The following is a 122,529-nucleotide window of genomic DNA, read 5'->3' as shown; positions in this document are numbered from 1 at the left end:
GGAGCTGCTGGCTCAGGAAGCTGCCTGCTGAACTAGGAAACCATTGCCACAGCTGGCAACTTCAGAACCATATGACCCACAGCCACACTAGCAAATACAAATATCCATGTTCCTGCACCTTTCTACACTGGATTTGGCTCCCACATCCAAGTCTCAAGAAAGTACATCAAGCCCGGCCCGCATGGTGTGGGTCACCGGTTGAGCACTGACCTATAAACCAGGAATCACGGTTCGATTCCCACTCAGGCCACATGCCCAGGTTTCAGACTTGATCCCCAGTGTGGGGCGTGCAGGAGGCAGCCAATCCGTGATTCTCATCATTGATGTTTCTATCTCTCTCTCCCTCTCTCTGAAATCAATAAAAATGTATACTAAAAAAAAAAGAAAGTGCATCAAATTAGCAGAATCTCAGTTACATCAAAACCCTAACTGCATAGGAGTCTGGGAAATGAGGTTGTACATTTTCCAACCCCTGCACACTAGGAGCTGGATGCTGATCCACCATATCCATAGTGATGATTGCTAGTTCTAAGGGAAGTCTTCCAACCTGTAGGTTAAAGAAACTATGATCTCTAAGGACAGGAGGCTCTAAAAGACAACCTCTGACAGCTACAGGGAACAGGGATGCAAACTGGCCCATCGCAACAAGGCAAACCATCTCTCTGTTCATGAGCACGTGTACCAGTCAGATTTACCCCTTCCATTTACACCATCTGCCTCCTGGGGCAACTGTGTTCACTGGATATTATAAAAGTGGTGTTCAGTTCACAAATGAGCAGGTGAAATTGTAACACCAAGATCTTATGGGTTCAGATGTCCCCAAATCCATAGCAAGCTTTCATACTCCAAGCCTCTTTACCTGACAACAAAAGAACCATCCCAGAGAGAGGGCCCTGGAGGGAGGGGAGGGGAAGTATCAATTCATTTTCACAATCGGTATGCAGATTTGAAAAAATCCTAAAGCTATGTGTTATACCCAGAAGATGACCCCAGTCACTGGCATTTAGAAAGATGTCCGATGCCAGGGAATCATCAAGGTCACACATCATTGTGGGGGGCGGGGAGAGGGGGCGGGGAGGGGAAAAGGCACTGGGAGAGAAAGGAGAATAACACGCTTTCTTCACTTTAGCCTCTTCTCAAAACATTCAGTAGGGAGCTAGTACAAGAAAAATAAAAATGGTATTTATGACTTGAAATCCTACATGGCTCTCCATGCCCACGCAATGCAGAGATCCCACAGTCTGACCTGCTGAAATAGCCGTCTAGCTTTCAGGGGTTGCAGACTAATAGCTCCCAGAGGGCAAAGCTGTAATTATGCCAACAGCCATCAAGAGGAACCATCTGGAAAATTCCACTCATTCTGCTACATGGCTGAGTTGTGGCAGCAGATCCCGCCCCCTCTCCACACCCAGTTACGAAGGAAAAATGAATAGTAGTGCAGAAAGTCAGTTTCCAGCATGCTGCAGAGCTGACCCTGAAAAATACATTTCTTTCTTGGATCCATTCCCTTGTCCAAATCCCTTGATCATGAGCCAACTGCCTGTGATTTGATACTTTTCTACCCAACTCATCTCATTGGGAGAACAAAGGTAAGTATATACACCTCTCTCTCTCATGATTTGACCAATTTGAAGATGGTTGTTCCAGTAACTTCTCCAGTTTTTAACCCCAGAGGGGTAGTTGTGAATAGAAATTCATTTATGAGGGCTACTATGTGAATGACACCAAGCACAGTTTTGTGGGGGGTATAAAAAAACAGATGCCATCCAGCCGACGTGGCTCAGTGGTTGAGCGTTAACCTATGAACCAGAAGGTCACAGTTGGTCAGGGCATATGCCTGGGTGTGGACTTGATCCCAATGTGGGGCGGGCAGGAGGCAGCCAATCAATGACTCTCTCTCATCTTTGATGTTTCTGTCTCTCTCTCTCCCTCTCCCTTCCTCTCTGAAATCAATTTTTAAAAAAGTAACAGGACTCAATGACTAATTTAAAATGGATGGCAAATATAAGTATTAGACGCACTTCAAAATCTATGCAAGCCTGACTCCTAGGGCTGGGTTGGCAGACTTCCAAAAGACGCTTGACTGCAATGAGTCATTATATACAAGGATTTGCCTAAGCCAAATCCTGCCTCTCATCTATTAGCCCACAGACCTTGCATATTCCCTCTGGGATCTTTTGGCAACACTACGGGTCAGGCATGTGACCTTGGCCATGCCTGTGGCCTCCACTTGTACTTCCTGGACCAGGTTTTTGCTTCATTCCCTGCTCCACTAGCCTCCAGCTCCCAGTCTGGTCGAGGTTTGCTTTCTCAGCATTAACAATTCATCACAGTGAGACAGGAAGAGGGAGAAATCAAAGGAGCTGGTTGAGTGGACAGAGATTTCAAGGTCCACTAACAAGAACACAAAAATTGAAGGAGAGGTTTGTGGAACACCATGATGAGGACACTTGGGGGATAGTTGGTACAGCAGATAATGTCCAGGTCTGGAGTCAAGCAGACCTGTGCTCAACTGTTATTGCCAACTTTATGAAGTATTGACAGGAATAGATAACATCTATTGCCCATTTTTCTATTGGCCAGGCATTCTGCTGAGCTCTTAAAGTGTCTTATCTCATTTAATTCTCACAACCACTCTTTGAGTTGAGTACTGTATTCTTATTGTCCCCATATTACAAATGAAGAAACGGAGCTGTCAAGAGGTTAAGTAATTTGTCCAAAGTCACATTGCTTTTGAAGCGATAGAGCTGTGAGTCATATCCAGGTCTGACTCAAAAGTCTATGCCTTTAGTCAAATAACTAAATTGAATAGACAGGAAAGAAGTCACAAAATCAGATTATCCTAATCAGAGGCCAACAGTCCAAACCCGTTGTTTAAGAGCACAGACTCAGAAACCAAATTTTCTGGGTTCAAGTTCTGGCTTTGCTATTTACATGCTGTGTGACCTTGAGCAAGTTACTCAGACGCTCAGTGACTATTTACTCCTATGTAAAATGGAGACAATAATAGAACCACCTCATAAGTTTGCTCTAGGATTGTTAATATAACTAGAATAATGCTTATACAGAGTTAGCACCAAGTAAATATTGACTATTAATAGTCCTACAACTTTTTATCAATTCAAGTTTAGGAAGTTGAAAGGAAAAGACAAAATCCCGGTAGGTTATATGCCAGGGGATATTACAAAGCCTCACAATTCATCCGCCAACCAGCAGGTCCCTCCATGCCTCCAAACTACATGAAGCAATGCTTTGTTGAAAGAGCAAGAGCTTTGGAGTCAGAAAGACTTGAGTTTAATTCTTACTTCACTCCTATTCTGTGGCCTTAGACAAGGTACTTAACCTCTTTGGGCCTCAGTTTTCTCATTTGTAACACAGACCCAATTATCCATGTGGCAGGATTGCTGGGAGGAATAAGGAGATAATTATACAAAATATGCATGTTGGTGCTTCTCACCCACACACAGAGACAGAAGCGAGTTTGTTTATTCTAGCAAAATCTTGCTCGGGAAGAGAAGTCGGACCTTTGGTACTGAGTTAGTCAAACATTAATGAAGGGCAGCCTCTTTTACTACATCTCTAGCAAATGGTACCACATGTTTCTTCCAATAAATCTTTTCCCAATCTGGCTTATGAAGTCATAAACAGGGACACAACTAAATTTCAGTCACTTTTAGGCCACTTTCTATGGGGAACTTAAGCTTTTAAAATATTGCAGGGAAATGAGCATTAGAGCTGGGGTTCAGAGCAACTTTGAAACTGGGTATGTCCTGGGTTCTTCTTTGTGAATTTGAGCAAGTTTTATTCAACATTTCTGGTTTTTCACCATTTATATCACTTGAAATTTAGGAAAAACAATTTCCAGCCCAGAGATGTTTATAAAGATTGAATAACATAATAAATAACCTACACTGATTCTTTCCTGCTTTTTTTAAAAGTTTCATTTTATTTATTTTTTTGTTAATCCTCACCCGATGGGGTATTTCTCCATTGACTTTTTACACAGAGTGGAAGGGAGAAGAAGACAGAGAGAGAGAGAGAGAAACATCAATGTGAAAGAGACACATCGGTTGGTTGCCTTCCGCACGCACCCTGACCAGGGCCAGGGATTTAGCCTGCAACCTATGTACATGCCCTTGACCAGAATGGAACCCAGAACCCTTCAGTCCACAGGCCAATGCTCTATTCACTGAGCCAACCCGGCTAGGGCTACTGCTTTTCTTTTATTAAAATGGACTGTACAGCCCTTGCTGGTTGGGCGTCGTCCTGTGCACCATAAGGTTGTCGGTTCGGTTTGTTTCTTGGCCAGGACACATGCCTGGGTTGCCAGCTCAATGTCTGGGGGGTGTGTAGGAGGCAGTTGATAGATGTTTCCCTCACACTTGGATGTTTCTCTCTCTCTCTCTCTCTCTCTCTCTCTCTCTCTCTCTCTCTCTCTCTCTCCTCTCCCTCTCCCTCTCCCTCTCCCTCTCCCTTTCTCTCTCTAAAAATCAATAAACTATTCTTTTTAAAAAATGGACAATACATTAAAGAGATCATACACCATGGTTAAGTGGGATTTATTTCTGTGATGCAAGGTTAGTTCAATACCTGCAAATCAATTAATGTGATACACCACATAAACAAAATGAAGGATAAAAAGTATATGATCATATCAATAGATGCAGAAAAAGCATTTGACAAAATGTAGCACCCTACAGCTAATATCACACTTAATGGTGAAAAACTAGCAGCTCTTCCACTGAGAACAGGAATAAGGCAAGGATGTACCCTCTTACCCCTGCTTTTCAACACCATACTGGAAGTCCTAACTAATGCAATAAGACAAGGAAATAAAAGGTATGCAGATTAGGAAAGAAGAAATAAAACTGTCTTGGTTCACAGATGACATGATAGTCTATGCAGAAAATCCAAAGGAATTAACAAACAAAAACAAAAAACTCTGAAATTAACAAGTAATTACAGCAAGGTTGCAGGATACAAGATTAATATACAAAGGATTTGAAAACATGTATGTCCACATAAAAACATGCATGTGGGTGTAGATTTATTTATCCATTTATTTATAGAAGCTTTATTCATAATTTCCAAAACTTGGAAGCAACCAAGATGTCCTTCAGTAGGTGAATAGATAAACTGTGGTACATCCAATAAGGGAATATTATTCAGATCTAAATAAATGAGCTATTGAGCTATGAAAAGACTTAGAGGAAATTTAAATGTATATTACTAAGTGAAAGATGACAGTTTGAAAAGACTACATACTGTATGATTCCAACTATATGACCTGGAAAAGGCAAAACTATACAGACAGTAAAAAGATCAGTGGTTGCCAGGGGTAGGGGGTAAGAGAAGATAAATAGGTTGAGCACAGATGTGTTTCAGGGCAGTGAAACTAATCCGAATGATACCATAATAGTAGATACATGTCAGTATAAATTTCCTAAACCTAAACAATGTATAACACCCAAAGCCCTAATGTAAACTATGGACTCTAGGTGATAATGATACATCAGTGAGGTTCATCAATCATAACAAATGTACCCCTCTGGTGGGGAGGATGTTAATAATGGGGAGAAGTTTGTGTATGTGTGGGAGCAGGGAGTATATGGGAAATCTCTGTACTTTCTCTCAATTTTGCTCTGAATCTAAAACTATTTAAAAAACAAAACTATACTCATCATCTTCCCCACCCTAGTCCACCCAACAACAAAAAAAGCTGATCTTTTGGATGTTCTTGGTTTCAATCAACAAAATTCACTCAGGTTTATTCAAGTAGAAAGGAAATTTTATTAAAATAACTAATCTACTTCAGTCTTGCCCCACTACAATCAATCCTCTCTATTCAGCCAAAGTGAACTTTTTAGAATGCATTCCTGAAAACCCTGTAATAAATTGCATTTGTTCTTAGGACAAAGTTTAGACACTTGGGGGATGCTGTGAGTGCCCTGCCCACATCCCCTGAGGGCATTCTCTGAGGAGCTAGAGTTGGCCCCCAACCTCAACCAATGAGGAACAAGGGCGCTGGATAGATGTGCCTTGTGCCTCAAGTCAATATGATAACTAAGAGGCAAGTCCTACACAGTCTCTCAGGGGTCTCCAGTGGCACGGAGCTTCAGCTGCCCAGAGCAGTGCCCTGCTAGTTAATACAGCCTTCTTCCCTTCTCTGTCTTATTTCCCCCTTCCTTCACCACACTTCCTGGAATCATGTTCCAAATAAACTACTTCCACCCCAACCCTTGCCTCAGTTTCTGCTTTTGGGTACCCCAATCAAAGACAGTACCCTTATATGGTCTACAATTCCCTCCATCATCGGGCCCCTACTTCCTCTTCCAACATTAGCCTTTGCCACTTCCCATTTTACAATTTATTCTCAAGGTGCACAGAGCCTCTTACAATGCCTTCATGCTCTCCCTCCTCTAGGCCTTTGTACATACTATCTTTCTCCTCTTAGAACACTCTGTCTCTTATTCTTCACCTGACTAACTCCTCCTCTACCCTGACATATCTGCCTAAATGTCACTTCTTCTAGGAAGCCCTCCTAAATTCCCAAGTTCATGTTTTATGCTCCTTCTATCTGCTTTCAAGGCATCCTAAAGGTAGCACTTATGTCACTTTGTAAAAGCTTCCTTAATTCTCTGCCCCCACCAGTACTCTAAGTGGCAGGAGGGCACAGACCATCTTTCTTCCTAATTACTGCACCAGACCGTCACAAAGCACAGTTCCAGGCACAAAGTAAGACTTATGACTAGCCCTGGCACATGATAGGTACCAAAAATATTTGTGGAAATGAAAAGGAAAGAAGAACCAAAACAGTGCTCAAAACAAGTTATAGCATAACTTAGCTCAACTGGCAGAACTGCTCAGAGAAGCTGCATGAGATGATGTGTTTCAACTTCCTTCTGGCTGCCACCGGAGTCACTCTGTAGAGTACAGAATAGACCAACCTCCAACTCCAGAAACCACGGGGCTAGCTTTCAATAAATAGAACACAAACTACATAGGTCTATGGATAATATCATAATCATAATATCAAAATCAGTCATAATTTATGAACTTATTTAGAGCCTTACTCATTTAGCAACAAGGCCTCAGAGTCCAATACCAAATTCCTGTAATTCGGCAACAGAACAGACGGGCTGCATCAGAGTGAAACAGCACAATAAGTCCAATCGGGTCTGGCAGCTCTCCTTGAAGTGGTGACTTGGACTTCCGGTCACCAGGGAGGGGGAGGAGGTACGGAGGGAGGACAGAGTGCGAAGGAGCGCACATCTGATATTACACCACTTTAGCCCTGGAGTAAACAGTACCTGTCATTTATATTCCTGGCTGAGAACTAGGCACAGGGCCCCCCAGGCAGCGAGGTCGGGGGCTTGCTAATGTAGCTCCTGGCTGGGCAGCTGCTTCCTGACCACTCTACACCGTGAAAGGGAACATGAATGCTTCTCTGATGATCTACAGCTGCCTCTGCCACCCTGCCAGAGGTATTATTTTATTTTAAGAAACTGAAGTGATCTGATCAGAATTGGGATTCCTTATTAGTGCAGCTACAATACCTTCGTCATATTGAATAGACATGGAGTCAAAGATGGGTGTTGCCAGCTTCTCTCATGGGGACCTTTGCAATATTCTCTGGCCTGTTGGACACTCTTACTCCAATTTCATCCTGTTTCACCCTCACTGCCACTTCCAATTGATCAGACAATTTGCTTTTAGAATAACTGCTCTAAATTCAAATCGGCCCCATTTAAATCACATCCATGGCTCTTCAGTGCCTTTAGGATGAAGTGGTCATTCCTCCACAGGGTATCAAAGGCCCAGCAAGCTCTGGGTTTGGCCTACCCCTCCAACCTCATCCCCTGCCATCCCTCTTCCACTCTACGCTCCAAACCACCTACAGTTCTCCAAAGCATCGAGCTACGTCATGCCTTCATGCCTGCACATGTGCGTGACTCTATCTGAAATGCCCACATGTTCACCTTCAAGATTCAGCTCAAGTCTCTCTTCCTCTGTGAAGCTGGTTTGAATCCACCCACCCTCCCCTCAACCACAGTTAACCATTTTCTTCTTTGAGCCACGGCTTTTCTTTGTACATACATTCATTACCACACTGCATTACAATTGCTTGCGTATACATCTGTCTTACCTATTAGACTGTGACAGCCTTAAGTTCAAGAACCAAGTCTTTCCATCACTTTGTTTCCAGAGCCTCACACCCTATTCAGTACATACTAGGAACTCAGAAAATGTTTAATGAATGAATTAATGCATGTATATACATGTGAAGGGATCACAAGTCACGCAGAAGGAACGACGAGTGGTGACATTCTTTTGTTGCTTATGGAAGCCAACAGATAAAGATAATTTTCCCAAGCAAATAACTATGCCTCTGGGGCTTCCAGTTTCAATGCAGCTTGTGACTAGAAACGTCATGACCATTTCATTCTGATCTCAGATCCAGCTGGGGAGACAAAACGGTATTTTCTCATTTCTGCTGATTCTTTTATACATATCATAAGTTTAAACTAAACAGGCAGAACTAACTCAGACACCCACATGAAACAGCAAGCAGGAGCGATTTCCTGTCAATGAGAAATTGACACAATAGAGAATCTATGCCCAGTCTAAGCAACTTTCTATGGATGAAGATAGATTCAAATTCGGAATCAAATTTCTATCAGAACCAGGTAGAAATAGGTGAGCTTGTTTTATTAAAGAATTTTTTTAAAAAGTTGAATAGTCGCCGAAACCGGTTTGGCTCAGTGGATGGAGCGTTGGCTTGCGGACTGAGGGGTCCCAGGTTTGATTCCGGTCAGGGACATGTACCCGGGTTGTGGGCACGTCCCCAGTGGGGGATGTGCAGGAGGCAGCTGATCGATGTTTCTCTCTCATCGATGTTTCTGACTCTCTATCTCTCTCCCTTCCTCTCTGTGGAAAATCAATAAAATATATATATATATAAAAAAGTTGAATAGTCATGCTTTTTCTCACTGTTGAAGCTGAAATACTACATACTTGCTTTCCCAGACTCCTTTGCTGCTAGGGAACAGCAGATGACCTAAGTTCTCCAAGCAGACACACTGCATTGGAAGGTATTGATGCTAAAAAAGCAGACTACAGAGAACCGACTGCATCGGTTGCAGGGCAGAAGGGCAGCAATCCTGATTTTTCATGAGCAGAGAGGGCATGGGTGCCAGCTAGCATCCAGTACCCAATGTCAGCAATCAATATCCAGCTACAGGGCATTGGTATCTCCGCCAGATCAGCTTGGTAACTTACTTCCCTCGTGGTCCTGGCAGCTGCCTGGCTGCCCTTGTTCCTATGCATTTATCTTTCTCAAGATTCCATGAGCTATCCAATAAGTACCCTTTTAGTAAAATCCTTTATTCCTCAAGTGTGTGATTAAATGTGTACTTGGTTTCTGTTGTTATAAACCAAGAGCCTTGACTGATATAGGTGGATATTACTCATTCCCCCATATGGAAATCAAAACTTTAGAGAGGTTAAGTACCCACAAAATAAGATATAACCAAGGAGTGTTTTTTCCAGTCCAGCCCACAGCAATAGCCAGAATTGAAAAGATCCCCCCATGAAGGAAAACTGCTCAAATCAAAGATGCTGTTAGATTAATGAAGAGAAAAGTCATGAACAATAATTTAACAGATGATGAGGAAATATCTTTTTTTTTCCCTAACAACGTTTCCCAAATCTGCTTATCAGAATCAGCCACCAGAGTGGAAAGCACTGGAATGCAATACTTTCAACACTCTTCATAACAAAACCTGTTTCCTTTCTCTGTCAGAGCATGCCAGAAAGAAATGCCGTGCCTAAGAAAGCAAAGAAAAAGTCAAAGGACGGTGTCTTTTTTCCTCCTGCTAGAACGTGGAAACAATCTTTTGAATAATTAATTGACTACGGGCCATCACTCTAGGGAGACTCCGGTTCCTGTCTATCATTGAACAATCGCGGGAGGTGCACCAACTCCAAATCAACAAGACCAGCCCTTTCAAAAGAACACGGAGTTGGCTCTGACACTGTTGTTGATTAGGGCAACACCCTGCCACTTCCTCTCAGAGATCTTTGGACTGGTCGTCTTGCATGCAGTGGGCGCCCAATAAATGCTTACTGGGTGAATACATTTTTTAAATCCTCACCCGAGGATATGTTTATTGATTATAGAGAGAGAAACATTGATGTGAGGGAGAAACATCTTACAACCTTTTGTTGTACAGGACGACGCTCCAATCATCAGGCACCAGGGCTGATGAATACATTTTTGTCATTCCTATATTAAGAGTTCAAAGCCATCTAACTGGAGTTCAGATCCTAAGTTTATGGGGGATCTGAAAAATAGAAACTATTTTCATCTTTTTTGAGGAGTCTGGGAAAGCTTTAGTGTCTTCACTCATTCACTTCTGTTAATGCCCCGAATTCCATTCCCTAATGTTGTTACTGCGGAAGATGAGCTGAAAGCAAAATAAGCATAACCGACTTTCTAAAGCAGTGGTTCTCAACCTGTGGGTCGCGACCCTTTGGGGGTCGAACGGCCCTTTCACAGAGGTCACCTAAGACCATCAGAAAACACATATATAATTACTATTGTTTTTGTGATTAATCACTATGCTTTAATTATGTTCAATTTGTAACAATGAAATTGGGGGTCACCACAACATGAGGAACTGTATTAAAGGGTCGTGGCATTAGGAAGGTTGAGAACCGCTGTAAAGGATTCCTAGCAAGGCAGAGAGTTCCATGGGATGGGATGAAAACCTCTGGCCCAGAAGTGAGGGTGTTTTCAGCGACTGGTGCGTGATCTCACAGAAGATACACATGGAATTACACAAGCTATATTTTCTTATCCCTGAGCTAAAAAGAAAGGCCAGACCTAGCATTCTCATTGTCTAGGATTCCCTTCTACCTACTCTGGGAAACCACTTATATCAGATAAACACCTGCATCAACCTCCAGGATCAAGATAAAGTGATTCTGAAGATAACCTAAGACCTACCTTGTACCACAAGCTCACACTTCTGTTTTTTATCTTATTTTAAAAAATCTTTACCTAAAGGCACAGGGTAGGCAGAAAAATGCTGTTCCTTCCCCCCTTTCCCCCAGGACCTCATCCTAATCTTTGGAATTTGTGCATGGTATTTTACATGGCAAAAGAGAATTTGCCAATGTGACTAAGGTTAAGGACCTTAAAATAGGAAGAATATCCTGTATCATCAGGGTTGCCCAGTTTTATCACATTGGTCCTTAAGAGCAGAGCAACTCTCCTGGCTGGGTTAGAGAGAAGAGAAGAAGGAGAGATTAGTAGTGTCCTCAAGGGGACTCAACCTACCATTGCTGGCTTTGAAGATGGAAGAAGGGGACCATTAGTCAAGGAATGCGGGTGGTCTCTAGAACAGCTCTCAGATAACAGCCACCAAGGCATCCGGATCACAGTCCTACAACAGCAAGGAACTAAATTCTGCCAACAACCCAAATGAGCAAGGAAACAGGCCTTCCCCCAAAGCCTCCAGAAAAGAACCGCTCCTGGACAACTGGGTATTAGCCCTGTGAGACCATCCATGTCAGACTTCTGACCCATGGAACGTTAAGATAACACACATGGGTTGTTTAAACCTCTAAATCCGTGGTAACTTGTTACAACAGAAAACTAATACAAGATACAAGCCTGCACCTGAGAGTTCAAATTCACTATAGAAACAAGAAGACAGGCAAGTCACAGGAAGTGAGCCTACTCTCATCGCTATTGGTCGTTTGTTCTCTTCTTTACTTTCCTGACCAGCTATAAAAGTCCCTACTTATCTCTCTGGAGTGACTGCTAGCATCTCCTTTCCTGAGTGAAATTCCTCCAGAATGAGTGGGCGATTGGGTGTGGTTGTGGGCAGGTCAGTATCTGAGCTCATGAAGAACATACTAGTAGCTTCTATGAGTCACGGAATGTCGGAGCTAGTTGGGATCTGGAGCTCATCTAGTCCAGTCTTATTCAGGGAAGAACACAGATGCCCAGAGAGGTAAAGTGACTTCCCTGGAATGCAGAGCGAGCTGCTTCAGAACTGGGACTCTAAACCTGGTCTTTCAGCTTCCAGCTCAGGACCTGGTTCCCATCACACTGGTGGTTACCAGCCCTGAATGTGCCCAGTTACTGGGGGACCTCTTAAAAAAGCACTGATGCCAAGCTCCCGCCCCCAGAGATGCTGATTCAATTGGTCTGCAGTGGGGCCCAATCAGTATTATTTTTTTAAAGCTCTTCTATTCTAATGTGCTTTATATTGATCCTCTGAATTTTGGCTCCTTCTTTGCACAAGCTGAATTCTACTTAAAGGTCCAGGTTAATAATTAACATCCAATATAACAAAGAGACCAATACCAGTTTTATTCCTGATTACTACAGGCTTTATTAGCAAAGTAAAAGCAAAATATTTCATTGGCTTTCCACATATTCTTTCCTAAAAGTAGTTCTCTTTTTCCCTGTGTTTGTTTAACCTTGTCACACAGAACCTTATGCTACTAAGAATTCCTGATATCTGACATCACTCAGCCACTTAGAATTCCTGGCATCTAACATCATTCAGCCTGTGCTGCCAATCTTTCTTCTTCCTCCCCGTGCCTCCGGGAACTAAAGTTTCTCTCTCAAATGCAATCCCAATAACTGACAGCCCTCTACCTGGTGGGCTGCCTGCACCACCTTTGGCCTGCCGTGGACACCTTCCACGCTGTGCTCAGTCTTTGAGCAGCAGCTAAGGTCTTCCTCCCTGAAGGGCTGCTACTGAAACCAGCCCACGCCAGGGTGAGGTTGTTGGTGTCCTCCAATGTGGCGGCTGTGCACAGAAAAAACTATTTGCACATGCTCTGATTTTTAAGATTAACTTTCGGTTTAAAGTTACATTTAAGAGCCCAGTATTTCTAGTATGTATCTTCATATTCTAGTTATCAACCAAGCATAATTCAACACTCACTTGTAAGGCGTGCCTTTGCAAATTAATTAAATGCCCTTGAATATTTTAAAACTGATTTTGTAGATTTAGTATATTTTTTTCCGTTTAGATTCCTTTTCTGATTCATGAGACCTTCCATTGGGCTCCCAAGTAACTGTAATGTCAATGCCAATTTGTCAGAGCCTCCATGCCTGATGGAATTACGTTATAAACTTTTGCACTTTGTCGCATGATTTGAGTTGATTGCATTCTGTATTCTTGTCTTTTCCTTGCTTGGCAGGGCCATTACTCATACATTTTTGAACAGCCCGCTTTGGATTCTACATGGCTCACCTGGTTTTATTTGGCTCCACAATCACTAGGCTCTTGCTACTGACCGTCCAGTAGCTAATAGCACCCCACTCCAATACCTTGTCTTGTCCCTCTCCTGGCCTGTCCTAACTTACCTACACAGACAGAGTTCCAGTGCTGACACCTGACCTCTGCCCTGTTGCTCTTGTCTTTCCCCTTCCTGAAAGCCCTCTTCCTCTCCTTACCCATCCATCGAGTCCCAGCTCAAATCCCATCTTCCTTCACCACAGCCCATGTGGTTTCCCCCTCCACACACGCATTGCCCATTGGTGGTACTATTCATTTAATATTACCTTGTGCATCAATCAGATTTTGCTAGCCATTTTTTCCTTTTTTTTGGGGGTGGGGGGGGGCTTCTCTTACCCAGATTAGAAACTCTTAGAAGGCAAGGGCTGTGATTTTTAGTGTTTCCCTGCTTATGGCCTACCATAGTGCCTTGGGAACAACAGCTTAAAAGACCTAATTGGGTGAGTGAGAGGTTGCATTTTATTAGCATGTCATTCCTAGAGGGTATGTCTACGTTCTGCTCTTGCCCAATATGCCATGGGTCGTCAATGACAAGTGAGCATTACTAATTCAGTTACCACTTGAGACCTATGGCACATCCTATCAGCAGACAGCACATAACCTGCTTCTCAGCTTGCTTGATGCAGATTTCCTGAGCTCAACCAACTAGTAAATTGCAGCGGAGTCACATCTGGTATAGGTTTTCCATCCTGAAATTACAGTGCCTACAGTGGTTCAAACACTTCTAGCTGAAAAATGTCCTCCCGTGTTTTTAACCCGAACTAAAAATAAAATGCTGAGTCATATGTTTAAGCATGCCCCACTTGTGGACAATGAAGAGACAGGGCATGGGAGAAGCAGCAGCTCACAAAAGCCTTTTGCTGGATTTAGTTGTGTCATGACTTCACAGGTAAACAGATCTTACTTCTGTCAGAACTAATTTGCAGTTTCTTGCTATACATGGAGGAGCAAAAGAGTACCTATAGCTCCCTCTAGCCCGAGGAAGGAAATAAGAGAAAATGTCCACAAGACAAACGAACCTGAGATGTCTCTGGTTTACTGCAGGAATCAGGAGTGTCTCCCCACTAAACTATTGGTCTGGTTGGCCGTTTTAATTGAAAGCAGTTGCCCTCTCCCCACCCAGCCAGGAGTATGACTCATCCCATGTCCTCCAAGCCAACTGTTTTACAAAATACTCTTCATCACCATGGCAACAGCCCAGCATCTGCCCTCACTTGGGTGTGGTTAGACTAAATACTACCGCTTTTTTTTTTCCTGGTATCTGTTTGTTTCACTAGTTATAAATTTGAAACATTAATCACAGGAAGAGGCCACTTGGCACAAAGCAGAGCTGCCACATAGCTATACAAGAAGCAAAGATAAAATGGGGAAATACAAAAATAACACAATTAACTTTCTGTTAACAGCTTCTATTCGCTGTGACTTAGTTACAGACAACACTGAACCACCTGAGAATGTTGGGAAACAATAGAATGATAATTACTGAGGTCTGACTATGAGGCACCCTTAACCCACACAGCATCATGTATTATTATTCCCATTTTACAGATGAAGCAACTGAGACACAGAGCTTAAGGTTACACAACTGGTAAGTAACAGGGCCAGGATTCAAATTCAGGCAGTCTGATTGCAAAGACCCACACTCTTAACCTTTATCTGATGACCTCAGGTTATAGGAGAGGAAGGCACTCACAAGTTGTTTGGTTTTTGTTTGTTTGTTTTTGCCAACTCAGGTTAAATTATATCAGGCTTTAAAGACTAAAACAGGATGGATTTCTAATTTAAGAGTTAACTGCTAAGGCCCTGGCTGGTGTGGTTCAGTGGATGGATCATCAGCCCACGCACCAAAGAGTCACAGGTTCAATTCCTGGTCAAAGGCACGTACCTAGATTGCAGGTTCAAGCCCCAGCCCCAGTCGGAGTGCTTGCAGAAGGCAACCAATCAATGTATCTCTCTTACATCAATGTTTCTCTCTCTCTCCACCCCCCTCTCCTACTCTTTCTAAAGGCTAATGGAAAATATATCCTCATGTGAGGATTACCAAAAAAAAAAAAAAAGTTAACTGCTAAGTAAGCAGAAAGTGAAGAAGCAGTATAGTAGAGACTTGGCTACTATAATAGTCATGCCTCACTCACAGATACATGCAGAAAGTTCTGTCTTTGGTGCCCATCAACCTAAATCCTCCTTACAGTTGGCAACTTCAGCCTCTTTCACAGCCACAGACTCTGCCCACTTTGCCAAAGCATCCCCCAAACCCCACCCATCATCACAAGAGGGCTCTGTGGAGGACAGATGAGCACAAGTCCATTGCCATTACTGGAAACACAATTCGCAGGCCCTGTTCTAAGGACAGAGGGCCATCAGGTCATGCAGGACAGCCTAAGTCCTGAAGAAATGTCCTATTTGCCAGGATGCCCCAGGCTGCTTGAATTGTTTGAATTCGGAAGGGCTCTTAAGCTCTGGGTCCAGAACCCATTATCTGAGGCTTAGGATAAAAAAGGAGGCAATGACCACATTCACTTAATGCGCAGCTGAGAGTGGAGGTGTGGTTGAACCTAAATGCAAAAGCAAACGGAAAATGACATTAAACCACTTTTTTAGGCACTGCAATAAGTTAGGTGCTCTGTCATGGTTGGCTAGCAATTTCTTAGGTGTGATTAGGGTCATCGCAGGTTACATGGAGTTCCTCTAAGCTTACAGCATTATCATCTGTCATAATGCAAAAGCACTGTGCCACAGTAAGCAAGTGTGCGAGGTGCATCCCCATGTTAGGCCTGCCTCGGAGAAGTCAGCCAATTGTGATTGCCTGGAATGCCTCTCATTGTTGGAGTGCAGCCCCTGCGGCTGGGCTGCTGGGCTCGTACTTCACCTCTGCCTTTGATTAGCTGTGGGACTGGGTAGGTTACTTCGCTTCTCTGTGCCTCAGTTTCCTTACTCATTGGGGGATCTACGACACTAATTCATGCCCAGGGCTTGTAACATTTCCTGGGACATGCTGCCACGCATTTCAATCTTGGATTTAAAAAACGTGCCAAAAGGACCTCATCCGAATGTTGGAGCCCTAACAGGGTGAATGAAGTCAAGCACAAACACTTTTTTAAAGTAATTCTGGAGGAGAACCAAGATGGCGGCATAGGCTAACGCCGGAGTTTGCTGCTTTGAACAACTACTTCAAAAGTGAAACTAAAACACGGAACGGACATCACCCAGAACCACAGGAACGCTGGCTGAGTGGAAGTCCTACAACTAGGAGGAAAGAGAAACGCATACGGACACTCAGAGGAGGCGCAGTGCTGAAGTCAAATTCTGAGGTGCGGAGTGCGCGGAGCGGGCTGGCGGCGGAGGGCGCGGTTGGCGTTTTCAATCGGGAGGGAGTCGCAGACTCTGAGCTCCAGATACAGGCGAGTCTTTAGGGACCCAGACTCAAAGGGAGAAGCGGGACTGTCTGGCTTCGGTCAGAGCGAGTGCAGCTTTCTCTCCCAGCTTTGCAGCGGGTGCTGGGACTCAGAGAGGCAGAGCCCCTGGGGACAGGACTGAGAGCCGCCATAACTACTCTCTCCGGCCTACCCTGTTGATCCTGTGCGACCCGCCCCGCCCAAGCCCTGCACAGAGGCATTTGCCAGATAGCCTCAGGCAAAGGCTAGATTAGCACCTCCCTAGAGGACAGAAGTTCTCTCACTGCTGACACAGCTGATTCTCATAGCCACTTGGCCTGGAGGTCAAACCCTCCCTGGGATTAGCTACAACAATCAAGATTTATCTATAAGACTGCGAACAAAGACCACTAGGGGGTGCACCAAGGAAGCATAACAAAATGCGGAGACAAAGAAACAGGACAAAATTGTCAATGGAAGAAATAGAGTTCAGAACCACACTTTTAAGGTCTCTCAAGAACTGTTTAGAAGCTGCCGATAAACTTAATGAGATCTACACGAAAACTAATAAGACCCTCGATCTTATATTGGGGAACCAACTAGAAATTAAGCACACACGGACTGAAATAACGAATATTATACAGACGCCCGACAGCAGACCAGAGGAGCGCAAGAATCAAGTCAATGATTTGAAATGCGAGGAAGCAAAAAACATCCAACCGGAAAAGCAAAATGAAAAAAGAATCCAAAAATGCGAGGATAGTGTAAGGAGCCTCTGGGACAGCTTCAAGCGTACCAACATCAGAATTATAGGGGTGCCAGAAGATGAGAGAGAGCAAGATATTGAAAACCTATTTGAAGAAATAATGACAGAAAACTTCCCCCACCTGGTGAAAGAAATGGACTTACAGGTCCAAGAAGCGCGGAGAACCCCAAACAAAAGGAATCCAAAGAGGACCACACCAAGACACATCATCATTAAAATGCCAAGAGCAAAAGATAAAGAGAGAATCTTAAAAACAGCAAGAGAAAGAAACTCAGTTACCTACAAGGGAATACCCATACGACTGTCAGCTGATTTCTCAACAGAAACTTTGCAGGCCAGAAGGGAGTGGCAAGAAATATTCAAAGTGATGAATACCAAGAACCTACAACCAAGATTACTTTATCCAGCAAAGCTATCATTCAGAATTGAAGGTCAGATAAAGAGCTTCACAGATAAGGAAAAGCTAAAGGAGTTCATCACCACCAAACCAGGATTATATGAAATGCTGAAAGGTATCCTTTAAGAAGAGGAAGAGGAAGAAAAAGGTAAAGATACAAATTATGAACAACAAATATGCATCTATCAACAAGTGAATCTAAGAATCAAGTGAATAAATAATCTGATGAACAGAATGAACTGTTGATTATAATAGAATCAGGGACATAGAAAGGGAATGGACTGACTATTCTTGGGGGGGAAAGGGGTGTGGGAGATGTGGGAAGAGACTGGACAAAAATCGTGCACCTATGGATGAGGACAGTGGGTGGGGAGTGAGGGCGGAGGGTGGGGCGGGAACTGGGAGGAGGGGAGTTATGGGGGGGGGGAAAAAAGGAACAAATGTAATAATCTGAACAATAAAGATTTAATTTAAAAAAAAAAATAAAGTAATTCTGGTCACAGTCCCAACCAAGTACTGGATCAAGTTCAAAAAGGGGGGCTGCCCTGGCTGTGTGGCTCAATTGGTTGAGCGTCGTCCCATGCACCAAAAAAGTGGTCAGATGGACCTTAGGAGACAAACCATAAACTGCTTTGTTTGCTAAGAATCCACTAATGTAGGGATGGTCAGCTCTGAGGAAGAGACCCAATCTCTACTGTTTTAATTCACAACTCTCTTTTCCCACTCAATGGCAAGAGTGTTTAGTTCCATCAAGGAGTTACATTAGTTATGTTTTAGGAGTATTTAGAGGATTTCTTATATTCTCACTCATCTCTTCCCCAGTGAGGTCAATGAGGCACCCTGGAGTATTCCAAAACCAGGCTTTGCCTAGATGTAGTAGAAAAGGGAAAAGACACGCCATAGAAATGCTATTTGACTGGAGTAGTCATTTTCCTAATCCAAGAACTTCCTTTTAGAATTTTTAGCTAAATGTCCCAATATACAGGCATGTAAATACATTCTTGTCCACTAGCTTGAGATCTTTCTGAAGAATGGGCTTAAAGCCGCTACGACTGGTAATAGTATTTACTCTCCAGTTCAGCGGCAGGGGTTCTTGATGATGTGACTTTCAGTGACATTGCTTTACTGGGTTCTTGCCTCCCAGCTCCTCCACATGGGACGGGCTGGACACATGTTGGCTAGCACTGTTGTTAAATGCAGGCATTGGGTAAGCTGGGCAAGATGTTCTACACACCAGGTAACAGCTAACTCAGATGCCTTGGAGCTGGCAGATCACAAGTAAATGAAGAGAGCGAGCCCATGGGGACAACCCTACCTCAGTTCCAGTCTGTTGCGGCCATGTAGGAAACAGGGCAGGGGATCTTCAGATGTTCCCATATTTTCAAGAGGAGCCAGAAGTTGAGGTTGTTATAGAAAATCTGATTTTAAGGCTGCTAAATTATTAATTTACTAACTAAATATTTTCAAAGAATTGCATGGATGACCAAATGTGTACATACCATGAATGCACAACCTCTGGCCACTAATGACACCCCCTGCACATGACCTTAAAGCACTCATCATATTAAGTTCATGTCTGTGTTATTATTTGCTTTGGTTGCCCACTGGCCTGCTTGCTGTACACCCATCATCTCATTTCATCTCCAACAACAACACAATAAATTAGGGACTAATGCTACTATCTCCATTTACAGATAAGAAAACTTGAGTCTGGAAGAGTTTGAGTAACTTACCCAAGGTCACAGACAAGTGCTCCGGGATCTGCCCTGGGGCAGCCATGCACTCTAGCTGTGGGGTGGGACTCCACTAGCACCTTTGCCCTAATGTCCTGGGTTCCATTGAGCTCATCTCTCAGACCAGGGGTCCTAATACATTCAAATACAGTGTGGTCAGATGTTAACCACTCAAAACATAAAATATACTGAATTCTTTAGTGAAGGACAGCAGTATTAGACTTTTGCCAATGAGTATCTAAAAATAGGGATTGTAAAAGCCACCATGAAGCAATTCCATGCCATAGATCCAAATGTCTGAACTTGCAAAATTTGGCCAAAAAAACCCACACAACACAAAAAACAAAACAGTGTTATGAGTAATGCCAAACATAAGGGAGAAGGAAGGGAAAAGGTACAGCATGGAGGACTATTGTATTTTTGTTTTCCCATGATAGTGGTGAGAATTAGAGACTGTAAAAAGAGAGGAAAAATCTGTATGGAGCTGGTTTTAATTTTTTTTTAACTCCTTACAACGGCATATACTAGTAGTTACCAAGCAACTGTAACCAAGTTACTATATCAGTGATGAAAATACAGCACACACACAAACCTGATCTTTCCAATGAATAGCCCCTGACTCATTTTCACCAGTCCTGAACACCACTGTTCACAGATTTGCAGCAGCTATGATATCATCATTTCTTCCAGTGAGCCAGAGGGAAAGAAATTGTGTGTGTGTGTGTGTGTGTGTGTGTGTGTGTGTGTGTGTGTGTGTAAATGAAAAATGGGGTTGCCGAAACCGGTTTGGCTCAGTGGATAGAGCGTCGACCTGCGGACTGAGGGGTCCCGGGTTCGATTCCGGTCAGGGGCATGTACCTGGGTTGCGGGCACATCCCCAGTGGGGGATGTGCAGGCGGCTGATCGATGTTTCTGACTCTCTATCTCTCTCCCTTCCTCTCTGTAAAAAATCAATAAAATATATTTTAAAAAAAGAAAGAAAAATGGGGCAGTGGAGCTGGGCAGGAAGTCAGATGATTCTGATTAATTTCCCCAGCAGCAGGCTTAGTCAGATTAGTTAAGGACACTGATAAATTTTAATAGAGCCACCCTGTATTTTGAGGGAACTGATCCAAGATTGATCAGCTCTACCCAGCCAGCATGGTTCAGTGGTTGAGCATCAATCTATGAACCAGGAGGTCACAGTTTGATTCCTGGTCAGGGCACATGCCCAGGTTGTGGGCTCGATCCCCAATGTGGAACACGCAGGAGGCAGCCGATCAAGGAATCTCTCTCATTATTGATGTTTCTATCTCTCTCTACTGCTCCCTTCCTCTCTGAAATCAATATATATATATATATATATATATATATATATATATATTTTAAAAAGATTGACCAGCTTCTATTATAAAGCGGTGAGGTGCAATGGGTTACTCACACGGCTCTAGCATCAGACTGACTTGGTTTGAATTCCAATTTCTTTATTTATTAGATATGTTTATGTTGGTACCTAATGTGATAGGCAGAATAATGCAGCCCCCACCAAGGATGTTCATGTCCTAATCCCCAGAACCCATTGCCCAAAACACGGCGAATGGGAATTAAGGTTTCAGACGGAATGCAGGTTACCAATCAGCTGACCTTAGACTAGGAATTATCCAGGCAGGCCAATGTAGACAGCAGAGTCCTTAGAAGTCAAAGCGAGGCAGAAGAGTGAGAGTTAGAGGAAGATGTGATTGTGAAAGAAAGGTACAGAGAGGTTCAGCACTGATGGCTTTAAAGGGGCCATCCCTAGAAGCTAGAAAGGGCAAAGAAACAGATTCTCCCGTCAAGCCTCCAGGAAGGAAAACAATCCCGCTGACTTGGAGATTCTAACCCAGCGGGACCTGGGTTAGACTTCTAATCTACAGATCTGTAAGATAACAATACATTGCTGTTGTTTAAACTGCTACGTTTGTGGTGACTTATTCAAGCAGCAATAGAGAACCAATATAACTGAAAATACAAAATATTATTAAATGATAAAAATAAAATTCAGAACATACAAGTACACACACACACACACACACACACACACACACACACACACTGCCCGCAGCTGGCTTTAAATTTCGATGGGAAATGAATGAAGAGTGTAGAGCTGATGCGTCAGTGACTCAACAGGGACCAGCCAGACCAGCGAACACAGGTCAGGGACCTGGGCCCAGCCCGGCTCCACAACAGACGTGCTGAGGGAAGTTCTTAAGATTCTTATGAATCAGTCCTTTCTCTGGGCCTCAGCTTTTCTCATTCAGATAAGAAATATTTACAGAACACCTGCCACTGGGCTGGGCTGGGCTTTAATGGAGTCAAAAAATGAGTCATTGTTCTTGGCCTCAAGGAGATTCTTGGTCACTCTGGAAGAGAAAGGCAGTGACCAGAGGCTGTCTGAGGCCTCCTCCTGCTTTAACAGTCTATGAATCCACTAGTTGAAAGATAATTTCATGCTTACTACCTTTTATGAATGTGTGTGAGGTTGCCTGAGTTCACAAATATTTTAGGTTGCAGGAAACAGTCATGTGAAATTGGAGCACTGAAAATATTTCTCTAAAACAGCAAAGGAAATCACAATCTCTGTTTTTCTCAATTAAAAACATCAGTTAAACATTCCTTTATTTCCAGACTAAAGTGTAAGTATTGCTATTATGTTCAATTACATTTAATTCAGTGTCTCCCCCAACCCTAACCCCACCCCCCTCCAAAAAACCAGTGAGTACTTACTATTACTCTCTTCTCTTGATAGTAATTATCCTATATAATAAAACCCTAATATGCAAATCGAACGAACAGTGGAATGACTGGTTGCTATAATGCACACTGACCACCAGGGGGCGGACGCTCAACATAGTTGCTGCCCCCTGGTAGTCAGTGCCCTCCCACAGGGGGAGCTCTGCTCAGCCAGGCTCAGGCTGGCAAGCACAGCGGTCATGGCGGGGAGCAGGCCTAAGCCAGCAGACGGACATCCCTGAGGGGTCCCAGGCTGCCAGAGGGTGCAGGCCGGGCTGAGGGACACATCCTACCCCCACCCGCCCACCCCCCAGCCCTGTGCACGAATGTCGTGCTCCAGGCCTCTAGTTAGTTTATATCAGTGCTGCTATGTTAGCTTTCATTTACATGTATAGAGGCAATTTTAAATGAGTACATTTTAAGACAAATTTGAAGTTCTTAAAAATAAGAGAAATAATCTAAAGGGAGAGAGAGAAAGAGTAGGAAGGAGAGTAGGAAGGAACAAAGAAGCTAAGTTAATGTAGGAAGCAAAATGTAATTGTGGTGGACAGGATTAGGAAGAAAGTTTAAAGACAACACTAAAACAAAACATTTTTTTAAAGAAAGAGAAACATGGTAGGAAACAGCCAGGAGGAAAGTGAGGTGGCTCTTTGCCTCTGTAAGCCTCACTCTGTTTTATTCCTGTCCCACATCCCCCATACAGAGACACCCTGTCCCAGTGCCCTTCGGCTTCTTTCTGAATTGTGCTAAAGGCCCATGAGAACCAGGTTCAATGGTCCTCTGATGCCCCCTGCAGGGTTCTCAAGGCAATTTGCTTTTTTTTTTTCCCTTTCCTTTCTTTCTTTTTTTTTAAATTTGATTTGCCAGACCATACTTAACCTTTGCATAGAAACCAGGGCCCAATAATGACTTAGAGCAGTGATGGCGAACCTTTTGAGCTCGGCGTGTCAGCATTTTGAAAAACCCTAACTTAACTCTGGTGCCGTGTCACATATAGAATTTTTTTAATATTTGCAACCATAGTAAAACAAAGACTTCTATTTTTGATATTTATTTTATACATTTAAATGCCATTTGACAAAGAAAAATCAACCAAAAAAATGAGTTCGCATGTCACCTCTGACACCCGTGTCATAGGTTCGCCATCACTGACTTAGAGCAACGACAGATTTCAACAAGTATGGTTCTGGGAATTACTTTCATATCAGGCTTTGGCATTCCCCATATTAATGAAATGAGAGATTTCATCATGATTTATAAAAGACTGGCTGTGTAGTTTGCTGTGATTTAGTCAAAATGCATGGACCTTGTTAAGAAGACCTGGCTTTGAATTCCTTCCCCATCACTTACTAGCTGTGTGGTCCAGGGTATATAAAGTGCTTCATTCGGCATCTAGTACCTGGTAGCTCCTCAGTAAGTAGTAGCTTTTATTACTTTAGTCCAGTGGTTCTCAACCTTCTGGCCCTTTAAATACAGTTCCTCATGTTGTGACCCAACCATAAAATTATTTTCGTTGCTACTTCATAACTGTAATGTTGCTACTGTTATGAATCGTCATGTAAATATCTGATATGCAAGATGGTCTTAGGCAACCCCTGTGAATTCATTAATCTCTTGTTAATCCTTGCCTGAGGATATCTTGCCATTGATTTTTATTTTATTTATTTATTTTTTTAAAAATATATTTTATTGATTTTTTACAGAGAGGAAGGGAGAGGGATAGAGAGTTAGAAACATCGATGAGAGAGAAACATCGATCAGCTGCCTCCTGCACACTCCCCACTGGGAATATGCCCGCAACCAAGGTACATGCCCTTGACCGGAATCGAACCTGGGACCCTTGAGTCCGCAGGCTGATGCTCTATCCACTGAGCCAAACTGGTGAGGGTGCCATTGATTTTTAGAGAGAGTGGAAGGGATAGGAAGAGACAGAGAAACATCAAAGTGAGAGAGACACATGGATTGGCTGCCTCGTGCACATCACCCTGGAGATATGTGCCCTTGACTGGGTTCAAACCCAGGACCCTTCAGTCTGTGGGTCAACGTTCTATCCACTGAGCCAAAACGACTAGGGATGTTTCCTTGCATTTAAAAGGGAGCTATTGCCCTAACCGGTTTGGCTCAGTGGATAGAGCTTCGGCCTGCGGACTGAAATGTCCCAGGTTCGATTCTGGTCAAGGGCATGTACCTTGGTTGCGGGCACATCCCCAGTAGGAGGTGTGCAGGAGGCAGCTGATTGATGTTTCTCTCTCATCAATGTTTCTTGCTCTCTATCCCTCTCCCTCTCTGTAAAAAACCAATAAAATAAAAAATAAAAAGGGGAGCTATCAAGATAGATCTTATAGGGCTGCTATGAGAGTTAAATGAGATGTTATGGGTATATAAAGTGCTTCATTCGGCATCTAGTACCTTGTAGCCCCTCAGTAAGTAGTAGCTTTTATTGCTTTAGTGCAGTGGTTCTCAACCTTCTGGCCCTTTAAATACAGTTCCTCATGTTGTGACCCAACCATAAAATTATTTTCGTTGCTACTTCTTAACTGTAATGTTGCTACTGTTATGAATCATAGTGTAAATATCTGATATGCAAGATGGTCTTAGGCGACCTCTGTGAAAGGGTCATTCAATCGCCAAAGTGGGCTTGACCCACAGGTTGAGAACCGCAGCTTTAGTCCAAAGAGAAAAGTATACTGTTAAGAGCTCTATGTCCCTTGTGATACCAGAAGCCAACTCATAATAATAATTAGGTGTTACTCCGCTGCTAACAGTCCTTCAGTGCTTCCTCTCTTAAACCCTAAGCTCATTGGTATGGATGGTCATAGTCTTTCAGGATACTGAAGGCCCTGCCTGTTTCCCCAGCCTCATTTCTCCCTACACTCCCTCCTAACAAATGCCCAAACCCCACAGAAACTACTGGTAATTCCATGAACTTGCCAAATGATTCCACACTTTCCTTTGGCATGAAAATCACTCTTGGATGCCCTGCCCCTGCATGTTCACTTCCGCCTCATTTGCTCCTGCTCGCCCTCAAGGCTTAACTCAAACTTCACTTGCTCAGGGATTTAGCAACTCATACGAGAACAATTTCACTAGGAATCGACTGTAGCTTTCTTTTTCAAGTCATTTGGATTAGTGTCTAATCCTAAATGGTTTTCTACAATAGTAAAGGCAGTATGACCGACAGTAATGCCACAACTACAGAAGTGGATTTGTTTCTTGAGTCACATGTTGGTGCCTTAAAATCTGTATTGAACATTTATAAGTATTTATAAATGGTGCTGTTATTACTCATGGCATACCAAAGCAAAAATAAGCTTTTTTAATTAGAATCCTGTAAAGAATGCTGCTTATCCGGTTCAGCTGATCCCACTCATTACCAGAATTTTCATCTAACAGCTTGGTCAGGTCCATCAATCCAGCTGCCTTTGCATTACAAATATGGGGATCCTTAACTCTGAGTTCAACAAAAGCAATATTGAAAACGAACAACCCATCATTCTGTAATAAAACCAATAAAACAGAATTTTCTCAGGAATGCATCATAACATCCATAAAACTCTACATTTGATGGTATAGGCACCACAACATATCACTTTCTCTATGCATTCCATCTATAAATAGAAATGATAATGGCTATTTCACACGATTATCCTAGTGATTAAGTGCAGATAAAAAGTCGGGACTTACCAGCATCTAGATGGTGTTTGAATCCAATGGAATTGATGAAATAACCTAGAGAGAAAAAGTTGAGGGGGGAGGGGGGGAAGGGCCCAACCTCCTTCTAAATGTTTCCCATTCATTTGTTCATTCACGAAGCATTTTCTGAGTGTCTATGGTGTACCAGTTACCATGCTAGACACCAGGGATGCAGAGACATGGAGAAAGCTTATCGTCTCCTAAGGGATTCAGCACAAAAATATGTGCTTAATTACAAATGATGATAAGTGCTTTAAAGGAAAAATTCCAACTACCATGAAAGAAAATGGGACTGAGGACCAAATTCAGATGAAATAAAATATTGTATGTAAAGCAATTTAGCACAGAAGCAGACACATAGTAAACACTTTGGTCAAGGACAGTCCCACTATGAAAGTGACAATTCTGCTGAGACCAAAGGATTAGTAGGAGTTAGTCAGGTTGGGAGTCAGGGGGAGATGGGAAGGGCATTTGCCAGCTGAGGAACAACACACAAGAAGGCCCTGGGGCTGCTAAGAGCCTAGGGTATTCCAGGACCTGAAAAGGGACCTGTGTGGCTAGAGAGCACGACAGTTAAGAAATTACAACAGCCTCTGCCTGGCTCCCCAAGATAGAAATCTCCTTACCATATGTGATTAAAATGACCTGAAGACCCACACACAACACTAGATACTAAATCAAGATGGTAATGATACAAATGAATTGTACCTGCCTGAAAATGAGACTGAAGTCTACGGGTTCTCTTCCCAACCTCCGTTTTCAATCATCCTTCTCCTACTACACAAAGGAAAGGCAAATTCTTCATCCAGAATCTCACTTCAGGTTGCCAATACATTCTTCCTGAGGAAAAGTCCAATGACAACAAACCTGAGAGAGATTCACCAATCTCTTAATATTCACCAAGAAATATTAAATGGGGCAGCAACTTATCATCATCCAGGTTATGTATAAATGCAACTTAAAATGTATAAATTTAACTTAAAATTCAGAAGTAAAGTGGTTATCAGAGAGATACCTGTTAACATCATTATTTGAGTTTTAAAAAGACAGACTTTTTCTAATAGAAGCTCCAATTTGGCTGACTGTTTTTCCAGTGAGGATTAATTTCGACAATTAATTCATATGGTGAGCATTTTCCAAAACTTGAATGAGCTAAATCTGCAGCCCCAACATTTTGATGAAAATAAATTGAAAGTGCATATTCATTATACAAGTCACAAAAGATTATGAACCTTATAACTACTTAAGTTTATGAGGAAAATCTTAGATATCAACTTTAATAAGTATAGGAATATAAAATTTTTCAAAATTATTTTAAGGTTATGCTAGCAAAAAACAAAATGTGGAGACCACTAGCTTACATGAAAAACTTAAGAGTATCTGCTACCTAGATGGGGTGGGTGGGGTGTGGAACAAGGAGACATCAAGAGGAATCCCTAGATTTATAACCAGGAAATTTAAGTTTGAACGCCACTCAAAATTCTTATATGTTCATGGTTCATTAAGGCACATCAAAACCAAATGGGGAAAAAAATGATAAAAATAAAATTGTAAAAGCATCCAGAGGAAGAAGGCAGATCATGTATAAAGATAAGAGTGGCATCAGATTTATTACCAAAAATAATGCAAGTGATAATATAGTAGAGGAATATCTTTAAAATACTGAAAGAAATACTGTCAACACAGAATCCTATACTTGGCAATAATCTTTCAAAAGTGACAGCAAAAAAGTAATGACATATTCAAACACATGAAAGCTGAAAAGAATACATTACCACACTACAGACTACAAGAAGCCACAGAAAACTACACTGTAAGAAGGCTCAGGCAGAAAAAAAATGAGCCCAGATGAACCCTGGCTGGGTGGTTCAGCTGGTTGGAGCGTCATCCCATACATCTTAAGGTTTAAGTTCAGTTCTGAGTCAAGGCACAAGCCAGCTTCTGGGGAGACCTTCTTTGTAAAGGACATAGAAGGCCAGGTAACTTCTAACTTCGTGATTCCTACGGAAAGAGAAGGCCCTGGCAATAGTAAAAGCGGATATACACTCTTTTTCTCACAATAAGCAAAAGAGGAAGCAGAGGCCAGGTGCAGGTCAAGAATCTGTACAAGGTGTTAAGGGGTGGAGGGGAAGTTTGAACTCAGGTTTGTCTCCAAAGCCAGAGATAACACATCCTTCAGATGTTCCTACGATTTCGAGTTCTATTTGGAGAAGCCTGACTTCAGGACTTTTAGCTCCGCGGAAAGGTGTAAGGGGGTGTGTGTGGGAGGGCTGGGGCGTGGAGAGGTGGACAAGGGCATTTTAAGCATATACTCTGCACCCAGAAAGCTCTCGGGAAGCCAATACCAGGGTCTTGCCCATGGCCGCCTGCGAGGAAACACTTGATTCCTGCAATGCACTGTGTGTGCTCCTACCCGTCCCAGGGCCTTCAGTCTTCTGCCGGAGGGCCCCTCGCTGGGGAACAAAACCGCGCTGAGCTGGGCGGCGCGGGAGCCGGAGGAAAGACGGCGACTCCTGCACTCGCAGCGCGCAGGCGCCAGGGGTCGCTGTGCCGCAGCCGGGGGGCGGGCCAATCCCGCCCCTCCCTCCGCTCCCGCCCCAGCGCCCCTCGCGAGCACGTGGTCTTGGCGCCAGGCTCCGCCCCCCTGTCACGGCATTAAGGGGAGCAGCGGACGTGCCGCCGGGAGAGTCGGCGGTCGCCGCGGGCCAGGCTGAGTCCCCGCGCGCCCTCGGAGCCATGCTGGGGCGCTGCGCCGCGCGCGCGCTCGGGACCCTGCGTGGCCTGCGGGAAGGCGCGCTGCGGGCGAGGAGCCCAGGACCCTCGCGGGTGAGTTCCCGGGGCGGAGAAGTGGGCGCTGTGGCGAGATGGTCCGTCAAGAAGGCGCCTTGAGCGGTGCATGTGTTATCTCAGCCAACTGATGGCAGAATCCAAGCCCAGAGGCATCCGCGTTCGCGGCCGCAGGACCTTTCAGCCCCGAGGTTGAAACCAGGAGAGACCGCGTAGGAAGGTGACGCCGTTTTGAAAGCGTGCAGGACATTTGACTCTGGTGTGTAAGTGAAGGACTTCCCCTGCCACTAATGTTAATAAGGGAAGGTTACGTTATTCAAACAAGGTCACAGCGCAAACACGTGGCAGGGTTGCATCGGAGGCTGGCTCTTACCGTTACACCCTGCTGCGCTCTCTCCCCCGGGTTTAACCCTAATTTCCTCTGCTTGGCAGATAACCAGACCCTCTCTAAGCCAGTTTCCTCATAGGAGTTAAAGGAGATAATGCAAGCAAAGTGTTTCACACGGGGCCTGGCGTTAATAATAAATAGATTATTGCCTTCTATCACTGTTCTTATACCACCAAGTTTTATTTCATTGGTGTAGTCAATATTCGCTTAATTTGGAAGAAATGTCAAATTTCAAAATTAAAAAAATACATGTACTGCCCGGCCTGTGTGGCTCAATGGTTGAATGTTGACCTATGAACCAGGAGGTCACAGTTCAATTCCTGGTCAGAGCACATGCCTGGGTTGCTGGCCCCATCCCCAGTGTGGGGCATGCAGGAAGCAGCCGATCAATGATTTTCTCTCATTGATGTTTCTATCTCCTTCCTTCCTCTCTGAAATCAATAAAAAGTATATATATATATATATATATATATATATATATATATATATATATATATTGCCTAAAATGTACTATGTGCTATAATGAAGTACTATATCGAGGAGGGAACAGCTCTGTATTGAGCAAGAACTGGAAGCTACTGTAGCTTTCTTTTAAAGAATGATAAAGTGCAGATTGTTAATCCTGTACCATCTTACACTTTAGAAAAGAAAATGTCCTGGGCTGATTTCACAACAAAGATAAATCCTTTTCCTTAATTTAGTGGTTCTCAACCTTCCTAATGCCACGACCCTTTAATACAGTTCCTCATGTTGTGGTGGCCCCCAATTTCATTGTTACAAATTGAACATAATTAAAGCATAGTGATTAATCACAAAAACAATATGTAATTGTATATGTGTTTTCCGATGGTCTTAGGCGACCCCTGTGAAAGGGTCGTGACCCACAGGTTGAGAACCGCCGCCTTAATTATATATTGGTGCCTTGTAATCTGTGTTGAAAATATTAAACAGTATTTACAGGCTTTTTTTTTTTTTTTTTAATCCTCACCTGAGGATATTTTTCCATTGCTTTTCAGAATGGCAGAGAAAGGGAAAGACAGAGAAAAATATCAGTGTGAGAGAAACACATCGATCGGTTGCCTCCTGCACTCGCCCTGACCAGGGCCCGGGCCGGAGAGAAGCCTGCAACCAAGATACATGCCCTTGGCCTGAATCGAACCTGGGACCCTTCGGGTCTGCAAGCCGATGCTCTATCCACTGAGCCAAACCGGCTAGGGCTACAGGCTTTATAAGTCATGCTTCTTTCTGGCCAGTAACTTAATCTTAAAAGAAGACACATTTTTTAAAGTAATAATTTTACTCAGCAAGTCGCACTTGAAAATATATAACCAAAGGTCAAACGAAACTTTTCCTCTATTCCAGGCAACAAAAGTTAATGATGATCCCTAACATTCATCCCTCATATGTAGTCTGTGCTCTGAATTTACAAGTGCCTTTACTTCAAGTACTGTATGTCTTAGTTCTCTCTTCTTTGAACTGAAACTTTTATTATTTTTACTTCTCACAACATCTGGGATCCTAAACTCAGCATGCCCCAAACTAAAATTAATAGTTTCATTCCCACTCTTTGCCTCCTGACACACACAGGAACACCAACAAAACCTCCTCTTTCTTTTCTCTCTACCTACTGCAATCTTCAAAGTCACAACTCTGGAATCATCCAAGACTCTTTACTTTCTCCAACCCCTCTCTCCCTTGGTCCCAGTATCCTAAATATCTCTTAAACCTTTTTTCATTCCTCTCTACCTAGTTTAGCTTCTAACCATTATCTTACCTGGACCTTTTCAACAGTCTTAACTAGTCCCCCTACCATTACTTCTCACCTTGCAATTCATCTGTTACACCAGAGGGAGTTTTCTAAAACCTAAATTTGTTACAGAACCCAAGTTCATGTGCCTGTTTCAAAAAGCCAAAACTAAAAATGTCGGAGTTTGGAGTAAGGAAAGGTTTATTGATCAAGAAAGCACCAACTGAGAAGATAAGAGACTTAATGGTGCCTCACATCCATCTTGCTCATTGAATTAGCTTAAGGGTTTTGTCAACCAATGGTTGGCATGGCACCAATTCAAAGCCAACAGGAATTCCTGAGCTGGGAAACGATTGTGTGAAACAGCTCAATTGTGATAGAGCACAGCTGTGAGGCAGCCCTGGGGCCAGGCCCCCCTCTGGCTGGATAGCTCTACTCTGCTCCTGTCTGGTCTGCTCCACTCTGTTCCAGGGACACATCTTTGCTGTTTCAGCTCAACCAGGAACAGCAGTCTTGGGTGGAAAGGGAAAGTGGGCTCCCAGAGCCAGAGGGGATCTAACATGTATAGACAGAAATCCCTGCAGGATGGTTCTCGTACAAATGAGGACTCCAAATCCTTGAAGTTTGATTGATCCAAAAGGCACTGTCCTGACTGGTCAGAATGGAGCCACTTTGATGGGTCAGTGAAGATGTTGATGGGAATATAGCTATATGGCTCCTACTGGATGGGGAAAGCCTCAGTCCTATGGGTTGAAATAGGATTCCAGGAACTCCTTTATAAGGGCTGGTTCAGATGGCAGAAGACAGTGCAGGCAGTTCAGTGCAAGCACGCTCTCACCTCCACCTGCACCACCCCACACTTTAGGAGGAAAGAGGGGAAGCTAATGGCCTGCTACTCAGAAAAGCCAAGGACTCAGAAGTCTTCTGGACTTGACTGGGCTCTGACATAAGGGAATGCATGACTGTGCACCTGTCTAGATAGAATCAGTGATCTCAAGACCATCTTGCATATGAATGAACAAGAACCAATCAATTACTTCTTAAGACCACTTTGAAATCTTACTAAAAGCAGTTCATTTTCCTGTGTCATTTCTACCTTCCTCTCCCATACTATGTAGCTAGGAAGCCCAACCTTTGACCTCTGTTATTCAAAATACATACATGTGATTGATTCTACCTGCTTCATTTTTGCAAGTCCAATAAAGCTGACTCAAACGACGTTTTTAAATCATAGCAGACTTTTTTCTCTTTTTCTGGCACCAATCCAATCAGGTAATCTATTCTCCCCTCCCCCCCCCCCCCCAATACTCCTAGGATACTTGGCCTGTGTTACCACACCTTTGGTAAAATTTCTAAAATCAAAGCTGCTAATAGAATATTTCTTTATATCAATGAGACTCTTTGAAGAGATGTGTCATATAATTTTTTTTCTTAGCCTTCAGAGAAGGAAAGCAGTGGGAGTCTTATTCAAACTGCTTATAGGTAAAACAAGTAATTCTTTCCATATAACCTCAAGCATACATCTTTACACCATTGGCCATAGACTGGCCCCAAGTCCCATAGCCAAGCCTTTGCCTCTCAGTCTTGCTTGTCTTCTAGAAAAGAGATCCCTCTCTTCTGTCCCAAATCACCTCCACTGGAAACCATGAGCTTACGTGCTTGTCTTCCTTAGTGAGTGTGGTACCACCTATCTGATGGGAATCTTGCTGTTCAGGGAACTGCTGGGGTGCCCATTCCCATTTCCGATCATGAGTTCCCCTCTGGCTGGGAGTGCTTCAGAGGTGTATTCATTGGGTGGAAACCGGGCAGAAGTTGCTGGGGAGAAGCTTATATGTGGTTACTAGATGTTGAAACCCAAGGGAGCAAAGAAGCTGTACTTAGAAAACTGTGCCACCCAAGTCCACGGTGGACTCCCAGCCTAGAGCAAGGCTACTTGGACAGGACAGGCAATTTTCTACCATTAACCCATTTGTTATATTTCTTAATTTATATAAGCCCTTCATTTCTTTAAGTCAAATAAGCAGAGCTCTTTTTATCCAGTTCTGAAGAATGCATTCCAGGGGGCTGCATTTGGGTATCGAGTTTGAGTTTTTCCCATAGCCGACACACACATTTACATATAAGACAAAAGGCAAATGAAAATATACCCACAAAGAAGAAAATTCAGCTCCTGCAGGACAGCCAGACCAGAGAGTCTCACCAGAGGATGCGTCTGATTGCCCAGCAGACATTCCTCAATCCCAGAGTTAGACAACCCAACCAGAGACTGTCACCTAAAGGTGTCTTGGATTGCTAGCAGGCGTTTCTCAACCCGCCAACCAGTGGACCACTGGTGGTCCATGAGGTTGGTGACCGCTGCTCTAGACTCTAGAGCAGGGGTGGGCAAACTTTTTGACTCAAGGGCCACAATGGGTTCTTAAACTGGACCGGAGGGCCGGAACAAAAGCATGGATGGAGCGTTTGTGTGAACTAATATAAATTCAAAGTAAACATCATTACATAAAAGGGTACGGTCTTTTTTTTTTTAGTTTTATTCATTTCAAACGGGCCGGATCCGGCCCGTGGGCCGTAGTTTGCCCACGGCTGCTCTAGAGGTAAACAGCCAGACCAGGGATCATCACCTGAGGATGGTTTAGATTGTCCCACGGGTGTTTCTCAACCTTCGAGAATTAAACATACGCTGTGCCCTGAATCTAACGTCCTGGAGGCTGTTCCTGCTTAACCAACCACAAGCTCAGTGCACACCAGGACTGAAATGACCTTTCCTACAACCCTATGCCCCAAATAGAAATACTAATTAAAGCAACCACAGGGGCTGACCTACCCACCTCCCTGTGGAAGCACTGAATGAAACAAGTTCAGTAGGCCATTTCACTTCACTGTCAAGGCAGGCCAGGCAGCCATTCCAGTGGTCAGCACCCAGTTGGAGTACCTATAAAATAGATCCTCCATCCAGTTGAGACGCAGGTGAATAAACCTTAGACAAGCTGCCACTGCCAACTGCTTCACCAGTGTCTATACCAGGCCAAGAGGGAGTTCTTTTAAGAGAGTCCCATCTGGTCTGGCTGGTATGGCTCAGTGGTTGCGTGTCGACCTGTGAACCAGGAGGTCATGGTTCAATTCCTGGTCTCCTGACTGGGTTTCTTAGGGCTTGATCCCCAGTAGGGGCGTGCAGCAGGCAGCTGATCGATGATTCTCTCTCATCATTGATGTTTCTATCTCCCTCTCCCTTCTCTGAAATCAATAAAAATATATTTGCAAAAGTATCAGTAATGACTGTAAGTGACAAAAAGAACTGCAAAAGGCATGGTTATAGATCTGATTATATGCAATTGATAAAGAAATTTGCTCTTCTCTGTAACATAATATTTTAAGATACCAAATAGAACCCCCAATCTGAGATGAATACCTCTTCCCTGTGCTCTGGCTTCCTGTGCATACCCCACTGGTAGCACTTCTTAGATGGAAAAAAACTGTCTATCTTTCATTTATTTTTATTTCCAGTACCTGGCTCACCTGTGCTTGATTAAAGTTTGAAAAAAAGGGGGCGGGGCAGGGGGGGGGGACCCACAGACCTGGGCTTGATGCTGCCTCTTCCAGTAGCTAGTTGGGTGACATTGAGCAAATCATTTACTTTATCACAATCCCCATTTTTCCCAGGGAGGTTGGATCAGATTATCCTTGAAATTTGCTTCCATTCTGAAATGAATGCTTCTGTGAAGAGGAAAAGCAGCAAAATAGTCTTAAAAATAGGCAAATGTGTTATGACATAGAATGCACCTCCCATTACTCTTCCTTCTCTTCTCTTCAGAGGTTGCTTTCTTCTGAGAAGGTCTCTGAGAAGGACCATTCTCTCCCCAAACCCTGCTGGAGCAAGGACATGCGGCTCCTCTTTGACCAGTTCATGAAGAAATGTGAAGATGGCTCCTGGCTACACTTGCCTTCATATGAGGATATAGCAACTCAACGGAGTCAAGACTTCTCAACCTTTATTCAGGGTAGGAACAGCAATTCACCCATAAAGAATATTTAAATATTGTCCTGGCTGGTGTTGCTCCGTTGCTTAAGCATCCTCCCATGCACCAAAAGGTCATCGGTTTGATTCCTGGGCTGTGCAGGAGGCAGCTGATGAACGTTTTTCTCTCACATAAATATTTCTCAATATATATCTCCCCCCCCCGCCCCGCCTCTCTTTTCCTCCCTCTCTAAAATCAATAAAAACGTATTTTCAAAAAGAATATTTAAATATCAAATATAAAACTAAGAAGAGATTGAAGCACGAGTTACCACTTGAAAAGGGGAGGAGTGTAATGCAGGGGTTTCTATAGTCTCCAGTTTTATAGACCAGAAACCTCAATGAATTTTGCCGTTTGTGGGGAGGCATAAAGCCTTTTGCCAAGAATAAGACTGCCTCCCACTGGCATCCTCCTCACCATTAGCAGGAGTGAACAAAAGACCCCAGAGAGCCTCCACCCCCCCACAGCCCCAGCACTTCTCTGGGATGGCATCTTTCTCATACGTGTTTCTCATGTGCCCTTCCAGCTTATTTCCCCACAGCCTCCGAGCGGATAAACAAAGAAAAGCTGTCACAGGGCCAGCTCTTCACCAGAAGCTTTGAGGACGGCCTGGGCTTTGAGTATGTGATGTTCTATAATGACGCTGAGAAAAGGATAGTTTGTGTGTTTCAAGGAGGCCCCCACCTGCAGGGAATGCCTGGGTAAGAGTGCCGGCCTGGAAACGGGGGTCTAAAGGGGTGTGATTCACACACATTGCCCCTGTGTGTTCAGGGACTAGACTGAAGGCATTAAAACAGTGATGTAGAGACATTCGTTGACATGGAAAGATGTTTGTAATAAGTCACAAAAGCATAGGAGACATAAGGCAACAGTATGATTTGAGAGAGTATCATTGGCATGTTAACAGTGGCTTTGTCGCTAGAGGGCCTCATAACTTTTTATTTATTTTTCATTTTCTTTTGTTTACCTACATTTCCTAAATTTTTACACGATGATGTGTAGCGTTAGTTAAATGCAAACAGCAATTTTCTAAATTATATTTTAACGTTTTGCTTGCTTGTGATCTGATTACCTGGTGTATTATAAGTACTACACCATTATGGTATGAACACAGGAAAGTTGGGGACATGGATATTTGACATTCAGTACACTGAGCATGGACAAAGTGGACCTTTCTTAAGCAAATTATGTGGAGATGCTTGGATAATCTCCCCCCCTCCAACCCCCCCGGCTAAGGGACTCTCTCTTTTCAGACTTTTTTGAAACACTTCTCTTTTCCTCTTATTATAACTAGATTTTTTCACGGAGGTGCCATTGCAACCATGATTGATGCTACTGTTGGTATGAATGCGATTGTATCTGGGGGAATTGTCATGACTGCCAATCTCAACATCAATTTTAAAAGGTAAATTCATGGGTATTCTCTACTACTTAGGTGTCATAGGTCAGGTTTACCAGCAACAGAGCCTGAGATAAAGATGTATGTGCAAATAATTATGAAGGCGTTGCTCCCAGAAGCAAGCTAGCAAGGCAGTGGGAGACGCAGGATAGGGAAGGGGAAGAAGCCAACCGAGGTTGAGCTCACGGTCCCAAAAAGGGGAGCAGCTGCCTGATCACACATGGAACTTTGGAGTGAAACATGTGCCTCAGAATTGGCCCTACCTCAGGCAAGGGAACTGGAGACTTCACATCTCACACATCAATCACAGGCTAAGTCATAGGGAAATCCTACCCTCGGGACCATAAATTCCCAGGCATGTCTCATTGTGAGCAGTAAATTAATCAATCCATGTAAACTCCTAGGAGAGTATCTGGCCACATAACAAGTACTCAGTAAATGTTAGCGGCCTATTATTATTATTATTATTATTATTATTATCATCATTAACATTGCTGTTATCATTACTTTTACTTCTAGCAACAAGGCACATCTGTGCCAGGGCAAGGAATAGCTACAAAGATCCCTGATTCCTATCCATGGAGAATAGTGCTAAAGATCAGAAAAATATTAGACTGTTCCACCTGTGCCATGTTGAGCGGGATGACCTCACTGCTATAGATCGCTTTGGGTACTGTGGACCTCTTCAAATTATGAAGTCTTTCAACCCATAAACATGGGATATCTTTCCATTTATTTGTATTTTTAATTTCTTTCAGCATTGTTTTGCAATTTTCAGTGTACAAGTTTTTGGCCTCCTTGGTTAAGTTGATTCCTAAGTATGTTAGTTTTGATGCTATTATAAATGAAATCGATTTTTTAAATTCCCTTTTCAGATTGTTCATTGTTAGTGTATAGAAATGCAGCTGATTTTTTTGTTTTGATTTTATATCCTGCAATTGTGCTGAATTCATTTATTAGTTCTAACAGTTTTTTGTGGAATCTTTGGGGTTTTCTACATACTAGATCATGTCATCTGTGAACTGAGATAATGTACTTCTTCCTTTTCAGTTTGGATGCCTTTTTTCCTTGCCTAAGTGCTCTGGCTGGGACTTACAGTACAATGTTGAATAGAAATAGCAAAAGTGGGCATACTTATCTTTTTCCTCATCTTAGAGGAAAAGCATTCAGTGTTTCACCATTGAGTGTGGTGATGTTAGCTGTGGGCTTTTCATATATAGCCTTTAGTATGTTAATTTAATTCCTCATGCTTAGCACATTAAGATAAACTTATTAAGATAAATAGACAAAGCAGCTAATGATTAGTGGTGGCTAGCAGCTGCAAGATCAATATCTCAGCATTTCTGTAACCCATCCATGGCATATTGGTTGGGAAGCTCTGGATTAGGCTTTTTCATGCAACATGGCAGACAAGAAATTTCAAAGGACATTTCCCTTTCCTAACAATTAGATCCTGTGTCAAATTCACAAGGAAACAAACCACCATAAGTGAGAATCAGCACAAAACAATGAGTAACATATTTAGATCCTCAGGGACTTAAGGTATGATAATCAGATACACAATCTAACAGAACTGTGTATGAGGTATTTAAAGAAATGAAAGATGAAATCACAAAAAGAGAACGCAACAAGAAATTATAAAATTATTAAGCAGATTTGCCACAGAAAGTAAAATTTTTAGAAATGAAAATGTAATTGTTTAAAAACAAGCACCCCCTCAGTTGATAGGTTAAAGGGCTATTTAAACACATCTGAAAGTGAACAGAAATATAGAACTGAAGAAATTACCCTGAATCCAGCACAAAGAAAAAAAAGAGATGGAAAATATAAAATAGAGGTTAAGCTATAGAGGACAGATGAAAATGTATAATGTGATCTATTCAGAGTCCTTGAAGAAGAGAGGAGAGAATGGAAGGGATCCAGTATTTGGAGAGAGAATGGATGAACATAGTCTCAAACTAAAGAAAATCATGAGCCCACAGACACAGAAAGCACAACATGTATCAAGCAAAACGAATAAAAATAAATTCATATCTAGATATATTACAGAGAAATTAAAGAAGATGAAGGCAAAGAAATCTTTAAAAATAAGAGATACACGGGTATCCATAATAGAGCAGTCTTGCTTCTTAGAAGCAAGAGGGCACCATTGCACTGGCAGTAAGCTCATCGGTAGCAATAGCGGAAGTCAGAAGACCAGCCTCTTTAAGGAATGTTTATCTAGGATGGTCACACCACTGACATCAGGTGTCATACACTTGATCATCTCTGAATGTCACAAAAATCTGATAAAAACGGATTTTTTCCCCTTTTTTTCTTTTTTCTACAGACCTATCCCCCTTTGTTCTATTGTTTTGATAAATAGCCAACTTGATAAAATTGAAGGAAGGAAACTGCTTGTGTCCTGTAATGTTCAGAGCGTTGATGAGAAGATCCTATACACAGAGGCAACAAGTAAGGAGCTGCCACTCCCTTTTTTTGGTTTAGTTTGGTTTGGTTTGGGTACTTTTCCTTTGGGGGGTTTGTTTGAGTGAGGGTTTTTTTTCTGGGTCTATTTTTGTTTTTTTGTTGATTGTTGGTTTTGTTTTGTTTTTTTGCTTTGGTTTTATAAGCCATACATGCCCAGAAAATTTTAATTTCCTATCATTCAAAGAATAAGTTAAAGGTATTCCATACACATGCGAGGAGGGAGCTATTTGCCAACATTTATCAAAATTACAGCATCATATATATATACCCTTTGACCCATTTCCAGGACTTAATCCCACAAGTGTACTAACTTGTGCAAAATTACAATGTATGCGGTTGCTCTGGGGTTCCAGTAATTGTGTGGTTTATGCAGCGTTATTTGGGATAGCACAAGATTTGGCAAAACACAGATATCCATAGATAGGGACTGAGTAAAAAGATAACAGGTCATCCATAAACTGTATTGTGTGTGCCATAAAAAGGTACTGTGGGCCCTGGCTGGGTGGCTCAGTTGGATGGAGTGTCCTCCCAAGCACCAGAAGGTTTTCTTATTTTACATGAGAAAAGAAATCGCAACATATTACTAGTGTCTTGGAGATGCAGGTCTCTTCCTTCTGGGATCTCTATAGCAGTCTGTTAGAAATGCTCCCCAACCGCATCCTGGGCACAGCGCAACTCCCCGCTCCCACCTTTGCAGGTGGGGGACCCTTGAAGCCTCACTTTTACTCACTTCAGATTTAGACAAATTAATTTAGATATCCGATGCTTTTTATTTGTTTATATTTTTTCTTGTAAGGAATCCCAGATGCAGAGGTTTGGAAATACATATTTCTACTTTAGGATACACAGTCATCATTGGTACATGAATGATCATCTCATTTATTCATTCACTAATGTATCTGTTTTTTAATTGAATAATAAACACCCTGGAACCTACCATCAAACAAGAACCAGAATCTTAATAGTTTATCCCTACCCAATTACTTTTCCTCATCTCATTCTCCTGCATTTCCTCCAGAAGTAACTCTGGTCTAGAATTTTGGGGGTTTTATTCCTTTGTACCTTATTATTTTTTAAAAATCAAGAATATAGGTGTACCTAAGGAAGATATTGTTTAGTGTTTGCTTTTGAACTTGGTAGGAAAATTTTGTGCTGCATGTGCTTGTTTGGGATTTAATTTTTTGTCACTCAGCTTCATGGTCCTGAGGTTCACCCATGATGCTGGCTATGTAGTTTGCCCATTTTTACTGCTGTACAGTACCCCACTGTGTCACAATGGATTTATTGCCTCTTCTGATGGTGGGCCTCTGACTATTATGAATGGGGCTGCTACAAACATTCTTGGTCATGTCTGCTGGTGGTGTGCATGAGCCGGCTCTTGGCATGAACTGAGGAGTAGTATTTCTGGGTTGTAGAGTATGAGAGTGTTCAGTTCTACAGGGGAATGTCAGATTGTTTTCTAAAGTGGTGCCAGTTTACACACCCACCAGCAATATATGAGATTCTGTTGATCCCCATCTTCTCTAGCAGTTGGTAAAATCAGACTTCTGGATTTTTGCCAATCAAATGGTTATAAAATTGTATCTTAGTGTGATTTTGATTTGTATTTCTTTGATCACATACGGAGTTGAGCATCTCTTCATATATTTGTTCACCATATTTGTTTCCCATTCTGTGGCATTCCTATTTGTTCAGCCTCTTTTATTGTGGTTTTTTTTTCTCATTTTTTCTGGTTTATGTTTATTATGTTATACTAAACTAATCTTTTTATTGAATACATAAACTGCATATATTTCCTTTTAGTATGTAAGTTGTCTTATTTTCTTTAAGGAGTATTTCTTCTGAACAAGAGTTTTTCATGTTAATATAGTCACATTTATTAACTTTTTTCCTTGATGGTTAATGCTTTTTGTGTCTTGTTTAAGAAATTCATTTACCCCCTAAGCATCAGCTATTTGCAGGAATGATGGATGAAAGAAGCAGGAGGAAGACCATGAATAATTTGAATCCGTAATCAATTTAAAAACTCCATTCCAGGCTGTGGTTTATACTTCCTATCTTATGAAATCTTTCAGTATCCTAAAGGTACCAGATGGCCTGGTTGTAATAGTACTTCCTTTCACTTCCCTGACTCTCTCTAATGAAAGTGGTAATGAACCATGAAATGACCAAGTGGTAGAGGATCTGGTTACCTAGGGAAGATAATACAGTATTGATATCATCAAAAGTTGATTCATAATTTTGCTGAAAAGTGAGAGATAGACTGAAGGTACAAATATGAATCTAAATGCCTTTCTTTGAATACATATTTCTACTTAGAGAAGTCTCATGAGGTTGAAGTCAGTTGACTTATAATCATCTTCTGGTTTTTTGTTGTTTGTTCATTTAGGCTTATTTATAAAGCTGAATCCTGAAAAAGAGTTTCACATAAAAGAGCTTGTGTTGAATTCTGCTCCACCTGCTTAAGGCTCTCTGTCCTTCACAAGAGGCTGTGTTCCCCAGTCCTGCTCTGCTCGCCCACTGTGAGCCCATATACGGTGAAGCCTGCTGACACTGCCTTTATGAACAGTCTTCTGAGTGCAACTCCAGGAGCTCCGTTTCCACCTTCTACATTTCCTAACACAGAAGCACTTCCTATGAGAGTATCAGCAATGTTAGAATTGCTGTGTCCTTAGAATAAGTGGCTTTCCTGCAATTTGAACGGACTCCTTAAGGTGATATCTGTAAACTTGAAAATTCCAGAAAACCAAATGAAGGAGCAAATATGTGCATGCATATTTGCATGTGTGTCTAATGTGTGCATTCATGATGTGTAAATTCCAAAGCTAATTTTGTTGTATCTAAAATCTTTTTGAGCCTGGCCGGCGTGGTTGAGTGTCAACCTATGAACCAGGAGTCATAGTTCGAATCCCAATCAGGGAACATGTCCGGGTTGCAGGTTTGATCCCCAGTGTGGGGCATTCAGGAGGCAGCCGATCAATGATTCTCTCTTATCATTGATGTTTCTATTTCCCTCTCCCTTCCTCTCTGAAATCAATAAAAATATATTTAAAAAATAAAAATAAAATCTTTTTTTACTATAGTAGGAAACACAACTAGCTCCTATAGGAATAGATTCCTCAGTGCGGTTCTCTTGGATTCTAGGGATAACACCACTGTGCCATCTTTAACATAGGCAGTGCAGTTGTGTCTTTCCAACAGCATAGTTTCTCATCACTGGAAGGGACCTGGTTTTGTTTCCTGTGTGTCTTAATCTGTTCAGCTGCTATAACAAAATACCACAGACTGGGGAACTTATAAAGAACAGAAATTTAATGCTCATGGTTCTGGAGGCTGGAAAGTCCAAGATCAACGCATCAGCATGGCCACCTTCTGTTGGGGGCTTGCTTCCAGGTTCATAGCTGGCACCTTCTCACTGTGTCCTCACATGGAGGAAGGGGTGGGGCTGGGATCTCTCTGGATCCTCTTTTATAAGGGCACTAATCCCATTCATGAAAGCTCCATCCTCATTAGTTAAGAATCTCCCAAAGGCCCCACCTATTAGCACCATCACATTGGACATTAGGGTTTCAACATGAGAATTTGGGGGCAACACAAACATTCAGACCATAGCATTAGGGCTGCCATAACAAAGTACCACTAACTGGATGCTTCAAACAACAGAAACTCATGGTCTCACAATTGTGGAGACCAGAAGTCCAAAACCAAGGCGTCATCGAGGCCATGCTCTGAAGGCACCAGGGAAGGAGCTATTCTGAGCCTCTCTTCCAACTGCTGGTAGCCTCAGGCCTCCCTTGGCTTGTAGACACAGCGTGCCTCATTTTATGGTGTTTCACGCTATTGCGCTTTACAGATACGTTTTTACTCACTGAAGGTTTATGACAATCCTGTCTCGAGCAATTCTCATAGGCACCATTTTTCCAACAGCATTTACTCAGCATTAGTCTCTGTGTCACTTTTTTTTTTTTTAATCCTCACCTGAGAATATTTTTTCCCATTGATTGTTTTAGAGAGAATGGAGGGGAGGAAGGAGAGGAGAGAGAGAGAGAGAAACATTGCTGTGAAAGAGACACATCAATCCGTTGCCTCCTGCACACGCCCCAACTGGGGCCAGGGATTGCACCCGCAACCCTTTGTTCCAAGGGCCGACACTCTAACCACTGAGCAAAACTTGCCAGGGCTCTGTGTCACATTTTGATAATTCCCACACCATTTCAAAATTTTCCTTGTTATATTTTATAGCAATCTTTGTGTTACTATTGTAATTGCTTTAGGGTGCTGTGAACTCTGGCTATAGAACATGGTGAACCTAATAAATGTGTGTTCTGACTGCTCCACTGACTGGCCATTCCCCCATCTGTCTCCCTCTCCTCAGGCCTCCCTATTCCATGAGACAGCAATATCAAAATTATGCCAATTAATAACCCTACAATGGCCTTGAAGTGTTCAAATGAAAGGGAGAGTCATGTCTCTTTAAATCAAAAGGTAGAAATTATTGAGGTTACTGAGGAAAGCATGTTGAAAGCCAAGATACACTGAAAGCCTGTACCAAACAGCCATGTTGTGAAATCAGAGGAAGTTTTTGAAGGAAATTAAAAGTGCTGCTCCAGTGAACACACGAATGATGAGAAAGCAAAACAGCCTTATCGCTGATGTGGAGAAAGATGTAGTGGTCTGGGCAGAAGATCAGACTGAGAGGGTTGTGTGGGCCCACACTAGGTGTCTACTCCTTTGCAGACCCTAGTAACCAGGTGGTGAGGGCTGTTCCCTCCCACTGTGTTCCAGGTGCCCACCCACACCTGCCAAGGTGCCTGCAGGCCAAGCCTTCAGCCGCAACATTCCCTTAGTCAAAACCTAATAAAAAATAAAATAAAATAAAAAAAGTAATCCAGAACAAGGCCCTCTGCAACAAGAGTCCCTAGAGCGTAAGAGCAACCAAGAAAGTGAGTTCCTTTGTTTAGGGCAGCGGTTCTCAACCTGTGAGTCGCCACCCTTTGGGGGTCGAACGACCCTTTCACAGGGGTCGCCTAAGACCATCGGAAAACATATAATTACATATTGTTTTTGTGATTAATCACTATGCTTTAATTATGTTCAATTTGTAACAATGAAATTGGGGGTCACCACAACATGAGGAACTGTATTAAAGGGTTGCAGCATTAGGAAGGTTGAGAACCACTGGTTTAGGGGATTAAATGGTCCAAATTTCACACCCTTGCAGTGGCCGTACCCATTCTGGCCAATGACCTATTCCCAGCTGTGACTGACAGACAAGGACCTTCCTGGGGTCACCCCAACATTACTGGGCATGCGTCTGTTCTCCCTGTCTGTCCCTTCTCCCAGTGATCTGCAGGGAATAGATCGGTGGCTCCCTGGGGAGTGGAAAGCTTTAGCTTCCTGGTGAAGCTGTCCAAATGACATGTCTATGATAATTGACCTTCCCTTTGCTCCTTTCCTGTTATTAATAACTAGGTTAATTACAATAGTATCACATTGTTTCTGAGTATGTATATCCACACCAGGGTATGACTGTGGAGTGTGTCTGTGAGTATGTGATTGTGTGTGAATGCATATATGAGTGTGTGTGGCCATGCATAATATATTTGTGAGTGTATGCATTGCACACACCCGTATGTGCACCTGTGCATGCATTATAAGAGGCAGGTAACTCTGGAGCTGCACCTGCCAGAGGTGGGGAGCAGGGAAGCAAGTCACTGGCGTCCTCAGTGTCCGGGAGCCAGGCCAGCTCAGCCTAACAGAAGGCACCGGGAGGGAGCAAGACTTTCTCTGCACCAAGGAACTCTACGCCCCCCGCCAGTGGGTTCTTCCTCTGTCCTCATGGACAGAGCCTAAGGCAGAGCCCCAGAGCCAGATACCCCTAAACAGCTTGGCTTCCAAGAAGGAATCCATGGCCAAGTAGTTTAATAGGAAACTTAATCTTGCCATGCCGCTCACAGAATGGAAAGCTAAAATTGCCCTCATTCCCCAGAGGCATGAAGACAGAGTCCTACCAGCTCCCAGGGAGGAAGAACTGGTTTTTCATATGCTAACCATTCTGGCCTGTGCTCTGGGAACTCTTGCGAAAGGTAAGAAGGATTTTGAAAGAAAGGGGATCCCTCCACCCCATCTCAGTGGAGGTCTGAGGATTTTCTAGGGAGCCAGGAAGTGAAGTAGGGTGACTCTAGGGCAGGTAGCAGGGAAATTTGCCCCAAAAGGGAGAGGGCACCTTGCTTCGGAAGCACAGAGGGGGGCTGGAGGTAGAAGAGCCCTGAGTGGCTCCTCTGTGTGGAACAAGGTTCAGAAACTCCTCCAGGAGCCACCTGGGAGCTAAGCCATCACCTAGCAAGCATCTCCCTCCACCTGCTCCTAAGACCTGGTGGTGGTGCTCCCGGGGCCTGATGAGGACTTGCCTTCACAGGCCCTCACTGCACCTACTCCTCCTGTGACTCAGCAGCAAGACTGATGCACCATCAGGGCCACAGGACCTAGGCCTGTACCCATCTGATTATCTTATGTGGACATATGCTCCACTCCCAGGATGCCCATGGCCCCGAGGAAAGGGAACAAGGGTCACCTTTCTAGGAAGGCTCGTGAGCTTGCTCCTTGACCTAGTTTACAGTTAGTAACACCTGGTTTCAGAGTTCTCAGGGGATAAAGGGGCTCAGGATATCATGGGGGCAGGTGGTCATCATTTCATATGCTTTTAAAATGATTTGACCTAACTTTCTACTCCAAGCTGGTAAAGCAGGTGTGCCATTGGCACCATGTGGCCGTCTCATTGGTCTGAAGAAACCACCTCTCAAGTGATTGTCTGGGTTGAAGACAAGGGGATTTCAGGTCTGGCTTGGGCCTATGAGCACCACCCTGAGTGTGTAAACACACACACACACACCCTTCAGCATTTGTTACTTTCTGAACTTAGAGGTCTTGCCTCTGCCTCTTAGTGTTTCACAAATAGGAACTCAGTTCCAGGTGAGCTGTGGTAGGGGCTCTCCCATTTCCAGGGGAGCTCAGGGTCCCCTTGGTCCTGGCACATTCTCTGCCCCTATATCAGCCGTGGGCAAACTACGGCCCGCGGGCCGGATTCGGCCCGTTTGAAATGAATAAAACTAAAAAAAAAAAAAAAAAAAGACCGTACCCTTTTATGTAATGATGTTTACTTTGAATTTATATTAGTTCACACAAACACTCCATCCATGCTTTTGTTCCGGCCCTCCGGTCCAGTTTAAGAACCCATTGTGGCCCTCGAGTCAAAAAGTTTGCCCACCTCTGCCCTATACTCTGCTGGGACCCCCTCCATTAGCCCAGTGATCAATCACACGACTTATCAGCCCTGCCCTCTCAGGTGTGTACCCGCCCAGCCACCGGGGCCCTCTGGGCAGAGCCCTTAGCAACCACATTCTTACCTCCATCCTGTGCCCCAGGCTTGGTGAAGATAGCCTCTTCCCTATGTGGGCTACCCTGAAGCTGTGCTTCCGCCCTTCCCCAAGCTTCCCCATTAACACTTTCCACCCATGACCAAGACCCAAAACCTTAAAAACTGGATGAAGCAAAAACCCTGAGGCGGCCCTGGCTTACGTGGCTCAGTTGGTTGGACGTTCATCCAGTACACCAAAAGGTTGCGGATTCGATTCCCGGTCAGGGCACATACCCAGGTTACAAGTTTGATCCCCGGTTGGGGTGCATAATATCGCAGCAAGAGAAGCCCCCAAACTCACCAGTTCCCTCTAGTCAGGCACCAAGAGGGGGAGATCCTCCTGGGATGTGTGATTTGCGAAGAAAGTCTGGTCGTGCAAGGGTGATGACGCAGCTCCCACGTGGCTCTGAGGCAAGGAAACAGAATCCCCTTTCCCAGCTGCAGCTACTGACTCTCGGAAGAACAGCCCTTGTATCACCCCTGGGCAACCTTTCTGGGATCAGCTCCCAGCCTCAGGGGCCCCTGTGGAGCCCCTCCCCTCCCCATTCTCTTTTCCTCGGACCCCTCTTCAGTCCATCTGCCCTTTCTATGATCCCCCTTTCTCTCCTGTCTCTTCCTTGAGTCCCATCTTCCAAATCAAGAGTCACACACAGCTGCCCCGCCGGAAGTGAAGGTGTGGGTTCGAACGCGGCTCTGAGCGGCCCCTGCCCGGATGGCAGCAGAAGTTCTAAGGGGAAACACATGGGCCCTGAGTGTATCTTCCCCAATCAAACCAAGGAACTGGGGCTGCACCGGGGCCCTGCAGAAGGCACTGTGGATTGGAACAGTGAGGAGCCTGAGGAAGAGCAGGAGAAAAATGGGGCAGGCCCAGCTGGAGACTCCTCCCAGTCCCTGAACCGCGATCCTGAACTGGCACCGGTGGGGGATGGAGAAGATGTAGTTGCCAATATCCAGGATCCGATCCAGGCCCTGGGATTCATTTGCCAGAACCACCATTAGAGAGTGAGGATGAAGATGAGGGAGAGCTATAGTGTTGAGCAAGCACAGCCCTATTCCCCTGGAGCCAGAACAGGTAGAACTGGTGAAAAGGACATTGGCTGGAGTAAGCCTGCTTGCCTCAGGGGTTCCTGCCTGGGCTCGGAGATATCAGATGCCCAGTGGGAACACGTGGTAGCGAAGGCTCTCCAAGCCCGCAGGCATCCCCTACCTGGAAGGAACCAGCTTGAGAGCTGCCTTATCTCCCTGCATTCCACACTGGAGCCAGCACAGGACTAAGCTCTTCTCCCTTTCCACATCCAGGTAAATCCGACTTCTTCTCAGAGACCCACTGTATTCAGTTCTGTGCATATGGGGACATAGGCCCAAGCCCAACCCACCACAGCAGTATCACTCTAGAGCAGTGGTTCTCAACCTCGGCTGCACATTAGAATCACCTGGGAATCTTTTTAAAATCCTGATTTCTGGGCCTCATCCTCCGGAAATTCTGTTTCTTTGTTATGGAGTGGGGCCACAACATTAGTAATATAGATAGATAGATAGATAGATAGATAGATAGATAGATAGATAGATAGATAGATAGATATCACACATAGAGGCTGGCAGAGGGGAGGAAGGAATACTCAGTACTGGGGGTGGGGGGCGGGGGGCAGGGGCCTGCAGTGAACCAGAGGGCCCAGGGCGTCAGCTCCAACCAGCTGCTGCCACACAGGAATGAAGATGCACCCTTGCCAGACCTTTCCACTTATCAGGAGATCTTTGACCTTCTGCTCTGTATGAAACTCTCTGTTTTTAAATGTTGATGACTAATGCACATATTTTTGGTTAGGCCCAGAACCCAAATCTATCAAAAAACTGGTTCCTCCCCTAGCCAGTTTGGCTCAGTGGATAGAGCATTGGCCCACAGACGGAAGGTTACTGGGTTTGATTCTGGTCAAGGGCATGTACCTGGGTTGCAGGTTCTGATCCCTGGCCCCGGTCCAGAACGTGAGTGGGCGGTAACCAATTGATGTCTATCTTTCACAATGACGTTTTTCTCTCTTTTCCTCTGTGTCTCTCTTCCTCCCTTCCATTATCTCTAAAAACCAATGGGAAAATATCCTTGGGCGAGGAACAAGAAAAACCTGGTTCCTCCAGTCCTTAACAAAGTTTCATCAGAGGCTCATGCGAGGTGAGGGAAATCTATCCTAGTCTACTAGGGACAAAACTTTTAAATGTCCACATGATATCAGTTTAGCCTTTCAGATACCAAAATACCATCATCATCATTATCATTCCACCTTTGCACAGTTCTAATCTGTAGAATTTGCTTTATTCTAGTGAAGTAGAAACTGGCAGTTTTAACTCAAAAAAGAAGCACCACCAAAAAAGTCCACAGCCTTGCAGGTGCTGGCTGAGCACTCCTCCCCGCTCCTCCACTCCAAGCCGCCTCGTTTCCAAGCGTAGCAATGGCCCTGCTCCCCCCCACCCCCACTCCCAGCACGTCTGCTGCCACCATCCCCTCCCTGGGGTTCCCAAAGCACAGAGGGGCCTTGCTGAGCTGCTTCCTCCCACATGGTTTTTTGTCCTGCCTCCACCCCACCTATCCCTGCCAGGACCAGCAGGTGGAGGGTTTCTTTGTCTGGGATAAAAGGGGGTGGCTAAGGCCTGTGCATTGGTTTTCTGAGTCCCAGACTGATAACAGAGCTTCTGGCACGCAGGCCATGTAAACACATCCTCATACACAGATGTGCCCCCAAAACCTTACACCAGTGATGGCGAACCTATGACACCTCTGACACGAGAACTCATTTTTTTGGTTGATTTTTCTTTGTTAAATGGCATTTAAATATATAAAATAAATATCAAAAATATACATCTTTGTTTTACTATGGTTGCAAATATAAAAAAAATTTCTATATGTGACACGGCACCAGAGTTAAGTTAGGGTTTTTCAGAATGCGGACACACCGAGCTCAAAAGGTTCGCCATCACTGCCTTACACTCAAGAGACACCATCCCAGCCTGGCTGGCCTGGCTCAGTGGTTGAACTTGGATCTATGAACCAGGAGGTCACAATTCAATTCCCAGCCAGAGCACATGCCCGGGTTGCGGCTCGATCCCCACTGTGGGGTGTGCAGGAGGCAGCCAATCAATGATTTTTCTCTTATCATTGATGTTTCTATTGTTCTCTCCCTCTCCCTTCCTCTCTGAAATCAATAAAAAAAAAATTTAAAAATTTGAAAAAGAGACACCCTCCCATATCTTTCTGGGAATTCTCTTGGGTTCTCTCCCCAAACTCCAGGGCAGCTCTCCAAGTCTCCACATACCCTACATTATTTTTTATGCACTTTTTTGCTTCTTTAACAAATGTTTCTTTCTGAACTCAAGCCTGTCCTGCTATGCATTCGTGCCCAGGCAGCATCTGCCCTCCCCAAGCACTGGGTGGGGCTTGGGGCCATCTAAGGCCCCAAACACAGATGGGTGTTGCCTCAAACCAGCTTGGTCTTGTCCAATCACCTGCCCTGGAAGCTTGCTGATGAAAGCTTTGCGACAGAAAGGAGAGAGGCCTGGCTGAGAGCTGGCTGCCCCCACAGCCCAGGGTGCAGTTGAAAAGTGCTCTCACCTTGAGCTTCCAGCAGCCCTGCAGACCAGATCCCCGTGCTCAGCCATGATGAGGCGAGGCTTCCAAGCGGCAGCCACACTCAGCCGCCTCAGAGCCCTTCCCGGTGCGCCCCGCATCCTGCCCATACTCAACCCCGCCGCGGCGTTCGGATCCTCCATTGACTCCCGGGTGAGTTCCCAGCTCAGCTAGATGGACAGCCTTTCTCCTGGGGGCCTTGGCAAATCTTCTCCCTGATTGTGGCTGGGGCAGGTGGGCAGGGTGTTGGGGAGCAATTTGATTTGGCAAAGGGAGGGCGCTCTTAGAATGCCAAGTTTCCTACATCCCAAACTTTTGTCCTGGTCTGAGTTTGGTGTGGCCACCAATGAAATCACTTTTCTCCTATGAGACTCAGACTGCTGCAGCAGAGGTGGGGCGTCCCCAGACGGAGGACCCTGTGAGTGGTCTTGGCAAGCCCCGGGCTACAGCCCTCCCCCCCCCCCCCCCCCGTTGTGATTGGCGCATGAGCATTGAGGCCATGGGAGACTCCTCGTCCCACCTCCCACTGCATCTCTCCGGGCACCCAAAACATGTTTCAAAGGAGCCACCCTGCCAGGGCAGGCCCACAGCTGTGGGCAGAGCTGGAGTGGCCCCTGCCAGTCTCTCAGAATGGGCTCTAGTCTGACCATCAGCTCCCACACTCACTAGCTTGGCAGCCTTAGCCATATTTCCTCCGTTTCTCCATTTCTACAGGGGGCGGGGGGCTAATACTAGCAATTCACAGTCTCAAAGAACAGCTCGCAGGTTTGTACTCTTTTATTTTTTCATTTCAAACTTTCATTTATTAGTGTACTACTCACGCCCCAATTTCCAAACATATCATTCAATTGTCTTGGTCATGGGCCTTTCCAAATATGAGAGTTTATATTTCACTCCCATCGCTGCCGGCGATCAGAAAACCCACGCTTTCCTTTATTAGAGGAGTTCAGTCCTGCTGAGGTTAGAGTGCCCCTTCCAGTCTTCATCCTCATCTTTGCTTCCGGAGGCACTTCCTCTGCTTGGCTCTTTTCATCTTCATTAAAAGCTGCTGTTGCCACCGAAAGGGTTTTTGGAGCAAGAGTTGGAACAGTTTCTCCAGGTTTCCTTGCTCTAAGTCTGAGGGAGATGGCTGAGGTTTTCTTCGCCGTCTGACTACTATGGCAAGTCCAGACTTGGAGATCCTGTAGGCCTTGTTGGGAGGTCTGCAGCTTCTTCACCCATCGCTTCTCAGAGATGTGACTGGGGCTTTCCCCTCCATTACTCTGGCGGCTCCAGCTCCCTGCAGCTTCTCCGGCTTTTTTTTTTTTTTTCCCTCCAGCTCGCGGGTTTTAAAACAGGACCATTGTAACGCACAAAGCACTAGCAGTATGCCCTTCCCTCACTGTCAGCCCCAATTCCTTTCTTTCCCTTGCCCAGTCACCCACAGGGGTCCCCAACCCTCCCCCCCACACACACACCCCTCCCCCACCTCCCCACACCCCCGCAAGGAAGGTTTCCCTCGAGTCAACACTGGTAAGGGGACTAAGGAACCCAAGCATGCACACTGCCCAGAAGTCCTGCAGCCCAAGCAGCAGTCCCCACCCCACTCCCAGGAAGCTAGCTGTCTAGTCTCCCTGATTTTTTGTACCCAGATCTCAAGATTCTGCCCAGAGAAGACAGACTTTAAGGATTATGCCCTTCCCAATGCCAGCTGGTGTCCCGACATGCTGAGCCTGTACCAGGAATTTCTGGAGAAGACCAAGACCGACGGGTGGATCAAACTGCCCTCCTTCGCGTCCAACAGAGAGCACATCCAGGGGCTCAAACTCCCAACCGGATTAGCAGTTACCCCGGGTAAGGCCTGGCCGGAGTGGTCACAGCAGCACCGGTGTCCCAGCCCACGGGAGTCGGTTCAGCCAGCCCCTTTCCCTGCGTTCAAAGATTCTGGGGAAGGAAACCACAAAGCTCCCATCCAAGTCTCAGCCGCAAGTTCTTTCTGCTAATCTCACCCCTCTTACGGGCAGCGACTGTATCTTCTCCTCCCATTTGAAAAGAGAGCGCACCCTAGCGGCCTCACTGGAGAACTGCCTGCTCAGCCTCTGTCCGGCCTCATCCCAAATCCTCCTCCCCCAACTCAAAAGTTTTTGGGGGGCCCCGTCTCCCACCGCAGGCCTGGCCCACCGTCCATGCTCTGCCAGACCCAGGCCGGCTCTCCTGAAACGCCCACCAGTCAGACTGACAGAGCTTCCCACCTCCATCTTCCTTGTACGTGTGTGTCCGTATTTTCTTGTCTCGCTCATTCATAAATATGATTTTCCTGCCCAGTGATGAATGTACACAGTACAGTACAAAGACTACCGTTTGGGTTGATGGCACACACACACACACATACACACAAAAAAACAGGGACACCAAAATAATTTTCTAAAGAATTTGGTATCCATACAAAAAGGATATAGTTGTAGTTGTCTTGAAGGAAGGAAAATATCAGAATTTTGGTGGACTTTTCAGCACTTATTTTTCTGTTTAGCATTGTTGTTATTTTGAATTACTATCTGTGAATGTCATGAGTTGTGTTTTTTTTATTTTTTACTGTTTAAAGTCTGTTAAAGTCTTCACCTGACATTGGCCCTATCCCTACCCTCAACCAGACCAAGGGCTCCCTGGGGACAGGGCTGTGCCTTTGGTCTCAGACGGAAGGCTCTCGGCTGGTGGAGCCTGGCTGTCCTCTGGTTCTCTCCTAGGCCCTGTGCCTGACTCAGGACAACCCGGGTGCTGCATGACCAGCGCTGCACCCTGAGCGGGCCCCATGCCCTTACGCACTCCCGGCTCCAGCTGCCACACTGCTCATCTCTCCCCAGACAACAGCGACTGCCGCATCATCACCAGGAGCCTCCAAGTGGAAGGACAAGGCTACGAACATGCCATCTTTTTTAACCCATCTGAGAAGAAGTCCGTCTGCCTTTTCCAACCAGGCCCCTACTTGGAGGGGGCCCCAGGGTAAGACCACCAGCTGAGGTAGATGTCTTTGGCTGCTTCCTAGCCTTGGCTCAGCAGGTGGATTGGGGATTGTTCCTCTCCCTAAGGAGCTGGGTGGGGGGGTGCCCTGGACTGGAAGGACATCCGGGTCACCAGGTCCAGTCCCATTGTGAGGATAACAGAGAGCCTCCTTGCCGAGTCGGGGAATTTTCCAGTAAGGGATTTTAGAGGCCGCTCTGAGAGGGATGTGGTGAACTTAGAAGTGGACAAGATCTGGAATCAGGAGCCCAGCTTCCAGTCCTGCTCTGCCGCTGCTGGCCACGGGACCCCAAGCAAGCAATTTAACCTCTGGCTTTCTGTCTCCTTACCTAAAACCTGGGGCAAGGATATATCCCTTCCAGAGCGGGTCTGTGTGTATGTGCTCATGAACCATAAGGCACAATCTAGCTGTCACACACCATCTATCCACGCTTCATGTTTTACCCACCAGCAAACTGAGGCAACTTGCCCAAGGTAGCACAGGCAGCCAAGGTCAGATGCAGGACTCTAGTCCAGGCACTGGGGCTCCAAGTCCACTGCTCTTTCCATTGTACTCTGCTGCCTCCAAGCTTGGAAGAGAGCCAGGAAAGAACTCACTCTGGACATAACTATGTCTTGCCGAAGGCCACTGACCCACCAAGTCCACAGTTGACTGCCTTCTCCATCCCTGCTCCTGCAAGGAGAGAGAGAAGGAGGGATAAGGAACAGCTGTAGGGTCCCAAGACCTGAGAAGGACTCATTTGTAGTTAAAAAGAATTCAGGGAGTTTAGTAGATGCCAGCACCTGCAGAGGTGGTGAGTTCAGACTGTAGCCCTCGGTCCCCTAGGCTAGAAGTTGGCAAAATACCAACTTCTGCGCATGGGCCACGAAGTTTCAATCGCACTGTACATGTGTGCCTGCACATGGTATTTTGTGGAAGAGCCACACTCAAGGGGCCAAAGAGCCGCATGTGGCTCACGAGCCGCAGTTTGCCGACCACTGCCCTAGGCCATCCCAAAGGCATCTTCCATGGAGACACTGGTTCCCACCCTAGTGCATGCAGACACTGGAGGACTAAGTCAGGATCCCCTCCCTTCTGAAAACCTCAAAAAGGCAGTGATGGGGTGGTGGTGACTGGCTTTTATTTAAGGGCTCATGGAGGTGGGACAGGAGAGGCCAAGGAGGACCATCCAACACTGTGGGGGAGCGGGGGGTGGTCCAGAGAAGAGATTATTACTGAATTAGAAAAACCTAGTTCAGTCTGCCTCCTGTGCAGGAAAACACCCAGCTCTTCTCTACTGTGTCTTTTTCTTTTCTTTTCTTTCTTTTTGTCTTTTCTTTCTTTCTTTCTTTCTTTCTTTTCTTTCTTTTCTTTTTCTTTCTTTTCTTTCTTTCTTTCCTGTGTGCTACTCACACAGAACACTTCACTTCTGATACTTCTGGTCACCAAAAGTGTGACCACACCAAACGCTTCTCTGGGACACCCGCTGGGCGTCCTACAGTGTTACTCAGTTCTGACCTGGAGGTAGCGTCAGTTCCCACAGGTTAAGGACTCAGTCCCACAAGACTGTCTCCCCCACGTCGGACCCCAAACCCAACTAGTAGGTCCCCAGGTTCTTTGCAACTTCTGTTTGATTTGGCTACAAACCTGAGGTTCTCACAACCCCTTCCTCAGGTTTGGTTGATTTGCTAGACCAGCTCAGAGAACTCAGGGAAACAGGTTTACCAGTTCAGTAAAGGAGAGGACAAAGAATCCAGGTGAGTGTCCAGATGAAGAGGCGTGTGGAGCCCTGAGCGCAGGAGCTTCTGTCTCGGTGGAAGTGGGTGCGCCACCCTCCCTCCGGGTGTGAGTGTGTTTGCCAGCCTGGAAGCCCTCTGAACTCCACACGTTTGTGATTTGATGGAGGCTTCCTCACGTAGGCGAGATTGATCATTAACTCCATTTTCAGTCCTTCTCCCTTCTCAAGAGAATGGGGCAGTGCTGAAAACTGCAAGCGTCCAGTCCTGGCCTGGTCTTTCTAGCGCCCATCCCCCATCCAGGAGCCATCTGTCTGACAAAGGATCTCGCACTGCACCCCCCTTTCCCCCCCCCCGCCCCGGAAATTACAAGGGTTTCAGGAGCTCTGTGCCAGTAATTGGGGGCAGAAACCAAGCCATATATTTTCTATTGTCTCCCAAGCACCCACCCAGCCCCTAGACAATGGGGGGAGATAGGTTACAGCAATTAGGTGATGAATCAGAAAAATGTTTTTCGATGAACTCTATTAGGGAAAAACAATACACGAAACCTTTTTTCCTGGTGAAATAAAATAATTGTACATGGTTGCTAATACCTGCAGAAGCAACAGTTGATTGAGAAGGATTTGATCAGATGGGATCCAGCTCCATTCCCTTCCCTTCCCTTCCCTGGGAAAGGCAGAGGTGGTGGTTCCACCTCAGGGTCCGGGGAAGGTCCAGGGAGCCAGTCTGCCCAGCCCGCAGCCCTGCCTTGCTTCCCACCCCCACCCCAGGTTTGCCCACGGAGGGTCCCTGGCAACCATGATGGATGAGACCTTTTCTAAAACTGCCTACCTGGCTGGAGAGGGGCTGTTCACACTCAGCCTCAGCATCAGGTTCAAAAAGTAAGTACTGTAACGAGCCTCACGGTGTTGGCCAAAGTCATGGCCCTCTTCGTCACTGAGGGGTGGCCATCCTCGGCAGTTGGGGTGCCGGAGCCCTGCTTCAGTCTCCTTCCCCACCCGCTGCCAGAAAACCACCCCTACCATCTGCTCTGGGAGCTGGCAGGCTAGCCCTGAGCCCAGAGCCACCCGCTTGGGGTGGGGGTGGTGGTGAAGAGAAGGATGGGTGGACGGAAGGGTGAAGGGATGAGCGCCGAGGGTCCACAGGAGGGATGGGCTAAGCCAACTCCTCTCCCAGCTTGATCCCCGTGGGCTCACTGGCTGTACTAAACGTCAGCGTGGACAAGATTGAGGACCAGAAGCTTTACATGTCCTGCATCACCCAGACCAGAGACCAGAAGACAGTCTATGCCAAGTCCTCAGGTAAAGGACTCCTTCAGGCCCAGGCCCTGTCCTGCCACCGCCAGCCCTCAGGCCAAATGGAAGAAAGGATGCTCAGGACCCAGTCCCACTTGGGGCTCCAGCTTCTCCGCCTGGGATTGGGCGCCTGCTGTAGACATGGGGGGAGTGAGGGAAAGATCAGCTAGGATTTTTTACATTTTTAAATTAATTAATTAATTTGTAGAGAGAGTGGAAAGGAGGGAGGAGGGAGAGAGAGAAACATCAATGTGAGAGAGACACATCAATTGGTTGCCTCCCGCACCCGGGCCAGGGATCGAGCCCACAACCGAGGTACTGCCCTTGACTGGAATCGAAGGCGGGACCCTTCAGTCTGCGGGCTGGTGCTCTAACCACTAAGCAAAACCGGTTAGGGCATAGGATTTTTTTTTTTTTTTTCTATGTGTGAGTTGCCCAACCTGTACCACAGGACAGGATTCCAGGTAACTAGATGCAAATGCTCAGAGCACCCCACCAAGCTCCTGCCATCTCTGCCCTCACGCCTGCCTCCCACTTGCCCTTCTTTCTCTTCCAGGTGTTTTCCTTCAGCTGCAGCTGGAACAGGAGTAACAGGAGAGCCTACCTCTGACTGTTCTGTCTGCTTGGGACCCCCCCGCCCCCCAGGGCGAGGGGGGGCGCTCTCCATGGAATCCACTGATAAGGTGAAGGAGGGGGCACTTTCCTCTGAGCAAATAAAGTCTCTCGGCCCCATTTCAGCTCAAGACCCTTCTTGTAGTTGGAAATGAAAATCCTTCCAGGGCCTCCCACACACCCAACTTCCGGTCAATACCCACGGAAGAGATCTGCTGAGCCCCTGCCAAGCACCAGGCGCTACGTGAGGCACTGAGCACACAGCAATGAAAAGACAGGACCCCCTGGCCTTGAGATGCACAACCACGGGCCAGGAGCTGAATACACAGAATGGGGTAGGCGTTGAGGGAAAGAGGAGAGGGCAGGGACAAAGGCAGGCCACAGAGGCTTCATAAACCCTGCTGTGAGCTTGAACTCTGTCTGATAGGCAACAGGATGCCTTAACAGGGTTTGGGCCATAGCCAAAACCCGTGTGGCAAAAAGCTCTCTCCCCACCACGTCCCCCCCCTCATATACTCAATAAAAACCCCTTTCTCTTTGTGTGCTTTCACAGTTGCCCTTGATAATCTGTTAAACCCAGAGTCTAAATCATTGCATACCAAATACATGATTAACCTTGATTCGTGGACAAGAAGCACCTAATCTTCATTTTTTAAAAAAAATGTATTTTTATTGATTTCAGAGAGGAAGGAAAGGGAGCGAGAGGTAGAAACATCAATGATGAGAGAGAATCACTGATCAGCTGCCTCCTGCACGCCCCCCACTGGGGATCAAGCCCACAACCCAGGCATGTGCCCATGACCGGAATGGAACCTGGGACCCTTCAGTCCGCAGGCGAATGTTCTATCCACTGAGCCAAGCCGGCTAGGGCCCTAATCTTCATTTTAACACTCCCAAGAAAAGAAGGGAAATATATTCCATCCTTTATTGTGCAGCAAAAAAAACAAAAAAGAACAGAACAGTTATACTTCAGTTTCCATATTAAAGTAGGTTGAATGGGTCCTGGCACTTCTCTGCCCGGGCCATTTTTTTAAGAGAAACAGGCACGAGCTGGAAATCTACAGAGGTTCTCTGGCAAGGCTCACAGCCAGGCGGGGCGCCAGCCGTAACTGGACAAGGCCAGGTGGGCGGGCGGGGATCTTGGTAAGGGAAGTAAGGTCATCAGCCTCTGAAACACTTCTTAGTGTCTAGGGCAGCCGTGGGCAAACTACGGCCCGCGGGCCGGATCCGGCCCGTTTGAAATGAATAAAACTAAAAAAAAAAAAAGACCGTACCCTTTTATGTAATGATGTTTACTTTGAATTTATATTAGTTCACACAAACACTCCATCCATGCTTTTGTTCCAGCCCTCCGGTCCAGTTTAAGAACCCATTGTGGCCCTCGAGTCAAAAAGTTTGCCCACCCCTGCTCTAGGGCTTTGACAGCTGCCTCTGCTCTCCTAAGAGGCCACGTACTGCAGCTTTCTAGGCTGAAACAACGGGAGCTGCTGCCTCCACGCTCCAAACACCCATCCCCATGCCCAGCGCGTTCATCTGGGAGGCAACTGCTGCCGAGGCAGATGGGGTGGGATCCAATAGGCCAGTGGTCAGCAAACTCATTGGTCAACAGAGCCAAATAGCAACAGTACAACGATTGAAATTTCTTTTGAGCGCCAAATTTTTTAAACTTAAACTATATAGGTAGGTACATTGTTATTAACTTAATTAGGGTACTCCTAAGGCTTAGGAAGAGCCACACTCAAGGGGCCAAAGAGCCGCATGTGGTTCGAGAGCCGCAGTTTGCCGACCATTGCAATAGGCCATCCAGGCAAAGGTGGCACCTTATTCTGCTGGAAGCAGCGGCTGTGCTGTGTTCTTCAGGTGCCTGAGTCAAGTACCAGGAGAAAGAGTGTCTGACCTCATCTCCCCCTCACTCGTCCTGTTCCAGCTACACTGGCCTCTTTGCCTCCTTGAACACTCCAGCATGCTTCTGCCTGAGGGCCTTTGCACTTGCAATTTTCCCTTCATAGAATGCTTGTCCCTCGCCTTCCCTCCCTCCTTCCTTCATTTCATTACTGAAACACTACATTCTCCAAGGGGCCAGCCTGACCATTCTATTTAAAATTGTATACTCTCCTGATACCCGTTATGAGCCTTCCCTACTTTAATTTTCTCCCCAACACTGATTTGCATTTAATTAATGATTTTTTTTACTGATTTATTTTTGTCTATTGTCTTTCTTTCCCCACTAAAGTATAAACTCCATCTGGCCAGGAGATTTCTCTTTTTTCTCACTGCTATGTCTCCAGAGTCCAGCACAGTGCCTGCCCCAAAAAGGTAGCAAAGAACTATTGATGAATGAATGAATGAAGCCACAGAACCAAACTCCCCTGAATCCTAACTTACCTCTGGACTTACTACAGAAGCCAAAAATGTCCTTATTGTTAGGTCAGATGGAGTCGGGCTTCTGTTTTCTTACACTTTTGCAGAAGTCAGTTTAACTGATGCCCATGTGATCTCATGTAATCCTCACGCCAGCTCTGCGAGTTCGGTATATTTCTCTCCATTTTCCAGATGGGTAAGATGAGCCCTAGAGAGATGAAGTTACCTATCAGCAGTCACACGGCACAGACAGCATGTCACACAGCCCACATCCCAGCCTGTCTGACTGATGCCAAAGCCATGAGTTCTTGGCCACAGCACTGCATGTAGACCACCCTTCCCAGACACGACACCCAAGCTGAGCTGAGTCAGGAGCCACAGGAATGGAGGGCCTGGGGGGGTCGCCATGAATCTCCGCAAAAGAAATGCTTGCTTCCTCTAAACTCTCAAGTATCAGATGTTAAAATAATCATCTTGTTTATTTCCTGCATTTCCCAGTCTTTTTTGTTACTGTTGTTTGCACATTTATTGAATGTCTCTCCCCTTAGACTCCTCCCCTTTCTACCTATCCCCAGCATCTAGTACAGTGAATGAAGGAATGAACTGATTCAGGTACAAATCTACTTAATATCATGAATTCATTCAACAAATCCTGAATGAATATCTGTCTTGTCCTCGTGATGCTTACAATCTAGTAAGATATTACATAATTGCATACATAAATCACAGGGGGAAAATGTGATGAGTGCCATAAAGGAAGAGTATGGGGCGCTGTGAAACTGTACAGCCGAAGCCCCTAATTTATATGACAGGGTGTCAGAGAGGGCCTCCAGATCTGAAGGATGAGGGGTAATAATGGTCCAAGGTCCTAAGGAGGAAATGAGCTTGATGCCTTTGAGATACTGAAGGATGGAGGGCATGCCAGGGGTGCAAGTTGAGGGCCTCATTTGCCAGCGGTGGGCTGTGCTTCCTAGGACCTGCCTATGGGGATAGGAGGGGACATCCTCCGTGTTTATGTTTAACTGCCTTTTGCCAAGGATGGGGGTGGGGCACACAGCTAAGCCTGCCCTGGACTAGGATGGAACCAGCTCTGTCCTCAGTGTCTATGTCCATCCATCTTGAGCCTGGTCACTTTTCCTTGGGCCAATACAATTCAGAGAATTAGTCACTACAAGTCACTCTGTCTGGGAGAACAAGACAATGGAAGCCAAGGCCAGATTCCAGCAAGGAGGGTTTTGCAGATGTGATGTGTGTGGCCGTGGCTATGGGCTCACCTCCCTGCACCCTGATGGCCACCTCCCTCTCCCCTGAAGCCCTCCCCAACTCCCAAGGAGCCCAGGCCCAGCATCTGCACCCCAGGCATACCCACCATCCTTCAGGTTCTCAAAGGCATCAAGCTCATTTCCTCCTTCGGATCTTTGTATGGGCTCTCTCCTTGGACCATTATTGCCCCTCATCCTTCAGATCTGGAGACCCCGACACCCTGGCATATAAATTAGGGGCTTCTGCTGTACAGTTTCACAGCGCCCCATACTTTTCCTTTGTAGCATTGATCACATTTTTCCCCCTGTGATTTATGTATGCAATTATTAACAGGGCAGGCTTGCTGTTACAAACCTGGCTGGAGGAAGGAGTTAAGAAGGCCAGGCTGATGGTCACAGAGACAGGGCGCTGTTTATCCAGGAAAAGAGGTCGTACGTAGGCAACGGCGGCCCCTGCCAGCTCCTCCCAGAAGGCCTGGGCTGGGGGAGCAAGCTGGAGAGGAAGCTGCTCCCCCGGGCTCTGAGCGCCTCCCGGCCTGAGGCCGAGACCCAGCGGCGGCCCAAAGGTGAGGCCTGCAGTCCGGGCACCGGACCGAGCCCGCGGTGGGCTCCGTCTCCCGGGCAGGCAGTGGGAAAACGCGCTCGCGAGGGTGCGGGGAGGGCGAGGTGGTGGAGCCTCCGGGAGCGGCTGGGGGTGGCGGGGAATCAATACTGCCTTTGTGCTCAGTGGTTTCCTAGGGAGAAAGGAGAGGAGAGTGGGAGGGGCGGCCCAGCGGTCGGCCCGCCCTGCAGACTCTGGATGCCGTGGGGCTGGGAGGCGGGGAGCCCGACCTCAGGGCTTGAGGCGGGTGGGATTCCGTGCCCCCGGGCAGGAGGCGGGGCGCGTCTCCTAGGACAGGCCCTGGGTGCTCGCAGGGCAGCAGCCAGGTGTGCAGCGAGTCTGCTTCTGGCCGGAGCGACTCGGGAAGGCGAGGGAGGAGCCAGAGGAGGCTGGTGGGGCTGCCGGCCAAAGAAATGGCTCGGCCTGGAGGAGCTTTCGGTGGGGCCTGGGATGGCAGCTGTGGGCCCCCGAGGGCCTCCGGATTAGACCGAGCAGCAGGCCCCGGAATGGGCCGGGGAGAGGAGGTGGGTGCGCCCTTTCAGGGGGCGTGTGTATATGAATGGGGTTCAGGACCTGGGCCCCTCTTTAGGACGACAGAGCTTGGGATAAACGGGTGTTACTCTGGTCCCCTAACAGGCGTCCAGGACTCTGGTGGATGTGTTGGGCCTTCTAACTCTGAAGTGGGTGGCATCTTTAGTTCCCATGGGAGAGCCCAAGGCCTGCATCTGAAAATCTAGCCCAGGGCTCCCTCCATGTCTTCCGGGTCCCAGACTTCGCCATCCTTGGCGTTTCCTGCTCAAATAGAGGGGACCGGTGCGCTTTCCACCATCGCCCACCCCGGCTCCTCTTCTCTCCGCGCCCAGCCCAGCTCCCCAGCCTCCGCCGAGACGCTGCTCCCCGGAACCTTTCGGCCCGAGGACCCGCACTTCCACGCCCCACCCGCCGCATGTGGCTCTTGGAGAAAGCTGGTTACAGGGTGGGCGCCGCGGAGCCCGGGGCCCGGTGGGCGCCCCGCAGCCTGCTCCCTAAGCGCCGCGCCCCGGGCCCCGCGGAGCGCGCCTGCCCCAACGTCCTCACGCCCGACCGCATCCCGCCGTTCTGCATCCCGCCGCGGCTCCCCGACCCCGGCGGCGCCGACCCCCCGGCCGGGCGCGCGGCGGGCGGGCGCGGCCTCCCGGCGGCCTGCTCGCTGCCGCACCTGGCGGGCCGCGAGGGCTGGCCCTTCCTGCCCGAGAGCCCGCACACGCGCCGCCGCGAGTCCCTGTTCCACGCGCCGCCGCCCGCCCCGGGGAGGCTGCCCCCGGCGCCCCCGCGGCTGAACGTCTCCGCCCCGGACCTGCGCCTCTGCTGGGCCCCCGACAGCGACACGGCCTCGGCCTCATCGCCCGACTCGTCGCCCTTCGGCTCCCCGCGGCCACCTCCGGGCCGGGCCCGCGCGCCCCGGCCGCACTCGCTGTCCCCGGAGGAGGCGAGCTCGGCCGACACCAGCCCGCACGCGCCGCGCCGCGCGGAGCCGGCCCCGCCGCCGCTCTTCCACCTGGACGTGCTGTGCCGCCCGCTGCGGCCCACGCGCGAGAGCGTGCTGCGCCTCGGGCCGCGCGGCGGGCAGCTGCGCCTCTCCGCCGAGTACCAGGCCGGGCCCGGGCGCCTGCGGCTGCGCCTGGTCAGCGCCGAGGGCCTGCCCCGCTCGAGAGCCGGGCCCGGCGGCGGTGACGGCGGCGGCGGCTGCTTCGTGGTGTTGGGGCTGCGGCCCCGCCTCCGGCCGCGGGGCCAGCGGAGCCGCGTGGTCAGGTGCAGCGCTAACCCCATCTTCAACGAGGACTTCTTCTTCGACGGGCTCGGCCCGCCGGACCTGGCCGCCCGCAGCCTGAGGGCCAAGGTGCTGGACAGGGGCGCGGGGTGGCGCCGGGACGTGCTGCTGGGGGCGTGTGAGACGCCCCTGATCGCCCTGCTGCCCCCCTTGGATGGGGGGCTAGGTCTCGGGGCCTCCCTGGCGCCTGCCCATCTCAGCCTGTAGACGGAGACCTTCCTCGGGAGCTCTCCGCCGGGCCTGCAGCCCCCCATGTCTTCCATCGGCCTGGCATGTGTATTTATTTTTGGTAATAAAAGGTCTGTTTGTCGCTATCGCCGCTGTGGGCACCCTGCAGGGTCTCAGGTCTGCAGCTACCCTCCTCCCTCCGCCCTGGAAGCAGCTCATGCAGAGGGTCGCAGTCGGGGCAGACCTGCAGTAGTGGCTCTCAAACTTGAAAGAGCATCAGAATAACCAGACATCAGAAACCCTGGGGGAGCCTGTTAAACATGCCGAGTCCTGGGCTCCATCCCGGAAGCAGTGGTGCTGGCTTCAGCAGGTCTGAGCTGGGGAGGAGCTAGGGTCCCTGTCCAACACGGCCCTGGCCCTTTCAGAGGCCCCTCTAATCACTGAGTCACTCCAGACAAGGCTCTGTGACTGAAACCAACACCAGTCACCTCCCCGCCAGGGGCTGCACAGGGGCAATCAGCCCACCCTCCCTACTCCAGCCACATCTGACCCGAAGAGAGAGGAAGAGCCTGTCTCGGCAGTGCCTTTAGGAGTCCTCTCTCTTGCCTTTCCCTTCCACACCTGCGCCACGCTGGGCACTGAATGACAAAACGTGATGTCCCAGGAATTGAGACCTTGGGAGAGGAGGGCGTCCTACTGGAGTGTGAGAGCTGGGGGGTGCCCCGAGAAGGGCACCCCAGTGAGTAAGGGAGGGTGTGGAAGATGGATGACTGAATGTAGGTCAGATTGTGTTTACCTCCTACCTGAATGTCTCTGACGTCAGCAGTGACCTTCTTCTCTCTCTCTCTCTCTCTCTCTCTCTCTCTCTCTCTCTCTCTCCCTTTCCTGGAGCTGGTTCCTCTTGGCTCAGGCCAGGCTTGGAGGAGGGGAGGAGGGAAGGAGGGAGGTACTCACCTAACTCAGCTCCTTTGCCCGCCCCGTGGGCCCTTTCTCATTTTCTTTTTTTTTTTTTTTTTTTAAATATATTTTATTGATTTTTCACAGAGAGGAAGGGAGAGAGACAGAGAGCCAGAAACATCGATGAGAGAGAAACATCGATCAGCTGCCTCCTGCACATCTCCCACTGGGGATATGCCCGCAACCCAGGCACATGCCCTTGACCGGAATCGAACCTGGGACCCTTCAGTCCGCAGGCCGACGCTCCATCCACTGAGCCAAACCGGTTTCGGCCCTTTCTCATTTTCCATAGAGTTCTGAACCAGGGCGGAGTCTGCTGGATCCCGATAAGCCTCAGCATGTGTAATGCTGACACAGCACATATCTCCATTCAGATGGCTCCCCAGTTCCTTCTTCCTCCACCCCCCACCCCCACCCCCTACCCCCTACCCCCGCCCCAACACACACACACACTCCTCCCCAGCCCTAGGCCTCCTAGGCCAGGGACATGGCTTGCTCCAGGTGTCCACCAGGTGGTAGCACTAACCAACAAGATCATCACCATGCACAGAACTACTGTTCCAACAACTTGTAAAGTCATCAAAAGTCATCAAAGTCATTTCTTTCTCCTGGCAACTCCCTGGAGGGTTAAGTACTATTGTGTTCAATGTGACCTTGCACTTGACTCATCTAAGAAGTAGAATTAGGATTGAACCCAGAGTCTGGCTCCAGAGTCACTTCACTAAGTCACTTCACTATAATATACCTAAGTGCCAGCTACCCAGTGGAAGTCCCTCACCACTTCCCGCCCTCTGCAACCAGGTCACTCTGAAAGGGGTCTTCTTCCAACCTTCCAACTGGCTCAGCCTGAGAAGGCCACCCCTCAGCCTCACCCTATCCCTAGTACTGTCCTCTACTTCAGCCTCAATCTCCCTGTAACAACCATTTGAAAATAACTGGAAAGAATTGTTGAGTCATTTAACCTTCGTCCATGCATTTCTCCAACAAATACTTAGGGAGGGCCTAGGACTGTGGTTCTCAACCTGTGGGTCACGACCCCTTTGGGGGTCGAATGACCCTTTCACGGGGGTCGCCTAAGAACATTGGAAAACACATGTATAATTACATATTGTTTTTGTGATTAATCACTATGCTTTAATTATGTTCAATTTTAACAATGAAATTGGGGGTCACCACAACATGAAGAACTGTATTAAAGGGTCGCGGCATTAGGAAGGTTGAGAACCACTAGCCTAGGAAGTAATAGGTGTAGGGTACAGCAGTGGTCAAATCGGACAAGGGGGGTCAGACAAGATACAAAAGAAATGTAAAAAATGTCACTGGGTGATATGTTACAGAGAAAAATAAAGGGGGAAAGGGCACGGGAGAGGGATGTCAGAAAAAGAGAAGAAGGGATGATTATAGGAACAGAGGGGGGTCCTGTATTTTACCTGTCATCCCAGTTAATTGTCACACCCACTCGGTGAGGTAGGTGTATCCCCATTTTACGGAGGAGCTGGATCAGAGAGGTGACATAAACTTGCCTAGGGACCCTCCTGGCTGCAGGGGAGATTTAGGACGGTAGCCCCACCCAGGCTCCCCACACCCCCCTCCCCCTCCCACTCAGAGTGGGCTGCGAGGTAGAATTCAAGTCCACCCACTGAGGAGCAGTCCACTCAGTATTAATAGCTTCCAACTCCCCTGTGATGGGAGCCACAATGTTCCTGGAGGAACTTCCTGGCCAGCTAACCCACAGAAACCTGCCCTGGGGCAGATGAGGCCCTAAGACTCCCTCCTGCCTCCAAGCACAGGCACGTTCACAAACAAGCCAGACCCCTTTTGTAAACAGCAGAGCAGAAGCCAACCAGTAAGTATTCCTTTGGCTCCTGCACAGTCTTTTGGCTCCTGTTTTTCAACCCTCCTTGCTATGTCCAACCCTAAGTGACCACACATGTTCATGGATAGATGAGTGGTCTAGTCAGGGTCACCATAGAAAGTTCAGGGCCAGGAGCGGGGGTCAAATCCAGCTGCTCCCTCCACCCACGGTGGCCTTTGTGGCGGAAGGGGGAGGGGTGGAGGCTATGAGATCTATAGATGTTTACAGAGACTGGGTTGTCCTTCTTTTAATGGGCGAGTGGGGAGGGGTACCATCCCCTCCTTCAGTCATTCTAGTTGGTTGAGGTCTCCCCAGGCATGGACCTCCTAGAGAGGACCCCAAGATAGCTGGTCCCTCATCACTGGGTCAGGCTTCCCAGAGAGGGTGGGCCTCAAAGGATGGCTGTCCGGGACCACATACTTTTCACCTTCACAGCCCCAGGCCCTCCCTAGAAGGCCAGGCTTGCACTCGGCTTCAAGTGGTTTCTGTGGTTTAGGGGGTGGGAAGGAAGGGAAAGAGAAGTTGGTGACTGCTCCCCAGTTCCAAGCCACCACCACCACCCTCCACCCCCTCCAGCCTGCTTGCCCCTTGGCTGAGATGCCAGCTTGATAAGAGAACTTGGGCACGTGGGGGGTGAAATGATTCTCTTGAAAGTATTTGAGGAGGAAATACCCACTGCCCTGCTTTGAAAGGTCTGATTCATCTAGAAAAGGGGCTGTGATTGAAGCAGGAGGGAGGAAGGCTAGGCATCAGGGGGGACTTCCCAAAAGGATGTCCGAGGTGCCTTCTTACCCTGGGAAGAAAGAACCCGTCATTCATGTTTAGGGCAGGAAAGGGGTAGAGACATGAGAATGTCTAAGAAGCATGTGACTCACTGAGGCCTAGAGGCCAGGACCCTGGCTTCCAACCCCCTGCCCTCCCCCTTACTTCCTCCCCGTCCCACACAGTGGTACAGAGTGGCACAGCTCTGAGAGTCAGCCGTACCTGTGGTATCTGGGGTGGGAAGGGCTGCCTGGCATCATTCCAGAGCCAAGTGCCCATCCCCAGGCACTCGGCATGCTCAGTGTCCACAGTTGGCAAGTCAGGAAGGGCCCAGGGGACCCAGAGTTACGGAGGAAGAGGGGCTTAAAGAGGAGAAGAGACAGAGAAGGAAGAGCTGGAGGGGGCAGAAAACAGAAGTGCCATGGACAGGGAGGGGCTGCAGGGAGAGACAGGGAGAGGATACTGAGTGGATGGAAGCAAAGCTGGTCATCAGAGGGAAGGGAGAGCGGGGCATCATGCCAGCACCCAGCCCTCCGCCTTGTCTACCAGAAGGCGCTGGTGGGGTGGTATTTTGCAGAACTTTGCTTCTTACTCCAAGCCTGCCCAGGGACAGAGCCCCAGAACAGACCAACATCCTGTTCTGTGCAGAGAAGTGCACATAGACGCGTGGGTTATGCATTTACCAAAAGGACATGGGGACAGCCAGAGGCTGTTTGTGAGAGGCACGAACACACACCCTCAGACTCTCCATACGAGAAGTTTCCCCAAAAGTTTCCACTTCGCTCTTCCTCGTTCCCCATCTCCTTGTCAACTCTCTGGGCAGTTGGAAAGTCCTCCTCTACGTCTAACCTTTGTCCCTCAAGCTGCAGCCACTGGGAGACGCTGGGAGCTACTCAGGAACAGAGGTGCTGATGGCAGCAGAGCCTGACGCTCCAGGGCCGGGCAGGAGTGGAGGATGGCGAGATGGGAGGGCCCAGGAGGAAGGGACAGCTGCCTGCCCTCTCCACGCCAGGTGCCACGTGCGCCAGGTTGGGGGGGGGGGGGGCGCGGGCGAGTCACGAGGCTGTGGCGTGGCTGGCTTCTGCTCTGCTGTTTACCAGCTGGGAGGGAAAGCAGGAGGAGGTGCCAGGGAGCCTCCCCACTGCAGCCTGGCCCCTAGCCAGCTGGCCTGTTGGGTAACCAGGGGAGCCAGGCCCAGCTAATCAAACTCTGGCCAAGGCTGTGCAGGAGAGAAGTGGCAGCCAGAACCTGCTGAAGCCTCCCCCTGCAGCCCTCCCCCTGCAGCGAGCCCTTCCCGGGGCTGGCCCAGTGCAGGCCCACTCAGCTTGGGCTCCTCATCCCCCAACCAGTAAGTGTAGCACCTCTCCTCTCCCCTCCCATTGATCCTCTGCCTCCACACACTCCTCCAGGCCTGCCCCCACCCCAGCCCCAACAGACCAGGAGGACGTCAGGGAACTCCCGGGAAGGGCGGCCCTGAGGGTCAGGGGCTAAGCACACAGAGGCCTCAAGGAACCCAGGACCCACTGGGATGTCTGATCGCATCCTGGAGAAAAGTCACAATCTACTTCCCCCCGCCCCCCCCCCCCAAATAAACCTACCTCTCTCTCCCTTTGCCTGTCTCTGTCAGGGAGAAAGCACATGCTTTTGAAGTCACAAAGACCCGGGTTCAAAATCACAGTTCAACCGACCACTTATTGTCTTTGTACGAGTCCGTGAGTCATTAATCCCTTTGAGCATCACTTAGCTTATGTGCAAACCTGGAAAAATTATGTTTACCTCCTGGTGGATATTGTGAGGATGGAAGAAAATCATGGGTTTACATAAAGCGCCTGGCAAAGGGCCCAGCACACAGCAGGCGATCAGTAAATTCCAGGCCCCTTCCCTTGCCTTCACCTATCCTATTTCTCCTCAAGGCTCCAAAATCTGTTCCTTGGGCCCCTCCCCTTGTCCCCTCCCGGTGCCAGGACGCTCTGCCAGCCACTCCTTTCCCCTGCCTGCTGGCGGGCCAGGTGCTCCCTCCCTCCACACACTCCTCCCCCCTCCCCTGGGCCCTGCTCCCTGCCCTCCTGGGCAGCCAGGGCAGCAAGGACGGCACCCAGGGAGTTGCCCCATGGACAGGGCCCCACAGAGACACCACCGACCCTCCCAGGGTAAGAGGCCCTAGGCCTGCAGGCAGGTGGAAGGGACTGCCAGGAGGTTCAGAGGAGAGGGAGAGACAGGACTGGTCAAGGAACGAGGAGGGAAGGAGGGACAAGAGAAGCAGAAAGGAGAGATGGATTGTCAGGGGACTGCAGACAGGTGAGACAGGACAAGCCTCGATAGAACTGAAGGAGAAACGGGAGGGGGGGCTGGAGACATGAGAGGAGAATAGGAAAGGGGGGAAATGCATGGCGGGAAAAGAAAGGGAGAAGTGAGGAAGGAGTCAGTGCGGTGGAGGGAGGAGAGAGGGGCTCAGGCAGGGAAGCTAGAGCCAGGGGAGGATTAGAGTGTGGGCAGGCCCCACAAGAGGCTGCGCCCCTGGGAGCAGCGGGGGCACTGCTGTACTGCCTCTGCCGGCTGGAACCCCGCACAGCAGTGGCTGGGAAGCTGGCCACTTCCATTCTGTTCACTCGCCACTGGAGAAACCTGTCCTGCCTTTGAGGGTGACAGACCAGGGTGGGGGAGGAAGCAAGTTGCCCATGTCCACTAGCCTGGCACCTTCCTCCCACTGGCTCTGGGGCTTTGTTTCTGCAGAGAATGTGGGGTACTGAGCCCAGGGCAGCGGCGGACAGAGAGGCGGGCAGTCCTTGGCCCCACCAATGATCTAATCAGAGACCCTCTCAACGCAGATCCCACGGCCACATGTTTGGTCAGCTGTGAGCTCGGAGGGGGAAGCCTGAGGGCCAGAGCTGCCTGCTCCAGGGCCATCTGGTGGAGGAAGGACGCCACTGCCAGGCACGCAGGGGACACCCCCACCCCAGGGCTGCTCTCAGGCGCAAGGCTGGAGGCCAGAGAGCAGTGTGGGGTGCCACGTCAGGGAGTCAGGGAGGAAGCCGGGTGGGGCTAGGCAGGATCGGGGCGGGTAGGCGGGAGGGGCCGGACGGAGACACTCCCTCTCGGGGAGTCCAACCCCCTTAACCCCACCCCAGCTGAGGCCAGGCCTTCACATCCACTCACCCGCACTGGGCAGAGCGGAGGAAGCCTGCCAGGGGGACAGCGTGGGGCTGGGAGAGGCGTTGCCCAGGATTGGGCCACAGAAGGAACATAGCAGGAGAGCAGATTCAGGGGGTGGGGAAACTGGAGGGGACGTGAGGCAGGGCGGCAGGGCTTTCTGGGACAACACACTGGCCTGTGCCCTCTGAGGAGCTGCTGTGTGGATGTAGAAAATGGACCAGGTCTGGCAGGGAAGCGCCTTCAGGGGCTCCCTGGGTAGGTGTTTAATGCATGTTAACCACATGAATGAACAACCCCCAGAGATGCTCTGGCTAAGGCTTTCCCCACAGCAGCTGCCCCGCTGGAGGCCTGCGCCTCCCTGCTCACCCGCATCCACCCACCTGTGCTCCCTGCTGCCCGCTCTCCACCCAGATACCACACAGCTGGTGGCAAGGGACTCCTTCCTGTGCGGGCTGGTGAGTGCGAGCCAGGGCCTAGGAGGGCAGAGCAGGCTCCGTGCTCGCCGCTCTCCCATCCTCTGCCTCCAAACACCCTCGCCACCCCACTTCACCCCCCACACGTCTGGGGTCCCCAGGTGCCTAAAGGAACAAACAAACAGCCAAGAGCTTGAACTCCCACAGCGGGTTAACGGTGGCTGCAGAATAGGCTCTGTGCGCCTAACGGGCCAGGCCTCTGGAAGGCTCTGGGAATATCAGCGTGAACAGGGCAGACACAGTCCCTGCCTCCAGAGGGCTTACCATCCATCTACGGAAAGCCCTGGTTCAGGGATAATGACACAAGGCAATCAGCCAGGCGATGGGGTACCAGGAAGTCAGCTGCGAGGTGCTGAGTGTAAACACCCGGGCTGACGTGGGAGGTGCAGCTTCCCCAGGGAAGAGGTGTAATGGGAAACGCCAGGGCTGAGGAAGTCGGCTCCACTGAGGGGTGTGAGGGAAGGCCATTCTGGGCAGAAGGGAGAGCTTGGGCCTCCCAGAGCTGGTGAGCCTGCCGCTCCTGAGGACCTGGGAGAGGGCCAGGGTGACTGCAGGGCAGAGAAGGGAGAGAGGAGGTGCAGAGGGTGGTCCCACCTTCCCCTCAGACACCAGGTTCCGCTGGGAAGCAATGGGATGGGGATGGAGACCAGTGGGGGGGGGGTGTGGGGGTGAGGGGCATCTTTAACTGTCAGCCCTGACCCCCTCTCTTCTCTTTACAGAGCTGCTGGCTGCAAAGAAGACCCACACCTGTGAGTAGAGGCTTGGGGTGAGCGCTGGTGCTGGGGTGTGGAGAGATGGCACAGAATCCAGCAGGGGCTGTGGGAGGTTCTTGGGAGAGAAAGGCACGGTAGGTTACAGAGATGGAGGGGCCGTGCACAGGTGGCCCGGCCTGAAGAGAGGCGGAGCCTAGAAAAGCAGGGGAGATGGGGAGACAGACAGGGAGATGAGGAAAGGAGGGGGAGGGATGAAGAAACCTCAAGATCAGGGCAATGGAGGCGATAAGGGAGGAGCCTGAAGAGCCAAAGAGCGAGGGGGAACATTGCAAAGAAACAAGGAGTAAAAGGGCTCTGCAGGGCAAGGAGGGGAGGGATGCTGGACAGAGACACCGAGAGGGAAGGGGTGGGGCAGGGAGGCAGGGTGGCCAACACCAGGCTTTGCGGCAGCTGAGCCAGGTTTGGTGTTCCTCTCTGTGGTTAACACATCCTGAGGTGTGAACAAGCCTGGGGCCAGGCTGTGCAGGGCTGGAGAGCAGGAAAGTGTTCATTGCTGCAGGGAAGACATGGACAGGGACACTCGGGGTCCCAGGGCCCTGGAAGACTGAGGCTACAGCATGCGAGAAGGGGCTAGAGCTCAGGAAGGACTTCCCATGGATGTGAGGGAGTAAGCACATCAGATCTACCCTCCTGGTTTGTGGGAAAAGCTACTCCCCCAGAAAATGCACCCACTCCACCTGATTCCCAGAGCTTGTGTCATACCAGAGCCAGGCGTGCCCTTCACAGCCTGAGGGCGCTCTGGGCAAGGCCTCCATGAGCCAGGAGTCCCTCACTTGATGGGGACAGCTCTGGGGTAGGAGAGGCTACCTCTCTGGCCCTGCCTCGAATGGCCTACCAGTTCCTCCTGAGAGCTCGCCGCCACCCCTTCCGCTGCCAACAGTGCCTAGGACCTTGCCGTTCCAGGCAGAGGCACGGCCGAGGGCAGCAGCGCCACTGTCTCCCTGAGCCGGGCAGACTGGGGCTGGGGGCCATCCAGGATGCTTCAACTTCCTGGGTGGGGGCTTGCTTTGCTCAGCACAATCCTGGTGGGGCCTCGCCTGCCCCTAGCCACAGGGCCCCACGGAAATGCTGAGCAGGGCCCGGGGAGGAAAACGGGTCAAGGAGTGACGTGTGAGCGAGGGGAAGGGAGCCGGGGACCATATGTGGGTGGGGGGTAGAGGGGGAGTTTCAGAGCAGCTAGAACTGGAAGTGGCTAAACTCCATTCCTACCCTTAACCCCTAACCACAGAAACCTCTGCCTGGGCCACCCCCCTGATGCCCTTCCCAACCCACTGGCCCTGTGCAACCGCACCCCCACCCCCACCCCCACCCCATGAGTGTCCTCCCAAACCCAGGCGGCCAGCCCTTCGCCCAATTCACTGCCCAGCTCCTGGGGGCTGAGGACGGCCAGCAGGGAGAGGGCTGTACCAGGCTGAGGAGCTACTGGGGTTCCGGTAAGAACGGAGACCTCCGGGGATCTGACCCAGAGAAGCCAGGAAAGATACACCTACCTTCTCCAGGCAGAGAGGCCCTAATCGATGGGCTCCGAATTGAGACAACTCCAAGAAGGGAGGAACCCAGGAGGGAACCCCCCAGACTGAGGTACCCAGAGAGCAGATATGAGGCTGAGAGGGTCTCTAAAATGGATTGGCCCCTCAGAGGGACCCCTAGGCCAAGAAACTCTATAGAGAGACTCACCCACGAGGAGCCCTCTCCCAAGCTGAGGCACCCTTAAGGGCAGACTTGAACCAGAGAAACCCTGGCTCAGTGGGATCCAGGACCAAACTGCCTGAGTTTGAATCCTGACTTCACCGCTTGCTAGCTGTGTGATCTTGGGCAAGTTACTTAACCTCTCTGTGTCTCACTTTCAACTTTGAAGTGGGGATAACGGTACCTACCTCATAACGTATTTTGTGAGGATTAGATAATCCACATAAAACATTGAAAAAAACATTTCTGGCACATAGTATCAGTGTTGTTCCCAAGGAAATTTCTGACAGGCTAACCCTTCCTACAGATAGTGGGCATTTGTCGGATGGTTATTAGGGCTACTATTGTCATTTATTCCCTACCCAGGGCATCCATGGTGTCCGTAGGGAGGGCGTGAGCATGGTGGGTGGTGGGGGCAGCCTCCCAGACTGTGCCTCAGTGGGCACGGCTCTTGGCAGTCCACGGGGTCTCAGGTGGAACACGCCACCACCCCAGGCAGACATATCTGTGACTTACCTCTAGAAACATCCCTGTCCCTGGCGTCACCTGGCAAAGAGGGTCAGGCTTGGGAGTCCCCAGAGGGAGGGGGAGTCGGAAACTGGCCCCAGGCTCGTGTGAGCTCCATGCTGGCTCCCCAGCCAGAGCCACCCTGTCAGGTGGAAACAGCTTTTACCGTGTGTGGCTGTCGATTGTGGTTTTGGAATTTTCCAACGCCCCCTGCCACTGGCTGCCCCGCCCCTCACACCCTGCCCCAGGCCCAGATTGGCCACGTGGGGCGCCTGTCATCCTACCCGCTGCACCCTAGGGAGGGGTGGGGGTGGTGGAGTGGAGTTGGGGGGTTGTCACTCGGCCACCTGTGTGGTGCTGGCTTAAACCCCCCAGCCCAGAAGCATTGGGGGAGAGCTGGGTGCAGAGCTGCAGGCTGAGGCTCTGCTGAGAGGCCTCGCCCCCAACCCTGCTGCCAGCTGTGCCCCATCTCTGGACCACTCCGGGCTGAGAAGGACAGGGAGCCACGGTGGCAAAGCCCACAGCTCAGCCATGAGAAGTAAGTGAATGGGGCCACCTGGGAGCGGGGAAGCCTGGATCCCGCGTCATCCCCAGGCCTTCTGGAAAGCAGGGGTGTCTTGGGAACAGAGTGAGCAAAGCTGAGCCCTCTCCCCTGGCAGGGTGTGTCTCGGTCAAGGCCAAGGTCTGTAGGCAGGTGGGTGGAGTAGCTGGGGAGTCTGAGAGCAGCGAGAGTAAAGGGCTCCCCTGCCCTGAGCGCTGGAAAGGATTCCAAGAGGTGCCCTGCCCCTCACTTTAGAAAGAGACTGAGCCCTGAGAGGCCGAGAGGCGGGGGGCTGCCCTCCAGACCACACAGTTGAAGTAGATGGAGGGTGGTGAGTAACCCGCACCCTGAACGCACTCACCGGCTCCCGCAGCAGGGCTGCCCTCTGTGCCTTCAGCCTGCCCGCGAATGTGGTGGGAAAGGGGCCAGAGGAGCTGCTGGGCCCTGGAGCAGCCGGACATGAGAGGCAGGTGAGGTCAGCAGGCGGAAAGGGTCAGAACCCCAGCATCCAGGCCTCAGAGCCACCAGTCCAGGGGCGTGTGTGTCCCCAGGCCCAGTCTCCCATTGCTGAGGGGGATCAGGCAGAGGAGATGGGAGCAGAAAGCTTTCAGATTCACCCCCTTTCTGGCCCGGGGTCACAGGCCAGCAGCTAGGGGGCAGATGTCTGGGGTCCCTGTGCCATCCAGCAGAGCAAGAGTGGGCGAACCTGCCAGTGCCCAGGTTCATGTAGGAGAAGCCAGAGAACTGCTCAGAGCACTGGGCGCAGGAGAGAGAGGAAAGCCTGGGCCCCTGTGGCCCGTACCTGGGGCAGCCCGGCCTCCACCTGGCGCCTTCCCACAGGACACAGGAGCAAGGCCATCTGGGGACCCAGAAAGGCCCATGGCTGAGAGTCTGATGACCAGGCTCTGCTGCCACCTGCCACCGACCAGCCATGCAGTCTTAGGCGAGTCCCTGGGTCCTGGTCTCCTCTGCAAAACAAGGGAGCCCAACTTAAAAAACAAAACCAATTCTGGAGAGGCTCTGAGGGCCCAGGACCAAGGAGAGAGCCCTGGGCCCGAGTTAGGCACCCCCAAGGGTAGCGAGGGACACTCAGCTTTCCGGGGTGGGGGGGACAGGCAGGAAAGACTCCGCTCCCGAGCTTGGGATGGAGACTCCCGTCCGTGCAGGTGGATGAGCCGGGGTGGGCCAGGAGGGGCGAGAAGAGCCAAAAGCGTCCGCAGGAAGAAGGGCCCCTTAGAGTGTCAGTTTCCCTTCTAGCGTCTTCCCATTCGCAGCAAAGGTTAGCCCAGCTGTCTTCCCAGAAATGGCCTCAAATCCGCCACCCCAGGAACCAATGACTGGGCGTGCTGCGGCGCCTGGCATGCGGGCAGCAGTCCCCGGGACTGGGTGAGGGAGACACGGGGGCACCCCGATGTGGGACCCCCCCCCACAGCTCCATCCAGGCTGGGAAGAAGGAGGGGTCTCTTCTGCTTGGGGCTCTGTGCCACTGGTCCTTCTCACTAGGACATCTCTGGGTATCTCACAGCCCCAACTTACCTGACTCCCCCTCCTCCCCCCCGAGTGCCAGACACCACCATGCCCTCTGAGGACAGCTGGGGCAAGTCGGAGCACTGGGGGCTTGGGATCGGGACCCACCCAAAGACCAGGGAGCAGAAACAGACTGAGACACAGAGATGCAGAGGCCTGCTGGGAGCCGGTCCATCCTTGCTGTTTCAAGGGACCTGGCATATATGGCATACGGTTCTTAATATGTTTGCTCACCTTCTTGGCGCACCTCACAAGACAGAGACTAATGTGACACACGGGAGGGAGTGGCGGCCATCCGGGTGGAGATATAATGGAGAAACCCCGGGAGAGCCAAAACACTGCGTGTGAAGGCCCAGACGGAACACAGAGAGGCCCGCAGACTCGGAGAGAGGAAGCGGAGAGCGTGGAGGGAGACACTGAGCACCCATGGCGTCGAGGAAGGTGCAGAGGAGGAGGCATGGGCTCCCGGAGCTTCTGGAAGGGTGGTACAGGCTCCCTGCTCCTAAGTAGAGAGGAAATGTCCATGAGCCAAAACGTCCCAGCCAGCCAGAGGGCGGGCAGTGCAGCCGTCACACTCCGGCGATGGCCAGGGTGGAGCCAAGAGGCGCAGGCCCTGGCGAGAGGCCTGGATGGGGAGGTAAGAGGATGAGCGGGACAGGTGCCTGCCTGGCTTTGCTGTACCTGGTCTCTCTCAGGTCTGATCTGGCTGGTGAGGAGCCGCGGACCAGATAGAAGCCCACTCCCCAGGGTGCCACCGGTCTCCCCCTGACAGCCAGGCCATCTCCCCCTGACAGCCGGGCCATCGGAGACTTTACAAAGGGCCCCTCCTTCCTGGCATCACTCCTGCGCCTGCCCTTTTCCTCTCTTCCCATTCCTCACTGGGATTCCAAACACCCCTTACTCACCCCATCCCAGCCCGGGGCTCTGGCGGCTGGAGCGTCCAGCCTGTCTCATCACAGCCAGACCTGGGTATTGGTGTGGCCATCCCTCCTGGGGGCTCCCTCCTCTGCCCTGCCTCTGTGCCCCTGACTCAAATGGGAACAGGGACTTTCCCCTGCTAAAGAGCTCTCCAAAGAAGGCAGCCCCAGGGGTCCTCTCCAGCCTCCACGGCTGGTCCACTCCTGCTGCTGCTGCAACACTGCCCCTTCCCCGCGAGACCTTGGGCTCAGAAAGGATGGAGCCGTCTATTTGCCTATTTGTGGGGAGGGATGGTCGCAGAGCAGGGCCTGGGGCCAGAGTCAGGGTCTTTCTGACCCCTTGAGCCTCCTGGAGCAGAAGGAAGAGACAGGCCTGGAGGCAGGGAAGGCGGCTGAGGGTGCCCTCTGGGCTCTCACTCCTCAGAGCTTCCTCCTGGTGATTCATCCCCTCCCCCATCCTCTGGTTGTTTTCACTCAATTCTTTTGTTTCCCCTCCTTTTGCCAGTCCCAGACTGCGGGGGTGGCGGGGGCACAAGGAGGGGGTTTCAGGTGGCTGGCTGGCTTTCATGGCTTTTCAAAACCCCAGACTCTCCCTCGCCCACCTGAGTTTTAGCTTCGCTACTTTCTCAGCCCTGGGATCTGGGTGCATCAGCAGAAAATTCTCGGCATGGGCTGGGAGGAGTGCTCACCAGGTAGCCTGACCCCCGCCTAGCCCTCCCCTCCACCTCCCCTGCGGTGGTACCCACCACCGTGGTTTCCAGCTTTGCAGAAGCTGCGGGAACTGAGAGCTGAGGAAGGAGGGAGGGAGGCTGGCGACGGGCTGGGCACACTTGTGGTCTCCCTGGGCAAAGGGACTCAGAGTCTGGGCTGGGGGGAGAATGGGGCCTAAGCTAAGAAAAGAGACACGTTCGTTCCCCTTTCCCATTCACTCACTCGAATCTGCAGAGAGGTCTGCAGAGATACGTGAAAGCCAGTCCGCACCCAGTGGAGCTGTGTTCTGCCAGAGGAGTCCCAGTCGGGAGCTCTGCTGGGCTGGGCAAGCTGCCCACCTTCCCCTGGGTAAAGGCGGGAGGAAGAGCTGGGACAGAGGGCATATCATCTCTCTGGATCTTTACATTACACATGAGTCCCAGCTATAGTTCCACGGGTGTCCTCCCTGAATTCGGTTGCTAGCCTGACCCCTCACTTCACACGTCCCCCTGCAGCCAGTAAGGACCCCGTCCCCTATCCCATCCTCCTCAGTGCATTTGGGCAGCTCATTCTTGTAGGGTCCAAAGCTAAATGGTTGAGGACACTGTTGTAACCTTAGGCAAGCCGTTTACTCTCTCCCCCGGACTCAGTTATTCCTCATCTGTGCAATGGGGACAGTAAAGTAGTGCCTACTTCGCAGAGTTGTTGTGATCATTCAATGAAAAATGTCCACAAAACCTGGCAGAGAGATGGAATTCAGCCTACCATTGTTATTCCTCCTCAATCGACGTCCAGTGGAGAAAGGGAGAAAGAGGAGACAGGGAAGGCCCAGCTCGAGAGTGACAGAGCCCAAGAGGAGATGAGGACCCCAGGTTCCGCTGTCTGCGTCCATTCTCCACCAGGCCCCGGGGCGCAGTGGTTCTGGGGTTTGAGGGGAGAGATCCCCCAAGATGGAAGCCCCCACTTTGCACCTACCATTTCCTCTCTGTGGCATAGGGCACCTGGACAGGGCCCAGGGCTGGCTTCCTAGGGTGGCACAGAGCAGCTCTGGATGTATTCAAAGCGCGCTATCAATGAATCTCACAGCTGTGAGGAGGGTGAGATTAGAAGCTAGAGGGAGGGGAGCACAGACTACTTGCTCTCTACCGTATTTCCCCCTAGGATGCTCGCTGCTGATCCTTCACTGTGCAAAGCACTCCAGGAGAGATGCATTTTCTTTTCTCGGTGTCCCACCAGAATGACGTTGTTAGAGGTCACACTGGGTGGTGGAGAAGATACCAGAATGAGCTGGGAGAGAGACCACCAACACCACCCTCACCCCCGGGTGGGAGCAGCCTGGCACAAAAGCAGGAAGAGGGAGGAAGTTCTCGCTGCTCAAAAGTGTAGGCTGAGCCCAGCCAGCTTGGGCGCCAACCAGGAGCTTGTTCAAACGCAGAATCAAGGCCCCTCTCAGACCTCCCGAGTCAGGACCTGCCTTTTAACCAGACCCCTGGGCGATCTCATTTGAGACAAGCAAGGGCTAGAGTCATCTAGTCGCTGGGTGGCTTCAGGAGACCACATGCATATGTGGCCATGTCTGTGTCCTTGGAATGAGAGGATGTCCTTGGATGGGCCCTGGGAGAGATCCCCCCAGAGCAGCGTGCGGGCAGACGGGGCTCTGCAGGGGCTGTGCTGCAAGGCTGGCCTCGGGGTTCCCGACCTTTGCTTGGTTCTAGTTCCTGGCACCGTTGGGCTCTTAGATGGTAAGTTCCTGGCAGGCCAGGCTCCCAGGCAACAGTTTGAGTAATCCTGTGATTACTCAGCTCCCCCTCCCCAATCTGGGTTCCCAGCACCTGCTGCTTCAGGGCGGTGGCTCAGGGGTAGGTTCAGAAGGGGAGGTATCCGAGGTGTTTTTCAATTCCTGCTGCCCCCACTGCCACCTCTGCCCGTCCCCTTCTCATCCTCTCCCCTCCCCTCCTCCACAGTCACACTCATGCGCACCAGGACTTTAACGTTGAGGTTTTGGGTAGATGGCTTCGAAGGGGACACAGGTGTCAGGGGAAGGAGGGAGGAGTAGGAAAAAGGGCCTGACAGGGCTGACAGAGCCAGGATGTGACTGGGTGTTTCTGTGTTTCTTTGGCCCTCTCTCCATCTCTGGGTCTAAGTCTCTATTAATCTGACCCTCTAGTTTGGACCCTCTGACTCTGTGTACTTCTGTCTTGGACTATGGCTGGGGACATAGGGCAGTGGCTGGCCTCGTGTCTGGGGTCTGAACTCAGACATCCCCCAAACCGGGTATTTGTGCTGGAGGCCTGTGGCTGGCCACAGAGCCCCAGGAGAAGGGCGAGGTCGTGGTGACACTGTTGTGAGGTTCCTAGAGCCGGGCCAGCAGCGGGTCAGGCGTGGGACAGGGAGATGTGTCTGGGTCACCCGTGTGGTCAGCGCACACACGCATGCGGATGTGGCTCTGGGAGAAGGGAACAGGCTGGGAGGCCTGTGGTCGACGGCGGGGCTGGAGCCTGAGTTCCCACTGTGGCTTGGCCTAATCTCCCTCCCGCTTACTTTTGTGGGCGACCCACGTTGGTTTCTCCCCTCTCTGGGCTCAGGTCCACCGAGGAGAGCGAGACCACGGTGTTGGGGGGAAGGTGTTGAGGCTAGGGCAGAAGCATGGGGCACAAGCATGTCTGGCGACCTCAGATGCCCACTGGCTTTCCTTGCCCTCAGCTCCATTCAGCGGTAACGGCGTAGCACATGCTCCCCATGGTGATATCATTTAACTGTACCACCCACAACCACCCCAGGGACAGGCAATGTTATTTCCATCCTGATTTTACCAACGAGGAACCTGAGGCCCAGAGAACCTAAGTGACTTGACATGCAGGTGCCCCCACATTTTCTGCCCCTTTTCCAAGCACCCGAACCCCTCTTGTTCCCTCTTCCCTCCATGCATTCCAATCTTCTCTTAACGCACTGGAAGGAACCTGCACTGCCCACTTTCCCCCGGTCCTGGGTGACCACAGCTTTCTGTGTGTGTGATGCACAGGCAAGTAGGGCTGGGGCTGGGGATCGAGTCCTAGCGGAGGGTTTCAGACCCCTGGTGCCCTGCCTCTTTGAGGAGGCAGCTTAGTCTGACTCACCTCAAGGATGATGGACGCAATACTACAGGGAGTGGCGGGCAAGTCATGGTCACCCTCCCACCTCACCTCAGCAGACCCTACACGTGATCAGGGCCTAGGTCTGGGCCCGAAGGGAGCTCAGGGGGGAGGCAGCAGGTCAGCAATGGCAGAGAATAGACCTCTATGCCCTTGGGAGGGACAAAAACACCGAAGTAGCAGGAATCCCAACTTTGCCCAGCTCCCTTCAAAGATGGGCTGGAGGAAGGCCAGCTGCTGGGCCCTGGAACTCAGTAGAGAGCTGTGGGCATTGACAGCATCAGTGAAGGGAGGGGGCAGGCACAGCTTATAGTGAGTTCAGCGAACAAACACTAACACACAAACATGTACGTGTGCCCCCTGGCTCACGCAGACATGCATTGGCTTACAAATCACATGTCCCTTTCATGTGTATACACACACACACACACACACACACGCACGCACACAAACATGCCCACTGATATGTGCACCCCAAACGCCGTGTACACAGAGCAGCTTAATGGAAAGCTCAGGGGAACTGGGGTGTAGACCCAGCTGTGGGTCAAACTAGCCGTGTGAACCTGGGCCAACGGCCTTCCTCACCTGGTCTCTTTCTTCGTCGGCAAAGGAAAGAAAAGGTTGAGCGAGGTGGTCTCAACCCCAGGCAGCGCTACACTCCTGATTTGTGTGCATGTAGTTGAACACGGAGGCCGTCGTGTGCACATAAGCATATTCACAGGGCCACCCTCTCTCTGCTCTGGGGCCAGGGCCCTGGGAGCCCTGCCTGATGCTCTCCCTGGCTCCCAGGCGTCCAGCAGAACTGCCTTGCTAGCCCCACTCTCCTGTGCTCCATCTGCTCTTCTCCCTCCCCTCTTCGGGCCCCCCTCTGTGGACCCTGTCCCTCCCTGAGCCTTCTCTGCCCGGCTGAAGATGGCTGGCATCTCTACCTGGCCCAGGTGCCCCCTGGCTTGGTGAGCCACATCTTCCCGCCAGGCCCCACACTCTGCCCGGGGGAGCCCAGTGGGGGAGGGTGGCCCAGAGGAAGCCCCCTGGGCGGGAAGCAGGTGTTGTGAAACAGCGAGGACTCCTAGGTCCCCAGGCGGAGCGGGAGGGAGGCAACGGGGCCTTTTAAACTTGAAGCGCTGAGCAGGTGGCCTCCCCGCAGGTGCTGTCTCTGCCCCGCTAGAGCTGGAACAGCTCCTGGCCGCCCCACAAAACAAAACAAAAAAATACAAAAACGGCCCCCACAGCCCCTGGGCTGGCAGCACTTCGCACATCACTCCCTCCAGTTTGCAGGAGGGAAAGAGGCTGAGCCGAGCGGGGCGGGGTGGGAAGCACCGTGGCCCTGTATCCACAGGCCAGGCACACGGGGTAGGGCCCAGAGAAGGCCCCAGGCCCACCTCCTGCTCTTTCTTTTCCAGCACAAATCGAAGTGATTCCTTGCAAAATCTGTGGGGACAAGTCATCTGGGATCCATTACGGGGTTATTACCTGTGAGGGGTGCAAGGTGAGCGCACACGTGCACACGGTCTCCTAGAGATGAGGAGGCGGGGGTCGGTGGCCATGGACCCCAGGGATGGGCTCCTGAGGCGGCCGGGGCGGTGCCTGACCTGGAGGGCCCTGCACATAGGGGCCTTGTCTTAAGCTGGGGAAGCAATTGCGGGACGAATCGCAATCACACCAAGAAATGGAGGAGAGGAAACTGACCGCAGGACCTGGGAAAGCTGGGGTCAGAGCTCGTGGGCTGGAGGCGCTGGGGGCTAAGCTGGCCTGGCCACGACCAGCAGCCCGGTCTCCACCTGCCTCCCCAGGGTTTCTTCCGCCGGAGCCAGCACTGTGGCGTGGCCTATGCCTGCACCCGCCAGCAGAACTGCCCCATCGACCGCACCAGCCGGAACCGATGCCAGCACTGCCGCCTGCAGAAATGCCTGGCCCTGGGCATGTCCCGAGACGGTGAGGCCCAGTGGGCAGACCCCCCAGCTTTCCCTGCAGCCTTGAGGGGCCTCCTGGCCTCTGCACACGCCCTTCCCGGGGTCCCCTCTCCATCCCTCCCGACAGGCCCTGTCTCCTCCGCTGCCCACTGTGGGGTGAGCAGGCCACCCTCATCGGAGCTCTTCCCAGCCCCCAACTTCAGGCTCGGCCAGAACAACCCTCCTTTCCCTGCGGTCCCCAACTCCTCCTTTTCTTCTCCTCAGGAGGGATCCTCCTCCCTCCACTCCCCTCTTTCCCACTCTAGCCCTGACCCCTCTCTCTTCCCAGCCCCTCACCCCTGTCCTGAACTCTGTGTCAGGAATGGTGGCCTGAGGGTAACCCAGAGGCCGGGAGGGTGTGGGCTTGCTGTTCCTGGGGCCTTTCTCCACCTTCCTCGCCTACCCCCTCCTCACACCCCTACCCCCACCCCACCCCACCCCACCCCACCACAGAGGGAACCCAGGCTGGGGGGGCATGAGCTGAGGGGGAGCCAGAAGGAGCCTGTCAGCACTTTTCAGCGCCCAAAATAACAAAGTGAAAGGAAGCAGGCAGGGGTGCGAGGGGCAGGCGGGGCGAGGGGCTGTGCCCCCACACCTGGGAGGGGTGGGGGGGGCGAAAAGGCAGGAAAGAGAGAGCAGAAGAGGATGTTCAGACACCAGCCGCGGAGCCTGGGTTGGGCTGTGGTGAGTATCTAGGTCACCAGGGAGCCTGCAGCCTGACCACAGGGAGACCTGTGTTCTCAGCCTCCTCTTCCTCCGACCCTCCTCGAAAGGCGAGGTGACCCCGATACAGCCTGAGGCCCCCTCCTCGGCCACCCCCAGTCCGACTTCGAAAGGCCAGGATTCTCAGTCCAGAGTCATGGCCTAGACTCGGCCACATTTAGAAGCTGGGTTCACGCCGGGAGAGTTTACTCAGATGAAATGCCTGGGCCCCCGAAGCCGACAAGAGAGAGAGGTGGGAGGGTCCTGAGCAGAGTCCCCCAAAAGGAGGCGCTCAGGCAAGACCCCAGAAGCTCTGCCTGGAGTCGGCTATTCAGGGAGCAGCAAGTTAACCCCCCATCATCAAAACGCTGTGGGCTCTGCCCAGTGCCTGTCCTCCTGCCTCAAAAGCTCCCGGCCCCCACCTCTTGCAGCTGTCAAGTTCGGCCGCATGTCCAAGAAGCAAAGGGACAGCCTCCACGCTGAGGTGCAGAAACAGCTACAGCAGCAGCAGCAGCAGCAGCGGGAGCAGCGGGAGCCACGGGAGCCACGGGAGCCACGGGAGCAGGTGGCCAGAACCCCTCCTGCGGGGGGCCAGGGGGCAGCCGCCCTCTCCTGCACCCTGGGGCTCCCCGATGGGCAGCTGCCCCTGGGCTCCTCGCCTGACCTGCCCGAGGCCTCCGCCTGCCCCCCTGGCCTCCTGAGAGCCCCAGGCTCCAGGCCTACCTACTCCCACAGCTTGGCCAAGGCCGGGCTCAACGGGGCCTCGTACCACCTCGAATACAGCCCAGAGCGGGGCAAGGCTGAGGGCAGAGAGAGCTTCTACAGCCCGGGCGGCCCGCTGACCCCTGACAGATACGGACTTCATGTGGAGGATCCCCGGCATCCTGGGCGGGGGGACCCAGGACAAGGCCCAGACAGCTACCGCGGCCCCAGTTTCCACAGCACCCCCGAGGCGCCCTATGCCTCCCTGACGGAGATCGGTGAGCAGCTGAGGAGGCGGAGGGGGTGGGCAGGATGAGGGGGGGCATTCTGAGAGAGAGGTCCTAGTCGGCACCCCATGTAAACCAAATGCGAGCCCCAGAGAGCTGAGGGGTCCTGGACAAGGGGTGGAGGGGTCGGCAGAGCAGGGATGCGCCAGGCAGAGGGGTGCCCTCGTATGTGTGGAGAGGCGCCAGCTGAGACGGAGCCCGTGTGCCTTCTCCTCTGGCCCCAGAGCACTTGGTGCAGAACGTGTCCAAGTCCTACCGAGAGACGTGTCAGCTGCGGCTGGAGGACCTGCTACGGCAGCGCGCCAACCTCTTCTCCCGGGAGGAGGTGGCTGGCTACCAGCGGAAGGTGAGGCCGGGGCACCTGCCCGGAGCGGGACACCCCACCACTGGGGAGTCCAGAGGTGGCCACCTGCACACCATGTGGGCTGGGGCCGAGCGGCGCATCCCAGATAGACACATGTGCACCCACGTTGGGGTGGGGGTGTCTACCTTCCAGCAGATGGACCCCAGCTTTCCCCGAGCCTCTGCCTGGTAACACTTGGCTGGGCCTCCACGTCCCCACCTTGGCGCACTGTCCCTCCTCTGTCAACCACAACACCAGGCAGAGCCCTGATGGCCACTCGTTGAGCACCCTCCCCGGCCAGGCTCTGTGCGAAATACTCTCTGACATCCACTGTCCCTGACCCTCTGACAACCAACCCGTGAGGTGGGGATGTGTTTCTATTTGTAACAGACCTGGAAACTGAGCGGGGAGTGGTTAACAGACTCACTCCAGGCCCCAAGGCGGTGGAGCCAAAGGCAAATCCAGGTCCGCTGGGCTCCAGAGCGTATTTTCCCTCCTCTGTCCCGCTGGGACGGTACCGCCAGCTCCAAACACACTCGTTCAGCCCTGGCCTGTTGCCTCTCTAGACCATTAAGGCCTTTGGGTGTGTCTTTTGGGGGAGGGGGTCAGTAGGTGCTTTTCACTTCAACAAAGATGCAGACTCTTTGAGGGCAGAGCTGTGTCTTAGACTTTCTTTTTTTTTTTTTTTTAATATATTTTATTGATTTTTTACAGAGAGGAAGGGAGAGAGATAGAGAGTCAGAAACATCGATGAGAGAGAAACATAGATCAGCTGCCTCCTGCACATCCCCCACTGGGGAAGTGCCCGCAACCCAGGTACATGCCCCTGACCGGAATCGAACCCGGGACCTTTCAGTCCGCTGGCCGATGCTCTATCCACTGAGCCAAACAGGTTTCGGCAGTGTCTTAGACTTTCTTATTCTCCCACAAGAGCTCAGTCCGTGCCGGCCGCTGGTGGGTGCTCAGAAAGTAGGACCCAACCCCCCGGGGAATGGACCCCGAGTGTGCATCTGTGCTGAGAATAGGCTAACTCGGCCGCGCGGAGAGAGTGTGGGAGTTCATAAACTATCCCCGGCTGCTTGTCCGTGCGGCTCCCAGGGGCGTGGGGCGGTCCCCGGGTCACAAGGGGCTACAGTGGGACCCTCCTCCCTCCCTGCAGTCCATGTGGGAGATGTGGGAGCGCTGCGCCCACCGCCTCACCGAGGCCATTCAGTACGTGGTGGAGTTCGCCAAGAGGCTCTCGGGCTTTATGGAGCTCTGCCAGAACGACCAGATTGTGCTCCTCAAAGCAGGTGCCCAGGGAGGGTGGGCAGGCCTGGGCGTAAGGGGGGGTGGGGCTGGGCGTGCAACGGGGCAGGGCTGAGTGGAGGGAGGAGGTCAAGGAACCAGGATGCCCAGCGGGACAGAGACACAGGCCTGGCTTTGTGTGACGCTGCACCTGCCTTTTCCTCCCCGCCCCAGGAGCCATGGAAGTGGTGCTGGTGAGGATGTGCCGGGCCTACAATGCCAGCAACCACACCGTCTTTTTTGAGGGCAAATACGGTGGTGTGGAGCTGTTCCGAGCCTTGGGTGAGAAGCAGGGGGAACGAGAGAGAGGAGTCGGGTGGGTCTAAAGCTTCAAGCCCAGGGCAGATTGCCCTATCTGTGCCAAACCCCAACAGGGTGTCCCTGGGCACTGAGGCCTCACGCAGTTGGCCCAATCTTCCGCTTCCTCTCCATCAGGCTGCAGTGAGCTCATCAGCTCCATCTTTGACTTCTCCCGCTCCCTGAGTGCCCTGCGCCTTTCTGAGGACGAGATTGCCCTCTACACAGCCCTGGTCCTCATCAATGCCAGTGAGTGTCGCTGGGCCAGGGTAAGGGACATTCAGTGGGCTGGGGTGTGCCAGATATTGAAGAGTCTAGACCTTCGGATGTGGTTAAGTCTGGGAAATTGCTTTAAAGAGCATATAAGCCTGGCCAGTGTGGCTCAGTGGTTGAGCATCGACCTATGAGCCAAGAGGTCACGGTTCGATTCCTCGTAAGGGCACATGCCCGGGTTACAGGCTCAATCCCTGGTAGGGGGCATGCAAGAAGCAGCCAATTGATGATTCTCTCTCATCATTGATGTACTATCTCTCTCTCCCTCTCCCTTCCTACCTCTGAAATCAATTAAAAAATATTTAAAGAGCATATGCGCCCATTAAAGCCCAATATTGCTATAAATTAAAATGAAGATTCAGAGGAACCTGAGAGAGGGAAAGGCGCAGCACAGGTGGGGTTGGAGAAGTGGGCGATGAGAGGATGAGGGGAAGCGAGCCAGTTCCCTGGGAGAAACGAGTCTGGCTGTGCATCCAAGTCAGTCATGCCACTGTGACCACACGTCGGAATCACCTGGGGAGCTGTAAGCAGGATTGCCACCTGGGCCCGTCTCCCAGAGATTCCAAGGTTTACTAATCTGGGTGCAGCCAGAGCATCAGAACTGTTAACAGCCTCCCCAGGTAGGTGGTCATAATGTGCCACCAACCTTGAGAGTCTCTGCTCTGTGTGGACTCACTTGAAGCCTGTACGCCATCATGGCAGGACTCTGGACAGCACTCCACTAGACGGGCGAGGCCTGGGCTGGGCCTGGCCAGCAGAATGCTAATAAGTATTCGGAGAACCTGGGGAAGAGTGTCCAGCAACTAACCTGAGTTTACAGACCCAAAACGATCAGTTTCTGGCTCTGCCACTGAGTAGAGACCTAAAAATACTCCTTAAACTGGAAATAACGACTTAAAAGATGACATCTGGCTATTTTATGGAGCCAGGGCAAATGGTGGTTTGTCTGCTGACGTTAGCTGCAGACTGCGGCAGAGGCCCTGATGCTGGCCTAGGTGACCTCATGAAGGCCATCTCCTATCTGAGGTCACCCTTGGCTAGTGGACAAGGGCTCTCTTCCAATCTCTTGGGGTTTTTTCCATAGAAGAAGCCTAGTGCCTAGGATTGGATGGGCTATGAGAAATACCAGGGTACCAGGGAGAAGACAGCTTGGAGTAGAGAAGACAGCTTGGAAGTTCTTATCTTTTTCATCTCTCTCCCCAGTTTTCCTTGTAGGCAGCCAAGCCCAAGGCCCTAGAGCTAACAATTATCAAATCAACACACACACACACACACTCAGCTGAAAGACCTCATCCAGAACAGATGTCCAAAATAGTACACCCTAGCCCTAGTCAGTTTGGCTCAGTAGATAGGTCATTGGCCCACAGATTGAAGGGTCCTGGGTTCAGTTCCGGTCAAGGGCACATACCTGGGTTGCAGGCTCGATCCCTGGCCCGGGTCAGGGTTTGTGCTAGAGGCAACCAATCGATGGATCTTTCTCACATCAATGTTTCTTTCTCTCTGTCTTTACCCCCTCCCTTCCACTTTCTAACAACAACAACAAAAAATAACCATCCAACCAAACAAAAAACAGTACACCCTTTTGGTGGAAGCTATTGTCCATGTGTTTTCTTGTTCTCACTGTGGCCCCTTCCCCTCCTTCAGGCCGGCCGGGGCTCCAAGAGAAAAGGAAAGTAGAACAGCTTCAGTCCAATCTGGAGCTGGCCTTTCACCATCATCTCTGCAAGACTCATCGCCAAGGCATCCTGGCAGAGGTAGGAGCAGTCCCGGGGGCAGACGAGGCCCGGCCCAGCGCCAGAGCTGTGACATCAGGGCTTGCAGGGCCCAGGCTCTGAGGGTACAGAGAGGCATCTGCCACAATGCATTAGAGAGCTTGCAACAGCACGGGAACTGAGGGATCCGGCAATCACTTCTATGTGTGTAAAGATGGAAAGTTAGAGAGCCCGGGATTGGGAGGGATCTCCAGGGAGCAATTCAGTTTAATATAGCCAACACTTACCCAGCACCCGCTCGTACAAGGCACTGTGGAATGGAAATATACAGGGATGTGTCCTTGTCCCTGCCGCGAGTTTTCAATCTGCTACGGCGAAGAGACTGCTGCACGAATAGCTCTAATATAGCGTAGAATGTGATATAGTAATAATGCAATTAACACAGTTCTGTCTGTGGCAGATGTGATCGCTCATCCTCAGGGCAGCTCATTCAATAGGGCAGGTACTAATATCTTCCTGTACGATTCAGGAGGCTTAAGTGACTTAGCCAATTTTACACGATAGGTAGGTAATACATGCAAGATTTAATCCCAGTGGTCTTTCCACCATATCCCTTGCCTGGATACATTACTTTGATAAGAGCTTTGGGGGAAATGTTTGGAGAACATAGAACAGGATTAAAAATAATTTGGGGGTAAAAGGAGTGAATCATAAATGCTTCCTAGAGGAGCGTTTCAAGTAGGCCATGAAATAGGTAAGATTTTTAACAGACTTTCACGGGATGGGGCAGGCATTTCAAGTTTAGAGAACAATCTGAGTAAAGCTAAGGAGACGAAATAATGCCTACATGGAGAATATAGTTCATGGTGCATTTGCACTAAAGTGTAAGATCAGGATAGATTGATGGAGGCAGGGAAGTAGCGGAAGACGCGCTTGAAAATTAGGTCAGGGAGCAAATCAGAGAGCACTTTAAATGACATATTAAAGAGTAAAGGCTTTATTTCTAGGCAGTGGCGAGCCCCAAGGGCTAAAAGAATGATATCATCGGAGCTATTATTTAGGCAATTTAATTTGGAACCAGTGTAAAGGAACCACTTATGTAAGTGTTCAAGCAACGGGCCCTTGCTATGTGCCAGGCACGGTGCCCGGTGCTGAGGATACAGCGATGACTTAAACAACTGTCTGTCTCTGCCCTAAAGAACTTCCAGTCCAGTAGACTAGATTAGGAGGAGAGACGGAGGCTGGAACCTGGGAGAACAGCTGTGAAGCACATCTGGTTAGATCCACCTTCAGAATATATCACCTCCCCACTGTCACCACACACATGGCACCCACCCCCCAGCTATCAGTTTTCACTTGGATTGTTAGAGAGGCCTCCTAACGGGACCCCTGTCCCACCCTTGCCTGCCCTGTGTCAGCCAAACAGCACTGTTCTCAGCCCTCCAATAGCTGCCCTCCATGCTGAGAGTCAAATCCAGTGTCTGTGTCAGGGTCTACTGGCCTCATGACATGACCCCTGACTGCTTTTCTCACCTCTTCTCCTTCCGCTGCCCCCTCAACTACCCTTTCCAACAACACTGGCCTCCTTGCTATTCCTTGAACACACCACACACAGTGGTATCTCTGAGCTTTCGTACTTGCTGTTCCAGCTGCTGGAATGTTCTTCCTCGAGTTTTCTAAATGGCCTGCTCCATGCCTTCATTCTGGAAAGGTTTTCCCAGACCACATTGTACCAAAAGCCCCTTACCCTGCTTTATTGTTCTTTAAAGAAGTTCTTGGACATATTATATATTTGTTTAGTTTCTGGATCCTTCACTAGAATATACATTAAGTAAAGGTAGATATCTTATCCACTGATGTATTATCCTCACAGCCCATCCCAGCGTCTACCTGAGTAAGTGCTCAACACCTACTTGTTGAATGAATGAATGAATGAAACTATTGCAAAAGCCAAAGAAACTCAAAGTAAAGCAGACAAATGAAAAGACGATGAATTCAAGAGATGCCAAAGGGTCCCATGCTGCCTGCTCTTCCCTGGCTGCCCCTTTCCCGGGAAACTAAGCTGGGCAGAAGGGGTGGGGGTGGCTGTGAGAGGTATTTTTAAGCCTCGCTTGCTTATATAGGAAACTGCAGAAGATAAATGGCTTTCCCAGCCTTTTCCCAATGAGGTCTCCCTCCCTCTGTCACCTCATGGGTCTCTGGGTCTTTTTCATTCCCCCTCCCCAACTGAGTCCTGGCAGTGTAGAGAGAGAGAGAGAGAGAGAGAGAGAGAGAGAGAGAGAGAGAGAGAGAGAGAAAGACCCTACCCAAGGAGCTAAAACCTAGGGTAGGAAGGCAGACAAATTGGATCATTTTCTAAAATGGGATTTAAGTGCTACACAGAGGAAAGACCTTCAATCTGGCAGAGGGATGGGGGCGCTAGTTAGAGAAATGTTCCCAGAGGTGGTGACACTTGAAAGTAAGAATTAGCCAAGCAAAGAGCCGGAAAGGCATTCCAGGTGAGGGGAACAGTATCAACAACAGCAAAGAGTCATGTGACCGTATAGAAATCAGAGACTCACAGAATTTCACTATTATAAGAGCATAAAGTATCAACTAAAGGCTTTAACAGGGTTCCTTTTTAGGGGTAGCAGGAACATGATTGGGGGTTTCACCCAGAAAACATACACCTGGCCCACATCAGCGTTCCCTTGCCTCTGCTTCCTGACAATACCTACCCCTACCCATGGGGTCTGGCTGTCCCAACAAGTGCCAAGTGCACAGAGAGAGAGGCAGAGGGTTACCCTCGGCGAGGAAAGATGAGAGGACTCTGTTCCTCTGGGGTACTGAAGTACTCACTTCCCCATTAACTCATCTCCAGCTGCCACCCAAGGGGAAGCTTCGGAGCCTGTGCAGCCAGCATGTGGAAAAGCTGCAAACCTTCCAGCATCTGCACCCCATCGTGGTCCAAGCTGCTTTCCCCCCACTCTACAAGGAGCTCTTCAGCACTGAAATCGAGGCCCCCGAGGGGCTGTCCGAGTGACCTGGAGGAAGGACTCCTTTCCTGTCTAGAACCTGCTGGACCACCTCCCTGGACACCCCCCACCACCACCACCACCCTCGGCCTTTTCCTTTCCCGTGACCCTGGAGGGTGGCTCTACCTGTTCTTTGGGACTGAGCAAATGCTGAGACTGGTTTTCTACCCACAGGCCCGCCTAGCCAGTGGGCCGAGACCCAGAGGGCGGAGCGAGGGGAACAAGGTCTCCAGCCTCAGCTTTGTTTGATCCTCTTTCCCATGCCCCTTACCCCAGCTTCTGGAGCGAGGGGGTGGCAAATATTAGGACCTCTAGGAGGACCAAGGTGTCCTCGGGACAACAGGGGGGATCCAGGACAGCCTGGACAGATGGAACTCAGCTCTGGGCTCAGAAGCTAAGAATAGACCGTTGAAATACCTCATTGCATTTCCCATGGGCTTCAGCGCAGGGGGAGCATCAAGCTGAGACTGGCGGCTGGAGCCCAGAAGGACCTGTACAGAACTTGAATCTGGACCTTTAGATTTTCTGCCTTCCCCCCTCCTCCCAGCCCAGCAAGGAAATGGTTGAGCACCTTGCCCTTCTCCTAGGGTCTAAAAAAACACACAAAAAACCCTGCATACATGGAGGGAGGGGCTGCGGATAATTTTTTATGGGATTTGGGTATAGGCTAGGGTACAAGGAGAGCCAAGAGCATCACAGACAGAGAGAGGGTTAGAACTCAAACCTCCCTCATGTGCACTTTAAGAATAGACGTTAGGGGTTAACACAAATCTGATCCGGCACACGTCCGCAAACAGGGGAAACACACACACACACACACACACACACACACACACACACACGCACACGCACACGCACTCGACCTGCAGTTATGCGGCTCTACAGACACATTTGATCTCACATGATCTCCGTCTTCCTTGAGGTCACTGAGGAGCTTAGCGGCCTCAGGAAGAGCACCAATCCTGAGGGACCCAGAGCATTCCCATGGTGCCCCACCCACCAATCTTAGACCTGGGGCGCTCCCAACGCTATCCCAGTCCAGCGGTCTCCTATCACAAGAAAATCCAAGAGAAGCAGAGCTGGCTGGCCACTGGACAGTCCGAAGGCCACGGATGGACCTCCAAGAGGACAGTGTAGGCCCAGCTCTCGCGAGGGAGGAAGGAAGCAGGAACAGGTGCAGTCCGGCCACTCAGCGATTGGGAACCACCGACTGCAGCAGGGGGAGGAGGCCCCGTCTCCAGCCCCAGCCCCAGGCTTTACAATGAGCTGCCAGCCCTCTGCTGAGGGATAAACAGCAGAGGGAGGGGGTTTGCCTGTCAGGGGAGGGATTCATTGGGTAAACGTAAACCCCAATCTGTGCCATTCTTTATAAAATGATTTCAGAGGCAAGAGGTGTGTGTGTCTTCAATAAGATCATCTACACAGGGCTCCGCAGTCTGGCTCCTAGGTGGGGACCCAGGTCTCCGGCCCAGCCAGCCGTCAGCGTTGTCAGGGCTCAGCCCCTACTCCGATCACCCCTCACTGAAGCTTGGGAGCGGATCCCCGGGAACCCCCCGCGCAAGGAGCCTTAGACTCAGCTCCGCAGGGGACGTTCCGGGTGGAGAACTTTCCCCAGGAATGATACCCACAGGGGACATTTACAGTGAGAGGCTGCCGGGAATCGCCCCGCATCTGGGAAGACAGCCCTAAGGGGCTTGGCCCTGGAGCTCCGGGGAGGGAATCGGGATGTGGGAGAGACTCTTTGGAGCTGCCCAGCTGCTTCCACTGCTCGACCTCCACCCCTGGGGGCTCCAGACTCTCCCCCTCACCTCCCCCCGCCCTCTCACCCGCTCCCCAGCAGTGGCGCTGCTGCAGCCCTCCCTGGCTGCTTTATTTATTTATTTTGCACCAACGGGGTTGCTGCAGACTCATTCTCGCCTGGTTTAAAAAGAGAGAGAGAGGAAAAAAAAATGCTTTCTGGTTCTTTTTTCTACCTCAGTCTTGGCAGCAGTGGCCGCAGCAGCAACAGCAGCGGCGGCGGGCAGGGCGGGTGGACTGGCAGGCGGGTGGGCAGGCAGGTGGGGGGCAGTGGGAGTGAGCACCAGGGGAGGTGCGGACCCAGGTGCGGCTCGAATGGGACGAGCCCCCAGCCCTGGGCAGATGCGGAGCCCAACTTGACGCGGCCCTCCAGCTTCTCCGGTAAGTGCCCCCGCCTCCCGTCCCGGGCTGCAACTGCCCTTCTCCATAGCGTTCTCAGAGCAAAGGCCAGACCCCTGCCGGTCAAGGCTAGAGGGTTTGTAGCCCCACCTCCATCCCGCCCCCCAGGTAACCATTGATCCTGGCCCCACAGAACTTTGGTGGGAGAACTAAGATGTCCCAAGTGCCCCTGGGGGCATGGACTCCAAGGAGACCTCCGTTCAGCTCCCCGGGGCTCACTCTCTCTGAGAAGTGTCTTCCCACCCAACGAGCAGTGTGGCTATTCCAGAAATCTTTCCTCTTGGAGCCCCCACCCCACGCAGGTCCCCATGCCTCAGCGAGGTCTGCCTTAAAGAGGCTCTCCAGGTGCAAATGTGTCCCGGACGGACGGCCACAGAGAGACAAAACAGCACCCCATTCCTTGAGGGGATGGCGCCCCAGCCCCCAGCCCATTTGAGGAGAGAGAAAAGTGGTTCTGACACCGATTTCTTCCTGCAAAGTGGCCGGAAGCCAGTCCTGTAGCCATGGAAATTGGCAAGGGAAGCCCGTGATGAAATTAGCCACCTTATAAATAAAGAAAATGGATTGGCCCCAGATCCCGCAGCCCCGGGCCCAGGAGGCTTTGGGAACGAAGAGGGAACAGGCGGCAGAGGGAAGGAGGGAAGGAGGGAAGCTGGGCTGCACGCTTCGCTGCACTTTTGCTGAGTGCAGAGCAAGAGGGATGAGCAGGAACTGCGGCTGGTGGTGACAAAGTGCTAGCTGCCGGGTGGACTTCCCAGAGCAGGCACAGGGAGAATGAGACAGGCTGGGGCGGCTCTTAGCAGGCCATCGATACCTGTGGGGTTGGCGTAGGGGCGAGAGGAGGCTGGTCAGCAGCCCTTGCCCGCCCTGTGCCCACCCCATGCCATTCTTTCTCAAGCTCAAGTCTCAGAATAGTGTCCTACATCCCTCTACTGTTTGGGCCTCTTTCTTCAGTTTTCCATTTCCTGCATGTCTGAAGTGGCTATAGGACAGCCACCACAGCGACCCTTCTAGAGGAGAGTGTCGAGTGGGAAGGGAAGGAGAAGGAATCCTACCACCTCGCAAACTGCCTCTCCCGAGTTCCACGGGGCGGGGGGAAAGTGAGGCGTGCAGTAGCGAGCTAACCCTGTGAGGGCCAGAAAGCCGGAAGCCTGGAAGCCCAGAGGTGACCAGGATCTGCAGCCAGAAAGAAACCCGGGCATCCTGCCTCCATCTGGCCAGCCCTTGCCAATTCCAAACCGGGCCCCTCCCTGGGGGGTCCCTGTTGGCATTGGACAGGGTGTCAGGGGCTCCTCTCACCACCTTCTCCTCCATCACCTCAGTCGGTGCCCAGTGGGCACTGTAATCACAGCCTTCTTGACTTTGTCCACACCCCTGGCACCCAGAAACCCACTTTAAGTGAACAGGCTGTACACGCAGCCTGTGCCCAGAGATCTGCTGTGCCTGCCAAGGGCTGCCTTGCTCCCCACCCACCTGTCTGAGCAGGTGCTGTCCCGCCCCCCCCACCTCCCCGCCCCCCCCCCATACATTTCTCTGTCTCCCTGGTTCTCAATCTGTCCCTTGTGTATTGCTCAGGAGGCTGAAGCCAAAAGGGACAAGAGATTTCCCTGATTCCCACACTGGACTTGAATCAGAGCACCATGAAGAAGGGACCTAGGAGAAGCTTAAGTCTGAGGACCAAGCAACAAAACTCCAAGCTTGCGCAACTCACATACCCCAACATCATCTATCGGGGAGGCGGGGTTGCCCTTGGGGTTCTTATGAGGGGCTCAAGCGGGCCGTGTCCTGTGCCACAGCTAATGTGCCGCTTGGCTGTGGTCCCCACAGCATTCTGGGGAGAGAGGATCTCGCTCGTCCAGGGCCTCAGGCTCTGTGCCAGCTTAAAGGAAGGCAGACAGGCAGTCAGTGGAGGCTGGGGGGCTGCGGCCCGCACAGTTCCCAGCTTTGGGTGATGGACTCATGGCAAGGCCTCTCTCCAATCAGGATCCAAGGTTATGATCCCCCTGAGCCTTCAACAAAACTACAGGCAGATAATATGGGAGGAGAGGGTGGAAGGAGAGGGAGAGAACGGAGCTTGGGAAGAGCAGATAAGGGACCTGAAGCATTTCTGGACCTCACAGGTACAGAGGAAAAGCCGTTACAGGGAGACTCAAAGTTGCCTCCTGCTGCTTCCTATCCCAGTCCAGTCCCATAAACCTTCCCACAGCAATCAGTTTTTTAAAAATATTTTTTAAATTGATTTCAGAGAGGACAGGAGAGGGAGAAAGAGATCGGAACATCAATGATGAGAGAGAATCGTCGATTGGCTGCCTCCTGCAGGCCCCCAGTGGGGATCGAGCACACAACTCAGGCATGTGCCCTGACCAGGAATTGAACCGTAACTTCCTGGTTCATAGGTCGGTGCTCAGCCACTGAGCCACGCCAGCTGGGCCAGAATTCATTCTTGACTAGGGTTCCACTTGACCTGCAGGCACCCAGGACCGGGAGGAAGGGAAAGTAGAGCTTCCCCAAAAAGAAGCCCCCAGGAGGTACACACCAGAATTCCTCCTGGTCTGTGCCCCACTTCCCGGCAGTTCTGAGGTGGTGGCTCTCTCTTCTCTCTCTCTCTCTCTCTCTCTCTCTCTCTCTCTCTCTCTCTCTTCCCCTCTTCTCTCTCTCTCTCTCCCCTAAGGAGGTCCAGGGAAGCCAAGGGTCACCATCATCTGAAGCCACTTTCCAAAAAAGGCCATGTCATCATCTGTTCCAGGACTGAAGAGGGGATGGCTGCCGGCACAGTAGCTCCAAAGCAAGCCCGGCCCCCGTGGCCGCCTCTCCTGCTCTTGCTCCTCCTGCCCGCAGGGAGCAGTGGCGGCTGCCCTGCGGTGTGTGACTGCACCTCCCAGCCCCGGGCAGTGCTCTGCGCCCACCGGCGGCTGGAGGCTGTGCCCGGGGGCCTCCCGCTGGACACTGAGCTCCTGGACCTGAGTGGGAACCATCTGTGGGGGCTGCAGCAGGGGATGCTCTCTCGCCTGGGCCTGCTCCGGGAACTGGACCTCAGCTACAACCAGCTGTCCAGCCTGGAGCCCGGGGCCTTCCATGGCCTGCAGAGCCTGCTCACCCTGAGGCTGCAGGGCAATCGGTTGCGAATCATGGGGCCTGGGGTCTTCTCGGGCCTGTCCGCCCTCACCGTGCTGGACCTCCGCCTCAACCAGATTGTCCTCTTCCTTGATGGAGCTTTTGGGGAGCTGGGCAGCCTCCAGCAACTGGAGGTTGGGGACAACCACCTGGTGTTTGTGGCTCCGGGGGCCTTCGCCGGGCTGGCCAAGCTGAGCGCCCTCACCCTGGAGCGCTGCAACCTCAGCACGGTGCCTGGCCCGGCCCTGGCCCGGCTCCCTGAACTCGTGTCCCTCCGGCTTCGAGAACTGGATATCGGGAGGCTGCCGGCGGGGGCGCTCCAGGGGCTGGGGCAGCTCAAGGAGCTGGAGATCCACCACTGGCCGGCTCTGGAGGCCCTGGAGCCGGGGAGCCTGGCTGGGCTCAATCTGAGCAGCCTGGCCATCACCCACTGCAATCTGAGCTCCGTGCCCTTCCAGGCGCTGCGCCACCTGAGCTTCCTCAGGGTCCTGGATCTCTCCCAGAACCCCATCTCAGCCATCCCCGCCCGAAGGCTCAGCCCGCTGGTGCGCCTCCAGGAGCTGCGGCTGTCGGGGGCCTGCCTCACCTCCATTGCCGCCCATGCCTTCCACGGCCTGACCGCCTTCCACCGCCTGGACGTGGCGGATAATGCCCTTCAGACACTCGAGGAAACGGCCTTCCCTTCTCCAGATAAACTGGTCACCCTGAAGCTGTCTGGCAACCCCCTGACCTGTGACTGCCGCCTCCTCTGGCTGCTCCGGCTCCGCCGCCGCCTGGACTTCGGGGCGTCGCCGCCTGCCTGCGCTGGCCCTCAGCATGTCCAGGGGAAGAGCCTGAGGGAGTTCTCAGACATCCTCCCTCCAGGGCACTTCACTTGCCAACCAGCCCTGATCCAAAAGTCTGGGCCTCGCTGGGTCATCGCAGAGGAGGGGGGGCGCGCTGTCTTCTCCTGCTCTGGGGATGGAGACCCAGCCCCCACCGTCTCCTGGATGAGGCCTCCGGGGGCCTGGCTGGGGAGGGCTGGGAGAGTTCGGGTGCTCGAGGACGGGACCCTGGAGATCCGCTCGGTGCAGCTACGGGATAGAGGGGCCTATGTCTGTGTGGTGAGCAACGTCGCTGGCAACGACTCCCTGAGGACCTGGCTGGAAGTCATCCAAGTTGAGCCACCGAACGGCACTCTCTTTGACCCCAACATCACGGTGCCAGGGGTCCCGGAGCCTTTCTTCCTGGACAGCAGAGGGGTAGCTATGGTGCTGGCAGTGGGCTTCCTCCCCTTCCTCACCTCCGTGACCCTCTGCTTTGGCCTCATTGCCCTCTGGAGCAAGGGCAAAGGTCGGGTCAAGCATCACATGACCTTTGACTTTGTGGCACCTCGGCCCTCTGGGGATAAGAACTCTGGGGGAAACCGGGTCACTGCCAAGCTCTTCTGACCTTTCCTTCCACTCTGGGGACCCAGCCACGCCAGCTTCAGATACCAAAGGGGGAGGACCCACGGCCGCTTAGGCCAGAACCCAGCCCCAAGCGGCACAGGTGTCCCAGGCCTCCTGCCTGCACCGTGCCCGCGGCTATGGGACCCCCCAGTTAGTCTGCCTCGTGCTGCTGCAGTCTGAGGATGGCACTGTCATCTCTCCCCCGAGGGCCCCAGCGAGCTGGTATGGAGACCCTGTAGTCAGCCCAGCCCTCGCCCCACAATACACAAAGCAGGAACTATAACCAGGGCTCCAGTCTGCTCGGCCGCCCATCAGGCTTTCTTTACACATACTTCCAAGCTTCAATAAGCAATAGCAATTGCCAACCACACCTAAGCGATTATTTCAGAGGGAAGTGCCATTTGCTTCTTGGAGTCTCTGCTCCTCAACCAGGTGGTCTCCCCCTCTTTCTCCTCCATCCCCTCCCCGAGGCAGAAGGAAAGAGGGCCGAGGAGAAGAGGAGGTGAGTGGGGGATGGGGGAGGACAGACTACACCCTGGCACTGTGTCCGCATGAGCCTCCACATCCGGCCTCTGTCTGTCGCATCATTAAACCTGCTGCCCAAAGGCCCCGACAGTAGCAGCCCAGACTAAACGTGATTTCTGGAGTTTTCTTTACGTCAGACTTTTCCTGCCCTTATTGCTGTCAAATCTCCCCCTTCCTATCCTTCCTGCCCATTGAGCATGTATCCCAACGGCCTTGCCTAAATGTAATAAACAGGGGTTTATGCAAAAGGTGACCAGGTCTGGGGAGAGCAGCACTCCTAGCCCGTTTCCGTTTTAACCCTTTAGCATACTCTCCGTCTCTCGGATGGGCGGAGCAATCCTCCACCTCCCAGAATTCCAATCCAGGACACCCAGCTCCGACCCTCCATCCTCATTCCAGCTGGGATCTCCCTCTCATTCCCTTGTCACAGATCCCTACTGCCCTTCAGGGAAGGCACGAGGGGAACTCCTAGAAAATGACTAACAAAAGCAAAATCTGCCCTTGTCAGAGGAGAGAGACCCAGAACAGAGCAGGGCTGGGCTTGGAGGAACAGGGAGGAGGGGCTGCGAGTTGTAGTGAAAAGCAGAGGTAGAGGCAGCCGCAGGAAAGCCTCGGGGTGCACTTCACTGCCCTCTGCAGTCCCCCGTCCAGTCCGGGTTTAGTGCAGCCCCAGCGGGAAGCCGTCTCCTGAGTGAGGTCACTGTCAGACAGAGACCTCTGATGCAGAGGCGGGCGGGAGCTCGAGATGCTGACGGCCTCTGAGTGCGCTTCAAATAGAGGGCAAAGCGGAGCCAGAAAAAGTAGAGATGCTGAGCGCTCAAGGGACAGCAGCCGAGATGGGAAGAGTGAAGGGAGAGAAAAGGAGCAGGGAGGAGGGGCCAAGAGTGGAGATTCACAGCCCTGGCAAGCCTCTCCGCAGCACCATCTGCAGGGCGTCCACCCCAGGAGCCCCCACCCCCCTCACCCCCTTACAGCACCGTGATTCCTGCTGCTGCTGTCCCTGTCCTGCGGAGACCACTCGTTACAGTCCCCAGGGAGGGAGGGGAGCCGGCACCACCAGGACACAGGGGGACCCAACCGCCAGGACGGCGCCTCAGGGGGGCAGAGGTGAATGTGAGACCCCGCAGTTTGGAGATTGAAGCTGGAGAATCAACCATCTTCAGAAATGGGTACCCTTGAGCCTCCAACCCTACCCCCACCTTGCACACAATTCTCTTCGCCTCCCAACAACTCCCTCTCCAGCTCCAAGACCCCAGGAAGGCTTCCCTGGCGGGCCGCAGCCCTGTCCCTCCTTCCCAAATGCTCCACCAGCATCTGATTAGGTTAGCAGCGGGGTCAGGTGCTAGTGTTTCTCGCTCGTGTTGCCTACTCTGCAATGCAGAGGAGAGCGGAAGCCGCACTGCTGTCAGAGCAGCCCCCTGAGGCGGTGGGGACAGGGCACAGATGGTGCATGTCTGGAGCAGGAGGTGCTGCTGCCTGTGTCCCAAAGGCTCCAGGGCAGCCCAACAGAAATAGAGTACGTACGAGTCGCAGGTGTAAGTTCAAATTTTCTAATGTCACATTTAAAAGCAAAGGGAAACACACACAAATTATTTTAATACTATACATTTTATTTAATTTAACCTAATGTACCCAAACTATTATTTCAACATATTATCAATATAAACATTAGTGATGAACTGTTTTACATTGTCTTGTCATATTAGGTCTTTGAAATCCAGTGTATATTTCACACTTACAGCACATTCCAATTCAATCAGTAAGTTTTCACCAGAAATATCTGATCTGTATTTATATTTCATGAAATTCACTGTTGAAAAATTTGATTCACACCTCCAAGCTGTCCCAAACATATTAAAAGTTTTACAATAACAAAATCAAGACTTGGTTTTCACATTTACATGAATTAAAATTGAATAAATGTAAAATTCCACTCCTGAGTTGGTTGCCTCCTGCTATTAGGGAATGAGACCATAACCTGGGCATGTGCCCTTGATCGGAATCAAACCTAGGACCCTTCAGTCCGCAGGCCGACGCTCTATCCACTGAGCAAACCAGCCAGGGCCCACTAGCTTTCTTTTCAGTGGCCAGTGTGTTGGACAGCACAGCTCTAATCACTACAGCTCTGGGCCCAGACTAGGACCGCCTTGGCAGAGATGGGCAAGTACCGCTCAAGAAACACATTGGAGCCGGGGGAGGGGGAATGGAGTTGCTCTCCCCGCCTCACTGCCATCCCTTATTCTTCGTAACTGCTTTTCCAGAGACCTTGGAGAAGTGAGTCCCCTTAATGCAGCAAGGTTACTCAGATGAGCACTTCCACGGCCTATACAATCAGCAAATCAGTCCCCATCACACCTGTCTGGGAAGGCTGCCCTTAGCTCAGGTGTGACTGTGTAGACATGTGTGTGTGTGTGTGTGTGTGTGTGTGTGTGTGTGTGTGTGTACAAGTGTGTGAAGCAACCAGGGACACAGGCGGCTGTGTGCATGTGTGTGCATGTGCAGCGATGTTACGGTCCACATCTTTGGGATAATCAATGGAGCTCTCCCTGGGGTGAGACATTTATTGAGGCCTATTCTGTCAGTGACTTTATCTTTGCTTTCTTATTTAACCCTCACATCAATCCTATAAGATTGATTGATGTGAGGCTCTTAGCTGATCATGGAACTAAAGGTCAAATAGATTAAGAAACGTGCTGGAGTCCACAGGGCCAGTTAGTGCGGGAGCTGCACTGGAACTCAGGGCCAACTCAAAAGCCAAATGCCTCCACCAAACTGCGATGCTGCTCTAGCCCCTGCGTGTTCCTGCAACTCTTCCCAGGGCCTCTCCGCTGCAGGACCTGACCTGTGAGAAAGGCAAAATCCAGGGTCATCTTCCACCCCACTAGCTCTCCACAACTCTTTTAGGGGCACCGGGGTCAACTGTTAATCCTCACCTCCTTCAGTAACTGCAATGCAACTGACTCAGGAAGCTGAGGATTGGTTGGTTTTTACTCTTTCTTCTCAGTCACCTCTCCCAGCGGCTTGCTGCCTCTTTCCCAGGGACCAGCAGAGAGCAGCAGGAATTCCAGGGATCAGATGGACTGAACTGAAATGCCTGGCAGACCCTCTCATGATTAAAACAGGGGCTTCAGATTTCCTAGGTCCTTTTTGGGGTCCTAACCTCAACCTCCTAGGTTACAGAGAGGCTGCTCGGGAATTTCTTGTACGGTGGAACAATCTGTGAGCTGTTTCAGACTTAAGGGAGATTTGACTCGGCCCACCTTCTGCCTACCCCGGCTTGACCGAACCTGCCGGAGGTCATTCCATCCACCCTCCCTCAACCTCTCCCCATTTCCATTTCAGACAGGGTGTCACCTAAGCCGAGAGACACTGGGACCCAAAGATACATGGGGAGCGCTGGCAGCATTTCAGCGCTCCCCATGTTGGTCCCTGATATATTTTAATTTCTGTATTTCCTTCGCTGTGCTGGCTCCCTGATCAAAGGATGAGAAGCCTGTCGACCTTTTTTGAGTCACAGATCCCTCTGAGAATACCCGGTGCAAGCTATGAAGAAAAATGTTTATAGATTGTCCACAGTCATCCTGAAGCCACCACAGATCCCACAGAACGCGCAGGTAACGAACCTCTGCTGTGACCAGCCCCAGGGGGCAGGGGAACGAGGAGGGCTTAGGCTGCCTGTGCGCCCCAGGGTCCATTAGAGGCAAGGAGGAAAGGCTGGGAAGACCCTCAAACATCGAAAAGCTTGGTAACAAATTGCATAAGCATGTTGATGGGAGAGAAAATTAGAAGGCAATTTGCAATTCTGTCTATACCGATATCCTGTTAATCATTTCTGGTGTGGAATGAAAATGACGAAAGTCTTCCTGGGAGGAAAGGAATTTGCAGAAGGCACCTATCCAAGTGGGACAAAGACACCACACACAATTCTCTGACCTAGTATTTGCAGTCCCGAGTATTGATTATACAGATATGCAAGAACCAAAGGGCATAGACTTGGGTATCAATATAATAGTAAAGCGTGGTTGAATGTATCAGTATATCCCTCAGGCTTACTATGAAACTTTCCTATGAGGCAGACACGTATGTACTGCTATGAAAAGACATCTAGACTCTATAAAAGGAAATTGCAAAATAGTATGGATAGGATGTTATCAGCTGGTTAAATGATATATATGCATGTTTAGACTATCTTGTGAAAATTCACAAAAAATCTGGTAATATTGGTTGCTTCTGGGGGAAAGAAGATGTATTCGCTTGTAATAACCCTTATTCCTTTTGGATTTTGTAGACTGTGCACGTGTTATTCAAAACACGCGTGCTTTTTAAATGAATACAACCGACAAACTGAGTCTCGGAGGTATCTCTCTAGCTGACGGAAGAGAGAATCTTGCGTTCATTCAACGTCCCCTGAGCGCTTATCCTGCGCCAGGCACGGCGATAGAAGCTCGTGCGGAAGACGCCCGCCCGACGAGGAGCGCCCACCCCCTGGGCCCCCGGGCGAGTCCTGGTGCGGGGCGGGGGCTGCGCTGGGAGGGGCGCAGGGCCGCCCGCGAGGCTGCCCGCGCGCAGGGGCCGGAGCGGGGCCCAACGGTCCCTAACGGTCCCGGACCCGGACGGCGGCTGGAATGCATTTTCCCAAAGCAAACCGCGGCCTTCCGAGGCCCACCCCCTTTCTCCTCCCGCACAGAAACGGGCCCCGGCGCCCGTCGCCAGACCCGTTTCCCTCCAGGCCCAGGGAAGGGCGGGCCCGCAAGCTCCCTTACCCCGGGGCGCTCGCATCTCGGGCTCTTCCTCTTTCCTGCTGCGTGTCCATCCTCATCGGCTATTCGTTCCTCTGCAGAGGAATAGCGGGCCCTCGCTCTCGACTGTCAGCTCCTTCCCCTTCACTTTCCATCTCTACGAAGCCTATTTTTTATGCCCCCACCCCCTCACCCCAACATGTTTTCCACATCTCCCGAGCCCCCGGCACAGTATGGGAACCGATCGAGGCAAAAGATCGCAGAGCAAACAGGCAGCGGAGCGTGGCCCATCATGGGACTCTTTTCCCAATGGTCACCGGGTTGCGGGGTGGCACTGGCCTTGATGGTACAAAAGCACTAATTTGTGCGAACGACGACACGGCCGCGCTCGCACCTAGGTCCCAGTCCCGGGAGCGCAGATTTTCCTCCCAAGCTCAAAAGGTGGCAGCCTCCTCGGTAATTGGTCCGGAGGTGGGCCGGGGGACTCCGGAAAGCCTCCGATTGGCTGTTTAATTCTCAGCCGGTGCACTCTTCAATTAACAAAGCGCGCTTTCCCTGCGTCCTATTGGCTGACAGGGTGGGGCCGGCCTCGAATTCCTTCCGGGTAATTGGGTATCAATCCACAGCCGTCCGTCTCTTGGGGGCAACCCGCGGAGGGATTGGTTGTGGCGGGGAAGGCGATTGGTCGGGCTGCGAGCCGGGCGTTGATTGGTGCGGACGGGCGGCGGGGGGCGGGGCGGCGGCGTCTGAAGCGAGGTCCGCGGAGCTGCGAGGCGGCTGCGTGTGGGAGGAGGCGCCGGCCGCTGGGCTGAGGTGCGAGGAGTGCGCGGCAGCTGATTCGAGGAGCGGTAAGGGCGGGGACCCGGAGCGGCTGGCGGGGGGCGCCCCTGGCCGCGAAGAGAGGAAAACGTGGGGCTGAGGAAGGGGGGCGTCCGAGCCCCCCCACCGGGAGAGGCTGAGGCCAGGGTGCGGGGCCCGGGGGCGGCCGGAGCCCCCGGTGGGGTGGCGCTGTCGGGACGGCGTTACCTCCCACCCCGCCGCCCGCCGCCCAAGGGGATGCTCTGGGCCCACCCGGTGCGAGAGGATTTGCCACTTCAGACACTTCCGTGGACCGCTTGTTTTTGAAAACCGCTCGCAGTTTAGGTTTGCCTTTTATTTCCCCCTGCTTTTTCTTTCGTTATCTCTAATAAAATGACTATTTGCAGTCGTCAGAATAATAAATTGGGGGGGGGGGTGTGTTCCCAGTTCCCCTCCCTACTCCCTGCAGGTATTTTCGTGGGTTTTGGCTGAAGAGTCCCCTGCCAACGTTAATTTTTTTAGATTCTTCTCAGCTTTCGAGAAATGGGTTGAGGCTTTTTTCCCCCCTCCCTCTGTGTCTCACTGATTTAAAAATAAATGCAGCAAGGATGAGGAAATGGGACGGGGCACTCCCACCACCGCCCTGTCGCCGCGTCTTGGGTGCTGGGCAGGTTCTGGTTGTGAGGAGATGCCAGGTCCTTTCCCGATGGAACTCGCAGTGTAACTTGACTCCTGGGTTTTCGAAATGATGATACAGGCGCGAAACCCTGTCAGAGAGTTGTTAGCAGCTGTTTAATACACATGCCAGGAAGCTTTGGAGTTAGCTTTGACTGATGAAAACCATCATGGAGCCACACTTCGCACCTCGAAGTGGTCCGCGTCTCCTTTTCCCCGTTCCCCAGCTTCCCCTGGGACTTGTGGCCTTAACTGGTGATCGATGGCCTCCTCTCCACATTCAAGTTGAAGTCATAAAATGAAACACAAGCTGGCAGTCGGTGCTGTACAGTTGTCCCCGTTTCCGTCATATTATTTCCCATTTTTCTTCTAAAGAGAACCTTACAGCAGTGTGAAGGAATGGGTCAGTTGTAAAAGAAATAAAAACAAAACACTAGACCAGTCAAGTCGATAGGCGTTCTTTGAGACATCCGCCGATAACTCTGTGGGCACACACTTCATTTGTAATATCCAAAGAGAAGTTAGTAAAATGTAGCTTTCGGTTCACATAGAAGTCACCCAATGAATGAATCCTGGTCCCAGATACTCATCTGCCTACCCCCCACACCCCTTCCACCACCAGATCGTCAATAGTCTCTGTCTTAGATGCCACCTCTGCCAGGTGCTCAGATGGGGAGCCTGGTAGCCAGCTGTTGCATTAACCAGAAATTTATATTGTTTTTGCATTGCCATTTGGTTTGGTATTGATCTTTCCTACTAGACCATTTCAGGGCAACAGTTATTCCTTGTTGTGTCCTGAGCATGCTCAGCCCACAACTATTAATTAACTGGTGCACATTAATAGTGAAGACAAGCTTAGAGACCATATGAGGAAATATACCAAGTAGCCAGTACATAAAAGAAGTGAAATCTTTTCTAGACACCCAGAATAAACCATACCTTCATATAGGAAAATGGTAGTTGTTTTGGCTCAAGAATTAAGCAAAAAAGAAATCTCCTTTATGAAGCCAAGCTTGTTTCCTTTCCTTTGGTATACAAAAAGATGTCTACATGATACCACCCAAACTTTCACAGAAATGTTGAAACGTTTCTTTGCAGCCTACTTAGGGGGCGGGGGAGAGAGAAACTGATATTTATCCAGTTAGGGAAGGAACCGCATATCTCTAATAACCCCACATTAAAACTCAACCCTTTTATTCCTACCCACTATAAGGAGGGTGCGCGTGTGGAGCAGCCACAATCTTTTGGGTTGATACTCAATCTCTACAAATGATATAGGCTCACTTGGTCAGAACATCGTCCCATACACCAGAAGGTTGCAGGTTTGATTCCCAGTCAGGACACCAACCTAGGTTGTGGGTTCGATCCATGGTCAGAGTGTCTGAGAGGCAACCGGTCAATGTGTCTGTCTGTCTCTCTCTCTCTCTCTCTTCCTTCCTTCCTCCCTCTCTCCCTCTCTCTCTGAAAATCAATAAACATGTCCTCAGGTGAGGATTAAAAATAAATAAATAAATAAATAAATAAAAGTGATATAGTATACTGGGGTCTACTTACTGGGTAACTAATTGCCTAGAATAACAAGATACTTGAAAAGAGTCCCTCACTGAGGTGATAAAAGGAGGTTTTGTTTTTTTTCTATTCAAGCCATGAGTCTGGGCAAGAGAGTGGATTAAATTTCTAGGAAAAAAGTAGATTTGTCAAACTTTGGACAACCTTTATTCATTTCTGCTGATCAGTAAAGCTCTCTGAGGCCAGATGCAAAACTGGGTCCTCTGACTGACAGTAGTAAGAACTCCACCTACAGTAGTCTCCTTATGTGATGTTCATGTGCTCCTCAGAATGAGATTTCTGAGCTAGGTCTTCTGTTCCTTGTCACTCCTCCTGAAAGGCTTTCAGGAAAAGCACATATGGAACCAAAGTTTTATTCCTAAGCAGGAATAAATGTTTATTAATGAATGTGCTTTTTTTAGGCTTACTAGGATACAACCATTTTTTTCTTATATCATAAGGGTTGAATTTTTTTTACCTGGAAGCAAATTGTAGCATAAATTACATTTCCTCGCTCATTTTAAAGCAGATCTTACTAAAAGCTGCATTGTATCTTATTCTACGGATTGTAATATCTGGAAATAGAGACTGTCTTTAGTTGTTTATTTTTGCCACCTATAGTGTTTTCCAACAGTATTTATTCATTTTGAATTGAGTGTGTTGACCAAAATAAAGATACCAGGTACTGTTTTGCTGAGAGTGCTTCCAAAGTAACTTTAAAAGTTTTTAAATATGCAAATAATAACCCAGACTCTGGGTAAGAGTTTAGGTGACCTCTTTAATCAGGTGTACTCTTCTGCAAAATGGGTTACTTCCTATTTCACAGGATTGTATGAAGATTGAATAAAATAATGTATGTAAAGTGGCTGGTGGCATTTTATTAAATACATATATTGTTTCATCTTCATACATATACTGTAGCATCTAGCACATCTACTTAATACATGTGGTTGAACTGCACTGGTGAAACCAGTGGTCTAGAGACAGCAGATAAACCATTGCCTACAGTATGGACAAGTGCTGTCATGGAGGCATCATTTACAGGGCAGTGTGAGCCAAGGAGAAACGCACCTGATGTCAGCTAGGGGAAACCCTGGAGACCTCAGCAGACATGGTAGTGGTAGAGATGAGACCTAAAGAAGGAATAGGCTTTTGCCAGGGATATCAGATGGACTGAAGAGTAAGACTAGGAAGACAGAAGTGACACATGTCAGAGCAAGGATACATAAGAGAGCACATCACATGCCTGTGGTAGAGCTGGGATTAGAATCTAATGGTAGGCAGAAATCAGATTACAAAGAACCTTTTATGCCATTAATGAGTTCACATGCAGGCAACAGTTGCTGAAGTAGAGGAAGTTCATTCATTCAACAAATGATTATTGACCAAATATTTATTGAATGGCTACTGTTTACTAAGCACTGGAAACCACTGGAAAGTTTACTTCAAGAAAGGCTTGGAAGCATAGGCAGGCGCATATATGAAATTTTAAATAGTTTGAAATAAAAATCTAATTTTTAAAATATTTAATAATTTTTTGTTCCTTTGTCTTTTAAACTGTGATCAGTGTATAATTCTAATTGCAATGCAGGGATGAAGTGTGCCTCTATTTAGTTGTATATGTATGTGTCCCTTAACTAACTTAAAAAATACCCTGAGACCTTTTACATGATACAGATTTTGAGTCTGCTCAAGCTCTTAACATGGAGAAAAGTAGGCAGTAGTATTCTCTTTAATAATAATAATAACAATAATAATAATAATAATAATAATAATAATATAATGTGTTCCCATATGTCTCTGCCAGTCATAAAGGAACTTGGATGAAAGTTCCTTCTTTTCCCTCATTTGCTTATTTTAGGATATAAGTCAGACTACAGCAGAAAATGTCCACTGAACGGACTTCTTGGACAAGTTTGTCCACTACTCAGAAAATAGCACTGGGCCTCGGGATCCCAGCCAGTGCAACGGTTGCCTACATCCTATATCGCAGATACAGGGAAAGCAGAGGTATGTGAACCACACAGCTGTACATATGGAAATGTTCAGACCATGTTCAATTTAACAGCCTTGTTAAATTGAAATGAACACTGTCCTTGCTAGCCTGGGGATCATTTGTTGGGATGTAATTGGCTTTCATGAGGAGTCTTTGAAACTATTTGATTTCTTCTTTTTTATATTCTTAATGTGAAATGAATTCATTTTATAATTCTATTGATCTGTTCCCTTCGGCAACATCAACATTGCAGTGGATTCTTTTAATTTTTTTAATATCCATACTCTTCTCTTTTTTATATGTTCCTTCTATTTAATTGTTAGGAGAAAGCTAACTGTGGGGTTTAATTTTCCCTAAGGGCTGGACCTAGAGAGACCTAGAGAAATTATTTCTGTAGAAACAGGAGAAGTTCTGAGCCTAATGGACTACTCGGGCAACATCTAGCCTTCATTTTTCTCCAAGAGAAATAGTTTGCCTAAAGTCCAACAGCTCTTGAGTGCAGAGCCAAATGCTTTACCAAAACACTTAGCATCTGTAACAGTATCCCAGAGATAATACTCATCTTTTGGTCTTTGGGGATCTTCTAATTGCCACTCAGATGCTACTTCTCTTTGTCATTGTGGTTGAGATTTTCAGTTTATCTCTTGGATCAGTGTCTCTTTGACAGCTAGGTTCAGGGGAGGGCTGGTAGTAGCTTTGGGTGTTAATCTAAGTCTGATCTGATGAGCCATGATCTGTGCAGAAGAGCGGCTGACGTTTGTTGGGGAGGACGACATTGAGATAGAGATGCGAGTGCCCCAGGAGGCTGTGAAGTTCATAATTGGCCGGCAAGGAGCCAATATTAAACAGGTAAGTGTGTGAGCCAGCAATCTGCTTTTCCAGAGATTGATTCTTTCCCTTCTCTGCCCTCATCCCACAAAATCCACCCACATTATGTATATTTTGAAAAGAAAAAACACACAAAAAAAGAAAAAACACAGGAACTTTTTAGCTAATATGCTGTTTACCTTCTAGAAATGAATATTCTCCCTAGAGAATGGACAATTTAGCTTGAAATGGGGATTGGCTGCATTTTAGCTTTTTTACTTTTCAAATTCTCATTAATTGACATTAAATAGTGAATTTCTGCCTGGTTCTTCTTACCATCTTCCATTGTTCAGGCGGTGTGTCAAGAAAGCAAAATACTTGATTCTCTAATACAAATCAAATTAGGAGAAAAGAGGGTTCAAAGCACAAAGAGAAAGTGTTTTAAATTAACTGCTATTTGGAGTTACCCTTGTCACTAATCTCCTTCCATAAGTTCCTATAAGTGAGGACTGCTTATACAGCCTGATTTTGCTGATAATTGTGTCCAGTTCCATCTACCTCCGGGTTAGGTTTAGGGTGTCTTTTGCTAAAGGGGAGCTCTTCCAGAGCATGTCGCCATGTATCCTTTTCTCTGCAGCTGCGGAAACAGACAGGTGCGCGGATTGATGTGGACACGGAGGATGTAGGCGATGAGCGGGTGCTGCTTATCAGTGGTTTTCCTGTTCAGGTGTGCAAGGCCAAAGCAGCAATCCATCAGATCCTGACAGAGACTGCCCCAGTGTCTGAGCAGCTCTCAGTTCCCCAGAGATCTGTGGGCAGAATCATAGGTACCACTGGACAGCTTCCTCTACTGTTTCCTTTTATTCTTTACCTTTGCCTTTCTTTCACATCTGCCCAAGGGTTTTTCCTGGCCTACTTCCCCTTCACCTTGCTGAGGAAAAAAAAGGGACATTGAGATCAGAGCTTTACTTTTTTACAGAGCTGTTGGCAAAGCAAAACCCATCATCTCAAGAAGTTGTTTGATCTGAACTTTACAAATATGTTCCAAAAGGGTTCAGGTAATGTTACTTACCTCATAATAGATTTTTGTTGTTGCTAATCCTCACCGAGGAGGATATTTTAAAAAAGTATATTGTTACTCAGAGAGGAAGGGGGAGAGAGAGAGAAAAATCAATAGTGAGAGAGAATCATTGAGTGGCTGCCTCCTGCATGCCCCCCACTGGGGACAAAGCACGCAACCCGGACATGTACCCCTGACGGAAATCGAACCCGGAACCTTTCAGTCCACAGGCCGACACTCTCTCCACTAAGCCAAACCAGTTAGGGCAAGAAGGGTATTTTTTTCCATTGATTTTTAGAGAGAGTGAAAGGAAGGAAAGGAGAGAGAGAGAAACTTCGATGTGAGAGAGATATATTAATTGGTTGCTTACGAACACACCCCGACAGGGGCCGGGGATGGAACCTGCATTGCAGGTATGTGGCCTTGACCAGGAATGGAACCCACAACCCTTCGGTGCATGGGCTAATGCCCTTAACCCCTGAGAACACTGGCCAGGGTATAATAATGGATTTTTAAAGGGAAGCTGAGGATGCTTCTATTATCCCAAATCATTGTAGATAATGCTCTGTAGAGCACCTGTCATGCTTTCCTCTAGTCTAGAGCATTACTTATGAAGTGGGGATGTAAAGTATGTTGAGTGGTCAGAAAATGGAAATGACATGAAGAAGTTAACCTAGCCAATGTTAGAGTTTAAATAAAATGGATAGAGCAAATATCCAGAACTATCCTTCTTACAGTAGGGATTTTAGTAGCTCCTGCTTTCCATTCAATATTTTGCATTCTGTTCAGTTTGAAAATGGGCACTGACTCTCTTCTAGTATATACAAAATAGTGATTTCTCTAGCAGTTAATGTTGGCCAGAATGTAAGGACAGGATTTTATGTATTGTTCAATGTAGGGAGAGGTGGTGAGACGATTCGTTCCATCTGTAAGGCCTCTGGAGCCAAAATTACCTGTGACAAAGAATCAGAGGGGACATTACTACTATCAAGGCTTATAAAGATCTCAGGAACACAGAAGGAAGTGACAGCAGCCAAGGCAAGTAGCTGATAGACTTGCATCATCTCCAAGTCATTCCATCCTGGGTCAAAATATCTGGCCACATAGCTATCACCTCTTTTCTGATTTTCACAGCATTTGATACTAGAGAAAGTTTCAGAAGATGAAGAACTTCGGAAGAGAATCACTCATTCTGCAGAAACCAGAGTCCCACGCAAGCAGCCAATCAGTGTAAGAAGAGAGGAAGTGACAGAGCCAGGTGCAGCTGGAGAGCCAGCCTTATGGAGAAACACTAGTACTAGCATGGAGCAGCCTTCTCCGCTGGCAGATCCTCCCTTCAAAGGAGGTGGTGACATGGCTGTTTCAGGGCCAGAAGAAGGTTCCTGGGAGAAACCTAATGGTGACGGCTTTCAGAAGTCTGGAGCCCAGACCAGTCCAGAGATGTCCATGTTTGAAAGTATGTAACAGAGGGAACCCATAGTTACATGGAAAATAGAAGTACTAGCTTAGATAATCCAAAATAGGAAGTATTTTTTACTACACTTAGAAGTTTTCATAACAGATGTCTTTCTGGTACTATTTTACTTGGATTAGTACTTAAGATAATATTTTTCTGAATATAAACCAGCTAATGTGGAGAACACTATAGAAATATTCTAGTTCATAGGAAACTAGTCTGTAATATATCAAATAATGAATTTACATGATATTCTTTCACCAAACATACTTATTAAATAAAACAGCATGATTTTTCTTGCCTGTCTCATTATTTTTAAAAATCATCACCATTCAAGAAGAATTAAAAGGCTGTCAGCTTTGTCTTTTATACATAGTTATAGGATGAGCAGGGGAAACTAGGGCCCCTGAGAAGTTCAAATTTGTCCAGGGTCACATAGTGAGTCAGTGGAGGAATGGAATCTGGACAAGCCCCTGTCTGTCCATGTATCTTTTCACTGGTCCATGCTGCAGCTAGCATATGGAGGATTTACCGTCACTATAATTGGTGACTAATTTGAATACATAGCTGATGAGTAAGAATGTAAACTCTCTTATTACTCAGTTATATAGGAAGTACAAAACATAGCTTAGACCTCTCTTCAGGATGTTCTTTTATGATTCATCCAGTTGTCCCTCCAGCCACTTCTAAAATGGTAATAGCCGCTTGTTATTTGTACCCCCTGATGCAGTCTAGTCATTCCAACCAGAGGTGAGTCTGATATGATTGCCATATTAGATGGTGATGATTCTGCAGCTTAACTTGCTTATCCCTGTGTTTAGTCCCCAGTCCTGACTTCAGTTTCCATGCTGATGAGTTCCTAGAAGTCTACGTCTCTGCTTCTGAACATCCTAACCATTTCTGGATCCAAATCATTGGCTCCCGAAGCCTGCAATTGGATAAGCTTGTCAATGAGATGACCCAGCACTATGGGAATAGTCTGGTGAGTTGCCAAAGGGACAGGGCTCGGTCTGATGAAAAAAAGGGCATATCTTTTTGATTGTGGTATATTTCCTTTTCCTGTGGAGCAACTACTTGTTCTTTTTTCCTTCTGACACTGTCTGTTTATTTTTAAGCCTACCCCTTCCTAACTCTAACCCCTCCTGACGCCTTATCCCCATGTATAGCCTGACGACTTAACTGTGCATGTAGGAGACATTGTAGCAGCTCCTTTATCTACAAATGGTTCCTGGTATCGAGCCCGCGTCCTTGGCACCTTGGAGAATGGGAACCTGGACCTCTACTTTGTTGACTTTGGAGATAATGGAGATTGCCCAGTGAGGGACCTCAGGGCACTCAGGTCAGTGTGGAGGCCAGAGTAGAATCCGGCTGGAGTGCCAACTGTTGACTCAGCCCTAGCCACAGGGTGGTGAGCTAGCTGTTGGCACTCATCACCAGGGGGATTTGGGAGAACCTATTTACAGAGAACAGAAGATTATCTTCTCCTGCTGGGTTGGTCAGAAGCAAGGAATGTAAGCAGGCCCTCTGGCACCAGGAGTCTAATTTCAATTTCTTTCACTTTAGGAGTGACTTCCTAAGCCTTCCATTTCAAGCAATTGAGTGTAGTCTGGCGCAGATCGCCCCCGCAGGTAAATTGTCACAACCCTTACTGACCTTGCCTCCAAATAGAATAACTTTGATACAGCACATGGGAGGAGTCCTCACATTCCAAGGCTTTTTGAGTTAAAGGGGCTCAGGTGTCTTTTCCTCACCAGCACTAGAAAGCAACAGCCAGAAACTGGCCTGGCAGTCAGACATAAGTGCCTTCCAGAGTAGAAAAAGGTAGTTCCAGTTTCCCTCCTCATGTCAGCACTGACCCCTTCTTGGGCTCTCCCTACAATCTTTTATCAGGTGAACAGTGGGAAGAGGAAGCTTTGGATGAGTTTGACAGACTTACTCACTGTGCTGACTGGAAGCCCTTGGTGGCCAAGATCTCTAGCTATGTCCAGACTGGGGCCTCAACTTGGCCCAAGATCTACTTATATGATACTAGCAATGGGAAGGTAAGATTGGGGTTCACTCATTGTTCACTAGCTTTAGTATATTTATAGATTCATTTACTTTTTCTGTCCCAGAAAACCTATCTGATGTTACTCCTACTTTGTAAGATCTTTCAAGAATCAATCTTAGCTCGTCTGCCGTTTCTTCAGATGTGCCCTTCCTTACAGAGAGAACATGATTCCCTTTTCGTTTTTCTTTTTTTTTTTGTGCTTTAAGAATGTTTATTTTACATATTAATAATCCTCTCAATCATGTGACTATCTAACAATGGGGCCAGTGTGCTAGTTTCCCAGTTATAATGTAAAAAAGGTACCAAAAACGGGATGACTTGAAATGACATAAATGTATTCTCTCACAGTTCTGAAGACCAGAGGTCTGCCCTTTTCGTTTTTCTTCTCAGAAACTTGATATCGGGTTAGAATTAGTTCGTAAAGGATATGCAGTTGAGCTTCCTGAAGACATGGAGGAAAACAGAACTGTCCCAGGCATGTTGCACGATGCGGTGAGTGAGCGAGCTATTGCAGTCATTGAGGGTGCTGCTTCGGGGCAAAGCTCGTGCCTTGCGAAACATGAGGGCTTCTAGTCATGCATGTCATTTTGTAGAGTGCTTTCCTAGGTTATTGGAGTGGGCATTGTGTTCCTCTCAGCTACCAAGCTCAACTGCCTGAACCAGATCCTGTGAGCAGGGTGACAGAGTGGCCGCTCCTTTCCCACCAGCTCACATAGTCTTCCTTTTCCTCTTGCTTTCATCCTCTCAGGCCACAGAAGCAGCTGCCTCTCTCAGCAGCATGTTCACTGAGAGTAAGAAGAGCCCTGGAGAGATGGCAAACACCCTGTCCTGCCTCAGCTTATCAGGTACAAGCAGCATTTACTCCCTAGAGCGTCTTTGGAAGCTACCACTTCTCAGTCAGTCTCTCCAAACTAGGGAGCTTGTCAGGCTTGGCCATTAAGCAAGGTGGTCATGAGCATCCTGAGCCTGTGGCGATGCCTGCTCCATTAGGGCAGTGTCTAACTTTCTCCTCATCCCTGCTGTGTAGAGGCTGCCTCTGTGTCTGGTGATGATAACCTTGAAGAGGACTACTTAATCTGAAGTCTGCTTCAGCTGCCTCGGCCATCTGCTTTGCTTTGTGAGTGGAGCTATCATCTATCCGTAGCAACAGGAAAAGTAACGAGGGTGACAACAGGGGCCTTGCTTAGTCTCTTCCCCACAGCCTATCTAAACACTGCTTCTCTGCAGCTGCTTTCCTGTAGCTTAACTTGCTCTCAGATTGAGTCCTTTCAAGCTTTTTGTGTCTTTGTGTTTTTGGCAGGATTTGGGACCTGGAGAGAGGAGCCTATGATAAAGATCTCTATGCAGTCCTTTATTAATACACAGTCTGGCTTGCTGTGGACCAAATGCGTTTCTCCTTCCTTGGGACGACCAGAAAGAGTGTAGGGCAGGAGACAAATACATGTCCCTACTCCACTCTCCACCCCACCCCGACCCTTCCAGGGTTGGAATATGGCTGCATTCTGTCTGGGCTGTTCAACATCTGACTGTCCCCTCCGCCAGTCAGAATGCACACTCCTGCTAGTCCTTTTTGAGGCTGGGAAGTAGCCAGGGTTTGGTCATTGGAGGTGATGATTCTGCATAGTTCTGACTCTGGTAAGGAAAGTTTTTTAATGAACTAACTCAAAGACTGCAGTTCAGTCAGGAGGCAAAGGGAAAAAATCAGCATATTTATATTAAAAAATCCTCATGAACAGGGAAAAGAATGCTGCCTCCCAGCCTCAACTACTGAATTTATTGGAGACAGGTTTTTTGAAAACAGTACTCTATTTTCCTGTACATTTTGGTTAAAATATAAGCAAGAAGAGAGGCAGCTCAGGAAATATTCTAAATTGCTAGTATAGTATCTACTATATATTTGTGTATGCACGCACCCAGAGAGAGAGAGAAAGAAAACATGTATAGTTTTTCAAAGCGTTTTTTTGGGGAGGGGGTTCTTTGCTGAATAAAGTTATCAAAAAATGATCTAAAACTAAATGCTGGTTGAATCACAAGGTGGAAGCAGGTCTCTGGGTATCTCTTCTGAAACTAAATCTGGTGAATATTATGAACACCTCACATAGAGGGGTCCATCTATAACAAGTGTTCCTCCGTGTATAGATCATATTCTTTCCCCAAAGTTACCAGAACCAACTTAGGTTTGGACTATGTAAAGAAGACCCCACCTAAAGTATTGGAAATAAAAAGCCTGGATTATGATTCCAGAAGCCTGGGTTCTAGAGATAAATCTCTGGACTCTAGGGAGCCTGTTTCCCTACAACCTCTCTCCTCTGAGGATTGTCAGGATCCAATGAGAACTGGGAAGGTACTTGAAGTAAATATTATCAATGTAGTGTGAGTGGTAGAATAAATGGCAAATTAACTTTTTTTAAGGATCAGCAGAGTAAACTGAAAACTTGAAATAGCACATAAGGATGTCTTGTGCAGATTTTTTTGAATCTAGGAATTAGTGCCCGCTCAGTGTGGCTCAGTGGCTGTGTCGATCCATGAACCAAGAGGTCCCGGTTTGATTCCTGGTCAGGGCACATGCCTGGGTTATGGGCTCAATCCCCAGTAGAGGGTCTGTAGGAGGCAGCTGACCAATGTCTCTCTCTAATCAATGTTTCCATCTCTCTATCCCTCTCTCTACCTCTTTCCCTATGAAAAAAATTTAAAATCTAGGAATTAGTGAGCGAGGTCTACCCATATATTACATAGCAATTCTATTTTCCCATAGCCACAATTTTCAAAAATTTTCTCAAAAATCTCAGTGCTTGCCCTGGTCAGTTTGGTTCAGTGGACAGAACGTTGGCCTGCGGACTGAAAAGGTCCTGAGTTCAATTCCCAGTCCGGGGCACATACCCAGGTTGTGGGCTCCATCCCCAATAGGGGGGCGTGCAGGACACAGCCAATCCTTGATTCTCATCATTGATGTATCTATCTCTCCCTCTCCCGTCCTCTCTGAAGTCAATAAAAATATTTTTTTAAACATCTCAGTGCCACTTAGCAGAGGCCCTCCTGTGAAGGAGCACCTCTGATAAGTAGTTTTAGAAAATTCAACGCAGGGCTACCACTGACCTTTCAGACCTTGGCTTAGCCCTGGAATTGGAGCTACTCTACAAGGTCATGAGGTCACTTAGTCCCTAGTTTCCTCAGCCTTCACTGTTAAGTAGAGAGGACCCCTAACATAAATCATTCATAGAACTTCTTGCTGTGGAAAATAAGTAGTGTCTCATTCCTAGCTGCAGTTTGCTGCTGTGTGTAAAAATTTGTTCCTTTAAGTGGCCTTTAAGTCTTGTCAGTTTACATCCCATTCTGATGTGTTCCTTAGTCTTCCAACACAAGCCTGTACCTTTCCTGCTACCCGGAATGCCTGTGCTTCCTATTTCTTACTTTGTCTGTTGCAGTCCCCTGAGTCAAAGTCATTTGACCCATGTGCCTCCTCTCATCTCTACATCCAAAGAGAAGGAATTAGCACTTGTCTCCAATTTGAACTGAAATATATGAATGAAAATCTCCCAATAAGGCTTGGTTCTTGCTCTTGACAGCTGCTCAGTAAATGGTTAGAATAAATGGGGAAATGGCTTTGGGGTGAGGGGATGGCAAAAGGAACCTAAAATCCTTGTGTCCCTTTCCTCTCTGTTCAGCTCCGTCTGATCTTTTCAGTCATTGAATGTTTCTCCTACAGTGAATTCAGTCAGCTCTGTAAGGCCCATGTTCCACTCCAGTCAACCCCAACTTTCCCCAAGAAACATTGAGCACTGGAGGATTGCACTACCCTTTATTCCTAGGATACAAGGAGGTGTCCAGAATCACATCCTGGTCCCACTTAGCAAGGCCTCCAGCCCCTCAGAGTATGAATAAGCATGTTCAGGGAGGCTCACTGGGCAGGTGGCCCAGATCCCTTTCAAGGGGATACACCATAAAGATGGTGTTGTCCCAGGGAGGGAGGGCAGGGTGACCTGGTCTGACCAGCTCAAAGCCCATGTAGCTGAAGGCCCGAAGCAGGGCACCTGGGAAAAGAGAGAACAAATTAGAAAACTCAAACTCAATACCACTGTTCCCCCAGATTTCCGTTATGTGGGGAGGGTGTGTAGTGCAGGTATTAGGATGATGTGCTTTGGACTCAAACAGACTTAAGCTCTAACCCTGGCTTTAACATTTACTTTGTGACATTTTACGAATTAACCCTTCTGAACTTTTTTTCTCATTTATAAAATGAGGACTACAGAACTTTCTTCACAGAATTTAAGATTAAATAAGATGGCCCTGGTCTGTGTGGCTCAGTTAGTTGGAGTGTTGTCCTATGTACTGAAAGGTCATGGGTTCAGTTTCCATTCAGGGCAATACCCTGGTTGCAGGCCTGATCCCCAGTTGGTGTATGTGTGGGGGCAACCAGTTCTGTTTCTCCTCTCTCCCTCTCCCTTCTCTCTCTCTCTCAACTCAATGAAATAAAGAGTAAATTCCCATAGGGGAAAAAAAGATTAAACAAGATGTTTATGAAGTGCCTAACACAATGATGGTATTTTAAACTCTTGACCATCCTTTGTCTTAAATACAACAGAGTATGAAGTCCTTGAGGGAAGAGGTTGTGGTTTCTGTAACATGTGCTCCAAGCATCTGGTTATATTCCTATTCTGGCCTTATGCCCAACCCTTTCATACTGTTGGTGCTTAATACATTTAATATCCTTTCTGTCCTACCAGCCACATCCCTTGAATGGATTCTGTCTAATTTCACCAGTGGTCCTTTAGTCTGGCTTCTGAGATCTACCTGCAAGGACTTCCTAATAGACCTGTAACTTGAACAGAATGCTAAATGCCTTCATTTCCTTGGGGGGGGGCGGGGGGGGCGGGTACCGAAATGCTGGAGCATTCCCTTTTTAAAGAGTTGGGGAAAGAGGGTCTCTTAAAAAGGAAAAGTCACTGTTAGCTGCTTTAGCACCAAGGGCCAAGGACAAAGCAGATTCCCACCTCTGTCATTCCGGTCGTTTTGGAAGTTTACAAACACGGAATCCACATTGGTCTTCTCCTCCACATACTCCAGTGTTGCAGTCAAACTAGGAGCCAGGGAGAAACATGGTTAATGGAAATGTTTAGCGAACACAGAACCCAAAAGAAATCTTATTGGTCAGTTTTTGCTAACCCAAGCCAAGAAATGAAAGTTGCTAAACTAGTTTTGATAGCTTTTTCTCCTAAGCCAAGGGATTGTACACTATGAGACTGAATCCATTCCATGGATGGAGTCTGGGGAGAAGCAACTATAGTCAACAGCTGGAAAGCACATCCTATTCAACTGTTTATGGATTCTCCCTTCTGTGTTTCTCACTCTGAATCCAGCAACCTCCCATCGGTTGTTATCCCTTGAACTCCAGATCCAGGCTGGTTACAGTCCTGTCTGCATGCCATTTCATTGGTTTGAAAGTATTCAGCTCCTGAATCAGCCCTCACTGGCTAGTATACCCAGTACCTGATGATGACATGATAAAATAGTGAAACCCCAACCCCCATCCCTCCCCACTCTACCATCCAGGCTCAGTCACCTTTTCTGGTTGCCTTGATCCAAGGCCCGATATGGGATATCCAGGAAAAGCTGACGGTCACAGAGAAGGCCGTGCCAATGGACAGAGGTCTGGGGGGTGAGGCGGAAATGGAAATCTAACTGCACTGGGTCCTGGTGGAGCAGGGCATCAGTAGCCAGCACTGTCAGATTCCCAGCCTGGAAAAGGAATACAAATGAGATTAATAGTCCCCTGCTTTTGTGGGCTTCTAGTCCTCACATATCAGGTCTCGGGCCGATTTGGGTGTCTGAGGAAGCAAGGAAGGGGCTGATGGAGAGCCTGGGAGAGTTGGAGCCAATGTCTTATTCGATAATATGGATCTCTTAGACCTAGGACCTAACTCCATCCCTGTCATGGAGTTCTCCTGGATACCAAACGTCTGAAATCCAGATTCAATGCAGGATTACTGCCTGCTAACCTCACCTCAGGATGTACTATCCCTTTAGAAACTGCCATTTACATCAGAGAGCTTATTTTTTTTATATTTTTTAATTGATTTCAGAGAAGAAGGGAGAGAGAGAAACATCAATAATGAGAGAGAATCACTGATCAGCTGCCTCCTGCACATCCCCTACTGGGAATCGAGCCCACAACCCAAACATGTGCCCTGGCTGGAATAGAACCATGACCATCCTGGTTCATAGGTCAATGCTCAACCACTGAGACACACCAGCAACAAAGTGTCTCATTTGTTTACTGTCTCGCTGATAATACTCTTCCACTTTTCCCCATCATATGGGTTTTCTGTAATGTCTCCCATTTCTCATCTAAAATGCAAACGTCACACACAAGCATGTTATTGCAAAATGATATAAGGGCAAGTGCAGGAGTTCTGGGTTCTAGTCCAAGTAAGCATCTGAACAGCCTTATGTCCTGCAAGTCTCAATACATTCTGCTCTTGGTTCCCACCTACTCTTCCCATCCTGCTTTTCACTACCACCTGAAGATCTCTAGGCAGAATCATTGTCTATAAAGCAAGTAGTTTTTACACATGAGCTTTGAGGTCTCATCTTGCTCTTTCTAATGTTCCTTCTCTGCAAGGTATCATTACAGTAGGCATGGGGCTGCCTGACACCAACTCACAGCACCAGCTCACACTCTGCTTACCGAGTACAGTTCTTTAAGCTGATCATGGTCACTCTGCTTGGTGCTTCTGCCCATCTGGAGGCCTACTGGGGAATCAGGAGCACTGAAGGCAGGAACGGGGCCGGAGTGTCAAGTCCTCCTGTTCCTTGTAAGTGATGCTGGTTGGGAAAAAGAGACCCAAATTAGTTTACCTCTTAGTTTGATGTGGGGAGAGGGTCCTAACTTCCAGGAACGCAGGACCAGGCTCTGGCACTGTCTTCTGTATCTTCCCTAGATGAGCCTATTTCCATTTTCCCAGGTCAGCCCAGTTGGAAAAATTCTAAAGTTCCATGGCAGCCTTCCACCCTATTTTGCTATTATCATCTCTTGCCACTTGGAAAGTTCTTCCAAATTCTTTTATTTTCCCTTACTATTTACATAAACTATTACAAGTAGAGATGAAAACAAGTACCTTCTAGCCCAAGGCAGCATCTTCTCCCGGAGGGTGATCCGGTATTTGTAACAGTAGAAGTAATAGGCGTATGGTGACCAGATTGGGTAGTAGTAGTTCCGTGTTTTTCCCCTCTTGATATAAGAAAGGGAGTAAAGAGAGGGGCGCCACCTGTTACAAGGCAGTTTCTCGGTTCAGTGCCTCCCTGTGGCAAAGTGAGGTTCAGAGATGGGTGACAAAGATTTAGGCAGTCTGGCACCATTGTGACCTGATGGGCACTATGACATGCACAAGGAGTCAGCCCTTATGTCACTTAGGACTGTTCCTGCTGCTCCCCTACCCCACCCTTTCCCTTTAGCCAAGTGTGCACTTCACAACTGGACCAGTGGTAAACAGCCCTGCCTCGGCTTGTGTTGTGCCCCCTCCCAACACACATACCACTTCCCCTAAAATTCAGCAGCTAAAGAGTTAGTGTCTGACACTGCAAGAAGCTCCCAAGATCCTTATCCAGGGTCTGACCTGATTGGTTGGTTTCTATCAATTCAATATTTTCATTATTATCCCTACCTTTAACAACCCAGGGGTGCTACACATTTTTGAACTTTCTAATTGCCTTGTATGAATTGCAAACTAACTGTCTCTAGGGCTCTGGACAGCTAAAGGGAATTAGTGGAGCTTCTGGGTGAGGCTGTAGCAAAATGGAAAGCTCACTCCCTGTCTCTCAGAAGCCAACACAACTCCACTCCATCCCTCCAGTTGTCATACAGAAATGTAGACTCCGTGGTACCAGATTGTATGGTTTTCAACAGAAACTAGACAGATTTTTGTGGTAAATTTAATTTTTAAAAAACTAACTCAAAACTTGTTTTAAAGCAACATTGTGAGTAAAATTAAGTTCTGGGGCCATCAGTTTGAGACCTCACTCATCTGTTCAACAAATATTTGAGGGCCTTCTATGAGCCAGACACTATTTTAGGTGCCTGGGATATATCAGTTAAAAAAGATCCCTGACCCATGGAACATAACTTCTAACACTGAGAGAACAAACAGTAATCATAATAAAGTTCTTTAATATGTTAGAAGATAATATGCAATGAAGAAAAAACGGAGCAGGATAAAGGAGGGTCAGGAGTGTGAAGGGGGTGGGACAGGCTGCAGTAATAAATAGGGTGACGCAAGTGGGCCTCATCGGAAAGGTGACATTTAATCAAAGATGTGAAGGAGGTGAGGGAGTTAGCCAAGGTAAGAGCATTCCATGCCTACACAACAACAGTGCAAAAAACCCTGTGCCTTAGTGTTTTCAAGGAATAGCAAGGAGCCTACTGTGAGTAGAGCAGTGTAAGCTGAAGGGAGAACAGAGGGAGATGAGGTCAGAGAGCTATCAGACCATCGCCTGGACTTTTTCACTCTGAGTGAAGGGGGAAGTAATTTCAGAGTTTTGGCTGGAAGAGTGACATGATCTGTCTTACATTCTCAAAAGATTGTGACTGATGTAACTGCAGAGCCTTGAAGGGAGCTTTGTCAGGAGACCAGTGCAGTAATTGAGAAGGATCGTGTCTAGTTCCAGGGTGAAGCATCGGAGGTGGTGGGAAGTGGTCGGATTTTGTAACTAGAACCCGCAGGGTTTCCTGGGGTGTGAGAGGAAGAAGCTGGGTCCCAGAACTGAAAGAATGGAGTTTCCATCAACTGAGATGGGAAGGCTCCAGGTGAGGGAGTTTGGGCAGGAGGCTAGAGGTGGGTTTAGTTTGGAGCTTGTTAACTTCGCATGGTCCCTTAGACACGTAAGGGGGAGATGATAAATAAGCAGTTGGATATTCAAGGCTGGAGCTTCGAAGTCTAGGATGGGGATAGGAATTTGAAGTCCCTGCATATTAACAGTACTGTAAGCCCTGAGACTGCATGAGACGTCAGGAGTGTGTGTATTGAGAAGAGTGTCCACCCTAAGAAGGGAGAAAGGAGAAGTCGGCAAAGGAGACGGAAGAACCTGGTGACGCAGGAAGGGAAGAAGCATAGAGCGTCTCCCCATAACCTCCTCTGCCGAGCAGACCCCACTCATTCCATTTACCTGCTCTTCTCTCCAGCACTGCGACCCTCCGAAGAGAGCCGTCTGGGCCTGGTCATGTTTAGTTTTTCTCGGGCTTACCTCCCTAGTGATTGAGAATTCTTTAAATATTAGCTTAAATACTGCCGTTGTAAAGATTAAGAGTTAGACAGCTCCTGGGCTGGTATAGTTTTCCAGACAATCCATCCTTTCACCATCTTAGGTAGCTGTCACGGAAGAAGGGACCCCTCCGTGTCGTTTCCTAGACTGTCAGGTTGGCATGACTTGAGAGGCCACACCGACACCAGGGGGAGAGGGTCTCCCTATAGCGGCACAGTGGGCGTCCCTCCCCCGAAGAGGAACGGGGAGAAGGGCGTGAGGGAGACGCTCAGTCGGGGAGCATCGGCTCAGTTCTCTGGTCTCGCTGCTGCGGCGACGCCGGAAGCCGAGACCCCCGCGCCTGCCCCTCGGCTCCACCGGGACCAATCCGCGTCGCCTCAGGCGCGCCGCGGGCACCCGGCGGGGGCCTTCCTTGCGCAGGCGCGGGCCGCCGCCTGGCCCCCTCCGCGCCCGGGAACATGGCGGTCCCCGGCCGGGCTCTGCTACGCGTGGCGGCGGAGCAGCTACTGCGAGGACGAGTCGGGGCGCTGCTCCGGCCGCAACTCCAAGGGGGCACCCACGGCCCGGAGCGCGGCTTCAGCCTCTCTCACAACCGGGTGAGGGCCGGGTCTGGCTTACGGGACCCTTGACTTTGGCGGG

At 49.6% G+C, this 122,529-nt stretch overlaps 8 protein-coding genes and 1 pseudogene across 13 annotated transcripts in view; 8 read left to right on the top strand and 1 right to left on the bottom strand.

Annotated features, from left to right (window-relative positions):
* Positions 1 to 28,676: 28,676 nt before the first annotated feature.
* THEM4 (thioesterase superfamily member 4) lies at positions 28,677 to 43,176 on the top strand. 4 transcript variants are annotated; one of them, XR_009449932.1, is made up of 7 exons: positions 28,677 to 28,859; positions 34,767 to 34,953; positions 35,498 to 35,672; positions 36,266 to 36,376; positions 38,700 to 38,824; positions 40,765 to 41,108; positions 41,229 to 43,176. XR_009449932.1 is itself a non-coding variant. In XM_059675435.1 (6 exons), the coding sequence occupies exons 1-6, from the start codon at positions 28,770 to 28,772 to the stop codon at positions 41,303 to 41,305; spliced, it is 765 nt and encodes a 254-aa protein (XP_059531418.1). In that variant the 5' UTR covers positions 28,682 to 28,769; the 3' UTR covers positions 41,306 to 43,176. The 4 variants fall into 4 exon arrangements, 1 of the variants encoding a protein (XP_059531418.1); XR_009449934.1 differs by having other exon boundaries at positions 28,704 to 29,079; XR_009449933.1 differs by having other exon boundaries at positions 28,704 to 29,083.
* Positions 43,177 to 46,197: 3,021 nt separating this feature from the next.
* On the top strand, positions 46,198 to 47,626 carry LOC132220487 (male-enhanced antigen 1-like; annotated as a pseudogene).
* Positions 47,627 to 49,650: 2,024 nt separating this feature from the next.
* THEM5 (thioesterase superfamily member 5) lies at positions 49,651 to 56,982 on the top strand. The gene is made up of 6 exons (XM_059673836.1): positions 49,651 to 50,025; positions 51,504 to 51,705; positions 52,713 to 52,851; positions 55,359 to 55,469; positions 55,765 to 55,889; positions 56,440 to 56,982. The coding sequence occupies exons 1-6, from the start codon at positions 49,903 to 49,905 to the stop codon at positions 56,472 to 56,474; spliced, it is 735 nt and encodes a 244-aa protein (XP_059529819.1). The 5' UTR covers positions 49,651 to 49,902; the 3' UTR covers positions 56,475 to 56,982.
* Positions 56,983 to 60,478: 3,496 nt separating this feature from the next.
* C2CD4D (C2 calcium dependent domain containing 4D) lies at positions 60,479 to 62,831 on the top strand. Its single transcript, XM_059673518.1, has 2 exons — positions 60,479 to 60,684; positions 61,583 to 62,831. Exon 2 carries the CDS (start codon positions 61,666 to 61,668, stop codon positions 62,734 to 62,736), a length of 1,071 nt encoding a protein of 356 aa, XP_059529501.1. The 5' UTR covers positions 60,479 to 60,684; positions 61,583 to 61,665; the 3' UTR covers positions 62,737 to 62,831.
* Positions 62,832 to 68,343: 5,512 nt separating this feature from the next.
* On the top strand, positions 68,344 to 90,410 carry RORC (RAR related orphan receptor C). 2 transcript variants are annotated; one of them, XM_059675578.1, is made up of 11 exons: positions 68,344 to 68,421; positions 70,617 to 70,663; positions 81,076 to 81,161; positions 81,466 to 81,607; positions 82,758 to 83,306; positions 83,540 to 83,661; positions 84,818 to 84,950; positions 85,120 to 85,227; positions 85,381 to 85,491; positions 87,160 to 87,269; positions 90,088 to 90,410. In XM_059675578.1, exons 4-11 carry the CDS (start codon positions 81,595 to 81,597, stop codon positions 90,247 to 90,249), a joined length of 1,308 nt encoding a protein of 435 aa, XP_059531561.1. In that variant the 5' UTR covers positions 68,344 to 68,421; positions 70,617 to 70,663; positions 81,076 to 81,161; positions 81,466 to 81,594; the 3' UTR covers positions 90,250 to 90,410. The 2 variants fall into 2 exon arrangements, with proteins under 2 accessions (XP_059531561.1, XP_059531560.1); XM_059675577.1 differs by lacking the exon at positions 68,344 to 68,421 and adding an exon at positions 69,622 to 69,679 and having other exon boundaries at positions 70,617 to 70,646.
* A 1,915-nt stretch (positions 90,411 to 92,325) lies between these two features.
* LINGO4 (leucine rich repeat and Ig domain containing 4) lies at positions 92,326 to 97,754 on the top strand. The gene is made up of 2 exons (XM_059673179.1): positions 92,326 to 92,419; positions 95,184 to 97,754. The coding sequence occupies exon 2, from the start codon at positions 95,197 to 95,199 to the stop codon at positions 96,979 to 96,981; it is 1,785 nt and encodes a 594-aa protein (XP_059529162.1). The 5' UTR covers positions 92,326 to 92,419; positions 95,184 to 95,196; the 3' UTR covers positions 96,982 to 97,754.
* Positions 97,755 to 102,993: 5,239 nt separating this feature from the next.
* Positions 102,994 to 115,364, top strand: TDRKH (tudor and KH domain containing). 2 transcript variants are annotated; one of them, XM_059673379.1, is made up of 14 exons: positions 102,994 to 103,093; positions 107,128 to 107,276; positions 108,005 to 108,111; positions 108,707 to 108,896; positions 110,028 to 110,167; positions 110,264 to 110,585; positions 111,407 to 111,567; positions 111,752 to 111,924; positions 112,149 to 112,213; positions 112,476 to 112,627; positions 113,026 to 113,127; positions 113,384 to 113,480; positions 113,663 to 113,752; positions 113,936 to 114,021. In XM_059673379.1, the coding sequence occupies exons 2-13, from the start codon at positions 107,153 to 107,155 to the stop codon at positions 113,713 to 113,715; spliced, it is 1,686 nt and encodes a 561-aa protein (XP_059529362.1). In that variant the 5' UTR covers positions 102,994 to 103,093; positions 107,128 to 107,152; the 3' UTR covers positions 113,716 to 113,752; positions 113,936 to 114,021. The 2 variants fall into 2 exon arrangements, with proteins under 2 accessions (XP_059529362.1, XP_059529361.1); XM_059673378.1 differs by lacking the exon at positions 113,663 to 113,752 and having other exon boundaries at positions 113,936 to 115,364.
* A 1,056-nt stretch (positions 115,365 to 116,420) lies between these two features.
* OAZ3 (ornithine decarboxylase antizyme 3) overlaps positions 116,421 to 122,529 on the bottom strand; it is a 6,301-nt gene continuing 192 nt past the window's right edge. The window contains 6 exon segments of the mRNA XM_059673390.1: positions 116,421 to 116,666; positions 117,627 to 117,712; positions 118,196 to 118,371; positions 119,321 to 119,395; positions 119,397 to 119,457; positions 119,751 to 119,900. Coding sequence (XP_059529373.1) covers positions 116,524 to 116,666; positions 117,627 to 117,712; positions 118,196 to 118,371; positions 119,321 to 119,395; positions 119,397 to 119,457; positions 119,751 to 119,900 — 691 coding nt within the window. The 3' untranslated portion in view covers positions 116,421 to 116,523.
* The window catches only part of MRPL9 (mitochondrial ribosomal protein L9), a 6,829-nt gene continuing 6,605 nt past the window's right edge, over positions 122,306 to 122,529 (top strand). Inside the window, exon 1 of the mRNA XM_059673388.1 lies at positions 122,306 to 122,486. Within this exon, the coding sequence (XP_059529371.1) occupies positions 122,349 to 122,486 (138 nt within the window). The 5' untranslated portion in view covers positions 122,306 to 122,348. The remainder of the gene's footprint in view (positions 122,487 to 122,529) is intronic.

Source organism: Myotis daubentonii, chromosome 18, assembly GCF_963259705.1.
Source record: "Myotis daubentonii chromosome 18, mMyoDau2.1, whole genome shotgun sequence".
Taxonomy (NCBI): domain Eukaryota; kingdom Metazoa; phylum Chordata; class Mammalia; order Chiroptera; family Vespertilionidae; genus Myotis; species Myotis daubentonii.
The sequence above is the reverse complement of the archived record's forward strand: the minus strand, read 5'-3'. Positions and strand labels throughout refer to the sequence as shown.

Bases quoted from the DNA above. Each gene is read 5' to 3' on its own strand.
- THEM4 (XM_059675435.1), top strand. From the start codon at position 28,770: ATGCTGGGGCGCTGCGCCGCGCGCGCGCTCGGGACCCTGCGTGGCCTG. The intron at 36,377-38,699 runs GTAAATTCATGG...TTTTTTCTACAG, and splicing joins CTCAACATCAATTTTAAAAG to ACCTATCCCCCTTTGTTCTA. The intron at 38,825-41,228 runs GTAAGGAGCTGC...TTGTTCATTTAG, and splicing joins CCTATACACAGAGGCAACAA to GCTTATTTATAAAGCTGAAT.
- THEM5 (XM_059673836.1), top strand. From the start codon at position 49,903: ATGATGAGGCGAGGCTTCCAAGCGGCAGCCACACTCAGCCGCCTCAGA. The intron at 51,706-52,712 runs GTAAGGCCTGGC...ATCTCTCCCCAG, and splicing joins CGGATTAGCAGTTACCCCGG to ACAACAGCGACTGCCGCATC. The intron at 52,852-55,358 runs GTAAGACCACCA...CCCCCACCCCAG, and splicing joins TACTTGGAGGGGGCCCCAGG to GTTTGCCCACGGAGGGTCCC.
- C2CD4D (XM_059673518.1), top strand. From the start codon at position 61,666: ATGTGGCTCTTGGAGAAAGCTGGTTACAGGGTGGGCGCCGCGGAGCCC.
- RORC (XM_059675577.1), top strand. From the start codon at position 69,637: ATGGACCAGGTCTGGCAGGGAAGCGCCTTCAGGGGCTCCCTGG. The intron at 81,608-82,757 runs GTGAGGCCCAGT...CACCTCTTGCAG, and splicing joins CCTGGGCATGTCCCGAGACG to CTGTCAAGTTCGGCCGCATG. The intron at 83,307-83,539 runs GTGAGCAGCTGA...CTCTGGCCCCAG, and splicing joins TGCCTCCCTGACGGAGATCG to AGCACTTGGTGCAGAACGTG.
- LINGO4 (XM_059673179.1), top strand. From the start codon at position 95,197: ATGGCTGCCGGCACAGTAGCTCCAAAGCAAGCCCGGCCCCCGTGGCCG.
- TDRKH (XM_059673378.1), top strand. From the start codon at position 107,153: ATGTCCACTGAACGGACTTCTTGGACAAGTTTGTCCACTACTCAGAAA. The intron at 107,277-108,004 runs GTATGTGAACCA...TGATCTGTGCAG, and splicing joins CAGATACAGGGAAAGCAGAG to AAGAGCGGCTGACGTTTGTT. The intron at 111,568-111,751 runs GTGAGTTGCCAA...CCCCATGTATAG, and splicing joins AGCACTATGGGAATAGTCTG to CCTGACGACTTAACTGTGCA.